At 37.5% G+C, this 118,277-nt stretch overlaps 1 long non-coding RNA gene across 1 annotated transcript; it reads left to right on the top strand.

Moving 5' to 3' along the window:
* Positions 1 to 43,507: 43,507 nt before the first annotated feature.
* LOC125689248 (uncharacterized) lies at positions 43,508 to 101,373 on the top strand. The gene is made up of 5 exons (XR_007375136.1): positions 43,508 to 43,550; positions 43,897 to 43,978; positions 44,715 to 44,788; positions 62,220 to 62,362; positions 100,268 to 101,373. It is a non-coding gene; the product is annotated as an uncharacterized LOC125689248 (long non-coding RNA).
* The last annotated feature ends 16,904 nt before the right edge of the window (positions 101,374 to 118,277 follow it).

Genomic DNA, 118,277 nt, shown 5'->3' with positions numbered 1-118,277 from the left:
GGACAAGAGAGTGGTGTGCATGGACAACTTGTGTGTGTCTGTGAATTAATTTTCTCAGAATTAGGAATCCAGATATCACATTCTCATGTTTACTTAAAGTAAATGTGTACTTTCTGTAACTGGCAATATTTAGCTATCTTATATGTGCTTTTCTGCCTCAACCTGTACAGGAAGACACTAGTGCACATAGGATGATACAAAAGTGCTTGAGGAATACCTGTCTTGAGTGAATATGTGAGGCATTCAAGTGTCAAAGGGTTACATGGTAGACTTAAGCTATATGCTTTTAAGTATCTATTAGAAAGAGCAAGGAAAAAGAAAATTACACTGCTACCAGTCATACATGCATAGAAAGAGTTTATATCTCATCCAATTGAGGATGTTGGATGAGATTGGAACAAATAGGAGATGAATCTTCATCCCAGTGCAAAAGGCTAGAAATAATTTCAGTAAGATACAGACCTCACCTTGAAACAGAATGGTGGAAGAGCAGTAATAGTGCCTTGAATTGTGACACACAGAATCACAGGATCACAGAATGGCCAGGGTTGGAAAGGACCTCATGAATCATGAATCTTGAACCCCTCTGCCACATGCAGGGCCACCAATCTCCACATTTAATACTAAACATTACACCATGAGAAGAAGTCAGAAAGAAAAACTAAGTAACACTGAGATGAAGTTTTAAAGGAAGATGAAAAGAGCTAAGATTTGAATTGTCATTGTAGAAAAAAAACAACCTAAAAGAAGCGTTGTTGTGTCAGGTTAGGTATCTGCTGAGTGCTTTAATTCTTGTTTGGTTATGTGTATCTTGAGTACTAAATATTATTTTTAAAATGAATTTTGTTAAGTGGTTACTGATGATGGCTGGATTTCACTTCACAGTCTGGGTTGAAGAACAAATTGTACTGATATCAGTGGGACACAGATGCTTCTAGTGAAAGCTGTAGTATGAAAGTGAACAGAATTCATTTCTGAAGGGTCTCTGAGCTAAGAAGAATAATGTATTTTATTATGAAGTTTTAAATAGGCAGTTGGGACTACAGGAAAGCTGAATATAGTAACTATGATTTTTATTTTTATTTTTTAGCTGACATAAAATACAATAAATAAACAAGTACTGAAGGCATTATCTTCAAAAGAGTACATTTTCAGAAAGGTAGGAAGCTATTCAGAGGTGACAACATAAACCTTTTAGTTATCTGTGAATGACACTTCCGAGAAAATAAGTTTCAAAACTTTTTCAAGAGGATGAAGAATAGCTCTACTAGAAAGATAAGATAGTCTTGACAAAAGAATGATAGAAATTAGGAAAATAATAATACGAAACACAAGATCATGCATTGGGGCATCAGCTGCAAAACTTCTCTATATAATTAGAGCTCATCTGTAGAAAATGGAAGTCCTTGACACATACAGTATGACTAGAAGTCATGATTGGCGTGATTTAGGTCAAGAAGGCAGAGGCAAAATATTTCTGAGCCTCAAAGAAATCCTGACGCTGGTTACATGTGGGAATATTCTTACGGGAATGAAAAGAGCTCAATTCACGGTTCTGATCATCTATGTTCAAAATCAGATATACAATGATTACAGTTTTAATAGGAGTTCATTTGTTTTAAATAGTAAAACAGTACTAAGTGGTGCTGTTTGTCTGTTCTTATATAGGCAAAAAGAACATTTTTATTTTGCAAAAAGAAAAAATATCTCTTGGTTAAAGGCTTTGGAGTATAACTTTGGAGTGATAATAACTCTCAAAAACACAGACTAAGGGGAGCCTCCTGAAAGTGAAGGCATGAACCAGGCACTTTAAAATGACGGGTCTGGATAAGTGTCGTTATAATATGTGCCTCTAGGTGGTGCTAACGTTATTCCGATGGTCAAAATCTCAGTTTTAAGAAACTTTAAATAACGGTGAAAATATTTTGTGCACAGCTTTTGAGCAGAGGGAGTCATATTTATTCAGCAGATCCCATACTGATGATTTGCAGCTAAGGAGAATTCACGCAATTTCTGGTAAATGAATCACCTATCAATCTACGTTCAAATAATATTTAAAGGTCTTATTCACACCCACAGAAGATAATTGCTTCAGAAATGGGTTGGAAAATCATCTTTAAGAGATGTTGAATAAAAAATTGTGGCATGTTGGATATTAGTTTGCTCAGCATTTGTGGCACCGTCTTACACAACCACTAATCTAATGGCCAAGTTTATGTTTGTAACATACTACAGCTTGCAATTTTTATTTTACCTATGTGTAGCATATAATAATTTTCATGCAGGATCCTTAGCACTAGAATCATAGCCCTGCCTACTGACAGTTCTCAAGGACTTTGTAAAAGAAAGCTCTTGTAAGCTTTTAACTGAGTTTTTTCTTGTTTGTTTTGTGAAAAAAAAAAGGAAACCAAAACTTTCTACTGAAAGATATTTATGCACAGTTTGCTGAAAACAGAAGAGGATGGAATTATTTTATGCCTATTGCAAAACAATATATGTTCTTTAATATGAAATATAAGATGATTATTCATCAAGTCAAGTTTCCTTTGGATTGTAGCTCAGGATACTTTTACTGCCTCCCACCACATTCATACAGACTGACTTGGCAGCCTACATTACTCAGCATTCTGATGCTTGCTAATAGCTTTTGGATACCAAAAAGTGGAAAATCACTTCTGAATCATTGTTGCTGACTGGTAATTTTCTTTTTAGCATCTGGGCTGCATCAGAAATAACGTGGCCAGCAAGACTAGGGAAGTGATCGTCCCCTTGCACGTGGCACTGGTGAGATCACATCTTTAATATTGTGCTCGGTTTTGAGACTCACTACAAGAAGGATGTTGATTAGAGTTAATTACCTGACCGTGTTCAGAGAAAAGAAAGAAAGCTGGTGAAAGGCCTAGGAAACACATTATGAAAAGTGGCTGAGGAAAGTGAGGGGAAGCCTCACCCTTCTCTACATCAACCTGAAAAGAGGTTGTAGTGAGAAGGGTGTTGGACTCTTTTCTCAAGCAGTAAGTGATAGAACATGAGGAAGCAGAGTCAAGTTACACCAAGGGAAGTTTAGATTGGATTTTAGGATATTAGGAAGAACTTTTTTCATGGAGGGGATGATCAAGCTCTGGAACAGGCTGCTCAGGGAAGTGGTGGATTCCACATCCTTGGATGCATTTAAGTGATGTGTGAATGTGTGAATTAAGGGATGTGGCTTAGTGGTGGAACTTAGTGGGTCAAGTTGATGGTTCGACCTGGGGATATCAAGGCCTTTTCCAACCTAAATCATTCTATGATTCTACAGTTTTAATCTTCAGTTGAGACAAACATCAGAGATATGTTGTCCGGTAGCTCACCTCAATGCTTTATTCAAATTAAAGGAAATATGTTCAGTGTAATGGCTCATTTATAGGATGATTTATAGGAGAGGTGGACTGCATAACCTGCAGAGAGAGGAGGCAGCTGGGTGATAAAGAATGGGCCTTCAGCTATTTAGCAAGTCAAGAGGCACATTGTCCTCCGTATCTTGAGGTTGAGGGCATCAGGGACAGGCTGAGAACCTGCTACCTTCCTGGCATACATCTTGGTGTACTGCTATATCTGTGTTAGATCAGGGTAGACGTTGAATGGTCTCTCACTTATGAGTATTTCTGGAACTTGAAAGTATGGTGATGGCAGGGGAAAGCCTTGGTTTCACTGTGACTAATGGTAAAACTCCACAGATTTCTCCAAGTTTAGTCAGAAGGGTCTATTTAATAAAAGGTAGCCAACTTGGCTGACCTACAGATTGCATGTGGAAGTCTTTGTATGAATGGAAACTATAAACACATACTAAAGAGTACTGAAGGGAGCTCTGGGAATATTTCTCTGGATGAAATGAGAAATTTCTCCAAGTTTCTCTAGGGATGGGTCAAGAAGAGCTGCATACTGTCAGCAGCAATGGCCACTCCTACAGTAATATTTGTCCCAGCTCAGACAGATGATTCTTGTCATTTAGTGAATGCTGAATACATGACAAAGGAAAATATTATAAACATAACAAGAAATATTTTATTTTGCTCTGGAGTGTTTCAGTTACTTATTTATGTTTGTCTTACTTGACTGTTTTATTTTCTAAAGTGCATTGCCGTAGGTGATCCAATCTGAAATACATCAAACACTTGTTATCCATTAGGAATATCTTTTGGATTAGATGTTATGCATTGTTGGAGCAGTAGTAGAACTTGAGGACAGGCAGTGCCTTGCAGGGTTTCTCCTTTAATTTGTAAGACAACACAGACATGCAATCAGCACATGTTTCAATGTGGTGAATTAACCACATAGGTAATACAAATTACTCACTGCTTATGGATAATTAACCTGCTAATTTTTCATAAAACATTTTGGTTTGTAGTGGTTGTGTAAACTGACAGAAATCACCCAAGCTGAAAGAAACCTCTAAAAATTCTTTTTACTGTTGCCTCACTTTATGTCAAGTCACATCATATCTAAGAGCAACGTTTTTGTGTATACAATGAGGTAACAGTGAAAAAAGAAACTCTTTCCTTCCACTTGAATGCCAGCTGTCATTTCAAGTAACCAGAGATACTCATCTATATGAAGAATAAGGAGTACAAAGAGTGTGTTTGAAGACCATGTACCTGTTCCTGATTCAAATTTTACTACCAGGACAGGTTTGAAATAAAGTTTGAATCTTAAATTAAAAATATAAGAATTTCTTAATGCCTGTGTTTCCTCTATTCCTTTGACTTCCTGTTTTGCTCGTAGTATTCTACAAAGGGTAACCTGTATCCCTCATTCACCTCAGGGCATTCCAGGTACATATCACAGAATCACAGAATTGTAGGGGTTGGAAGGGACCTCCAGAGATCATCGAGTCCAACCCCCCTGCCAAAGCAGGTTCCCTACAGCAGGTCGCACAGGTAGGCATCCAGGCAGGTCTTGAACATCTCCAGAGAAGGAGACTCCACCACCTCCCTGGGCAGCCTATTCCAGTATATGGGTGTACACAATGGTGAACACTACAATTTTAATAATCTAAGTGATCGAGATTATACATAGCTACATCAAGTATTGCAAGCTGTGCCATGACCATGGATGCTAGGATCTGTGAGGCTTTTTCAGCATTTGGATCCTTTTTTCTTAGACTTCAAATTACGGTGGAGATGGCAGTTTATGGTGGTGCTGGACTTGCTTGGACTTTTTCTCCTTTACTCTGAGGGGAAATAAGTTTGTTTACATGATAATCCTCTTTCTCCTTTCTGCTGGGATATACATGCTTATAACACACCAGTAGGTTTTTATGATAGAGGATGCCATATAACTCAGCAGACCATTTCCCTTACTTTCTCAGAATTGCCACATTTTCTCCTCCACTGATGCCATATGCAGCACTTTCTCTAGTTCTGTTTTAGTATTTTAGTAGAAAGAATGAGGAGGCAGGAAATATCATGAGAGGATACAGACTATCTCCATTCATCAAGATGATTTTTCCTTAAGGTGTGTGGCATGCATCTGTGTCATACCTGATGGACTTTGGATGATAGGAAATGCATAGGTTCCCCTGGCAACTTATTTCTGTGTTTCATTGTGTTATGACTTTTTTTTTCTCATCTCCTTAATGTCTCAGCTGAATCTACTTTGTTACATAAACCCTTTGCTCCTTTTTATATACACTGAGAGCATTTGCAACCTCATGGTTGTACTCACTGCAAACAGCCTGTCTATAAATTCATATTCTGTAGTTGACTGCCTGCTATATTTGAGTATAATTCCTCCTCTCCTCTCCTTGCCTTGCCTCACCTCCCCTTCCCTCCCATAGTGAGATTACTTGATAAAATTGTTTACCTTATGATTTATTTCTGTATGACAGATAATTAGTCAAAACTTACAAAAATAATTTCTGACATCCCTTATCATTCTGCTTATCCCTTTACAGAAAATAAATTGATGCATAAAGAAAGAAGAAGTTCTTGGGATACTTTAGGCTGGGATTCTCCAGAGAATCTAAGGAAATGGGTGCCCACTGAAAGACAGTATGGGCTGTTTTGAACCCCCCCCACCTTTGGCCTTATGAAATGTGTTTCATAATTATCTCAAATATATCACTGCTTGAAAAATAATTGTACTTAAAAAAAAAAATCTTTCCCTTAAATCACAAGCTGTGAAGATTTTTAGACACTGAAGTGTTACAAGCATTATAAGTAAGCCATAGGAGCCAAACAGATGTTCATTTCAGAAGGGATGAATAGAAGACAAGACAAACCCTCATAAGATTTCTTACTTTATAGTAGAGCATTTGTCCATCATTGATCTGTTGTCTTTGAAAATGGCTATTGATCTAAGGTGTAGGATGAAGGAAACTCCTTCTAATCCACTTGACCACCGTGAGATGTGATAAATTATCAGTCACAGGAAGAAAATGCACTGTTCAAGACTATGCTCATTGCATTTTCTGTAGCAGAGAGCTAGAAATAGTAAAATTAGCTAATGTATCCTGAATTTGTTGGATGTGTATGCCTTATGCTGCTTTGTTGTATCAAGCAAGTGATGGAGTTCATCTTACATCTGGTTTCATTACAACTAGTGGTAGTGGCTGTTATGAGGAAAATCTTAATTGCTTCTTTTTTATTATTATTTTTTTTAGTCCTGGAGTAGGAATTACTATACAATAAGTGATTGTGTTGAAACGTTCAGAATAAACACTTCTATGCCTTCTATTTAATGTCAGAAGAATTTCCATATATGAAATGGATGTGAACTTTAACTCTTATTTTGACCCTGTCATTCTCTCTTTCTCTGTCTGTGTGTATATATATGACTATTGTGTATTATTTGAATTATGCATTCAAATGAGGAAAGGGTTTTGGTCTGTTGTTATATGCATAAATATGGAAGGTGCTAATGAGATTGCTTATATTATTATCTTTTTCTAATGGTTTACAGCATTATCAATGTAGAGATTTCTAATAAGATGTTAAGACTTGTGTAAGTGTCTAGATGTAAAAGTACTAGAAAACTAAAATGACAACTGAAAAGAAAAAGGGAAAAGAATTTCCTGTGTTGATGGCTCCCAGATTACCAGCTGGCAAAGATCACAGCACATTTAATTCCATCTCATGACATCTGGACCAGGTAAACAAAGGACAGGCTAAGATAAAGGACAAGCTATATGCAGAAAAGGAGTCAAAAGAACAATGAGAAAATCAGCAATGTTACTTGACAATTTACAGAGGTGTTATACAGTGGGAAAGAAAATGCTGCCATTCCTGTAAAACCCTGAAGAATAAAAAAAGCACAGCAGAAAAACAGCATGTGGTCACCAGTCTATGACAAGTGATGTGATGAATACTCAATAGCCTGTGTCCCTTGTCCCCCTTGCCATCAAAGTGACCCTGGTCAGACTCCTTGGAGACACGAGCAAGTGGGTTTGAGAGAATCCACAGGAGTTAAATCAGTTTTATTTAAATTACCATTGCCTATTATACAGTTTCACGCTGAGCTATGTGCAGTCAGAATATTGAAAGTAGTACCTAGTTTGAGACCTTGCTCAGACCAAAGATATCCAAGAGACATAAATAAAGGACAGAAACTAGTATGCATAGTTTTTTGTACGTGAATTTTTCCATAAAATGATATAACCTTTGTAAACACTAATGTGAATATTTCATCTATTTTCTGATTTAGGCACAACTTATCTTTGAATACCACACTGCATAATGCATGGTGTTGAATCAGCTCATGTAGAGTGGAAACGCAAAGTGCAAGTTAGGTTCTGAAAAGCTAGAAGATCCTATAATTTTTACTGCACAACTGTAAGGAGTTTGCTTGCATAATCCATTCTGTTTCACTGAACTTCTCTGCTTGTATCCTCTCCTTGTATTTATGCTGCAAGGATCATAAAAATGTTATAAACTTCACCATTTAACATGCCAGAAACTGAAGCAGCAGAAACATAAGTAGCTATTTATTTTCTCCATAAGTAAGCCTACTAAAAACTCAAAGAATCAAAGGGTAGAGGATAAAGCCATTTGGTAGCTTGCAGACATACATAGCTTCTTCACTCAGTGCAAGTCATAGTGCAGTACATTCCAGAAATGCTTGGCAGAGAAAGTCTCCTGAAAATAAAGGTGATTATTTTATCACCTTTTTGCTAACATAAACAAGGATCACAGACAATTAGATTTTTATATAGACTACTTTAGTAATTTACATCTCTGAAGAAGTCCTTGCCAGTAGTTTATGTTTATGTTTACTGGGTTTACCAGTTTTATTTCCTCACAGGAAATAAAATAAAATGAAATATTTTTTATCACAGGAAGATGAGAAAAAAGTCAAAGCAATGGTCTCACCGTTCTTCCTTGTGTACATTATCTGAAACAAAGCAAACAAGAGATACGAAGAAGCTGAAACCAAATTTCTGCAGGGAAAAAATGGTTTGCTTTCTTTTCTATATTCTTCTTCCTTCCTCAAAACAAAGATGAAGCTGAAATGTACAAATTGGAAATACTTCAAATTATTTCCTGCTAGGTGGATAGCCAATTACTGTGGATGAATTTCTCCATTTTTAGAGACAGAGAGCATTTTGTTTTTTACTGAAATATGGTCTTCATTTTATCTTCTTGAATGTTTTTCACAGTGAGACTTAAAACACAATATACAGATAAAATACCAGCTGTAACCGTATCAACAACCGCAGTTGTTGCCTTCTCTGTTGAATGAATAACCAGGTAAAATTTTCCTTCCTTTTGTTTTGATAAATTATATTGCCTTCACAGCAGGCATGCTATTTTCATTATTTATTACTTCTTTATTGTGTAATGGAGATTCATATCGTAGTTCAAGAAGTTTCTTGGAATACTGTACTGGAAGATAAGTGTAGCTTATAAAGAGTAGGTTATAAGAACAAACGGGATTTATAGTCTGACCTTTTTGGAGTTGGTCATAGAACTTCAATCTGTGCTTCTTACATCAAGAACCATTATTTGTGATGGAGGGAAAATACTTAGTGACCTGGGAGTTAATATTTGTACAATGGAGGAAAATGCATCTCATATAATTTTAGGTGTTTACAATAGACACATCTACACTTGCCTTAGTCCTCTCTCCTCGTGGAGAGTGGAAGAAAATAAACATTTCTAGAGTTCATGTCATCTAATTTATTTCAGACATAAGACTTTTTGATGAAATGAGTCGTTTCCAAAAGTGAGCGGAGCTTAGGGAGAAAGCATGCTGCCCGGTAGTAACTTAGCCTTGAGGTCTCTTGCCCACAGCTTAATTTACAACAGTCTTCTTCTCTCACATAGGAGACTACTGTTAAAGGAGCCTACTGATGTATTAGATGCTCTGTTGTATCTCTGGAGGCTTGGTGAGTATGGAACAATTCTAAAGGATGTTATCCTGAAAAGGCAATAGCATCCATGAGACCAAGTGGGATTCATTAGAACATGTAAAATGACACTAGAGAATAAAATAATACTTTCCTGTTTATTCCAGTTTCTCTTCTAATTTTGTCTATCTTCCCTAGCCAAGGGTCTTTTCTAACCCTTTCATTGTTCTTGTTGTTCTGCTCCACATTGCCTTGTTGTTTTGCATCTTCCTTGAATTATGGTTGAGAGCTGCACTTTATACCAGGGCTCTTCACTGATGTTGAACAGAACAGAAGGAGCCCTTATAAATCTTGCAGTTTTTGATCCTAGTTAGAAGTCTAGCGTGTTGCCTTTTTTTTGTTGTTGTTGTTAATTAGTGCAACAGCATGATGTTGTTAACTTGTGTTTAGCCTGTGATTCTTTATAAAGAATAAATTACTTTTTGCATTTGATCACTTTAATTGGTATTTTGTCCTCTAACATGACTGCAATCCTTTCTAGCTTTGAGTAACTGATATTTGTAGTAAGTGTGCTCCATACTCCATCACTGAGGTGCCTGATGTAAATACTGAACCTACTGCATCCCTGAAAGACCCTTACACAACTTCAGTCAGTACGTCTTTCTATTCTCACAGTGTCTCACTAGAAAATATAGATATGGCTATCTGCCAGTGCTCTTCCATCCCATAGACATTTAATCAAATTATGTTCAATAGCAACAAGTACGGAACATAGGTTTTGCTAAAAACAGATATTACATTGCCCCAAAAGGAGATTAGAATGGGCTGAAACAATGTGTTCTTTATATATTCCTCTGCTTTTCTTCTAGATACTGAATTATTATCAATTTTTGCCGGATTTCTGAAACAGAGTTAAAGTTGTCTTCACTCTTCATGCACTATTATTTATTTTCTAAGCTTCTGATGTCTCTCAACTCCTTCAGGAGTTCTCAGAGATCCAATAAAATACTGCAGCAGACTGCTCTTCTGGCATCTCAGAATGAGCTCTGCAAAACCAAGCAAATCTAAAAGATCTGAAAACATCTAACTTATACGAACATTATTTGGAGGCTATTCTCCCCCACACATCTTTTTCTTCCACTTTCTTATTCTGAGGATTGCAAGCTTTGCTTTTTCTTGTCTTATCTACCAGATCTTTTTGATCTGTGGTGTCTTTGATCTGATACACACTTCATCGGGAGTCATTCCTGAGAAGAATTTCTAGCCTTGACATTTTCTACTTACAATTTTGTGAAAGAAATATTACTTTCACAGTCTTCTGTTTTCTGACCTTTCATTTGTTTCCACTGCTATTTATATACTTTCAGGTAAGGAGTCTCTCTTGATCTGCATATAGTGTTCAGTGACCAAAATAGGAACTTTAATAAATCCCTCTTGCTGGGGATCCTCTGCTTTTACTTTACTTTACTATTCTCTTCAGGCTCTTTAGAGGCAGGTATAAGCAAGAATCTGAAGTTGAAATGCTTAGAAGTTAAAACTGGATTTTCTGACTGAATTTGAGAAATTTGTTTAACCTCAGAAATGCATCCTGATTATATATCTGGTGGGTTGACCTCAGCACACAGTCAAGCACCCACAGCTGCTTGCACGTTGCCCTGGCAGCAGCACACAAGGAAGAAAATATCAAGAATGAGAGAATGAGGAGACTGAGGGTTGACATACAATCAAGGAAATTCTTTACCAATTAATATAAATATTTTAAGTACTGGGAGTGTTAGGAAACACACACAAAAAAAGAAACACTTATAACACCAGTCCATTCCCAAGACCAGCTTCACTCCTGGCAAGACTCCTCTCCTTCCCTCTGTTATAATTTCAGTGAGGCAGCAAGCAGCACATGAAGCAATTGCAGTCAAGACAGAGCAGATTCTCTCTGCCACTCCTTCCTTTTCACATTTTTACTGCATTTAGATGTTGGTCTTCTACAGGCTGCATTTCCTTCAGGAGTGGAGCTGTGGAGCACCTATCTCCTCTTCTCCTGACCCAGGTGCTGCAATTGCTGTTTGCCTCAATTCTCTCCTCATCTTCTGGTTCTCCATCTGTTTCTGCATTCTGCCATCCTTTTCCAGTGATTTCTGCCCTTTCCTAAATATATCTTCCCAGAGGTATCACCAGCTGTCTGGGCTCAGCTGTGTCTTGCAGTGGGTCCATTGGAGACATCTGGTGGACCAGATGGAGGCCAGCACCTGCCAGACAGGCAGGCCCTGGCCTCATCTCAGAGAGAGCAGTGCTGTGGCCATGCCACTAGTAAAACCTTGTCACTTACACCCAATATAATGTATTAGTCTCTGATGGACTTATGTGACTTGGTTTTCCATTCAGTTTTGAAGTGTTGTGTTTTTTTTTTTGTTTTTTTTTTTGTCTTCAAGAATACATTGTGACCTATATTGTACCTTTGTTCAAAGACAAAAAGTTAACATCACTTAGCTCAAGAAGAGAAAGGATAAGAGACGATGTTTGTGTTGCCCATGAGGACACCATGACAGTAAATATTAAAAAGGGAGAAAAATGTGTAAGATAAGTGATAAAGTTTCTGCAGAAACAAGTACGTGTTGATAGGCCACAACTACATTTAGCCTAAGTAGGAATTGAGAAGCAGGCTTCCAACTGTATGAGCCTGTTGCTCTGGAATAACCTGGTAGTGCAAGTAACGCAGACCACAAACCACAATGCTTCAGATTGCATTTCTGAGAAGAATTATATGACAGGGTGCAATAGCAGATGTTTGGACCCCAGACTTCCTTTCCCAGCTTTGTCTTTAATTGGCTTGAAAAGACTACGAGTTTTAAGAGAGCATCCCATAGCTCTTTTTGCGTAGACTGGAGATTTCACATTCATTAAATATTAAGACAGTCTGTATAACTCCTTTCCAATACAACTTTCTTTTGTTTTGAATGTTCAGTTCTGTCATCTTGATCTTTCAAGTTTTCATAATGCATAGTTGCTCAATTTCTGTGTAGAACTTATTTTTGTGCAGCAAGTTCCTGATCATGCAAGCTGATGGCCTCTGCTTGGTTTTGGTTGTGATGCCCTGAATGAGATTTCACACAGTGTTTATGGGGTTTTAGTTTTTAGTTTAGTTTTTCAGCTTTTACTTCCCAGTTAACATCCATCACATTTCACAGCTGATTGATGCCAGTCCTTTAAGGCTGACTAGGCTAAACCTGAATGTTGTAAATCATAGGAACTGCTTTCCTACTCGTGTTGAGAAGACCACTCCCAGTGGCTACTTAAATCCATGGAGGCAAGAGCAAAATTAAGCTAGCATACATGAAGAGTAAGTATTTTGGCTGCTGTTGTTGGAGCTGAAAGTGTGGAAAGAATCTCAAAGTACAGCAGACTGAGTCATTAGTGTGCTTGCTTAGATCTGTGAATGCTAAATTATGCCATGCATTTGCCAGATACCTAGTACAGCTACACAGAGGAAATGGCCAATATGCTGCTAAATTATAGCAATTTCTTGCACTACAAGTAGTACAAGTTGGAGAAAAACATTTGACTTTTTCCCAAGTTCAACTTACATCTGATTAGGCCAAAAGCAATGAGACCTTAAAGGCTGATACATTTAGTTTCGTGTATCCCAGAGCCCTACACCAAAATCTTATAGTTTCTCAGGTTAGTACCAGTTAAGTTTTGCTTCACTGTGCACAACACAGTCAGTGGAGACCCTAAAAATAGAAACAGTTTATGGATACTAATTTTTTTCTGGTCACTCTTTTATGGTACATAGCTTTGTTTTATAAACGCTTGCCATAATTTACTTCATTTTATAGTTGCATGGCCTTTTCAAATCCCATCTGTTCAGTTGTTTGCCTACTTCTATCCAAAGGGGCTGCATGTTAGTACTGAATATTTTCCCATTTGAAAAAAAAAAAAAACAACAAATGAAAACACCAAAAAATTTTTGGGATCATTCATGCTGAGAAACGTTGTAAATATAAAAGTATTTTCATGACAGCTAGCTGGCTGTGATGAGAAGCTAAACAAAAACATTTGAATACAATATATTCTCAGCAACATAATTTCCTTTCAGTATTTTTTTGAAAGATTTTATGAGGACAAAACTAATTTCTGTGGTTAATTATAAACTTTTATTTTAAGTCTAACTGGATACAGAATTATGCAACAGAAGGCCTTCTGTCTGATTCTTCCCAGACTTTGGCAAGAATAAGCTTACTGGTTACAATTTTCAGTGGGCAAGAAATCTAGTGAATTGAAAACAAAATGCAGTACCTATCTACACAGTACAATGAATTACTGATAAATGAAACACAGAAAGCCCTTTTTTCTTGACTCCTCTATTTATCCAGCAAGTAACTCAATTTCTTCCTTCCCAAAGTAACAATATAGCTCATAATAAAGTATGTCCCTTGAAATAATGCAGATTCACAACTTTTTTCAGTTTTCCTGGATCTTCTTCAGGGCTAAGTTTTGTAAACTTTTCTCATTCAGTAATATCCATATAACATTTAAATTATAATTTAAAAAACAAGAAAACAAACAAAAAAAAAACAAAAAAGAAAAAAGAAAAAAGAAAAAGAAGAAAAAAACAACCACAAGAAACAAAGCCACACAGCTTCTTCTCCTGCTTTTCATGGCTTGGTCTTTCCAACATCCTTCCTCAGATTTTCATCCACTCTTCCAAAAGGATTTCCAGCCATTTGTTTTTGGTTTCTATATTTCCCTATGCAGCAATCATTCTTAACCTGATTTATGGTTACCACTGTTGGCCAAGAGACCATTATTGGATTTTGTCTACTTTGAACAGAGAGACTGCACTCTGTCTTATATTCCTCTGCCATAGGCAGGTGTGTCCAGCGCACAGAGCTCTGAGGAGAATGCTCAGTTTGTTGGTCACCTAATCTGACACGAGGTACAAAGCTGAAGAATCAGAGTGGAAAATCAACTAGCTCCTCTCCTTTCCACACCAGATATAAAAACAAAACAAAATGAAAGAAAACAAAACAAAACTCCAAAACACAGCACAAATTTATCTGCTGGACGATAAAAGCAGCTCTGAAGAAAGCAGACACACTGTGACTTTGGTTCTTTTTCTGAGTCCTGCTATTTGTGTCATTGCCATCTTCAGAGCCATATGGAATGCAAATTATGTTTAGGACTATGTTCTAAAGTCTTTTTGTGAGATTAACTGTCTGGAGGAGAAAGGGTGTTAAGCAAGAATAGTGACGATAATAACTATGAACTAAGAAACAGTGAAGCTTCTTTGCCAGAAAAAAATATAATTAAGATCCCAAATTCTGCTAGTACCTTGCTTGGTTCTTATTGTAAAGTCCACAACCCAACTCAAAGTCTATGCCGAGTGAATCTTGTCACTGGAGAGAAGAGTTTCATGGTAAGAGGACTGTCTGTGCAATCACTATGTGTGGGGACAGAGTCTTCTTGACCTCTATTGTTCTAGTGGGACACTGCGGTGGCTTTCACTGCTTCTGATGACCAGGTTCCAAGACAGGGGACGTAAACAGTCACAGAAGGAAAATGTTTATGCTTGACAAAATTGAAACATTACACGGCAGGTCTCTGGAAAATTGGAAACATAAGGCTACTTGCATTTTGTTCTTACCTGTAAAACTAAAAAAGCTAAGGACACTGAGTCTCTATGCAGCAGAAGCTGTGTACGAAAGAACATTAGGGAAAGCAGTTAGACAGGGATTTTGTCCTATAGTCAGTTTTGTTCCCTGTCACTTTCTGTTTCTTCTTATATAAAGATTGTCTAATCTTCATCCTGAAGTGTTCGTGCTTTTATTAATGTTTTATGCTGACACATTTCAAGAGTTATTGGATAAACCAGCAAGACATATGTACAGTTAATTAGAAATGAATGTGATATCACATCAAAAGGCTTCAACTGTTAAGTTTTAAATGGTTATAATTAACTTGCTCTTTGATTCTGAGCTGGACTGACTAAAGAGACAATGAAGGTCAATTTCCGTTCACTTGAAAAAATGAAAAAATAGAATAGCTGTTAATTTAAAAAAACTCAAAACCCTCAATTGTGAAGCCATTCAGTTATGCAGTATTGCCTCGATGTGAAGGCAAGCCAAAGAAAATCCTTTTAATTGGCACTTCTATTATCCTTTGTTATAAAAATATAGATTCCAATTCACCTGATATGGGAAAGAAAAGGGAGAATCAAGTCAATACTATTTAATGCAGATTTTGATTTGATCTTAAGACTCCTAAGCTGAGGAAGAGTATTGATTTTTATACAATGCTTTCTCAGATGAGAAAATCCATAAAAAACTGTTAGGATTTGGAGATACAGCTATTAGAGAACTTTTGTTATTCAAAATATTGCTGCTAAATAAGCATCTAAACTAATTTTTAAAAAAATGTAGGAAAAATCCAAATCTTTCCACTGTCCAAAGCTCTCCCGACCAGATCCCACATGCATAAAATCCAGTTATTTCCATTGGTTGCAACAGGATGCTCAGCCTTTTTCATTTTTCTACACTTCTTTCATGTATCATTCTCAGAGAAGTAGCCACATTGGCTTGGGATTTGCTTGCTTTTTTGTATAATCCCAAGGGGATGCTATTAGCTCCTTCAGCATCACATGAAAAGGGCAAATGCAACACATAATCACATCATTAGGACAAATACAAACACAATTATCCCTCAACAGTGCAGCAGAAGGAAAATACAATGCAAACAATAAAATGCGTACTGAATGCTTATCAGAGTCAGTGGTTGGTTTTGAATCTGGTAGATATTTGAATGTGCAACCTTCTCAGTTATTCTTGCTTTCTTAGTAATGTAACCTTCGAAGTAATCTTCGAAGCTCTGTGAGTGGCAGCAAGGCTGAAATCAGCAGCACAGGCTGTTTGCCTGTGCCGTGAACTTTTTTGAGACCGTGTTCTCTGAAAACAGCACCAATAAAAATTTGTTCATAGTGCAGTGGGAAATGTCTGCACTTACACCACTGCTATCAAAGGTTAAAATAAAGGAAACGTAGTCAATAGCTTCTGGTCTATCTTGAACACCAAGTCCTGTAGCACAAATTATGCTATATCATATATATATATATATATATATTATTGTGATTGTTATCTAGAAAGAATCACGAGATATTTGGAAAATTCTAGTGGCAACCTTGTGTTGGATTTTCATGAGCAGATTTGTCAGAGCTTGAGGGTGGGACTTGCTGCAGATGAATGCAGATGATCCCCAATCCCTTCCTCAGAGATCAAATCTGGCAACTTTTATCATGGGTTTTGGTGCTGCGGGGAGATGACTGGATGACAGTTTATAAAAAAATGCTCTTATAATATTAATATCTATTAACATTTTTAACTGTAACCTATGCATCATTAAAGTGAAGGAACTGATGAAGAGATGTTTAAGAACAAAGAACAACACTGCGCAGCATTTTAGGATACATATTCCATTGTACTACTGTGAAGGAAACAACACTTCAGGAATACAAATAAAAACAGATTTCATAGTTATCAAAGAAAGCAAAGAAAACAGATATCATAGTTATCCAAATTTGAATTTTGACAGAGCACTAGGGTTGATAACTCTATAGTGAGATATTTTTATGGACACAAATAAAAACTGTTTCTATTCCTCGTCTGCTAGGCAACAGTATCCCTTAGTTTAAAAAGCACCTTCTTTGTTTCTCTAATGGGCATATAAGGAAGGAATGTCGCTAATAATTTCATCAGTTTTTCCTTTTCTATTTCAGCTGTGAGATCTAATACGAAAGAAACCTAACCAGCATTTAAAAAATCATTTTGCATATAATTTTCTCATGTTTTAAATCTGACCTCGTTGCAATTACAGTACCTTTATTTATTTGGCTGTTCTGTAGCCATAGGCAGAGATTTCTGTCTAGATCCTTATTTAGATATTCACTTTTTATCTCAGAAGTAAGCATGAGGAAAACTTGCGCATTCAGTGCTATTAGTGCTGAGCTTGTGGGATTTCTGGATTCAGATTTGAATCTGAATGAGAGCTCTGTGACCTTCAGGCAGCTTAGATCTGAAGCTGTAAAGACTTGTTAAATATCAAGCTGCTCCTGTTGTTATTACAGTTCACTCTTTGAGTTACAGTGAGACTTTCTATGGTAGACTTTGATTAAAATTTTGATTTTCAGCTGTGTGATATCAGATTTGCTTCAGTTCTCACTGAGATGGATGTCACAAAAGAAAGACTGCAGAGCATTCCAGCTGGATGGGTAGAAAGCTTGAAAGAATATCTTGTGTTAATAGGGAGTGTTAATAGGCAAATGTATTTGCTCTGGGAACATATGGTGTTTTTTTCTTTGTTTTGTTTTTCTCCCTTCCTATTTATTTGCTCCAGACAGGTCTCTTCCTAAGACAATGCTTCATGATATTTGGCAAATGAGAAGGACTCTTAGAAAGTATATCATAGACTCACAGAATCGTTAAAGTTGGAAAAGACCTCTAAGATCATCCAGGCGAACTGTCCACCTACCACCAATACTGCCCACTAAATCACATCATAAGTATCACATCTGCCCTTTCCTTAAGGAAAGGGTAGTCTGTTCTAGGGAAGGGGCAATCTATTCCAGTGCATCATCACTCTTTCTGAGATGAAATTCATCCTAAAATCCAAACTGAACCTCCCTTGGCACAACTTGAGGCCATTCCCTCTCCTATTGTTGTTACCTGAGTGAAGAGAATCATCCTAGCATCATAGAATGGCCTGGGTTGAAAAGGACCATAATGACCATCTAGTTTCAACCCCCTTGCTATGTGCAGGGTTGCCAACCACCAGACCAGGCTGCTAAGTGCCATGTCCAGCCTGGCCTTGAATGCCTCCAGGGATGGGGCATCCACAACCTCCTTGGGCAACCTGTTCCAGTGTGTCACCACCCTCTGTGTAAAAAACTTCCTCCTAATATCTAATCTAAAACTCCTCTGTCTCAGAATGTGCCCCACCTTGCCACAACCTCTTTTTTGGTAGTTGTGGAGGGCAATATCTTCTGACTGTGCTAGCCTGCAAATATATTTCACTCTTCTGTTTTCCTAGGAGGGCTAAGGCTAGTAGGAGAAAGCTTTAGGCAGGGTACTTAAGTGCTTAACAGAGGAATAAATCAGAATCCATTTCTAAATCAGCCTATTATACTTTATCTACTTTCTCACTGAGAATCTCAACTGGAAGCTGGGTTTTCAAAAGAATAGCAAATGAAGTTATATGATGCCAGTATTTTGTTTAACCAGCAAAAGACATTTTAAAAGCCAAGGATTAATTAAGCTTAACTCTTCATTTTAAAAATGCTAGCTAGCAAAGGAGGTTTTAACATTGCAGAACATTTCTCCCCCTTTTTGTATGTAGATGGAAGTTTGTACAGCGTTCTTTTGAATTCTTCTGTCATGCCATTTATATGGATATATGACATGCATGTATCTGTGCATATTTATTAATTTTTGAAATGCAGATAGCTATGAATATAGGAACCTATCACGAACTGTTCACATTTTAGATAAGTTTAAGCTTTTTCTCTTATTTTGTCAGTAGTTCAGTACATTTCTAAAGATTGTATTTCAAAATTTGTTACTTCAATACGCAGCTTTAAAATCTGAGGTAGCTGAAAATGACAGTGGATTACAGAGTATGTAGTGTTTTGCAGCCATCTGGTGTTATTAGAGATCTAAGAAGTTGTATTATAGCTTGTACTCATGTTACAAGAAATAAATTGTATTATCAACTGTACTGCAATTTTCGAATCAAATGAATTTTTTTAGGATCTATGCTTCTCCTATATCTTTTTGCATTCTTCACTCTGTCTTTACTGAACAGTAATTAGAAAATGCATGTTTTTTTCCCCCCTCTATGTGTAAATGTATTCCTGTATTTTCCTGTATATGTGTATTCAAGTTTATACCACACCATACAGCAAAAAAGTAAACATTATTTTGTGGAATAAGGAAGTTGGCTATTAAGCTAATTATGCAAAGTTTACTTTCTGAAATAAAGGAGTGAACAAGGTGAGAGCTAAACTTTCTTTCATGTAAGTTCAAACTCTTTTTAGACTTCAGCACATTCCTAATTAATAAAAGCCAAAGACAGATAAGCTTTATGAAAACTGAAATGACCTTTTCCGTTGCTTTTTTAATATCAGTTTAACTAAATTACATGAAAACCTTAAATAAAAGCGTACAAGTTTCTATCTAGACAACTCTTGTTTGAATATTTTTTGGCCTAATATGCTAGCAGATATTTACTGCTTTTCTTATTGTTATCCTTAATTTATAGCATATTGTGTAAATGCAGTTTATACTTCCATTTCATATAAATAGCTTTTGCGGTCTAGCGTGGCATATACAGAGCAATATGCATACTGAAATAGATTATCCATGTGTGGCTAATTGCAAAAGAGTACAACACAGATATACCACTGTATGCTCTTGTAATTAAAGATAGAATGCAGTGCATAAGTGAAAAAGAAAGACATTCAACACCAACTTTTATTTTACACATTTTTGTATTCATTGTTGTATTTGCTTAGTATTCTATAATTTCTGGAATCTATAAAATAATATAGCTATAAAATGATATCACTTAGGCAAGTTGTTAATCCTGTAGAAGGCTGTGGAAATAATTGCAGGTCTTCTTTGCAAGGCTTATTTTGCAAATGTGATGTGGGACAGAATTTGAGAACATTCTTGTAACACTGCAATTATATACCTGCATAAATAAACACTCTGCAACTCCATAGTTCCAGACTGGAAATGGTAATTCAGTGTTTCTGTGGCTGTATCAATTAGTACATTTTACTTGCTCATTTTGTTTTGTCATTCATCTTCTCTGGATAGAACTTTACTTTTTTAGTGTTTTTAATTGACCTACTACTGAAGAACATAATTCTGTAAAATCACTAGTGACAAAGAAGACTCTCTACCTTGGAGCTTATAAAATACAGAGGGTTTTTTTTGTTTGTTTGTTCTGTTTTTTTTTTTTTTTTTAAATGCAGGCCAAATTAATCTGATCAATACATACAAAATTGCAAGCAGAATTATGAAAATAACTGATATCAATTATCACACTAGCATTACAGGAAAAAGATTATAAAAGCAAGTGAACAGAATGTTCTGGCTGCTGCTTCTATGTTCCTCTTAACAGTTTCCTATTTTCTAATAACCTGGAGTAAGAGGGGAAAAAAAAAAGCAAGAAAATCCTCCAGCTTATTGTGAAATATCTGTGATGATATTTTCCCTTCCCTTGCAGTGAAGCATTTTAGCTGTGCGTAGTTCATGACCTTTAGCAATTATGAACCATATGATAATACAAAGATTAATTATTTATTCAGTTTTTATTAGATTAAAACCAAAGTGAGAGAGGTTAGTGGTGAAGATTTGGTCGCTAAGAATACTCATTAAACGCTTCTCTCACCCCAGAAATATTCTTTTTTTTTTTTTTTTTCCTGAAAAAAGTCTGGATAGTGAACTGTCTCCACAGTGAAGAGAAAGTCCTCTTTGGGAGTTTTGGCAGTCAGTGGTATGTGTCACTCCTCTCAGCAGAGCCAACTTTAGATGCTCATTTAGCTGAAAAGTCCATTCTGGAGTCAAAGAGCATCTTTCTATTCTGGGAAACTCCCCAGAACAGGAAAAGGGAAGATGTACATTCATCCAGTCCCGGCTGCAGCCTTAGACCTACATGTGCATCACTGCTTCTTCCTCTCAGCTTCTCTCTTTCTCTGCCTGGATGCAGGGAGACCTGCAGAGAAAGCAGGGAAGTTTAGTCTTTTTTAGGTATATGGCTGGTGGAAAAATAAACCTAAGTATCTCATGATATGAAGGTGTAATGCATGGCCTGTTGGTCAATCCAAGAAGTCTCTACCATTGCTATATTATGAAGCTCCACCTTTGTCTAAGGTGATGATTCTCAATAGCTAATCACATTTTACTATAGATGCAACTGCTGAAATTGCCCAGCAGTTGAGACTCTAGAACTTGGAAAATTTTGTTAAATTGTATGTCAGTGGTGGCAGACTGCTGCTGTGTATGCATGTATAGAAAATGCTATCAAAGTATTTTAGCTACTATTGAGAATATGATTTGGGAAGAAGCATTTAATGAAGTAAAAATCACTGCTTATGTTCACATATGCAGCACTCTGAAATCTCTAAATTTATGTGGTCATTGACTATACTGCATCTCCTCCCCTGCTGGGAGATGAATGGGTATCACAGACAGAAAACATGAGCTTGGTGAGGTGAACCCAGACTTTTGTTGCGTCCTGCTGTCATGTGGCTTCTGCCTTTTGTGCTCAGAGCCTTGTTGCTTCCAGCATCATGGCAAAGATCAAGGCCATTTTGTCTGCACAGGAAGGATGGAGAGGAGTTGACGCAATGGGATGAATAGAGGCTGGAACATGGTGAAAGTCCTGGAGGAAACCAATTTCAAGCCTTCCAAGATACATATGGTCTCCAAATCCATTGCCAGAGCCTTGGCTGTTACCAGTCAGTACCAGCAGGAGAACTTGAGGAAATTTTACATAAGCAGAAAGTATAAACCTCTTAGAAGCGGTCCAAGAATGGTTGGTCACATGGTTGGTGACACATGCAAAACAAGAATAAAGGATGTTTGAGACCAAAAACAGCAAAAAGCAATAGCCTACCCAGACGTTCACTGTTAGGGCATAAAAATGCTGTGCTCTACTTTTCTTAATTATGTTGGATAAGTATTTCCTCTTTAAAAGTTTGATTTTGGGGGCAAAAATGTATTTCCCCAGCTAGGTCAAATGGCAAGAAGGGGAAACTGTGGTTACACTGACCTAATGAGGAAATCTGCAGAAGGACATTACCTGGTTTAAATGCAAAAGGGACAATATTATATAGGAAAGAGAGAAAGAAGAGATAAAACAGATAGGAGTAGACAAAAGCCTCATTAACAAGAAGAACAAAACTGTCTCAGCTGGGAACCAAGGAGAAAAAGCAAGTAAGCCAGAGGCCAGGGCATATTTTGTGAAGATGCTGTGTTTAGGGGCTTGGGGAGTTATCTGAAAGTAGAAGATGATGTCTCTAAGTTGACATCCATATAGCAGACATAGCAGACATTTAGCAAAGGATAGGGAATGGTAAAATGCACATTTTTTGGAATGAATTGACAGAGCAAGGCTTAGAGCTGGAGCGAAACTTGCAGGATGAGGTGATGGACTGGGAAACCTGAGGAAACTGAAGCAGAACTGCTGGACACTCAAGATTGCACCTCAGAGTGCTGGTTAGTGGCGGATGTCTGAAGGGAAGAGAGAAAGGTTCCAGCCCTGCAAGAGGAACATGTGGGTCTGATTATGGAGCCACATGCTGGAATTTGGACTGGTTTCTTTTCAGCTTTTGTTTGTGGTATGTTGTTTTTCTTTTCTTTTAATCTAAGGCATTAAACAGAGACAAACTGTCAAAAAACATTATTAAAGTTGCTGTTTTCACCAGCACTGGGTTCTCTGTAACACAAAGCTCAGTGACTCAATATATATGAATTTACAGTCAAGGCCAGTTTGGGCAGAGCCCTGGGCAGTGTGATCTACTGTCTGATCTAGTGGGTGACAACCCTGTCTGTTTCAGGGGGGTTAGAACTAGATATCTTTGATGTCCCTTCTAACCCAAGACATTTTATGTTTCTACAGTGTTCTCATACCAGGATATTGCTTAGACTTTTCCATGACAGCATTTTCTGTTTTTCTTTATCACTTGTTGCTTAAGGTTACCTGGAACAAAAGAAAACCATGGCTTATCATATATGTGTCTCCATCTCTTCTTTTTCAGCCTAAAAAGTCCAAGACAGTGTACTCACTTATCCTTATCCTTAGATTGTAGTAGTCAATTTTCTTTGAGATAGTATCATCTTACTGAGAAAAAAAGAACTTACATTTGAGTTACAGCAAGTAAGCTTAAAAAAAAGTCCCTATACATTCTTTAATTTGTGACAATAAGTCATTTTTTGTCTGTATACCACACGGGTACCAAAAAATGATTATGATTACATGGGTATTTGAAATGGTTTTTAGACTTTTTATATGACAGTGTTTCATTTTACTTCACCAAGTCTTTGTTCCTCTGAATCCAAATAGAAAAGTTTGAAGGGAACCATATGCTCTCCTTCTCCTTCCCTTTATATAACTCAGAATAATTCATTAATTTCTGGAAATGTGACATCTGAGAGGTCTTATACAAGAAACCTTCTTGATCCACATGTAAGAAACTCAGGAATGTTTCTTTACAAGTAGGATAAGCTATGCCTACAGATGAAAAAGCTAACAGATTTTAACCTATGACCACTTCACAGCAGAAAATACTCTCAGTATTAGAGGAATTAATCTATTAATTTCTAGTATTTACTTATATGAATTTGGGAGCACAAATTGAACAATGAAAACTAAAAATATTTACAGTGCCATTGTGATTACTTTCATTCCTTCTTTCCTCTATTCATTGATTCTTCAGGATAAAAACATTAAGAAATTTACAGTATTTATTTCCAGTGAAAACAGCACTGTGAAGTTCCTATAAATAATATGTAACTATGGCTTTCCCTTAAGTTTTAACACAGATAATTCTGCCGTTGTTTTTTTTTTTTTTTAAGTTTTTCACTAGCTTAGTCTTCTCATAAAACCTTTTTTTTTTAGCAAACAGGCCAAAGATTTTCCTTCATTTGCTTTGAGGCAATCTACTCTGTAGAGAAAAGCAAGTCAGAACCATTACCTGCAATTTGTGCCTTACCCCAGGATCTTTCTTTTATTAAAATTCACTACAAGGATGTTGAAAACTAACATTGATAGTAAAAAAATAAAAAATCACTACAGTAACTATTGAAAACTGTTGTATGTGTCGTTTTTTTTTTTGTGTGCGTCAATTACAGACTATGGTAATTTTATTTTTAAGTAGAATGAAGGAAGGCATGTACTCTCTTGAAAATGCTGTTTTCCCTCTTCCTTTTCTAGTCAATTATCAAGGGTGGAAACTTGGGGCAGATCCTCTCCAACGATATCTTCCACAATAGTCCATGTCCGAGGAGGGACTCAGCAGGCCACAGTCTGAGATGCACTGGGGCAAGGAGAATGTACATAATGTACTGGGCAGCTAAGTCTGGAAACAATATATATGAATCTCTTCTATCATTTCTCAAGAAGGGCAGTCAATAAGACCTACATATACTTCTATATTGCATACAGTCCAACCTTTATATTGCATACAGGCAAAGTATTAAAAGTTGTCACTGCTGGAAATCTTTAAACTTTAGATCAAACACAGCAGAAACATTGCAAGTCTTTGGGAATTAAATCCAACAAGAAAGAAAATCAAATGTTGTTTCTTTTCATGTGGTCTTCCTGCTATACTGGTACAGTCAGCCACTGCATGTAAATTCAGAATGATTATCTGAAGCTGCAGTTTCTAGCTGAGTACCTGTCAGGTAATCTTGGCTCTCTGTCATGGTATTCATGTGCAAAGATGGAGAATTTTCTATGGACATTTCATGTAGTTTAATTCCAGTTTGCTTAATCTCACTCAAGTGAAAGGAAAATAAGGTATGTGCACACTAATTTTGTTCTTTCTGCATTACTAGTAGTAGCAGTCAGATCTGAAGCATCATACCCCATCAAAAAGAGATATACTTCCACTGTGGCAAGGTTTGCTGTACCACAGAAAAATCTTCATTCTTTTAAATTGCCAACTCTTGCTGAATCATCAGATGCCATCACAAACTCAACTTAAAAACTTCTGGGGAGATGTATAAGGCAGGACACCAATATACATTTACAAGAATTTTATTCTCTGTCACCATGGTTAAAATTATTTGTGTATGTTTACCTTGTGTGCAAGTTCATGGGCAGAGTTAATTAGGAATAAGGATGCCATCTATCGTTCTGATTTCTCATACAATCTAATTATGTTTTCTTTTTCTCTCTATAAAGGAACTGTTATGTCATGTCCTGAGTTGATGATTGAACAACTGTTAAAGGGGAATGGCTGGCCCAGGAAGCACAGGGGCAAATAATTCTCCTGCGCCTTCCAGTTGACCAGAAGGCTCCTTGGGCTTATTTAAGGGCTAGCCTTCAAAGGTTTTGTGGATGAAGGGTGTTTTCTGAGAAGTGTTTTACAGTTGCAGAGCCTTATCACCAGTTGAGTGTGTTAATTTCTTCCTATATGTGTTTATTGGTATTCCTAATGACACTTTGTTTGTATTGCAAAGAATTTATCAGAAGCAATTTTACTGCTTCCAAGGACCAACACTTTGGTATGTCAAAAGCTGTTTATGGATTGAGTTCTTTGGCACAAGAAAAAATCTCCAATTGCTTAAACATGCTTAAGAATTTCCTGTGTGTTCAAGTCAGCAATGCAATTTTATCATTTTTACTAAGTAATGCTTTTTAGCTTGATTTTGAGGAGCTGCACTGCACAGTATTTACTATGTAACTGTTAATGTTTTCAAAGGTAGTGCAGGCTGGGAAAGGAGATAAAGCCTTCTGCCAACTTGCATGCTTTGAACTTTGAATATTCAGATGCCTAGGAATTTGTGGTGCAGGTTTGACTGATTTAGGCCATTGAACATCCTCACTGACTCTTCATTTCTCACTTTCTTTCCCCCATGATGGAGGTAACCTATGGGTATTTCATGACAGGTAACTCTTTGTGCTTTAAACTGCCTCTGAAAAAGAAGAATGAGACCTACCCTTATTCCTTGTGCATTCAAGTAGCCAGTTAATAAGTGGAGAGATGGCAAACCAGGGAAGAGTTTTAATACTAGCTGTTTGGAAAATGGGGCAAATGTGCCTCCCTCAGATATCTCAGCTGGTGCAGTCATGCTAGCAAAAACAAGTTTGCAATGATTCTTTGTTCAAGTGAATAACATTTACTCTTTATGGGAATAAATAATTGGGGAAGAAGTTCTGTATCATAAGAGGCATTTCTGAGAAAATTCTTGAATATTCTGTGCTTGATTTTCAGGGTGGTGCTTAGAGGCCTAAGTTAGCTTACTGCTATTCTTCTGAAGTTTATGGAAAGCATATTCAGTCACTAGGCCAACATGATATATTGATTTTGTTCATGTGTTTCTGTTTATGGTGACTGAAGCTGGGATTGTGGTGATATAGTTCCAAAGACTATTAATCTTATAGTATCTTTTTTTGTTCTTTCCTTCTTGTTTAAGTTATAGATTCTAGTGGTATATGTAACTGGAAAATAACTGTCAGAATGGAATATGATAGACAGTTGCTGGAAATGAGCCATTGCTGTGCTTTGCTACAGATTCAGAACAAAAACTTTCAAAGAGCGTTCATCTGACAGTCCTATAACTTCAGTGTGTGGCATTCATGAAAAGTGCTTGGAAGAAGGCGGCTATGTCTCTTTTTAAAGAACATATTGACTTCAACAGGCTTAAAGCTTGTGGAAAGCAAAAGAAACCAGTGGAGGTTAATTTTGAAATATGCTGGGTTGAAACAAAATCCAAAGGTCCATTTCCTCAGAGCAACTAAAATGCATTAAGTCAAACAAAGAACAACAAGGAGTAAAAAGAGCTTGTCAGTGATTTGATTCATTTGTTTAAGGAGAAGGAAGTTAAACCAAGAATGCACTAGGAAAGTCTGACTTTTTATCAGAAAAAAAACCAACACAGCACTGCTGGAGCAATCATGAAATGCATCCATCTTGCAAAGAACTCTAACTGCTGTGCGTATAACTCAAAATTCTGAGTGTGTAAGATAAAGTTAAGTGAAATAAGTGCTTCTGAGTGAGGTGTTCTGATCCAGGTGTTGTAAGGGATCCAGAATTATCCTGTAGCTGTTTCCTTGCTGATGCCTCTCACAGTGATAAGATTGCTTTCTCAGACTGCTGTATGACTGCAGCTTCAGGTAGCTAAGTGATTTAATTACTCAGTTTTTGGATCATTGATCAGTGCCTAGGACATCTAGAATGTGCTTGCAGAAGCTCTGTATGTTTGTCTATTTGGTTGGTAGCTATACATACATGGGCTGAATTCTGATCTGTTCAGCTGAGATAAGAGCATAATATCAGTCTGAAATTAATATACTTGCTTGTGCTTAATATTCAACTATAGAAAAAAAAAGTAAATGCTGGTCATGACAGTGCTAGTATTCATTCTCCTGAAACTTCTCAAATAATTTTTTATGTTATAGTATGTTCTCAGAGAACAAACAAAAAGGAAGGAGTAAATGTTTCCTAAATTTTGTTCTGTAGTTCAAAATATAGTTCTAAGGTATTATGGAACAGTTAGATAGTTTTGCAGAACTTTAATTCATATTTTATTTACCAGTTTTCTGTCACTTGGTTATTTCATTTACATGTGTGGCAGAACCTGGTTACAAACTTCTCATTCCAAAGTAACGTTTGTGATTTTTATCAAACTTCTGGGTGTTGTGATTTCAATGTTCTTGTGGGTGTGAATAATTATGACTGGACATGCAGCACTTCAGAAGTTCTGATATATGTCTTGTGAATCTTGGATTAAGATTTTATGTGACTCACAGAATAAGAATATTTATCAGCTTTCTTTAAAATATGCTAGCTCCAATGATGGCAACTGAATGGCATTGCTTACTGACATGGAGCAAAGCTTCTTTGGATGTTTTTCTGAACCTCATTTCACATAGAAATAAGCTTGACTGAACCCTTATGCATGTTTTATGTTGAGGCAGCTCAAAGGTATTAGTGGAAATGCTGGACTGTGCAATTCAAGACTCCCAAGTATGCGTCTTTGACTTTGCTTTTCTTTGGGAAGGAAAGAAGTCTGCAGAAGCTGACCTATTTTCTTCTGCTGACAGTACAGTGCCAATTTCCTGGTTGTCTACAAAGGATGCTGGTATGCTTTGCAATCACTTTTAGCTCACTTGACATGGTACTGATGCTCACACAGATGTCTTCTTGGTATACAATTATGGAAATGAGCCTAAAGTGTACTTAATCAATGAAAAAATAACAGTAATAATTAGAGCAAAATATACCCAGCGTGCACTGTCAGAGAGAAGTAGTGATATTTCTCAATTATAAACAGGTGCTCTAAAGTACCAAACCATTTTCACATTTTCATACTAAAAGAAAACAATCTTTTTATGCCTAAAATAAAAGATACAATGCAACTATTCTCAAACTGTGATCTTAATGTTACTCTCAGCTTCATTATGAAAATCATCAGCCCAGCATGTTACTTATTTCTTGGGACATTACAGATTTCAGCTCACTTATTTGCTGTCAACATAGCAGTTTTAGCAAACTTATCACAAAGAATTCTTGCAGATTATTCATTCTCATGGCCTTCCATGTCTGCAAGTTTTCAGGCTGTTTATGAATATATTTTGGTATGCAACTGCGTATGTATTTGCATAAGAGGTTTTCTGCATTTATGTTATTTTGGAGACCTCCTTCACTCCCTTCTCCAATGTGCATAATGAGATATTACTGAAGAGATAAAGTTTTGAGAATGGCGATTACGTCTGTTGCATATCATGTCCCGATTCCTACCTGCATCCATGCAGTACACCATCATCTAATAGGAAGATGCTGTAATGTGTCTATTTGTTTATGGTGGAATATAAAATTGATGTTTCAATCTGAAAATTCAATACTTCTTTAAGAAGAATAGAGTTCCTCTGAAAGGGGATGCTCTATTAACTGCCACATCTCACAAGCATGGTGTAAGTGCTGTCTCTCCTTGATGCAGACCAAGCTGGGGGCAGATTGCATCCTAGCTGTGAGTCCCCAGTTGTGGTGTTAGATAAATACTACCGTTTTGTGAACTCTGAGGATAAGAGTAAATGAGTAAACAAAAGTACTTCTTGCCATGTATGGTTTAATCTGGGAACTCAGAATACTGTGGGAGTCAAAAATACCAACTAGATGAATTCAGGGTAGAAAATTCTCCTAGAGTTATCAAATACAAATATGAGGAATAGAAATTCTGGCTTATGATGTCCTGAGGTACATGTTTTTGCAAGCTGTAAGATTAAGTATCTTTGTAGAATTACTTTGATCCTTAGACTGCTTTCCTGTATCAGATGTGGGACACTGAGTTACATTGGCCTTTTCTTAGGAGACCAATGTCTCTTTAAGTAGCAAACTATGTATTGGACTCTGGTTGTTTAATTATTGTTATTACCATGTTCTGGACAGAGGAAAAAGAAATTCCACTTAGATCTTGGTCAGTTAACCAAAAGCTGGAAAGTATGGGGAAAATATGGTGTGGTATGGTATAAAAGGAGAAGCAGTAGTCCTGCTTATGTTGCTCACCTGAAAAGTATTTCAAGTGCTCTCATTTGCAGGATGTCCTTTGCCCACTGACTCTTTTCATGTCTCACTTGCACCCCAAAGAAGAAGGGTGGTGTGGCCTGGTCCACTGATGGGGCCATGGCTGGAGACCAGACCTACTGTGGAACAGCTGTGGCAGGGACTGATGAAATGGGTTCTTGTGCCCTGGGCAGGTTGGGGAGCCCATGAGGCTTAGGTGCTGTTACTACCCAGATGGATACTTCACACCTTTTCTGCATGGCAGGATGGCTCTGAACTCTATGCAAGACTCTTTCTCACTGTGAAATGAAAACACTGAGTTTAGTTTTTCTTAATGTGCGCTGTCTGACTAATGGAAAAAAAATGGTGCTAATAAAAAACAGTATTGCTGAAACAAAAATCAAGTGAGAAATATTTGTTTTCTTGTGTCCTTTTCCAGAAGGCAGAAGGAAAAGGCAGAGTGGGGGAAAAAAAAATAGAGTTATAAACAGTGCAGGAAAGATCATCTCAAGAAGTTGTTAAGAGGAATTTGAATTACAGAAAATTGAAGAGATGCAGACAGTTAGTCTGAAGTGCTGGAAGAGTAGCACTGTTTTAGAATTAGCAATGTCCTCAAGCAGGAAGATATGTCCACCAATGTGACACACTGGTATACCTGGGTGTCTGGAGCTGGCCACCAGGATACTCAGGATTAACTTGGGTTGTGGACAGGTTGCTGGTAACCCTTCAAGAAGAAGAGTGGATCAGAGTAGAAGAGTGTTGAGAAAATGTAATGATATTTTATATCCTTACTTGAGGAAAAGGCCTCTTGGTATCACATGGTTAATAGTACTATGGAGTATAATAATGGATTGCTTGAACTTCCCTTAATTAAAAAAAAAACAAACATATATATTAGAATAAAATGAGATGACCCCCAAAACACTTCTGAAGGAATTTTTAAGGAACTTAGAAAATTATCTAGAGGCATTTGAAATTAAGAAATTACTTGAAGAGATTAGTTATAATATAAGCATAACAGCTATTGAAGAGGCCTACATGCTATCAGGTCTTCAGATATTTATGCTCTGTGTTCAAGTTAATTAAATTCTGTAATAGACACAGAAGTAACATACAACGAGCTGATAAAATGCTCAATAAATACTCAGATCTCATTTCCAAGTTTTTACCCAGGGTAAACAGAACATGTTTACCCACCCAGAGATAACAGCAAGCAAAGCTCTAACTCTGGTGTCCATGGCACACCTGTCATGAGGAGGCTCACCCACAGTAAAATGAAAGTGCTCACTTCTTACTGTGTTTTTACTGTAGGCCAGTTCACAGGTCCACAGATGTCCTGGCCAATGAGGAGAAGATGCAAGTGGTGGAGTTTTTTCCTTAGGTTGTGTTACACAAGAATAATGTGATTGTATCTCAGTTGAACTGATGGACACGGCTTTCAATCAGATTTTGCATGTAGATGTGAGAGAAATGAAAGAAAGCAAAAGATGTGTACAAAGAAAAGCAGTGATTCCTCTTAAATTTGTGCTCATTTGCTATGTGCAATTATGCGTTGGTGAGCTACTACAACTGTAATATGAATGTGCTGATACTTTCACAGAATTTCCCAGATCATCAAAAGTCAATGGTAAGTTAAGATTGCTTCAAACGCAAACCATTCTATGCTTCTGTGATATACAATTGTTCATTATTAAATGTATTTCTGTTCTAAACAGAAAAAGTGAATTATAGATATTTACTCAGGCTTAACACCCTATATTACTATTGCGGGAAATTATAAGTTAGAGAGGAAGTATTCAAGAGGGAAGTTAGTCCTTGAGCAAAAATGCAAGCTTTTTTTTTTTTTTTTTTTTTTTTTTTTGGAAAGCCTAGTTCAAAGAGAATGTAGACATATAATTTGGGGATGCAGTGCAATTACCAGAAATAATTTAAAGTGGGTTACTTCACTTCAGTATGTCTCTTTGAAGAATAAATAGTAATTGTTTTAAATACATAATTACTTTAATATTGGCTCCTTTCAGCAAGTTGCAGCTTCCCTAGATTAAGCTCTAAGTCCTGTGCAACTGTCCACTCAAATTCTGTTTATTCCTTGAGCTGTCACAGTTCCATTATTAAAACCCTTGAAGCCCTTTGATGTATTCCTGCACATAAAAAGATTGGGGGAGACTTTCATGCAGCCTGATCTTTGCTCTGCTAACTTTTTTCAGCATAACTGAAGTCTGAGAACAAGTTAAAGTCATCATTAAAGAATTCTGCTAATAAAAACTATGTATTTTATAAAAGTACTTACTTCTGCATGAAAAAGTTCTTTGCAAAATCTTGCGTGTGGGCCTGCAGACATGGTCCTGATTTTTCAGGAAGAAACCCAGTATTGATGCTTAGCTATGTCTCTTTGGAAGGCACAGATTGCTCCCTATGCTTTAATCTTACAGCTAAGTACAATTCTCTGAAGCCTGCCAGGAGCAGTGTTGGGATTTATGCAGCAGGTCCTTTCTGGACAGTGCTGTGAGTACCATCTTGTGGATTCTGAGGTGCTGATCACCTGTGGCTTTCAGTGAGGCTTACTTGATCTACATCACTAGAATGACCATGACTGCTTTTTTTTTTGACTGATTTGTGAAGAGTGACAGCCATATCTGTGACTGACATTCTGCTGTCTTGAAGAGCAGCTGAGAGTTCTCTGGGCTATCCTGTGCAGAGTTAATAGACAAATGCCAGCTCTGCGCAAGCACTTAAAGTAACTATACTCTAAGGCTTCATTTATTGCATGCCTTCTCCACTTTTCAGAAACCCTGTAATTCTTTGGCTGGTGAGGTGCAGAGATCCCGACTTCAGTGTAGGAACACTGCCTAGAGGCTGGCAGAGGGGGGCACTCCAGCCTTAAAGTTGAGGTAACAGCTTCGTCATGCACAGAATTTAATAATCCAGTTCAAAGGGACCTTCGAAGATCATCCAGAACAACTGCCTGATCTTTTCATGGCTAACCAAAAATTACATTATGTTATTGATGGCATTGTCCAAATGCCTCCCGAACATTGACAGAGATGGGACATCAATCACCTCTTTAGGAAGCCCTTCCAATGTTTGACCACCCTCGTGGTAAGGAAATGTTTCTCAATGCCCCATCTGACTCTCCATGGTGCATTTTGTGCCATTCCTGCCCTACAGTCAGTAACAAGGAGCAGAGTCCTCTGCTTCCCCTCCTCCAGGAGCTGCAGAGAGCAATGAGGTCACCTCTCAGCCTCTTCTTCTCTAGACTGGGCAGCCTAAGAGTTCTGACTCTTCTCACAGTAGCTGCCTTCCAGCCCTGTTTCTGGCTTTGTTGCTGTCCTCCAGATGTTTTCAGGGACTTTACAATACTTTTTATGTTATGAAGCCCAGAACTGCACACAATATTCAAGGTGAGGCTGTACCAGTGCTAAATGCAGTGGGAGTATCACCTTTTTTGACCACCTGGATGTGCTGTGTTTAACGTACCCCCAACATGCAGTTTGCCCATTGGCTGTCAGGCACACTGCTGGCTCCTGCTGAGCTGCTGCCATCTGTACTCCCAGGTCCCTCCCTGCTGAGCTGCTTCCCAGCCACGTGTCCGGCATTGCTCCAACACAGGTGCAGAACCTGGGGCATCTTATTTTGTTGAACTTCAGTAGCTCTGAGTTTCCACCAGATCCCTAAAACCTGTAGAAATACCAGAGGAACCTGTGGATTTTCTCTGAAGTAAGGGTGAAAAGGAAAAACAGACTGTCATTTTCCTATGGTTTATTTCAGGGAAAAAATACTTAATGTTTTTCTTCTTGTTTATTTTATTCATTCAAGATGCAGCCATTAACAAATTCATGCTGTTTTTGTAATGTACAAGAAAACCTGCTGAACTCCATATTTTAGCCCAAGTCTGATCTGAATAACTAAAGTTCAGTTACCTACAATTTCCAATCTCATTTTTATTGATTTTCACCTTAGGAGAAAGACTTCTCACTGGAGAGCAGCAATACACAGAACCTACATGTACTTAATCTAAATCATTTTGTAAGCCTTTCTTTATAAGGAAGAAAGCATTATACAGAACAGGAAAAAAAGAAACAGTAGGTGTTAAGCTCTGAAGGAAGCCTGCCCATCATTTAGTCTGACATCTAACAATATAAAGATAACTGTTTTATCATAAAAACCTGTAACTAAGTAATATTGATACAGCATTGTGAGACTTACTGGTTTTCACATTTTACTTAGAATTCCAGTATTTTAGAATACATTTTCTGTAGGTGTTCTGCTGGCCCTCAATTTCGCCTAAAGGTGGCAGCAACTTCCTTCAATAGAAAATTTAATCTGTTGCTGTGTTGTAGATTAATCCTAATATTGTCTAGGCTCTGTACATTAGACTCGCTTCTAGCCAAGTAAATGGAGATGTACTCTGTGCTTACTTTCTGGAGCAAAGAGCTTTCATTGTGAGATAGAACATCCCTTGAATGTTTGCTAATAGTTATCTACAGGTAACTTGCAGTGTACTGTAATAAAAGCAAAGTAGCTAAATCTTTAGCTACTTGCATTTTATTGCTGTGGTAATACTACCGCAGAAATCCCCTCACTGTAGCTACCACTTCTCCAGAACACTCATAGGATGGCAGCTGCTATGACCCCAAAAACATGCACACACAGCTGTGTGTATATTTGGGGTGCCCTTCTTGCTGCACTGCATCCTCTATTATTCTTTGGGTTTTGGCTGCTCGGCTTGTCAGGATGGGAGGCCTGGGAATGGTCCCGTCGCCCTGCAGCAGAGGCGTCTGTGTCTGTTCCTGCAGGTATCACACATGATTTGCCAACTTGAGAAGCCAGACCGATTGCCCCTGGGTAAAGAGTTGTCAGTTTTACAAACTTCTGTACGAAGATGGTTTTGCGATCAAAGTGCCCAGGGACTGGAACTTTGGTGGCTCTCCATCCTCTCATAACCCTCCCTTGGAATTCAGCTCTGGGTGCCTTTCTTTCCCAGTTCATGAGGAGAGAAACAATATTGTCTAACACATTCGTTTCTTCTGTCCTGCCAGCCTATGCTGAATACTTTGGGAACAGGAGGCGTGCCTCCATCGTTTGGCCAGGAATAAATACTGGGAGGGAAAGTTCCTCATCTGGGCTCTGAAACCCTATGATTATCTCTGTAGCATAAATAGTGATTCAATATCCACTTAGCATTAGGACAGCCCCAACTGCAACTCCTCCATAAATGAGAGGGAGGGGGAAGCTGCACAGCTGTGAGAGTAAAGACTGAGCTGTTGGGAACAGATCGGGTAGCTGACAGCTTCTCAGCCCTTTGGGTAGATCTGAGTCTGCAATAGCACAACAGTGCATGAAACAGTTTAGCTAGCTGTAATGTATCGACCTGCTTTTCATTTTTTATTTTATTTTAAAGATTACCTTCTGAGATGGTTCTGCTGAAGACCTTCATAATGGCTGAATAGATCTAAACAAAAGCTGACCTGGCCTCACCAGCTCCACAAGGCTGAATCACACACAGCTTGTGCTTCAAGCTCTGAGTTCAGAAGGAAAGAAAGTGGAAAGTGTTTTGTGCCTCTGACCTCGCAAGTGTCATCTTCTTAGCAGCTCAAATCACCCCTCAAATTTATTCTATTACTCATCCTACTCCCTGACATCTGTTTCATCGTTTCCTGTCCAGGCAGTGATCCAAGCTACCAAAATAAATATATATATATTTTCTTGAAGCAGAACACCTTGTCGGTAAGCTTGCAAGATGGCAAGACACTGTAAATATTCCTGACTCTGTGAATCTCTGTCATTACAATCTGAAAATCTGAGAGAGAAAGGATGATTTAAAGATGTGTATTTATACAGAACTGTTTTTTGCTTCTGTGTGACACACCACACGCATCCTGCTCAGTGCCCGTTGCTGCTGATGTCATTGTTTAAACTCAGTGGTGTGTGGCATCAGTAGCAATGTCATCGATAGGGATACGTCACTGATTTACGCTCTGCAGTAAATAAGCACCGCTTCCTAAGAAGTTAAGATGAACATGAGTAGATCAATAGTTTATCTTGATCAGCCAAATTATTTGGATGGTAAAGAGTCATCAGCATCTCAGTATTATGACTGAAACTAGAGGCAGACAGAACATTAATAAACATTAGTAACTACAGAGCTATGACAGTAACACCACGTGGGGGATCTGCTCTGTTAAAGGGGCTGGTGCTGATCTAATTTCCTGGGACAAATGTAAATTCATTACTTCATCAAAGTTATTTAAATTATCGGTGAGAATCAGAGTTTGGCCATCTAACCAATGCTGATTTCTGTAGTATAATTTTAAAGCATCAACTGCATATGCTAAAAACATGTAACTATGGCTAAACCATTCACCACTGCTTTATACTACCTTTTAGTAACAGTATCCCCATATTCTCTGGAGGAGCTAAAAATAGGGATTTCGTTTTATTAGAAGTGTGCAGAAGTCCCATCAATGCTTTGGGTTGCAGAGCCAGGCCCCTGCAATCACAGGTGGCTGTGCAATGGGCCTCTGCCTGTGGAGAGCAGTCCTGAAGTCACACGACCTTTCCTCCCACAGATCCTCCAAGCACTTTATAAAGGCAGTTAAGCATTGTAAGTACACATATGATATCTATTTAAATAGCAATAAGCCACATTAGGCAGAGAATATGCAATCTGCTGACATATATTACCGGTGGCTGAATGCAGCACTGCTTGTGAGACACCTCACACATATGCCAGTTAGTTTCTCACTACAGTTTGGCAGTTTATTGATGTAGGAATACACAGAAAATTAGATTCAACTGGAGTCCCAACTGTGTAAATTGCAGTCAATACTATCTGTCATGATAATGGTGTATCTTCTAAAGGGGACCCAGTAAGCACTGATTGTTTAAATCAGCCACCATGCATCAGTTTTGAAGATAATTGATCTTTTCTTGATGTGAATTGAGGTGCACATTAGTATGTGCAACAAAGGTTTTTTGATACACTGCAGGAAGTTTCTGGAGATTACCCTGGGTAAGAGGCCATTTAGATTTTATTTAAAAGCTGAAAATGAATTCTTTTTATTCCACGTTCTTTTATAATATGTGGTGTAGGCTTGCCTCTTAATAAAGAGTTTTGTTTTTCTAATGGGTAACTTTTTACAGAGTAGTCATGGCACATGTGAAAATGATGACAGACAAACCACAGTCAATTAAGGAACTGATCTGGCTCACTTAATTCTGAAAAAGTTTTGATGATTTTGTGAATCTCCAAGATATGTGGTGCATTTTGAGGTTTCTATTCCTGACCCTTGACACTGATCCTTTTCCTGGCAGCTACAGAAATCTGCTATGCTGAATACAGCTTCTCTTGCTCATAAGCAGACTCATGGGGTTACTCTGTGGTGCAGTGCTCCCTGTCAGCAGAAATGGCCAGTGCGGTTGGATTGCTCAGCACTACCTCTGAACAGACCTTGTTTTTTTTTGTGTTAAATAGGGCTGCAACAGTGCCGATGTTACATGATATCTCTAGTAGCCTCAGTTCATGTGACTTGTTCTTTTTTTTCTTATATTCAGATCAGGCCAATAGAAGGGATAATTACAGGGAAAATGGCTAGTGGAACATTCTTAGGGGAGACACAAGAGAATTTAACTGATGTTGAATGTAAGAACAGATCTACATTTATGTGCAGCTATTCCTAAGTTTTTGTATATATATTCTGAAAGTAATTTCCTGGGCAAAAGGAGATGGATTTACATATCTCTTATTTTGATAGATTCTACTTTGGTCACACTGATAACATGCCTAAAAGTTCCATGGTAACTAGTTGTTCAGCTGACACTGAAGCAAGAACATCTGAGAATCATAGAATGGCTTGGGTTGGAAGAGATCTTAAAGAGCACCTATTTCCAACTCCCATGCGAACCTGCCATCTTTACAGGCAGGTAATCTTGATCTTGTTTCTGAAAAAATAAATAGATATGTATACATATATCTAGGCAGGCAAATACATTTAAAAAATAAAAAGCCTTGCAAGTGGGACTGCTTTTCTCTATTCAGGTTCCTCAGTTTCTGACAGAATGTCCATGAAAAGCAGCAAAACTTTTATGTGATGTATGGCAGTGAAGTGAGGGTATTGGAATGGAGACTTCATGCTTTAATTTCCATATCACCAATTCAGTATCTGACCTTTGATTAAATCCCATAATTGTTGTACAACTCAATTATTCTTCCAGTGGCCTTGTCTTTCACCTTCATTAATTCCTATAATGCTACTAATGCTTCAGAGTCTTTTAGCAGAAAAGTTTTAAGAAATTTGAAACATTGTAATATGCAATAATAATGATGATAAATATCTTGTTTGTGCCTGTATATGTTTCTGATTTCTTACTTTTTTTCCATTCTGCTTTTTTAACCCATAGTTTCTCACACAGTCCTGTATGGAGTTTACTGGAAAGATGCATTTGCTAAACAGTGTGCATATTATTGTCTTCCACAAGACCATATGCATCCATCTGGGGGCAACCAATATGTTTTTATATGCTTCTTTACTTATACCCAAATAATATTCTATGCAAATCATAACTTTGCAGATATTTGAAACAGAATATGGTAATGGAAATACACCTGGCACTTAATTAGAATACAAAAAATTATTTCTATGTTGAGACCTATGGATGAATAAAACTTCCCCATATCGGTGCTCAACTCATGCATAAAAGGAGTTGGAAAGAACCACTCTATGTGTTCCCTCTTGTAGAGTTGATGTTTCCTAATATTACTGTTTCCGGCATCAAGGGGAAATGATGCTAAGAAACCCAGGGGAAAATGTGATAAAATCATAGTTTCTGTCTTCAGTGTGTTTCCAAAGAAGTTTTTCTTAGGCATTCAGTTCCTAATTATTCAAAGTTGTTTTTTTTTTTTTTTTTTTTTTACAACTTTTTAAAAGTTTACTTGCGTATGGAAAAATCTATAAATTCCAAGGAACAGTTGTAAAGAGGTTGTGCTGGTAACTGAATAAAAGACTGGATTGTGTTAACTTAACTAGGTGAAACAAATGTTATTTGTTCATTTTTTGATAACAGTAAAAGAAAGCTAAAATTTGTGGGGAAGAAAAAACAAACCCAGCAAGCACAAAAACCAACTCCAAAACATCATGTATTTATTTGGCGTTCGGGGCTGTATGCCTCTTCTGTGTAATACAAAGGTCCATAATATTCATGTTCGTACAATCTACCACCCATATGAAAAACATCAACATCTTGGAAATATTCATAGTGAACTAAGGGATGGAGCAGGTTATTCAAAAGTATCGATAAAGTGCTTCCTGAAATCACTTTGAACCATAGTTACATTTTTCTACATGCTTGTCTATAAAATCCTTGCCTGCATACACAAACAAGAGTTCACCAGCCCCACTGTAACAGTTATCTGTTCAACTGTAAAGTAAATGTTGTGAGTTTGGAGAATTTTGCATGTGTAATGAATCTATTTGTCTGCCTAGAAGTTTGAGAAATGGTGAAAGCAGCTCTCAGATGTCATTCTCTTTTATTCAGACTGTGAGGAGCATGACAGCATATGAAAGATTAAGTATTTTCTCTCAAAAATCCAGAAGAATGTATTATTTTTGCATACATGTCTGTCAGAACAACACAGAACTCTCCTGTCCTCACAGAAGGAGCTTTCAAAATTCTGCTTTCTCTAAACCTTAGGCCTTAGGTATGACTGGAACTTATCACACTTTCTCATGACACACGTCTGAAATAGGAAACCTCACATTGGTTATTATTGTTACAGCACTATTTTTTAAAATTTTCTTATTTAATGGAGAGTGTGGCATGCTGCCATACCCAGTTCCAAACAGAATTACATTTGAATTCTGCATATAGCCAGGAAAAAATGAATGAAGAGGCCACAAAGACCAACAGAAGTGTGGATTTTTTTTCCATTTTCTGAAACTTTTTTTCCTTAAATAAGCATTGGAAGAAAAGATTGTGATAGTACAGGAAGAGAAAACTGTGAGGGGGAAAAAAAGTCAATACTATGTAAAATATGACTGTAATGAAAAATTACTTTCTTTAGATGTACATTTGCTTTGAAATCCATGCTGGGTCTCCTAGTACTTGCTGAGCTTAACTTTAAGCCCTGAAGCTATGATTTAAAATAATATATATTTGCTCTTTCATCTCTATGCTCTATTGTATCATTTTCCACGAAAACACCTGGAAGGATCCTTAGAGCTCCTTATGAACTTTGACTCTGGAGATTTTCATCTTTAGATCCTACTGTGAAATGATACTGCACATGCCATGATCTGAAGAGCTGTCAGTGTTTTCTTTCTAATCTTTGGTATAAAATGTAATATATATTACAGGAAATGTGCAAACATATTCACCTGGCTAGCAGCCTTCTGCAGATTTGTTTCTTTTTCAGACTGCAATCTGAGTTCATTTTCACTTATAAAACCAATATACTGGTCTGTTTGCAAGAAACATCCTAAGAATTCCTAAATCTAGAAGTTTTAGGTATGTTAATCTGCATACAAGTTTTGAGTACCTATTTCCAAAATCATTTCAGGTTTGAAGCTATTTCATCTTTTTCTTTCTGTTATCTTTATTTTCCCCACTTTTTTTTTTTTTTTTTTTTTTTTTCCTATTATCTCTTCAGAAGGACTTTGCTCTCCATGCCAGTGAAAGGGACCTCAGGCCCTTCTCTTTATCAGATGCTCATATTTCTCCTTTGCAGTTGAAAACCCACAAAATCTTCAGAGAATGTTTGTAAACTAAAGGATATTGAATTCACTCTGAAGTCAATTAGTCAGTAATGTCCTATGGTTAATCAATGGGAAAAGATAAAAACAACCATTGAAGAGTGGTTGCTAAAGCAACTTACTTATATGAGCTCCTTTATGCCACTTGGCACCATTCTTACAATAATTTACACAACTATATGCAATAATATGTAATTACTGTGTGCAACCTCAAGAAGAGAGACTTGCTTGCATTCAGTAATAGTGTTCCAATCAAGTGGGAAAAGTGGTAATTTCCTATCCATCACATATTCCGCGTTAGCAATGCATTTTCCCTGCATCTGAGCTTATGAAATGAAAACAGTTCCATCAAACAGGTAAATGCTTTTTACAGTTTTTATCCTAAAGAAAAACAAAAACAAAAAAACAAAAAACAAAAACACACACAAAAAAAAAAAAAACAAAAAAAGAAAATCATCACATAATCAGCAGGGTGCTAGAAGTATATCAGCAATCAGGGATTTGACAAATCCCTGATTTGACAAATTGACAGGGATCTCTTGGAAAGAGTCCAGCGGAGGGCCACGAAGATGGTGAAGGGCCTGGAGCATCTCTCCTATGAGGAAAGGCTGAGTGAACTGGGTCTGTTCAGCCTTGAGAAAAGGAGACTGAGAGGGGACCTGATCCAGGTCTATAAATATCTAAGGTGTGGGGGGCAGAATGGTGAGGCCGGACTCTTTTCAGTGGTGAGTGGAGACAGGACAAGGGGAAATGGCCAGAAACTGGAGCATAGGAAGTTCTGCACAAATGTGCGCAAGAACTTCTTTACAGTGAGGTGACGGAGCACTGGAACAGGCTGCCCAGGGAGGTGGTGGAGTCTCCTTCTCTGGAGATGTTCAAGACCTGCCTGGATGCCTACCTGTGCGACCTGCTGTAGGGAACCTGCTTTGGCAGGGGGGTTGGACTCGATGATCTCAGGAGGTCCCTTCCAACCACTACAATTCTGTGATTCTGTGATTCTGTGATAATCAAATAATCTTTCTGTCTTCAGCTGAGCTTCCTGCCATTTTGAGTTAGCGTGCCTGGAAAAACTAAGAAACACAAATATCTGTTGTCACTATGTAGTGGGAACAGTCTAGTATCTTCATATACATTTAGAGAAATAATGGGTTTAAAAGACCAGTAAACGCTGACTTTTAAGAACGGTTGATTCAAGTAACGCAACGATGCAACATCTACACTCAGATTTTAAATGTACTAAGAAAGGCACTAGGCTGGCACTTCTGCAGACTTAAAAATCTCTCAGCCCTGGCTGTTCCTCCACATGACTGTCAGCAGCTGTAGCAAACTACTTAATTCTGGGAACTGCAAGTTATAAGTTGGTGTCATGGAGCCTGAGCAGCTGCAGAGAATTACTTAGTTTGCAAGTGAGATGTTCATTCAGGGATTGAATTGGGATTCTAATTTTTGCAGTTGCAGTCTTGGAAGCCTCCTGGTACCATCCACCTTCAGCAAAGCATTTCTTGCTCAGGGCAGAAGCCTTTTTTTAGATTTTCAATATTTTGCTAACTTGATTGTTGGCATGTACAACTAAATCTGTGATTTGGCACAATTTCCAGATTTATCTCTGGATGTTCCTGGAAAGTCTCCCTCTCTCAATCTCTTTTGTATTATTTTTTAACAGAAGCATAACCACAAGGAGATAGTGAATATCTGTCAAAATCCTTGGATCTGGTTATCATCTGGGAAAACATGCTTTAACCAAAGCATGAAGAATGTCTTTTTAGACATGGAAGTTACTGCCCTCAAAGACTGGAGGACCCTTTTTGGCACAGGATATGCAAACGGGCAGATAAGATGACCTGATGCTTCTTCCTGCCTTCACCTTCTACTAATTTGCTTATTTACATCTATGGGATTAGAATGCATTTTGAGAGCTGTGATGTCTGGGCCATTTTTTTGTCTTAGTTCAGTAATGTTTCTGACTGGGAAACCGTAAATGCAGCTCACTTGATGTCCTCCAAACACAGGAACAGCCTGATGCCTCTTGGATTAGTTCAGTCCATGCAGTGATTAAAAGACCTTATGTGAAGCTTAAACAAAGTTGTTTTTCCTTCAGTCTAGCAACCAGCAATCACGCTACTAGGCCTAGTTCTCTACTCTGTTGTGATGTAACCCTGCTGGTTTCAACAGAGTCATGCTGGTGTTGAAATTATTTAAAGGATCAGCGAGAGAAATGTAGAAGCTGAAATGTAGAGACCATTTAAAAATCTTACAAATTTAGAAAATCAAAAGGCAGTTTTTATTCATTTATTTGTTGCTATTATTTTTTCCCAAGACATGGATATTTCAGGAGACCTTTATCAAATAAGAGATAGAGAAAGTAAAGTCTGGACATTTTTTTCCCAGGTGTCTATTTATCTTTCCCTCAGTTCATCACTGCTCTTTCCTCAGTGTATGCTTCGGAGCATTGTTTAGCACATGGAGGCTCCTGCCATTTCCTCCAGGAGCTTGTCTGAACGCTGCAACTGAGCAAAAAGAGTACTTTTCCTACTTTTGTTCTGCTTTGTATTGATTCCTCTGATTTGAATGTTTTTCCACATATTGTTTTTTATCCCCTCACACCCTAACAAGATATTATCTTATAAGATAGCACAATCTGTTACGAAATACTTCTGGCTTGCCAGAAGTTTTTATTAGACACTTTAATAATGATGCTTAGGAGCGAACTGGGAATTGCAAAGAACAAAGAATCTCCAGATGTCCTAACAATGTACAATGTAGAATTTGAAGAATATTTCTCTACTTGAGATGTTTCTCATTTTCCTTTGGAACAGTACGATCCTGCATTATTCTTGTGTGATTTATGTGAATACAATTTCATTTACAGTTTGTCTCATATTAACCCTGTACCCTGAATTTGTCTGGTTTACTACCAAAAGTGCACATTTTGCTACTCCTATTCTGTGTGTGGTTCTGAAAACTTACATTGTTAAAAATGCTGTATCTGAATGTAACTTCTTGCAACACACCTTCCCAGACAGGGAAAAAAAAAGCAGAGAAATTAACCATGAGATTTTGACATATGTCTTCTGAACAACAAGCTAATTCTCAGCTTCCACATTTTGTGCTATTTGAATTGCGCTGTGCAAAGTCACATGCTTTAAGTTAATTGCTCCCATGCAAAGCTTGTAGGAAGCAGAAAAGCAGAGTTCCTGTGGTAAGTTTTTTGGGGCTGAGCTCTGCCTGAAATAGAAAAATTCTTTCTCTACTCTGGTTTCCATCTTCAGTTTCATGTTTGTCTTTTTTTTCACTTTCTTCTTTATTTATTTATTTTTTTTAATCTGCAAAAAGGTATACTTGAATCTTGAGGATTTGTCATGATTATATCATTTCAGCTGTCATGCAAGCTTAATCAGTAGAAGAATAATACTTGACCAAGTAGCATAGGGAATGCAGGAATAAGAATGGACTATTTCAAGGAACAAGTTTTTAATTCCAACATTTTGTTTAAATATGTTAACGTAAACATGTTTTCTTGTATGTTACCAATCCTGTCTTTGCAGGCATAATGACTGTTCTGGAAAATGCTGTCAATGGATTTTCCATTACTGGGCACATATAATGAATGGGAAAAAGTGCAGAGAGGTACCAGTTTAAAGCTTTCTCATTTTCATTAACAGCATTTCAAGGGAAGTTACTCTCGTTATTTTTTTTTTCTTTCCAAAACTTACCACTACTTTTCCTCACTTACATTTGGATTTTTAGCAGAACTGTTAGTCACAATCAGTTCACATCTTTAAAAAGAATTATGGTCTTTCATTTATACAGTGGAAAACAGTCCTGTAATTCATCAAGTTTTGTTCCTTAACAGTACTTCCTTAACTTCTATGCTAGTAGGAAGATTAAGCTACTTTCTAGAGGCTACCTATCCCCAAAGACTTCCTCTAACACTGTGCTCAGTTCTGGTGAGCTGTAAAACCCTTAGCACAGGCAAATTGTTTGGGTATATACTGCCACGAACTCAGTCCTATCAACCTAAGGCCAAACTGATTCTTGCTGGAAATGGAGAAAAAAATTGAAAATTTAGAACAGAGTATTTTACTTAGATTAAATGAATGAGTCAGTTAGGATGACCACTTCTTTGGAAAACTGCCATTCTTGTTCTTGACGAAATCAGAAGGTAATCTGCCTTTTACTGAAAAAAAAAAAAAAAAAAAAGGCCAATTTAAACTATGTTTAGAAGAGAAGGGCTGTTTTTTTTAACTTAAAGGAGCTTATTAAATTTGTTTTGCATCTAAATCTGACTGTACATTGTTGGATATATTCAAGTAGTTTGTCTTGTTAGAAGTGTGTGTGTTATATTTATGGAAATGTCTTTCAGCCTAAAGGATCCCAGTGTGCTTATGAATACTTTAATTCATTACTGGAATGAATTCTCTTTCAATAAATTATGAGGTAAGTCTAACAGAAGTCAAAGTGATAACTCTAGAATTGTTACAGGCAAGAAAAGAATGTGTTGGTTTTTCTCTTTTTCTTTCCATTTAGAAATGCAGTTGTGCTATTATATTTGTTAAAAAGTATTTTGGTGTGTTCTCCTTTATGAGACCAATGTGTCTATGCATACTTGAAATGAACCAATTTTATTCATTCCTCTGTGTTGATTAGAATAAAAGTCTCTGTGGGAGAGAGAAACTGCAGTTATGAAAGGCAGCCCCAAGCCTTCCAGAAGTTGCACTCTTGCTAAACCAGCAATTAGTGGGTAATTTCATGAGTTATTGAGTGAAGCTGGTAAGGTGTGGGTTATGCGGGTGGTATAATGATGTATTTTGGGCTTGTAACCCATAATTCTGTCTGTTCTTTTGCTTTTTTTATGGGGGTTATAACTTCACTGAAGCTAGTGTTCTATGGGTGTTGTAATATCCAGATAGAGCACATGACTGAGAAATGCTGTGTAAGTTTAAAGCAGACACAGCTGTAAAGAAACAATAGAAAAGAGACTACAAGCATGTTGACATATCAGGGCTCCAAAACTGGAAAAGCTGGAAATCTGAAGGTGGAGGTGTTGAAGGGTAGTGCAAGGAGGCTGAAGAAACCCTAGGGAAACTGTGGAAAATTGTGAAACTGTTTAGGCTGTAGCTTACTGAAAAAGTAAGATAAATGTGGGAGAATGTTTAACCATTTAGCTACTTTTAAAAGAGGTCTCATACTGCAAGGGGAAGTCCACCAGTCTAGGGGAAGGGAAGAGAAGGAAGGGAAGAGCAGAGGTGAGGTATGGATATCTTTCCTGCTTCAGGAAGAAAGAAGCTTTAGAAATTCCAAAGACTGGAGCAGAACATTTTGCTTCAGATACGGAGTCTCATACATTTTGTGTGTCTTATTCAGATTATACCCACATGCCTGTGAACATACTGCCTTATAGCACACTATAATTTCTGTCCCATATACTTCTATTATCCTAAATCTCTGCCTTAGTTTCAGCTGGGACAGAGTTGGTCTTCTTCATAGTGTCTGGTATGATGCTATGTTTTGGTTTTAGGAGAAAAGCAACATTGATAGCACACTGATGTTTCTAATTGTTGCCCAGTAGAGCTCTACAATGCCAAGGACATTTCAGTTTTCTTGGTGATGGTCTGAGGATAGAATTACAACAGATGACTTAAATTGGCTGAAGGGATATTCCATACCACATAATGTCATGTGGAAGGAAAGTTTTGAAAGGCTTGGACATTCATGAGACTTCCTTCCACTGCTCAGGGGCTAACTGGGCATCCACTGGTGGATTACTTGCACATTACTTGCTATATGCAGTCATATGTATATTTGTCATTTTTACTCTTAATTTTCTCTATCTCAGTAAGTAGTTTTGTCTCAACCCATAAGTTCTACATTTTTTTGATTCTTTCCCCCGTCCCACTAGGAATGAGGGGAGTGAGTGAACTACCGCGTGGTGTAAGCCACCTGCTGCGTTAAACCACAGCAGTCTGTGCTGAAGAGAACTAAGTCAGTGACACTCTCAGATGTGATGAACTTAATAATTTATCTTGAGTGTTCTGTCCTTTGTCCACTTGCATCACAAATGCTGGGAGTTTTTTTAAAGTTCCAAGAATAAAATGCATGTAATTCCAGGAAAAAAAGACTGAATTTCAGAATGAATGGAAATTGATGGAAAAACATAGGTTTGGGAAACATGGTTCTACTTCAAAAGTACTTAGAAACAATTTCAATGATTAATAGGTTAAAAAAATATTTCCTATGGCTTTCAGATATTCCATCCCCCTTAGCCCTAATTATAAATTACTGTTTTCGTATGAACACAATCTTTACTCATTTGAATAAACATACAGAACTTTATACTACTCACAGCCTTCAGGATTTTACAGATATTTTTATGGAAATGTTTTATCATTTTTCAAAAACAGTTCTACCTCTGGGATGTTTAGTATAACCTTATTAATCATTACGCAGATAGGTTCTCTTGAAATATTGGTGCTGCTATCTAACTGGCTTGAGGCAAGCAAGCCAGAAATATCATCTGTGATTCTCAGTTAGTAGCTGCCAACCTCCTCACCCTTACCCCACGCTTTTCTGGGAAAATCACAGAATCATAGAATTGCTCAGGTTGGAAAAGACCTTAAAGATCATCAAATCCAAGCACAACCTAACTGTACTTCCCTAACTCTAACAACCCACTGCTAAATCATGTCCCTGAGCACTACATCCCAATGGTTTATAAACACATTCAGGAATTACCTCTTGTAATGAAAAGGGGAGCCTTCTCAGAGTTGTATAGATATGGCACCAGCAGATCTGCTCCTGTTAAGCCTGTTCCTGACAGATTCTGATGCTCAGCACCTTTTTACTAGCAGAGATAGGCCTGAAACAAAATTCTCAGCATAAGGCTTCTCAGTGTCAAGGATGTTCTATGTTACCAGTCTTTTGAAGTTTAGGCCTTTGTTGACTGTAAAGTTTCCTTATTGGTGTTATGCAATACTTTAAGTAGGAGTAATGGAATTAATTAGGAGTAACTTAGCAATTAATTAGGAGTAATTTAGCAATTAACTGAAATGCAAGTTAATGATTGCCTGTCTTCGCCATTCATAAGTCATTGATATGATTTTTCCTGAGGTAATGAATTCTTTAGTGATAGAAATTGCAAGAGGGTGCCCTTTTTGATTATCAAAATTCACTTCCAAATGGAAGAGAAGGAAATTGTGCATAGGTATGACTGGCTCAATCAAAGCATTTTTTGAGATCTTAGGAAATTCCCAAAAATGCTATCTGCAGTAGAACTTCCCAGAAATGACACCAAAGCTTTTCATGAACGTTCAGAGTTTAGAAGCAGGTCATTTATCACAGAAGAAGAAATAATGTTTTTTGAATGAAATATTGCATCTGGCTTAAAATAATGAATGGTGGAATCAATCACTTGGTTCATTGTATACTTAATAATCAAAAATATTGTCTTGTCCCTTTGATGCTGACATCAGGGAAAACACTATCTTTCATATCAGCAGGCTGGGGCTGAACTGTAAAAGATAAATAATTTATTTAGAAGGTTCTAAATCTTCAAAACACTAAGCAGTTTCCACAGTGTACTGGGTGCCTTTGTTTCCCACTTGACCATAAGGTTAGACTCTGCATTATGAGCAACTGTCTGTTATGTAGCTTCTCCATCTAGGAATCATTTAGAGCTCATCAGAGCAAAATTTCCATGTAGGAAGAAGAAAGCTTTCAGAAGTGATCCTATTGCCCCCAGTCTTTAGATCAGAGATGAAATAACATCTGCTGTTGCAGTGCTTTGTTTTGCAAAGACTCTGATAAATTTATCCTACCATTTCCCCCTAATGATAGTCTAGTTTCTGCCTGTCACTAAGATTGCAGAGTATCTGCTCTCTGCTGGTTTGTAAGCCTCTTCTGACTTCTAGCCTACAGCTTGTCTGCTCATCTTCTGCACATTTATTCATAATCCATCATGGTCGTTCAGTTGAATGGCTAAGTACTGTTGTTTCCTTTATGTCTGTCCTCAATTTATATTTCAGGCAGCACACATTCTCCTTCAGTTTTTATTCTGCTTACCTAAACAAGTTAAATTGTTTACTTTTTCCTTGTACACAGAGCGGTACTAAGTACTGTAGATAAAACCTCAGTGCTGCTATGTACAATGGCATTAATACTTCCATATCTTATCTGAAAGTATCTGTTTAGAATAATTTTAAGGATCATGTTAGCATTTTTATTACCACATTACTTTAGTGATGTTGTTCTCCCTAAAACGGAACCACTGGGTTCATATGTGATGATATAATTTTAACAGAATCAAGATTTCACCCACTGCCTTTGCTTTATTTTTATGATTCTGTCATTTAGCAACTTATCTACTACATATTTTGACATTACCTATCCCTTGTCATACTTCTGACACTATGAGTCATACACTCTTTAATTCAGGGACAGTCATTTTTTTGGAGGTTTTTAATGCTACTGTAGCATTACACACACACGCACACCAAAACAACCAAAAACAAGAACAATGAAAAACCAACCACCATAAATAAGTCACAAAGTAAACATGGAACAGAACAACCAAGTTCTTTGCTGCTGTTATTTCTTCAGCAGTCAGAAGCAGAGGACTGGTCTTTGCTAAAATTTAGAAAGCAGAAACAGAAGAGTAGTTGTTGCTAGAGTCAGAAAGAACTTAACAATTCATAAATCTAGAGACCTAAACATCAACTGTACTTGCTTTAAAATACGTAAGTACAGCTTAGAGGGGATGAGAAGTCAATTTTCAGAATAAGGAGACACCACAGCTAAGTAAATACATGGAAAGACCAGACACTGAGGAAGGATATAAAAATGTGGAGGTATCTCAAAAGAAACCACAATCAACAAATACAGAAACAGACATTATTGGAAAAAAGTTGCAGTTCCATGAAATCTTAACAAGCCAAGCCACAAGTCTGTGTTTACAGCAGCTGTTCATTTCACAGCCATGGAAGACATGATGCTTGAAGATAAGCCAATAAGCCAACAAAGTACAGAAGTCAAGTGTGAATCCACTTTAATTTTTTTTATTTTTAAAACAATACTTTGCTCATTGTAAAACAATACCTTAGAGAGAAATTACTTGCCTGTTTAGACTCTGGGCCTAGCGAGCATACTGACAGTAAACTGTGCTTTGTTACTCCTACTGCATAGTTATATTTCATTTATGAGGAGAACCATGATGATGCTTTAGATCTTACTACTTCACCTAATTTAGCATGCATGATTCAAAAGCTTTAAGTTCAAACAGGCTACGGAGAAGCAAAGACCATTCCTACCTGCTCTGTGCTTGTTCTGTATGTTTTTTTCAGTAGGCCCTACCATGACACAGGAAAGGAGAATACTTGCTAGCGTTTTTTCACCAGTTAGAAAGACAGAGGCTTTTAATTAGTTTTTCATTTATTTTGATTATGGAAATATTTTTTTTTCTTCTTCTGGCTTCCAGTGGGAAGAAGGCAAATAGCTTCCAGAATACTGATGCTAAGATACATACAAAGAAGGTGGTTCCGACTAGTTGATAGTGACTGGTCAGTTTCAAATCTAAATGTCTCTGAAACTTACTTTGAATTAACTTAGATCAGAGTTTGTACTTTTCAGTAGGCTTTGCAGCAATTGCAGATTTTTTTAATTAAACCCACTATGCATGGTAATGCTAAAGAAAATATAGTCAGTCTATAGTCTCTGATTTCCAAGCTAAGATGAATGGAAATAATTGGTTTTAAGGAGGCAATGGAGAGGATATTAACCTTCAAGAGATCGTTGTAGTTTGAAAAACAGAGCCTGAAACTTCTGAAAATAAATTATACAGTACAAATCTCTTAAAGTATATAAAAGTCAGGTCTGTTGTTGAACTAAAGCAACATGCACAGGCTCTTTCATCATCTGATTGCTTAAAAAGGCTGTGCTCTGTGGCTGGAAATTAATAACATATTGAAGCTCTTGAAGTTGATGATATGAGAGAAATGAATTACCACTGGAACTAATACCAAACTATTTCAGTTAATGTTATCTCCTACTCTACTTCAAAAACTTAACCCAAAGCTGACCCAAAACACAATATCATCTTTGTAAAATCTCTACTTTCTGTTGGAAGAAATACAATGAGACTTATGATACATGCATTCTCTATATCTGAAGTACTTCCCACCAGAAAGTGCTTTTTGAAAGTGGCAGAGTTACACAGGGAAATCTGAATGACCTACCTTTGAGTGCACAGGACACTTCTTTGAGAGTTACCTTTCTCCTATGCCATACCACTATTTGAGAAAGCCCTCACCTCTGCATATGTGATTTTTCACTAAGCTTGCAGAACAGTCTCTGTTCAATCGTTCCAGCAGTCCCCATCAGTGACAATTCCTTCGGGTAGATGGTCATAAAGCAACCCAGCAGCAGTGAAATCTTCAAATTATTTAGGCTTCTACAGAGTAAATATTTGGTCTTCTACAAAGTAAGCATGTGCATTCAGGGACAGAGAATGGTCTGGAGGACATGCAGTTCAGAGAAGATTACAGAAGGTATTAGGTCATCTGCTTAAGTTTGTTTCAGATCTCTAACCAGTCTTCATATTTCTGGGCTCCTGAAATATTGAGTCAATCACTCTGTTTTTGATCAGGGCAAGCTTTACTAATTTCTTTATAGAGCACATATGGAGCTGTCACTGGACTCTTTAACTGACACATTTACAGTAATCATTCATCTGGCACACAGGCATTAGCACATAAAACGCTATGGTTGCAAAGTTAAATTTAATAATAAGATATTAAAAATGTTCAGCAGACTTCCCCACCTTTTTGCAGAAAAGAAGTCTGTAGGGTATCACATTTGCTCGTAGCTGGGCACAATAAACAAACAGCAGTCATCAACTGTGACCTGTTGGAGAAAAATGGTTCTCTCTTTATTGATAGGGCAGCTATATGATTTATTTTTTTCATGGAATGGTGAATTGGACTGGCCAAGCTTCACATCCACCTTACTTTAATTTCTGTGTATTCCACAGAAATGTCACTTGTCATAAGTAAAATATTGGTTTGTTTCTTGTTCTAAGGGATCTGCTGGCACAAAGCTTTGGCAGTTTTGCAAAGGTGTAACATAAAGATGTGAGGTTTGCCGTCCTGATGCATTACACAGAGTACTTTGGAAATATTTGGAAACCTCTGGAGGTGCAATGCTTCATTTTTCCTGAGGTATTTAAAGCTCTTGAAGAGTTATCCGCCCATTATTGTTAAGTGTTGCCATACAGGCTCCTTGTGTTTCAGTAGAATTGCCATTATTTAGGGCAGCAAAGAGGTGCTCAATGTTTCCATAGCTTCTAATTAATTGAATGCATGTGCCTAGCTTAGAGGCAACAAAGTATGGTACAAGCTGATTTGTACTCATCTCAGGTAAAATGTTTTGATTTTCATGCTTTCCAGCAGTAGCAATTTGTGCTTGAGAGTCAGTTAGTAACAGATAATTGTTAAAAGCTTTTAAAACCACTTATTTTGGCAAGACTGAGCAGGAAAAAAAAAAAAAAAAAAAAAGTCAGAGTCCTTAAACAACACAATATACAAACTAATGGTAAAAAATAGCACAGGAAAATTTTTTCATGCTGGAATGTATTAGCAGGGAAATTATTAAATAGAGCAAAAATCTCCTCCAGTGGCAGAGAAATGCCTTATCTTTCTTTACAAGCATTGTGAGGAAACCTGTTTTGAGGTGCAAATTTCTAGCTACTCATTTCTAGATACTAAGAAAAAAAATCACAAAACTGAAAAAGATTAGGACCAAAAGCAAAACTTGTGAGAAAAGCATTTTTACTTTTTGTCCTTGTTCTGGAAAAAAAAAAAAAAATCCCTTTTGCAGCACCTCTTAGCAACCACTTAATTAGTACATGACTGAAGATTTACTGCAAGGGTTAATCATTCAAATACTGTATGTAGCTCTTTCTGTATGAGTTATCCCTGCATTTCTTACATGCTTTGATAAACAATTGAATTACTGACATTTAAAATGTCCTTACTATCATCAGAGTTAGCACAGGTAGAAATAAAATCCTTTTACACCTTGACTTGTTATTCCAGGTGCCCTGTAAATTCAGGCAGTAAGTAGTATCTTTGAGTTTTTCTTTGTAAATAGAATCACTATACACTGACGTGTTACAAAACAGCATCCTCCTTCCCTAAAATAAAGGAAAATACAGTTGAGTATCTGGAGAACATTTAAGACGTCTGGACAGAGAACTACATGTGCACATAAACAAAAAGCATACTGACAAAAGATTGTTTATTTCTGATAGTAGTTGTTTCTCATGCCTGGATGTTTTTACATTTTTAAGATAACAATGAAATTTTTCTGCAGAGGTGTCTGGAGTACTGATGTTCCATCACATAATGTATGTAGTGACTAAATTCAGGTTGACAGAGTTATTTCACAGTTAAAGTGAAAGGTGGCAAAAGAGGGCGAAATGATTGGATTTTGGTTTTCAACTACTATCCAGAAAAAAAACAACAAAACCACACCCAAAGAAGGAATACCAGGTTTTTGGTAGTTAACTCTTGACAGAATTTCCCAAGAAAGGAATATGCCTAGCTGAAATACAAGACTACGGAGAATGTTATTTTGAATGTAAATGTATTCGGTATGAGATTTCATTTTTTTTAAAGAATCTTGGAAAATTTGGTAGATGCAATTCTCTCAACCATTCAGTAGAAAGTCAAGGAAGATAACAGATCTAGATTGCACTTATGCCAGTCTGATTACAAATTCCTGCCTATCCTCAGGTGGAGGACAAGAAAGTGAAGTACCACAGCTACAGCTCAGATGAAACCCAATAGACAAAATGTTGAAGGACGGGAACATAGGTAGCTTGGGCAGCATTTTTCCATCTGTATTATTAACTGAAGGGAGAAATCGTTGCAGGTCCAGCTAGTGGTTTAAAATGTGTTGCAGAAAAAAACAGAAGAAAGGATGGAGGTCACCCGGGGAAAGAAAAATCTGAGGTCCAGAAGTATTTTCTGTTGACTTCAGTGAACAGCAACTTTGAGAAAGCTGTTAAGCTTTGTCACAGATACTAAAAATAAATACAAGCCAAGTTGAGTCAAACTGCAAACTGCTCGTATTAACTCATTAAAAAGTCTGTTCTCTTGGAAAAAAATGCACATAGCTTTATTGTGTTAGCTGGAAAAATGTGCGTTGCAGTTCTCAACTATTTTGTTTCATTACACAAAGCTGTTGTTACCATCCTGGATTGTACACATCATATGATTTTTTGAGATCATAGTGCATTTGACATGGCAGACATGAGACGTAGGCTCATAGGCGTGCTTGCAGTTAAGTGCAACTAAAACAGTTAATTGCAGAAAAAAAAAGTATGAAAATTAAATATCCTTTTACTTTTTTTCAAAATAACAATCTGGTTTCTACCTCATAAAACTTTAGAATAGCAAAGATAAGGAAGGTGATCCGAAATCTCTTGACAGCAGTTTGACTGAAAATTTAAACCCACTACTTTTGTAGTAGTAGAAGCTGACATCTTACTTGTTATGAGATTTGCAGAGAAATGGATGTACAGACGAAGTATCACAGGAATCTGCACATATTTTATGTACTGAGAATTTGCACTAGTTTGAAAAGGAGATCCTGGATATGCCTTAATGAGAAAGATTGGTCATAAGAGACGGTAGAGATTCAAATCCTGTGATCATCAGTGTTTGCTGAGATATTTGTTTCCAAGGGATAAATTAGGAATATCTGAGACCCAGAGTGGTAGTAAACAAACCAGCAAGCTGCTGATTTGATCAGTAAAGTCTAAGGCATATCACAGACAAAAAGGATTGAAATGGTTGATCACTTTCTCTTGTGAAAGTGAGGACTCATAAGAACAGTAAAACACTGCATGACCTAGAAATCCCAGGTCAGGGCCAGCAGCAGTGCCTTAATATCTACTGTACTATTTCTGAAGCAGGTTAGTTATGTTCTGTGCCTATTTTTGCTTGACATGATATTTGGCTAAAAAAAGTAACCTCTACTTGTAGGGGAAAAAAAGGATAATTATTTCACTTAATAAATGCAATTTTTTTCCAAATACGAAGACACTTTACTTGGCTTTTTGTTTTGCATGCCAAGAGGCTCCTTTCAGAAAAGAATGGAAAGGACACAGAACATGTGAATGCAACATGTCCCCCCAGCACTGCGTGCAGAGCTCAAAGTAAAAAACAAAAACAAAAAACAAAAACAAAGTGATGAAGAAACAAGATCTGACCAACCAGCTTTTCATTCCAGAATTTAAAACAATAACCTGGAGCAAAAGCTTAGCAAAGAAGGTCAGCTGGAGTGTTACAGGGAACAGAAGGGCTGGCAGTTTTAAAGGCATCTCACTTACACAGAACCAGCTGAACAAATTACTGCCTGTGTCTGACTGAGCAGAAGATTGTAGAGATTTGAGCTAGGTGCCTCTGAGTGCAGCTGAAACGCTGCTTGCTTTTCTGAGCCAACAAAATGCTCATTAGCTCGTCTGTCCACATTTGTGTGAGGGAAGCTGAGTTGGCGTCATCACCACTAGGGGAGAGGGAGGGGAGAGCAGGTGTGGGGGGAGAGCAGGGACCTCTGAGACAAGATGTTGGTGGGAAGGGCCAAGAGTCTTAAGTCAGTTGAGTCAGCATTATTTGCTCTGTCTCCTACTCAATAAAGGTGGCACGCATTCCAGCCAAGCTGCAATTTGGCTAAGGCAGATAACACTCAAGTGAAAACTGAACTTCAAAATTCCTATTATTCTTTGTTCATTCCAGAAAAAAAAAAAATAAAATAAAATCTGTTATGTGACTCTGAGAGCTGAGAGATTGGAGGAAGCATATTTTCTGACACTGAAGAGAAATCAATTTGGCTGAATAAAACTCAGAGAAGAGTTTATTATCCTAATAACCATTGCTATGTACTTTAAAGCAATATATTCCGTGCTAAATACCAACAGTGAGCTGTTTGGTGCCCAGAAAGGGAAGAATGTGCAGATCATATCCTGAGAAATTCTGACTAAAACATCACTGCTGCAAGCTAGAAAGCAAGAAGACTAAAGGTTTGCAGGTTCTGCTCTCTGATACCAAACTACTCTAGCTCAGAGCATCACTGCAGTCTACAGAATAAAGATCATTTCCACTCTGTTCATTTTCCTGTGGTGTGGGCACAAGAAATGGCCTAAGGTATGGGTACCTCTGTGACCATAGCTCCCCTAGGTGAGTGCCCTGGCAAGCTTAGCTCCTAAGCCCAGCCTGTGGCTGGCAGTGCTCCAGGAGGGCAGTGGTGAGTGTGCTGGGGTGCAGAAGCTGCCCATGGCTCCCTGCACCCTCCCACCTCCCAGCACTGTGGGATGCTGGCCTCCTCGGTGTTCTGGGAGCTCAAGCTGGGTGGGAGCACCGTGGGGAACCCAGCCAGTTGTGCTGAGTGCTGGTGAGGGACAGAGCATTTCGCTGTCTAGAAGAAAAATGTTGTTATGTCTAACATTTAATGCAGTGCTGGCACCATGAGGCTGCAGGCAGATTTGTTTATTTGACAGGCTCTGCTAACTTGACTTTCTAAGGGTAAAAACCTACATTCCTATTTGGAAAGGCTTCCTGAAGGTGGAGCAGCCACATGGATCAGCAATCTCTGAGAAGGGTTGGCAAGGTGTGCTTGGGCCCAGCCCAAGGCCAACATGTCACAGCCTAATGCAACCAGTGGTTTTGCTTGTTCTTGCCAGCGCCTCCCGAAGGCACAGTCCTCTGCACTGCATCTTGTTGCTCTCTTCCTTTATTATATTAGTAAGTTTCAGCCATTGTGGAATCAAAAGCGGGAGTTACTTGAAAAGTATTTCTTGTTTCTCCTGGTTAGGGAGTCATGCTGGTTAAATTGTATCTTCAAGGGAAGAAATGCTTGCAGATACTGTTGATGACTCAGATGGTTTATAAGACAGACTGTTGTTTTAAAGGCAGCATGTGCTTGTTCAGTGGACACCCTCAGTGACATCAAACATTAGTAACATGACTAAAAAGGTATTTCATCTTGGATTTGAGAAAGTATAAATATTTGTGTCAAAGGAAAAACATAGCTGCAGTTTCAAAAGGCCAGTGGAAAAACAGTAAGCCCCATAATATCTAGAACTGGAACTTTATAAAACACCTTTAATACAATAAATATCCATCCTGTTTGTTGAAATGGACTGCATGTGCTATGTCTATACTAAGGTCTGCAAGGAGAACTGTTGATATTTGAGGTAAGTACTATGAAGACTTTGTAAGAGTGGAGGAAGTTTGTTCCAGGAAGGATTATTCCTTCAAGCCTCACCATACGATATTAAAAGTGATTTTTTGCATCAGCAGACAACATGAAGGCAGAGCTAGAGCTCAGAACTGGGGATAGACAGTAGAACCATACCAGAAAATAGGGTGTAAAGAGCAAGAAACCAATGATGAAAACTGAGCAAGGAGAAACAGGATCCAGGGTGAGAAGTCAAAACAGAAGGCTCCAGAATCTCCTGCGAATATTTTGTATAGGACATTCTCCTGCTGTCTAACTAATGATTTTGGCAGTGAAGAAGGTATACAGTCCCACTTGTCCCCCAAGCTGCTCACGTTCTCTCAGCATTTCCCAGGGAGGTGGTTGAGTCACTGTCCCTGGAGGTGTTAAAAAAATATTTGAATGTTACATTGAGAGACATGGTTTAGTGGGAAAATATTGGTGGTAGGTGGATGATTGTACAAGATGATCTGGGAGGTCTTTTCCAACCTTGGTGATTCTACAGTTCTGTGACTTGCAGTATGTAAATTTTTTTCTAGCTATGTTGAAAGGTATGAACCATAAAAATTAATTTGATCCAGGTACATATTTACGGGAATTTTAATGAAGTAGCTGTTAATTTGATCTATACATTGAGCTAGGATAGCATACAAGCCCAGTTTCTGTGTAATGAAAGTGTGTCAACACTACATATATTTAGATACGAGAAAATATTTTCAAGATAAATATGCACAGAAAGATAAACACATGAAGACAAACACACTCAATGGAAAATATCATGTATTCCATATAGTATACATCTGATCTATTCTGGTTACGCATGTAGTATGTTGAGCTTCCTACGGTTAAATGAATAGTACTAAAGAATTTTAACTGTCAGTCTCAGTTTAATCTCTTTAAGTTTCCTGAAACATTTAAAACTGTGAGTGGAATCTCATGCTTCCTATGCTAAATTTAATTTGGAACATAAGCTAAAGTAAATATAGTTAATTTAAGCCAAAGTTTGCAAGGATTTTGCAATCCATAAACAATATAAAGTGGTTACAGTCTTGAATATTTAGCATCTGAGGTAGCATGTATTTGCTCTTATTTTGTGATTGTCACCCTACTCATTAGCAGTAAAGGATTTTATTAGTTTGTTTAAGAGTTTGAATACATTCAGTCTTTCCAAATGAAACCTGCTACTAGTGACGTAACAGAAATAAGCAAAATAAAACAAATTTAGAAGCATCTTAAGTCTGACAACACTGAAAGTTAGTCATCTCACATGATTCATGCACAAAACACTGTGGATGACGAGGTTCTCCTTAATGACAAAAATATCAGGGAAGATGTGCAGCTTTCAGCTACCATATGATTTTCTCTGCCTTTCAAGAATGAAAGCAGCAACTTTGCTGCTTGTAAACTTCAAGTGATCTGGTTGGAAGCTACTAAGCTACTACTATTGTCTTCTTCATCCACAGTACACAATCCCTCAGCTTTTCGTCTCACTTTCATTGATTATCTGTCATATTTATTGTGAACATGTATCTCTCACCTTTCCTTTGGTGTTGCTTGTTAAATTAAATCAGCTGTGGGTCAACTAGCTGTTTAGAAACACAGAGCTTTCAAGACAGGTTAAACAATGCCTATGTTCATGAGATCCTCCTGGGCACAGTGACTACATTAAAAAATGGTTTAGATCTTTTTATAGGAGCATATTAACAGAGGTGATTTAGTATGTTATTTGGACTTAAATTAGAGATTCTCTTTCTTTTAGTTTTCTAAGTCACATTCAATTCAGAAATTTTTCGATAATGTATCTACTGAAAATATGCTTTAATTTTTTCCCCACAAAAGAAATGAACACGTACAAGTAAAAATAAGATCAAAAGCACCTATTTTGCATCTAATTCATGTCCCACTGAGTTTGATCCTCTTTTAAATCTGGAGCAAAATTAAACCCATTTTTGGATGAATATATAGAAGAGTATTGTGCTGAAACTGCTGAAAATCTAGGCAGGAGAATTGAGTTATACCATTTTGGAATTTAGACATTTGTTTAGACTAACATTTTTGCTTATCAAGGGTACCTTTCACTTCCTTGTTCTTTTACCTCACAGTCACTCAGATTGGGTTTTTTTACTTGGAGTTCATGGTACATAGCTCATAATGTTGATAAGATGGTTGTGAAAGCATTTTTCAAATTCTACTCTTTATCTCACTGCAAATTTCCATTTAGAGATAGTCATGCAATGCTGTTATCCATTCTCATTTAATTTATGGCTAAGGTAGGACTCACACAAAATTAAATGTACATTCATGCCAGCGTTTAGCAATAACAAAGTGACCACTGTGAGATATGTCTTAAAACTTCAGAAGATCCCAGATAAACATGAACTTGATTTCTACAAAACATGTATTTCTGATATGTTTGAGGCAGACATATTGAGTCTGTGCAGGTTCTGCAGCAGGAATGTAGATGAGCCCGAGGTAGGAAGAGATGTTGTGAGGTTTGGTGTAGCTGCCTATAAAGCTGGTGTTGATACTGATACCTTGAGTTTTTTATTTCTTTTCCTCAAGTGTTTATTATAAAAATGTACAAGCTCAGGCTGAAGACTTAGTATGATCCATGTTAACAATGTAACTGCTTCCAATATTGTTTTAAAACTATAACACTGCCAACAGTAAAAAGCAATATTTTACAAAGAGATTCCATGTAGTATGACTCCTTGCGTTGCAGTATTTCCTGAGAGAAGCATCACATGTACCATGCTGACTATTGCTGTAATTATTCTTTTCAGAAACAGAATACAAAAGTCAGGTGAGTGAAAGTGAGAACTCTCCTGTTTATTTAGAAGTGCTTTCCCATCTGGTTCTTTGTTATTTAAGTAGCTACACTGGAAGTCTTGGTTCCTTTGCCAGTTAATCCTGACTATATTTAGTCAGATTTTTCACAGTATAATAAAAATGATTTGAGGAATTCACAGAGAGGAAAGATGATTGTCTTCTGCTGAGCCATGTCCTATTGTAGGACTGTGTCTTTACTCCAGTTGTACAACAGAAAGCATTATTCAATGTCTCCAACATAGAATGTAGTAAGTGTGGACTGAAGAGGGAAGATGTGAAATAAAGAAAGAGGAATTAAACAGACATTGTTCTGTTAAATGTATTTCAGAGATTTCTGTGAGGTTAATGTGGGTTAAATGGTAACTGGTTTTCAATTTAACCCATGGTTGGGAGCAAAACCTGTTATTTTAACATACTGTTATGATTCTCGCTGTCATTATATTAGTATTTATTGATCTTAATTTCCTTTCTCTTTCCAGAGCTAGTAGAACTTTCCAGAGCTTTCTCCCTCCTGCTTGCCTCATACAGCTCTCTACTTTTATCTGCTTCCCCTCTTTGGTTTACAATGTCCTCTTCAAAAAGATGGAATAAGTGCAACTTTGCAAATTTTTCCTTATTATTTTCCTACGAGCATTTAATGTCCAAAAGCTTGATAACAAAAGTCCAAATATAAATCACCTTGCTTTACCAAGGCTTCCTAGGAGAAAATGCTCACTAACAACCTAGTGGACAGAACAATTAACAGGCAAATCACATTATTAACAGACATATTCTTCATCAGAAGTTGTTCAGACGGCATTTTATGGTTCGTCTTTATTCTTCTTGAAGCAGGTGCATGAAACATTGCAGCAAACTGTTGTCCCTCTCTCTAATAAAAAAACACTCTTTCTTAGATCAAAATCAGGATTAAGCAGTTGTTCTTAAAAGCCAGCTTCATGCAGCATAGCAGAGTTGCAAAAAAAAGGCATCAAATTCAATATAACCAGGAAACTTGTGGCAAGAAAAAATTACTTCATTATGAAATAACAGATATCACAACTTCATCATTGAAATGTCAAAATATTTGAACTAAGAAAATGTAAATATTAGTAAATTAAATCAACCTGCCAAATCCTGGTATGCAAATGTTCCAAGATGAGAGATTGTTTCACCAAACAGCAGGAAATAAGTAAATGATAATAATTTTTTTAAAAGTTTGTTTTAATATAAATCACAATTTTGTGCTATGTATAATTAGTTTCAAATCAGATTTCATTTCACTAAAAAACTATAGAAAATTTGTCAGCTTTAAGATTATTCTGCCAAGATTGTAACCATGCAAATTTACTCTTGTTTTTTTTTTTTTTTTTTTTTTTTTTTTTAATTATTATTTCCAATCAGTTTCTAATGTAAATGCTGTAGTTTGAAATGAATGAATGCTATAGTTTGAAGTGAATGTGTCCAGTTCCAAATATGGTAGGTACTACACCTATTTTGCATGTGCTACCCTAGTCTAGTTTAACTATGTGGGAGACAAAATTGTACTTTTACTTTATAACATTTAAAAGTAAATCTGATGTCAAAATGGCAAGATTTGAAGGGTTGGTAATATATTGCATAGACCAAAATATGAAGTTGGAAGACACAGAAAAACCTTGGGACAGATTTCATATGCTGAAAATTTGCCTATGTTTGCTTTCTCTACAAATTTTATAGTTGATTTTCACCTTAAAATTACAGATGTGAAACTACTTACATATGAAATCAATTATTTCTTTCCTTAATGTTGATAAAATAAATAGATTTTAGAAGTCAATGCTATTCATTATATGGCTTTTGTCTTTTTTTTTTTTTTTGCTGAAAATTATGTTTTATTTCCTATCTTGTACTCCTTTTCAGGCCAGAAAAACTGGTTATGCTTAAAAATATGCTTGCTTTTATAGTTCAAAGATTGATATTCAAGCTTTGAATCTTTTGAATGTGTTACTTGACCCTGGACAGTTATCTTTTCCCTTTACTGTACCTTGCAAGAGCCATGACAAGAGAATGAGTCTCAGAGCAGAGCATATAAAACAGATTTAAATACTTCACATTTTCTTTTGGGCATCTGGCTCATTCGCTTGTACTTAAATGCAGTCAAGAAATTCTTGAAATATTTTAAAAGTTTACACTTCAGGGGAAAGCCAAAATAAGAATTACTGTGACAAAATTAAAAAAACTATGCTAACTAAACAGCATTTCCTGTATCTGGATGTTTTTTCTCCTCTCTCTTCATCTTGCATTTTCTCCTGCAAAAGGAAATCAATTTGCAGACATCCTAAAAGTGTTCCTACCCCTTCAGCATGACACTGAACCACTAACAAGAAAACTGCTGTGGGTCTTATCCATATTTCATATGGCTTTGGAAAAAACTGATCCTGGGCAGTAAAGCCACATGAAATTTGTACGTCAAAACATTCCCAATTCTGTTATATATGCCTGTTTTGCCATAAACTTAATGCTAAATATACACTAGGAAATGATTCATTTCAGTATATTCAGTATATTTAGACACGTCACTAGTATTTTGTGCTACTCATTTGTTGTAAATTTTATTCATTTATTTATTATCTAGCAGATATTTGCATGTAATTGTTAAGTTCTTTAAGGCAGAATTATAAGAGAACAGATGTTGAGGACTAAGAGGGCTTCAGATTTTTCCTGTTATGGGTAATGCATGTTGTACTTTATATATCCTTGCAACACAGTTGTTGCCACAGCCCCATGGCTATGTCCTTTGTTCCCCTGACAGAACTGCTGCAGAACGTTGGAGTATATTGGGACAGTGAAGTGTCCCATCACTTGACTCCAGTTCAATGCTTAAGTGTTATTCATAAGTCAATCACACTTCTTAAAACAATCTGGAGGAATGGCTGTGGCCCATCCAAGGAGGAGGTAAGGCTTGATCATGAGGCTTCTTCTGAGCATCCATAGTATGAACCCAGTTGACACAGAAGGTGAAAATTTGCTTGTCTTTTTTGGCTGATAAAATGGCACACACCATGGGAACCTGTTTCTTCAGCAAAAGCAATGAGCTGGGGTTAAAATAAATGGAAAGGAATCAGCGTGCAAATCATGGAGGTTTATAGTCCATCATTGTGCACAGTTTGTTTTCAGCTGAAAAAGCTATTAGAACCGAAATGCAGCTCTATTCTACAGAGATCAAGGTCTTTTTGTAAAACCAGTACTTATTTCCACTTCATATTTGTGAATTAAGTACTCTAGAGCTAACATTCTTTAATCTGTGAACATTCTTGTCCTAGAAAGGAGGAACGCTGAACAGGAATCTTTTGGGAACACTTACCTGCCAAGAGTATAAATGAATTTATGTGACATCTTTTAATAGCTATTACTCAGAAGACTTTTAGAAGCCATTAATCATGCTTGCAAATCCAAAAATTCCAGAATGGAATTCTTCATTTTTGTTTTCTTTTTCCTCCAAGTTCTTTATTCTAGTGGTACTGTTTCTTGACAGCAGTGTGAAAGCATAGATATATTGTCTATGGAGCTCAGAAACCTTATGTTCAAACATCAACAGTGATATCAAAAGCTGTGACACCTAACTGATATTTTTAAAAGCAGAAATACTTTCCTGATCTTCAAGAATGAGAGAGTACAAAGAAATCAAAAGTTCATGGTAATATAAAAGATTTAGTTTAAATGCTTCAGTGATCTGTTGATTTATTGAAGGAATGAAGAATTCTGTTCGTCAGCTATTTCCCTGGGTAGATCTGAGACCCTTGGGATCAATGCAGAGCAATACTTTTTTCAATTTTATTTCCCCCCCCCCCCTCCTTTACTCCCTAGTTCCAGGTTTTCTACACTTTATGTTTACATTTTCCTACCTTGCAAAAGTATTTCTTATTTCCTTTTAGTAGTTCCCATTGTCTTGCTGAGCCTCTTCATTTAGCGCATGTATTTTCACAAAGACTGCTAAAGCAAGTATAGTATCTCTTGGCCAGAAGCCTGCCTGGAGTGTGTAGCTAAATGTAGATGTACACATTGGAATATATGGAAGAAAGGAAACTATGCCAATTAAACTATCAGATGATGAACTCTACTTTTCTTTGCAGGCTGACATTCAGGATCTGGATGCTGCAAGAAAAGATTTAGAATGTTAATTTGCTTAGGAGATGTTTTATGAAAGCAGGTCAGTGTTTGTTTGGTGCCAGGACTGGAATTTGAGGCAATATTGCCAATAAGTCTTTGAAATGCAGAAGATAACTGTCTCTACTGACATCACAGGAGATGGACCCAAAGGTGTATTAATTGCTGCTGGTCTTTTCAGATAAGAAATTGCTTTTAAATTATCCTTTAGATCCTCAGAGTGGAGCAGAAAATAATTCCCTGTAGAAACAACAGCACAGGAAAGATATCTATAAGAAAGGACTGTTTATTCAATTTTATCTTTGTTGTTGTAGTTGTTGTTGTTTCCTCACGGCTTTGAGAAATGGATGAGCAGTTCCTCCCCTGCACCCCAGAATATGATGACTTACAGCAAATATTTTTCATCTGCAAGAATACTAAAGGTCCCTAAGGATGGAGGGCAGAGCTACTGATCAAATTTATGTGGATGACTACTGTACTTTCTGATGAAAGGGATTAGTGAAAGGGATTTTCATAGAAATTTCCCACTTCTCTCACATCCCTGAAACTCTAGTTGGGGATGGCAGAACAAAATCCCAGGTTAAAGGAAATCTAGAAGGATCACCCCTTTCTTATCCCCAAAGACAGTGCACATCTTTTACTCGCTGAGGGCTTGAGCTTTTTATTCAGTGGGAAATTCACATCAATTCTCCATGGACTGCTGTTCTGACTCTGGCTTATGTTGCTGCATCTCATCACCTGCAGTCTTGTATATGTTCAAGAAGTCTAAAAAGCTTGCATATGGTGTTCTTTCTGTTTCTGTGTGAGCATTTGTGAGACTCACTTCGCAAAAGCTTTGTGATATTTCAAGATTGCTGTCATCCTTTGTAAGGCATTGAAGCCAATAATCAGTTCCATACACATTCTCTGGTCATAATCCCCTAATTTACATGGATGAACTGGTAGAGATACTCTTAATTTCATTTTAGCTGAGCAGTGATTGTCTAAAACATGGCTTACTTTTCACATTACTGTTGCCATTGCTGGAACACACCATCTGTTGCCTCACTATGCTCACATCTACAATTGGTCTCCATAAATGTTTAGCAAATATCAACGAATGTCAGTGACCACCATTTTTTCCGCATGGAGGAATTCAATGATACACCTTTGCTTCATCTGCACTTCCATGTCAGACACCATTTTTCAGACTGCCCCTCTGCTGCCATCTGTCACATGGCAATAAAAGTGTAATAGAATATTGGTGGGAAGGTTAAGCCTCTACTGCCATACTATCAACATCTGCCTTTGACATTATAGACCAACATAATAAAATAGGAGGTATTGCTTTTGGAGCAGCCCACATAGTTTAAAGTGCGAACCCAAGTTTGTGATTGAACTTCAGTGTTTTCAGGCACAGGTTTTGGTCTAAATTGCTGCACTGAAGCTTGCTCTTAATAGAGGCCTCTGCAAATCCCAAACTGTAGGTGGTTGTGATTGCCCCCCCACATCTTCTGTCAAATACCCTATGATATTCTGAGTCAAAATGTGGTAGACAGTTTGACTTGGCTCCTTTCTAGCAGGCTCTGAAATATCACAAATTGTGTGCAGTTGGAGAACAGACATTGTCTTGCTAGCAAACTGGTTGCAGAAATCATGGTTTGGCTTGTGTTTGGAACTCTGCTCAACATAGCCCTTGACTATTTTCTGGCTTCTCTTCACTTTTATCAGTGAATACTATAGTTTTACATCACCATCATACATTAGGTTGCAATTGCAACAGGTTCTAATAAATGGTGTTGAAAGTGTTATAGTCTTAAAAAGCAAATCTGACTCCAGATATTTCAGACCTGCCATTTGCTGCAAAACAGAACTAGTCATGTGAGAGACGCCATAGGGTGCAAAAAGTTCACAGTCAAAATGATAATGTACCAGTGCAATTTAACATGTTGTGGCCATTGTTCATAAAACAAGATTAGATCCATGAAGCTTCTTATTGCCTTTATATTACACATAAATATATCATCTCCTACATGCACATATCTATCATATGAATATCCTTTATACATCCTTCGTATTTGTTTTATACATAAAGAATATGCACGTATCTTTATAAAATTACTAACCTTTAAAATAACTTTAGTATCTCCATAGGTATGAATTAGATTGCTTATTTTGGTTTATTCCACTTGATCTGGGAGCATGTTCTTTAATAACAGCTTGCTTTTAATGAGTGCAGTCTTCCCAAACTCATGCCAGGAAAAACACTATACTACAGTGTTCTATCATGCATTACATTCATTGTCTGACTGAAGAGCTGCACTCCTCCATACAATTACACTGAGGTTGAACATAAAAATGTGTAAATGCGTGTACTTGTAGTAGGAATATGCATTGAGGGTTAGATCTGTTTAAACAAAGACAGGAATTATCTCATGTATCTTGCCAAATCTTGATCTCTCCTTTAAAAAGTCCAACATTAGCAGAGCATATCCATGGCAGTTATAATAATAAACTGTATCTTAAAGCAGTGAGACAGTCTTCAAGGTTCTCTCTGAATTTGGATAAAAGGATAAGCAGCCGGAGACAACAATGTGTAACAGTTGTTAACTATAAGACAAACAAATTAAAACTATACAGTAAATGAAGTCATAATATTGCAAATCAACTGCAAATGTTCAGCACATTTTTAAAATATGGAAAATAAATTAGGTACATTTTGGCTTGCTTTGCTATCCCAAACATTTGTAGTTGTTTTTGATGTGTTGAGGTTGTTTGTTTTTTTAAATTGAACTGAATAGGATCTGTGTTCTTCCAGGGATGTCCAATGCCCTGGCAAAGGGACAAAGAGTGTAGAATCATAGAATCATAGAATGGCTTGGGTACTAAAGGACCCAAGATCTGTGCACCAGAAAGATTGAAGAACTAATAATTGGGCTTGGTGTATGCACATGTATGTAGAAAGACAGACTGATGGGAAATCTGTGCAATGGGATGCCTGTTGCATTGCTTAGATAAAGAAAAGACGTTTCTCTAAGCCCAGAACCACAAATAAACCTTTGAGGTCCAAATGCCAAGAAGTCATCAATAATGAAGTAAGGGAGTAGTTACTGATTCCCAACAGACATCTTTCTCTCTCTAGCTGAACTTACTAGTTGTGTACAAGTTGAAGAAAAGGTTTCTCTCCTCTTTGCAATTGCCTTGAGTGTCTACAAAGAGATTTTGATCAAATCTTTTGACCACTTCATAGAAACTGAATCATGTCTGAATGGTACTCCTTTGCATTTCTGAAACTAAATAAGCTGTTAGGTTAAATCCTGTCCTAACATACATATAAGGCTTTAGTAAGATTTCTTATGGCATATGTTCAATGAAATGATTCAATCTTCCATAGGCTATGTCTATCCTAGTAGCATGTAGAATTTCCATTTACTGAAACCAGTTTTACTTTTGAGGTAGGATGCTTTGTTATTATGAATGGGGGCTGCCATGTGTTGCTTGACCTTGATAACAATATTTAATTCACTTGTTCCAACTGAGCAATAGAACCCAATTCAAAAAAAAAAGAAAATATTTTTTCACATTGAGGATAAATCAGTCCTCAGTCTGGGCAGAGGCTAAACCACTGCAAGTAAATTGGTGGTAGAATTCATCCTGATATAAAAAACAATGCCAATTTACCTATATTTGAACATCCTTTCCACTCAGTAACTATTTTCACCAGTATATCTATCAGAAGAGTATGGCGACAATGGACTTCTTTCTACCTAAATATGGGATTGCCTGTTGTACTACTTGTATGGCAGGATAGCAGCCCTTTGATTGTGCCAGGCACCTATACATTTTGTAGTTCTAGTTCCTATTTCCCTTTTATAATCTCTCAAATTAGTGAAGTATGGCACTGTAAAGTAGTCACTACTGAATCTTATTTTACGTATATGCAAGGAAATATCAAAAATTAATAAGCAGGATGGGAATTCAATTATTGATTCTACCTGAATGACACTTGGCACAGTGGTAGGCATGGAGGTATCTGAAGTCAGTTCAGTACACTGGATCCCAAGTGGTATCACATTTATCATTTCCAACAGCATTTGTCTGCTATATAGAAATGATATGGAAAATCTATGTAGTCTACCTAATGTTCAGCAAGCCTTTGATATTGTCTCCCATGGTATTCTCCTGGAGAGACTGGCAGCTTATGGACGGGTACACTCTTTGCTGGGTAAAGAACTGGATGGTTGACTGGACCCAGAGATTGGTGGCAAATGGAGTTAAATCCAGCTGGCCATTGGTCATGAGTGCACCCTCAGTAAGTTTGCAGATGACACCAAGTTGGCTAGATGTGTCATTATGCCTAGCAGAAGGAAGGCACTGCAGAGCAATCTGGACAGGCTGAACAGCTGGGCTAATGCCAGTGGGATGAAGTTCAACAAGACCAAGTGCTGGGTCCTGCACTTTGGCCACAACAACCACAGGCAACGCTACGGGCTGGGATAGAATAGCTGAAAGACTGTGTAGAGGAAATGGACCTGGGGGTGTTGGTTGATTCTTGGCTGAACTCATGTTCAATGTGCCTAGGTGGGCAAGAAGGCCGATGGCATTCTGGCTTATCCTTCTGTATTCAGCCTTGGTAAGGATGCATTTATTGTAGTGTGTTCACTTTTGGGCTTTGTTCACTTTGGGCACTTTTCACTACAAGAAAGACATAGAAGCCATGGAGCACGTGCAGGGAAGGGCAATGAAGCTGGTGTTTGGTCTGGAGCACAAATCTTACAAGGAGTGGCTGAAGGAACTGGGATTATTTAGTCTGGAGAAGAGAAGACTCAGGTGTGACCTTCTCGCTCTCTACAACTGCCTCAAGGGAGGTTATGGTGAGGTGGGGATGTAATATCTCTCATGTAATCAACTAGATTAATAAAATAGATAGAATAGAATTCCCTCTAGAATAAAATTCAACTAGAGGGAATGGCCTCAAATTGGGCTAGGGAATGTTTAGGTTGGATGTTAGGAAATACTGCTTCTCTGAGAGAGTGCTCAGGCACTGGAATGGTCTGCCCATGGGGAGATGGTGGAGTCACTGTTCCTGGAGGTGTTCAAGAATCTCCATCCCTATGAGGTGCATCTACTGGAAGTGTACTGCAAGACTATGAAGATTAAGTGAGGCCTAAAGGTTAACCTCTCTGTTCTGAAAACTATGAGGAGATAAAAAGATGCAAGTTTCTAGTGTGTCCAATTTGCCTGTAGTCCTTGTGAGGATGACAATTATGTGATACCCAGAAGAAGATAGAATACATTAAGGGCTTCTGGTCATCTCCAGTAATACAGGCTGATGGAGAAGTAAATTCCTCCTCCAGCTCTGCTTTTCATGTGCCACCGCAACAAAAGGTTGTCATTTTACGTTTGAGCTGGACTTAGGTGACTTAGATTATATCTGTCCAGTGTGTTGTGAATTTGTTGAAGTGTGCTTACAAGACATGTTGGCATGTCCAGCTGTTAAATGAAAAATGTGTTTTACTCCTGCACTGTAGGGGAGCCTTAGAGAAGTGCAGTCAATCTCAATTAATATGAAAAGGATCTGGCCATGTGTACACTGAAAAGGTTTATTTTCTGCCATCAAAGTTCTCCCCAGCTGGATATTGTTAATAAATAATCATCTGGATACATTTACTACCTTAAAGTTCAGAAAATTCACTTTTTATGGGTAGTCAAAGTAGAAAGCAGAAAAATGGGAAGATCTGAGTTACCATTCCTGGATGTTACAAGTCATTTTGTGTAAACTGATGATACAAAAGATGACTGCTATGGTTGTACATGAAATACTGAAGTTCTCAAACTGCTGCCTGCCCTAGAGGGTCTTCTCTGTTTAAATCTATAGAAATTTTTCCTCTAATTTCCTGATTTGGGGATTTGGCACTTGAATCTTTTGTTATTTCTTTTTCTAAAAGTATCTCTTGATATAATGTAGCGAACTGTTCATCCTATTACTTAGAAACTAATGCAAAAACCGTATTAAATGTTACTGCAGTGCATTTTATTTAGCTGAAGACTATGTATCATAGCACACCAAATCTGTTTGCTTTAACTATGAAAAAAAAATCTAACCAGTAAAGGAGAAGTAATACACTTAATATTGATCCACTCCACTACATTTTACACATACAAACATACATTATAATTATTTTGTAGGACCTATTTGTCGTGAATATTATTTCCATCACAGCTACGATATCCAAAGATGCTTAAAGGACTTGGATATTCAAATTCCATTTGTTTTTCTCCACTTGCTTCTGCTTACTGTAGGATTTTTCCAGTGGAGAGAAGTCTGGGAAATGTTTAGCAGAGAGCTCACCTCAGAAATACTACGCTCATTTTTTTTTCTACTCTTAGATTCCAGGAGTTCAGGGCATGGAAGGAATTTGTGCTTGGTTGACGTTTCCAAGGTTTTTGTCTGAAACACTTGAGCAATTCCTACCTTCTTAATATTCCAGGACTTTCTTTTGGTTGAACTAGCTTTATAGCTGGCTATTTAAGATCAGTCCTATGAGTCACCCTGAATCCAAATTTGAGTCTCAGTATCTAAGGTGGAAATTAAAAGTAAAAGCCTGATTTTATCAGCTGAAATCAGAACTATGAGTGGTTTTAATTCCAACTCAAAAGTTCAAAGTAAAATTAGGTCCAGACACAGACATTTAAGTTATAAACACTTCTCCATTTGTATCCTAACAGATCTTTTAAGGAGATGAAAAGGTAGTATGAAAGACAGGCCTAAGCTTAGCTAAATGGTCAAGCAAAACATTTTAAGATGGTCTTACATGTACAGTCCAAGCTACGGCTTTTGTTCTAATATATCAAAATAGTATCTACAATCAGGTGCCTAGCCAGAGGATAGTTAGCTTTCTTGTGTTGCTAAGTAAGCTGGGCTAGGATTCTTCCAATAAAAACTGGGAGAATGGTTTAGAAGATGAATAATAGCAAGAAACAGTGATCCCCTCCAGTTCTGTCTGTAACAACCGCATTCCACAAGTATCTTTGGATAATTTAAAAATATACGGTGTGATTTCTGGTGAAATATTCTGTTTGTAGATAGGTTGTGAATATAGGTTTTTCCACAGGCTCATCTGGCTCACAGGGCTTGCTATTAACAATATAAATGTAAACTAAATTAAATGTAAGAACCTGGATCACAGAATAGTAGAATGTTCTGTGTTGAAAGAGACGCATAGGTCCAACTCCTAAAGTCAGTGCAGGGAGGAGGCTCTGCAAATGAAGGGCTGAGAAAGCATGATGACAACAAAAACCCTCAAGGGAATGGCAGATAATGATCTGAGACTTAGTTATTAAAAATAAAATGTATGATCACATTATGTATGATGTATTATAATACATATATTTTTAATATAATATGTATATATGTATATGTATATGTATATACATATGTATATATAATGTATGATCATGTTATGATCATATATCTCTACTCATGGACACAGTATATTGTCACTCACTATCAGTGCCTGATTAAAGACTAAGGACTGCAGCTCAAACAGAACTATTTTGTGCCCCAAGGATATACCCTATGGATGAGGTTCATTACAGGCGGTAAACTGCCTGAGCTATTTAATTGAAATGTGCTCTTTGCTGTAGTTAGGTAATGATCTGTTGTCCTGACTCAGCCACCTAAAGGAAATGAAACAGTTGATTTATCCCTTTGGAGATGGAGACTTGATGTTGCTATCACCTTGGACAGGGTACTGCAGTGATCGGGGTGCAAGAATAGGACATCATACCTTAAGGTTAAATAATTTTTGTGAAAGCACAAAAGCTTTAGAATAGGAGAACATCCTGGTCATGACATTGCATACCTGAGTTGTAATAACGTTTCCACTCACAGAATGGTAAAAATTGGAAGAGACTTTGAAGGTCCTGAGGTCCATTCCACCTGCTCAAGCAGGGACACCCGGAGCAGGTTGCCCAGGAACATGTACAGGTGGCTTTTGAAGATGTTAAAAGAAAATGACTCCATAGCTTCCCTGGGTAACCTGTACCAGTGCTCCGTCACCTGCAAAATAAAGAAGTAGTCCCTGATGTTTACATGAAATCTCTTGTGTTCCAATCTTTGCCCATTGCCTCATGTCCTGACACTGAAAAATAGAGCTTGACTCTATCTTAATTGCATACTGTCTCAAGATATTTTATAGATATTAATACCCCAGAAACTCCTCCAGGCTGAACAGTCCCATCTCTGAGACCCTCTTCATAGGAGAAGTGCTCCATCATCTTGGCAGCCATGCTGAACATTTTCCAATATGTATAGTTCTCTCCTGTACTTGGGACCTCATAACAGAATTCCATGTGCAACCTCACCAAAGCAGAGGGGAAGGATCACCTCTCTTGACCTGCTGATGATATTTTGCTTAATGCAGGCAAGAATACCATTTGCATTCTTAGCAACAAGGACACATTGCTGACTTGTTCAGCTTGATGTCTACAAGGACTCCTAGGTACTTCTATGCAGAGTTATTTGCCAGGTAGTTGGCCCAAAGCAGGTACAGGTTTCTGGGGTTGTTACTCCCCAGGTACAAGAATCTGTACTTCTCCTTGAATTTGGGTTCACAGCCCAACTCTTTCAACCCAGCCAGGTCCCTCTGCAGAACTGTGCTGTCCTTTGGTGAGATAGACACTTGCCTGTTTTGTGTTGGCTGTGTATTTACCAAGGGTGTACTCTTTCCCATTGTCCTGATTGTTAATGAATGTGTGAAACAAGAGCAGACCTACTACTGACCTCTAGAGTACTCCACTCATTGTTGGCCTCCAATAGATTTTGCACCAGTGACCATTTCTCTCTGGGCCTGGTCATTGAACTACTCATAATTAGTCTCATATCAGCCTCTGACAGGGAGAGTAAGCAGGGCCTTGTAATGTTAGTAAGAACACTCAATCAAAAATACTTTTTTCTCTTAGGTCCAAGGCTTTGATGTGAAACATCTTTGCTTGTGAGTCCTAGGCCATGAAAGACACCAAGGTATAGATTCTGCTGAGCTCTGCTGAGAGTAGAACCCTGGTAGGGGCTTCTTGGGTTGCTGCAGACCAAGTCAGAGAAGAAGAGCTCACATGGGCTAAGGCACAACTTTGTTAACTGATTTAAATTTTAGGCTCCAATGTTCTGTTTTTTATTAGCCCACAGAATATATTAGTCCATGTTAAAGAAATAGCCTACCAGGTCTTTAAAACATAGAGGCTTAAACAAATATCTTTGAGAGAAATGAAAGCTTTCCTTGGATATGTGTGCTTGTTTAGCTGAACTTTACACATGAAACACATTCAGTTGATTTCAACAATAAGCTCTCAGATTTTGAAAAAAGGCATTTTGTTTTATTAAATATTTGTCTCAGAAATATGCAGCTAAAGAAGAATTAAGGGAACAGCTTGTGTGTGTTTCTTCTCTGCACCAAACAGAAGAGCGCATCTGCTTTACTTTTTCTCAAGGTTTCCTATCATAAACATTCATTGTGTGAAGTGAGCTCTGACATTAGCAGTGTTCATTCTGACTAATTTCAATACTGTTAATACTGCTACTGTTGTTGTTTATATGTATAGCTTCTGTATATTAAGTCCTATAAATATATAGGACTGTGAAAAAAAAATGGGCCTTTTCTCTCAGGGTTAGTGTATGAAGGGAGATGGTGGTCTCATATCCCTGTTAAGAAAAAAGTGTTATTGAAAGCAATCAAAAATGGGAATCTCTCATAAGGGGCACATTTAGTTCTGGAAATTAACAAATGAAAGCCAAAATTATATTTGAAAATTCTCATTTTAATTAATTTCATTTTGACGTATTTGTATGCAGCAGAAATTTTGATTATTTTGGAAATAGTTATTACCAATTAACAGAAATTTTAATATTATACTATTCTAGCTTATCCATAACCCTTTTTGTTATTAAAAATGTTACTGATTAAAAAATGTGAGACAGGAACATTTTATAGGTATATAAAATATACCTATATAAAGCTTGATTTTAATGCCATGCATTTTTAATATAGATCAGTCATCCCAGCACTTACAAATCAGGCTGAAGTTGAAGTTTGACATATTCATAAAACAACAATCAAGCAGATAATTGATTCATAGAAGTTGTGGGCAATTAAGACACATAGAAGTCATAAAATGAAGAGCAGGTATTTTACTGTGAATGCTCCTACAATTAAGTCTGGTAAAACACACAGACATTTTGTGTAGAGATGCATTTTTGTTTCTTTTTTTTTTCTGCCGAGATTGTTATTCCTGAAGGAAAATTTATGACCTACCTTCAACAAAAGAAATTTCATTGCATAAATTAAGTTCAAATCATAATTTTCATTCAGACTATGCTGCCTTTTAGCTAGTAAACTCCTGGCAGCCTCTGCTAGGAGTCTGCAGTGCTGCTGCCACATTGCTTTTAACTTAACAAAGGAAAATCATGAATCACTTTTATTTATGATCATGGTTGTGTAGCATCTTCATAGCTGCTGCCTCCATAAATGTTGCGAAGGAGGGTACATGTTCTGTGTCTTTTTATCTTCTACTATTTATGAAACCGAATGAGAGGAAAGAGAACCACTGGAGTGATCCTGTGGTAATTGAAAGAAATCTGGATCGTGTTTAAATGGACAGATAACTCTTTGTAGACCACAATAAATGTTGAATGTTTTACCAGTTCTTGGACTTCGACTTAAAAACTAGTCTTTTAAAGGTTTCTTTTGTTTCACAGGTCTTCTCAGAATTAATCTGGATTAGAAATTAAGAAATTTATGAATTTAGTAAAACCTCAATCTACTTTAAAAGGAACAGATCCTTGTTTTATTCAGGAATATATGAATTACCAGCTGTGTTCAGCAGTTATATAAATGATAGCATTTTTTATCGACTCACCGGCGGTACTAATTAGAATTTATCTGCTTGTTATGTATATTAAGAAGAAGTTACAAGCATGACAAAAACTGTCACGGAACTGAAACCATCTGAATCTGTCATTAACAGATTCATAAATCATAGTTCATGGTCATGCCATAATTCTGTTACAGAATAGAAAACAAAGCTATCTATCTAATTTGTATCTGAATTTATATCTTCAATAACTCTGAATGTAACAATGCTGGCCTTAGTCAATTTAGTTATGTCAGATACAACTGATCATTCTCATTTTCATCTTTTCAGATCAGGTATATAACAACTTACACCTGCAAAAATATTCTTAACATCTACACTTATTAGAGCAATGTATACAACATCACCTTATATGTTTTTCCAGGAGACTCATTTTATAGAAGTGAATGGAATTTTACTGTTGACAAATGTATGTTAAGTCAAATCAGTACCTTTTTATATATTAAACAAGGGAAACTTGGCTTTGAGAAGGAAGGGCACACTCAGAAATATGATGAATCTTTCATCACACTGTGTGATATTATGCATTTGTATTTTGATCCTTGCCTTGGTAGGCTTCTATGTCATTTACAGGCCAAGTGGACTATGTTAATCAGCTGAGTTTGAAAGGTCACAGATATTAAACTTAGATATAATAAATTGAATCACTTTTTAGTTTATAATGGCTAACTGATGAGTATACCTGTTTATGTTTTTGATTGAAGCAAGGACCATAGTAAGGTACGTTTTTGTTTTTAAAGAAATGGGCCAGTTTTTCCTAAAAGTATCCATACTGTTTTTGTTGTGTGAAAAAGTTAAGAAGAAATTATTGACCTACTTCCTTGTTTTTAGGTGACAAAACTGAAGCAAGGCATAGACAGATCTGGGCTCTAGAGTGAAGCAAAATAGTTACCCTCTCCAGAGTACAGAGTCAAGCAAGATTTCCTGGATCAAAGAACATAAAATAGTCATGACTATCCTCCAGCTTTATTATCTGGCATAGGCAGACTTATTTCTTCCCTCTTAGGAGTCGTTTTCAGACCATTAATGATGGTTGCTAATAAAATGACGGTATCTTCTTTTCCCAAGTAGTAGCAGTTGTTATGGATGCTATACATCCCATATAACTGACATGAACTTCAACTCAAAACTGCATCTGCAGTCCTTCTCTATTCTACCATGCCCTGTCTTTGTTTTGGAATCAAGAGGCCCATGTGTGTCAACTTGGCCATTAGCTAGAAAACCCTTTGCAGTTGTGTTCCTGGACTTTCTGGGCCACGTCTCTTCTATGGGCAGGACAAGACTCCTGGTGTATATAAACCCATTATAAGAAAGGTCAAGCCTCCACTTCTAGCTAGGGAGTTTTCTGTGCAGCACCTGTAATGTCATCTCCAGTGCTGGTAGGGATCGTTGCAGTTGTATGTCTTTTCTCTTGTCCCCAGATCTCCTCTGGGAGCAGCAGATGCAGTCTGTGGTTCTTAATTGCCACTTGCACCCTTTCAATTCATGTCTGAACCTCAACCTTCACACTGGTCATGCTTCTTTTCTCAGAAGCCTTTTACCAAGTGCAAATGGCTAGCTATTGTTGTTAGGGCAGGGAAGGAAAGGAGCAGGCAGTCCCATCTCCAAATGCAAGTAGAGCTGTGGCTCCATCCTAATGTCATTCCTTAAGGTGATGGAGGACTCCAGTGGAATCCCAGCTGTGGAGACCTCTACTTCCCTTGTACAACAAATAAGCACAGAACTAAACTCCAAACCAGTAATTCCCACATTTATCCTTCCCATTACATATGGCAGTAGTGACAGCAACAAGCTTCACTCTTTTGGACTCTATTGGCAGCTACCTATTATGTCTGTTTCTACTTCTCTACTGCAAAAGTGGGCAGCCTGCAGCTATCATCTGTAGAAAGAAAACATACAGTTGTAAGAAGCCTTGAATCAGAAGCTGTGGTTTTTGAAAAACTATAATAATTCCCCATGTCATCTAAACACACGCTGACAAGACAGTCCTGGATTAGACTTCTTGAAGAGTAGATGTTACCTCCTTCATCAAGCACAATCTAAATTTTCATGTGTGCCCAACACACTAGTTTTATATTTTTGTTGTCTTTCTTATGTTTTAATTAAAATATAAAAAATAGAGTTTTGTTGGTTATATACTTTAACTGTACTGTATAATTTATATGCAGCCCAAGACAATTGCTCTTCACTCACTGTGGCCCAGGCAAGCCAAAAGGTTGTACACTCCCAGTGTAAAAGCAAATATTCTTCTGGATTAATCCTATTTTGTCAACGTTTTAAGGGCTGGTTTGGCCTGGTTCCATGATTAGCGGGGCAGAGGGATCTGTGGATCTGTGCCTCCAGAAAAGGGAAACAGGGGACCCCAAAATAATTAGAAACAGGGACAACGATGTGAGGAAAAACAAGCTAATTTACTAAATATAGTATCAGAATGCAAGATAACACACCATAATACAATATAACTAGAATTGAAGCTAATAAATTAAATATAATGAGAGAGAGAATGTCCAAAAGGTGGATAGGCCTCACCATAACACTGAGGTGAGATGTGCTTCCAGTTGAACAGCAGGGAGACAGGAGTAGTGCTGATGAAGAACTAGTAGTGAAGAAGAGCAGACGAAGAAGTGCAGACGAAGAAGAGGTGACCATCAGGTGACCTTGCCAGGAGTTCTATCTCCTCTCGACCGCAAAGCCCCCTGGGGAATGTAGTCTTCTTCTCTTCCAGGCAGGTACCCAGAACTTGAGCATTAACAGTTAAACTCCCAATGCACTACATGATGCTATGATGTGAAATACTGATAACAAAAAACCATAAAACCATGACATTGTTTGTTGTTTTTCTTTTCCTATCTTCTACCAAAAGCATAGCACAGGAGTGTCAAAACTACTTTTATTGGATTCTTTGCCATAATCATATGCAGGAGTCATGGTAGAACAGTCCTAGGACTCCCTTGAAGCCCTTTCTAAACACCAGTATGTTAAGCTATAAGGTACTGAAAGTGTGAGATGGACAAAAAGGTGCTTGAGAACAGAAAGTCATGAGGATATTGCAGAAGCTGGTAAGTAGAAAACAGTTAACGTTAGCTGAAAGACATTATAATGCCTTTTCTGGAGCTGAACATGTGATCCCATGAGGAGTTATATCTGATTGGTAGATACACACATTCGCAGTATGCTTTTGAGACATTCTAAACTAGAAATAGTTTAATTAAAAAAGGATGAAAATCTGTAGAACTGTAGGAGGATTCATCTCACACGGAGTGGTTAATATTAATATTAATATGGGGTGGTGGAGCTCAAGGAAGAGGTGCAGAGACTTTGGACCATCAGGGAGTGCGAGCGGGAGATCGACTGGTGGAGTGACTCACTGGCTTGCCAGAGGGAAGGGTTCCGGGAAAATACCCCCAGAAAGGTGGTGGACCCCCTGCCCTGTCACAGTCAGACAGACCTGACTGATGAGGAGGGTTGGAAGAAAGCCCCTACTTGGTGTCACAGGAGCCCCTCCTGCCTGCCTAGCCCACTTCCCCAGCTCCCTTTAAGAAACAGGTTCCACAGTTGCTGGAAATTGAAGGAGAGGTGAGTGGAGAGGCGATGGAGGATCTGCCTAGGAGGGAGCCTAGGGCAAGGTGGTCACCCCCACACCTTGAGACTGCTTCTGACAGGAAAGAAAGAAAGGTGGTCACGGTGTGTGACTCTCTTCTCAGAGGAACAGAGGGTCCCATATGCAGACCTTACCCAGGCCGCTGGGAAGTGTGCTGCCTTCCTGGGGCTCTGGTCAAGTACATAACCAGGAAACTCCCTAAGCTTTTTAGGTCATCTAATTACTTTCCATTATTCATAGTTCAGGGAAGTGATGAAATTGCTCAGACAAGCCTACAAACTATGAAAAAAGATTTCAGGGTTTTAGGGTGTTTAGTTCAAGAAGTGTGAGTTCAATTGATCTTCTGCTCTATACTTTCAGGGGCAGTGAGGGACAAAGAGCAGGATCGGAAAGCATGAGCAATGAATAATTGGCTCACAGGCTGATGTTGAGCCAGAAACTTTGGGTTCTTTGATCAAGGGGCAGTTTACTCAGCCCCTGGCCTGTTGCCTGTCCATGGAACCCACCTATCTCAAAGGGGGCAATGAATCCTAACGCAGGAGCTAGTGGGGCTTATTGAAAGAGCTTTAAACTAGCTACAAAGGGGTAAGGGGACAAAGCAGGCTTCATCAAGAGACGAACCTAGGGGAACAATGCTTGAAATGGGGGTGAGGCAGATGACTTGATTGAAGTGCATCTATACCAATGCACGCAGCATGAGCAACAAGCAGGAAGAGTTGGAAGCGATTGTGAGTCAGGCTAATTATGACCTAGTTGTTATTACGGAAACATGGTGGGACCACTCCCATGACTGGAGTGCTGTGATGGATGGCTACAAGCTCTTCAGAAGGGATAGATGAGGAAAGAAGGGTGGTGGTGTGGCCCTTTATATTAAAGACTGTTTCGATGTTGAAGATCTTGGGGTTGGGAATGACAGAGTTGAGTGTCTATGGGTATGGATCAGGGGGGAAGGCCTGTAGGGGCAACATCTTGGTGGGGGTTTGTTATAGACCACCTAATCAGGATGAAGAGTTGGACGAGGCATTCTATGAGCAGCTCGTGGAAGTCACATGATTGCCAGCACTTGTTCTCATGGGAGACTTCAACTTCCCTGATGTATGTTGGAAATATAATACAGCGCAGAGGAAGCAGTCCAGGAGATTTCTAGACTGCATGGAAGATAGCTTCCTTATGCAACTGGTAGGAGAGCCTACCAGGGGCAGTGCCCTGCTAGACCTGGTCTTCGCTAACAGAGAAGGACTGGTGGGAAATGTGAAGGTTGAGGACTGTCTTGGGCAGAGCTACCATGGAATTGTAGACTTCTCTATTCCTGGAGATGTCAGAACGGTGACCAGCAAAACTACTATCTTGAGCTTCCAGAGGGTGGACTTTGATCTGTTTAGAACGCTTGTAGCACGTGCCCCTTGGGAGTCGCTTCTTAAAGGTAAAGGGGTCCAGGAAGCCTGGACACTCCTCAAGATGGAAATCCTAAAGGCACAAGAACAGGCTGTACCTGAGTGCCATAGGTAGGAGGAAACAATCAGTGTGGATGAGCTGGGAACTACTGTTGAGACTCTGGAAGAAAAAGAGAGTCTATATCCTCTGGAAGAAGGGACACTGGGGAGATTACAAGGAATCTACTTGGGGAGATTACAAGAAGTTACTAAGGTATGCAGGGAGGAAGTTCGGAAGGCAAAAGCCCAACTTGAACACAGATTGGCCACTGCAGTAAAAGAGAATAAAAAATCCTTCTATAAATATATCAGTGGTAAAAGAAGAACCAAGGAGAATTTTTATCCTATACTTGATGCAGCAAGGAATGTGAACACTGAGGATATGAAGAAGGCTGAGGTCCTCGACGCCTTCTTTGCATCCGCCTTTAATAGCCAGACCAGTTATCCTACAGGCATTTTACACCCTGATCTGGAAGTATGGGATGCTACTCAGAATATACCCCCAGCGATTCAGGTGGAGACAGTTAAAGAGCTCCTCCTCCATCTGGACTGTCACAGGTCCATGGGACTGGATGGGCTACACCCTCGGGTGCTGAGTGAACTGGAGAGGGTGATTGCCAAGCCGCTCTCAGCCATCTACCAGTGCTCCTGGTTATCTGGAGAGGTCCCAGAGAATTGGAGGCTTGCTGGTATGACTCCCATCTACAAGAAAGGGCCATAAGGAGGATCCAGGGAACTATAGGCCTGTCAGCCTGACCTCAGTACCAGGGAAAGTTATGCAAATCATTTTGGGTGAGATCACACTGCACGTGTATGGCATCCGAGGTATCAGGCCCAGCCAGCACAGGTTCATGAAAGGCAGGTCGTGCTTGACCAATCTCATCTCCTTCTATAACCATATGACCAGACTGGTAGACAAGGGAAAGGCTGTTGATGTAGTCTACCTAGACCTCAGCAAAGCCTTTGACATGGTCTCTCACAGTATTCTTCTGGGGAAACTGGCTACCCAAGGCCTGGACAGGTATACCCTTGTTTGAGTAAGAAAGTGGCTAGAGGGCCATGCCCAACAGGTAGTGGTCAGTGGAGTTAAGTCCAGCTGGCAACCCGTTACGAGTGGTGTCCCCCAGGGGTCGGTACTGGGGCCCATCTTGTTTAATATCTTTATCAATGACCTAGATGAGGGCATTGAGTGTACCCTCAGTAAGTTTGCAGATGACACCAAGTTGGGTGATGGTGTTGATCTGCCTGAGGGTAGGGAGGCCCTTCAGAGGGATTTAGATAAGCTGGATTGCTGGGCTGAAGTGAATGGAATGAGGTTCAACAAGGCCAAGTGTCAGGTCCTGCACTTTGGGCACAACAACCTCATGCAGTGTTATAGGCTTGGGGACGAGTGGCTGGATGAGTGTGAAGAAGAGGAGGACCTGGGGGTGTTGGTTGATGCTCGGCTGAGCATAAGCCGACAGTGTGCCCAGGTGGCCAAGAGGGCCAACGGCATCCTGACCTGCATTAGAAATAGTGTGGCCAGCAGGAGCAGGGAAGTGATCATCCCCCTTACTCAGCTCTGGTGAGGCTGCACCTTGAGTACTGTGTTCAGTTTTGGGCCCCTCACTACATGAAAGACATTGAGGCTCTGGAGCGTGTCCAGAGAAGGGCAACAAAACTGGTGAGGGGTCTGGAGCACAAATCTTATGAGGAGTGGCTGAGGGAGCTGGGACTGTTCAGTCTGGAGAAGAGGAGGCTCAGGGCAGACCTCATTGCACTCTACAACTTCCTGAAAGGAGGTTGTGATGAGGAGAGGTTTGTCCTCTTCTCCCAGGCAACAAACAGGACCTGGGGAAATGGCCACAAGTTGTACCAGAGGAGTTAGACATGAGGAAAACCTTTTTTTCTCAGAGAGTAGTCAGGCACTGGAATGGCTGCCCAGGGAGGTGGTGGAGTTGCCATCCCTGGCAGTGTTCAAGAGGCATCTGGATGAGGTGCTACGAGATATGGTTTAGTTTGTGGTAGCAACGGTAATGAGAAGACAGTTGGACTGGATGATCTTGCAGGTCATTTCCAACCTTGTGATTCTATGATTCTATGATTCTGTTTAAAATCTGTTTCTGCCATTCCGTTCTTCCAAGGGAAGGAGATTAATTGCTGCATTTGAGTGAAAGCCTCACCTACGCAAAGCACCACAAAACTGTTCATCCTTATGTTTTTCAGTGGAATAAATCCCAAAGTACCTTTGGTTTGTGCTGCCACTGGCCACACAGCAGCATGTTTCATGCCTGTGTGCAGCAAGAATGAATGGGAGCCCCAGGGATTCTCAGGACAAGATCTTATCCCAGAGAGAATCGGCTCACTAATATCACTATTTATAACCTTCAGGAAAAGCCTCCAATCCCTGAAACAAGTTTTATCATCTTATAGATGAAAATAGGTTGAATTTTGTCTACAGTAAAAGGAAGCCATGAGTTGTAAAGTCTAAAATGATCTTATGCAAGTTACTGAATATACAGAGAAGTGTAATTTCCAGGACAAAAGCATAAAAGTGTAAAACAGGGACCATGAAATAAGATTTTCTTCTTTTTCAGAGACAGAACAAAATGTTTGGCTTAATTTCTGAAGCAGAGGCATGATTTGCTGACTTCTGTGAACCAGTGAAGTTTTTGTGTACCTGTAACGGAGACAGTAATGTAACAGTTTTCTGTTTTGCCCTCAGTCTAGGCATAGTACAAAGAGCAGAACAACTTCCTGAGAAATTGGTTGTGCTTTGTGGCTCTGAAGTGTTCCTTCTTGTTCCCCAAACAACTTTTGTATGATGACTGGGATTTTAAAAACCATGCAGAGCTGACCCAACTTTCTTCCTAAATGTCACAGGAAGTGCTGCAATCCTCTTCTCCTGTGGTTAGCCTGTGACATGTACAGGCTTTGGAAACTATAAAACAGCAGAGATTTCCACATGAATCGAAAATAAATGCAGTGTCCTGAGAAAAGTTTCAAAAGTTGGACAGATCTTACATGTCAGAACTGAGTGTCACTTAGAGGCTATAGGTACAATGTCGTGCAACCTCTCTTTTCTCCCCAGGAAGCACAGAAGAACTGGCAGACTCTTTCATGCATTGTAGATGAAATCATGACCCATTGACGTTAGTGGGAATCATGCCACTGGATGAGATGTAGCCAGGGTTTTACCCTCTGTCTGTGTATGTCATCCAAAATTGGAGATGCACTGAATACTGTCTCCATTTTATTACCCAGAATTTCAGATATTGCCTTTGTCCTATTTCCTTCTCATCTTTCCAATATACATGTTTTGTTGGTTGACTGTTTTGAATGAGAATAATCTTTCTGTGGGACACTGCAAGTTACTTTGTTTTCTTCCTGGGTATACCATTTGCTATGATCTAAAACAGTAGGGTCAGTGGGATTCCTCAACCACTTTCTTTTCTGTTGCCTTCATTGTACCAGGGATTTGAAGTATTAATGATTATTCAACCCTGAAGATGCGTTTATCATGTAGACTGTAGATCAAGGTGCATGTCTCTTTTCCTTCAGAGAAAGAGAGAGAATGAGAGAGAAAGAGAGAAAGAGATTAAAAAGGAGAAGGAAACACTTGCTTGGAAAAACTTGGTGCATTTAAGAACTTTCAATTCTAAGTACTAATCTAACGAAGAAAATTATAATTACTTGTACTTTTGCGATTATAACCCATATAATTATAGAATCATTTACATTGTGAAAGATCTTAAAAATCTTAAAAAAACAATCATCAATGTGACTAAGTTTTATGGTGCTTTGTATTAATTATTGGTACCTATTCTCACAAGAGAAAGGTATAGTTATATTTTTATTGATCAGGATAAGTTTTTTTTGTTTAGTACATCAGCTGAAGATTTACTAGGTATGCAGGGGGACAGTGGTTACCCTTTTGGTTCAATGACAAAAAAGAGTCATTTTGTCCTAGGTATTTTCCACGAGCCTTTGTAATATTTCAGAACAGAGTAAAACTTTCACATCTTCAGATAACTTGTGAGTCTCTTTTTACTTTCCCAGAGTGTTTTAGAGTGACACACCGAGAGTTCCCACTTTAACATTACCTAGTACAGAAAACATGCGTTGGACAACACTGAATCATAAAATTATCAAGGACATAAAAGACCACCAAGATCACCCCCAAGTCCAACTGCCCACCTACCACCAACATTTCCACACTAAATCATGTCCCTTAGTACTGTATCTAAATATTTCTTCAACATCTCCAGGGATGGTGACTCAACCACCTCCCTGGGCAGCTCATTCCAGTACATGACCACTCTTTCAGAAGGGAGTGTTCTTCCATTTCCAGAGGAGTGTTCCTATAAAAAAAGGTTTCAAATTAAAGAGATCACTATTTAATAAGAATATACTTGCAGTGAACTTGTTTTAGTAAGTCACTGAAGACTCTTAAAAAAATTGAAGTATGTTGGAAGAATGACAAAAAAATCCACTTGCATACAAGGAAACTGACAAGGTCTATTTTCACATAAAAACCAACGAAAGACCAGAAAACAATAATGCTAAGGCACAGCTGTTGCCTGGACTGCTTGCACAGCTTCCTGTCAGAAGCAAAGCAAACCAGTTAGCACATTCTAGCCTTCTGTGTCTTAAGTGAGAGTGACTCTACTTTTTGTAACTAGGTAGGAGAGAAATTGAAAGCAACCAGTGATGGTCTGGTTATACTACTTTTACCAAAGGTAGAGAAATTTACGGATATATGTATGTGGAGTGTACTTTTAGAAATGCTATATATAAGTTGCATTCAAGATCTTCTGCAAGGCTAAAAGGATGTTTAGAGTTACAATTTAAAAACAGTGGGATTTAGTGCTACAGGTTTTGGCAAATGAATCACTGCAGTTCCTTCAGCTGATGAATTAATGTAGACCCGACAGACTAACATGTACCATGTGTTTGCTCTGGCAGCAAATGTGGAAAAATCATCTGGAGAAAAATTGTATTATTCAACAGATTTCTTCTTGCATTTTGTTTTCTGTTTTACCCTTCCTTTAATTGAAATCTCAAAGGTAGGGTTTAGTGAATTCTTCTGATTACTACCACATTCATCATGTTGCAAGAAGCTAACAATACTATTTTATGATTTTTTACATATTGGGCTGTGTGTGTCATAGGAAGTCTCTCAACTACTAGAACTGAGCATCACCCTTCTACATCCCATCTTGTGGGTAAATAAAACAGGTGGGTATCAAATCAGAAAATGCACAGTAGTTTTTCTATGGTTTCAAACACATTTGCGGCAGGAAGCTTTTGGGCATTTGATTTACAGAAGTTCAAACATCCCTATTTTCAAGATATTGTATGAAATATTATATGTAACATTAACAAACTAACTCAGTGTTACGAAGAATATATAAATATATTTTAAAGTCCTAGGTTTCTAATTCAGCTGCACAAGTTAGGAGTCTCCATGACTGCAGGAATGAGAAAACCTAAATTAAATGCCTAAATGAAATCTGCAAGTTCACTGTGTCATTTCCTTGAAAATACCTGTCAAACACTGTTTCTTTTTAAACAAAAGTGATGCTGAAAAAGGACAGCTGACTGTTTTTAATAACACTTTGATGTTCTTTTTTTCTTCTTAGACTTCTTTCATTCATTTTTCATCCTTACTTTTCCTTCTTTCCACTTCCTTCCATTCTTCCTCCTCTTCCTCCCTCCTTCCATTCCACCTTTTCTTATTTCTTCCTTCCAATATAATGAATTGTGAGATGTAAACCCAATACCCCTGGCAACATCAGGTCTCTCTTATCTATAGATTGGGCTACAGAAACAATTTCTACTTCACCGACTGCACCAATTCTTTTTTTGACCACATCTACATACCATAGAAGCTACAAGGCTATTCTTGTACATGAGAATTTAAATTAAACTGATTGTGTCAAAAAACCCCACCTCTCACCAAGTTTTGTGAAGAAGCTAATTTTGTTGTGACATTCTATGAATTTCTACTAATATTATTATGCAGGAAGTAGACTTCATGACATTAATGCCTTTCAGTCCTAAGATTTTTAACAGATGGTATCTTTTCAAATTCTTATTGTCTTTCCCAATCCTTTTAAAAGGTCTCATTTACAAACAGTAAACAAGTAAGTAGTCTTTTCCATCTGCAGAGCATTTAAAATTTTTTTAGCAGTTGGAAAAGTATGCCATGGAAGGTTGGGGTAAAGTGAAGGAAAGAAAGTGACCTCTAATGACCATCAGGCCTGCATTCCCTTTCTTGTGTTCTCTTTCCTCTAAACCAGCAGCTGGCAGCATCCACAGAGACAATGTTCTGTCACCATTCATTTATTCATTCTGTGTCCTTCTCTTCCCACTCACGTCAGGAGTGATGTTCTGGAAATACCTAACAGGGTGAATGGCCAGAAGTAGATACTTAGGGAAAGAAAATAAAAAATAAGACAAGTACAAAGCAGGCTTTTGTTTCATAACTTCCAACTTCAATCATCTGAAGGCCAGGGCCTCCATCAGAATCCCTACTTGTCTATCTGAAATCCTTGTTTTTCTGCTTTCTTGAGGTAAGAAGAAAACTGTTGTCAAGTATGGTGGAATACTCACCTCCTCTGAGGCCATGATCAGAATAACCAACCTCAGAAGGACCAGGAAGTCCTTCTAGATTTTCATTTGCATTGATTTAGGAGCTCAGATCCAGGACAGAAAGGCAAATCAGAATCCAAGAGGGCCTCTGGTTAGCAGAGTCTGAATTGCTCTTGCATAACATCATGGTGTCTGTTTGAGAGCTATCACTGTCAGAAGACGTCGTAAGATATTCATTTCCAAAGGCTGGTTTCAGTCAAATCTTTCACAGCCTTGTAACAATTTTGCTTAATTTAATTTCCTTTTGTTTAATATAATTTCCCTTCTTTTAATCTAATTTCCTATGTTGTGTTTTAATAGAAGATGAAAAGTAAAAAAAAAGAAACACAATGTCAAGAACAAGGACAAAAGAGAGAAATACTCACACATATATCCAGGCTCTTATGATTAAGTAAGTTATAATTTATGTATTTGGTACGACTGTGGACAAGCAAATGCCATTTTTTGCATTTCTTTTTCTGTGCCTCCGCCTATGCAGTAAGATAGCTCAGTACCAACATCTGTGTTTTACAGGGACATGAAGGAAATTCAAATACCTTGTGCTGTAAGTCAATGGAGTTTTATTCAAAGTAGCAAGTCTCCAACTAAGGAATTGATGTCGCATGTGCATTCTGGAATGAAACAACAACCTCACTAGCGTTTCTGCCCAACTCATTGTCTTGTCTGCTCCAGCTGGTGCTGGGATATTGTTGATTATATAAAAAGAGGAGATTATTTCATTAATGGTAGAAGGGGGAAAAGCATACCAAAGCTAGCCAAAGAAAACCCTGGTTTGCTAACACAATAAGACAATACTTATAAAGACAAAACAATGCAAGCAAGTAAAGAAACAAAAACACAACAAAACCAAGCAACAACAACAAAAACAAATTGCTATTTTCCTATAAATACTAGAAAATACCTAGACTTCAAAATAAAGTTAAACATAATAATGCTGTTTAGATATTTAAAACATCTGATTTTAGAATTTTTTTTCTCAGGAACAAGCAAAAAAAAATTATTTGTGGTCATTAGTTGGTTTTTGGCCTTTAAATTTCCCATCCTCTTTCGTTTGTTTAGTCCAAGTGTTGGCATGTAATTAAAATAAGCTTAAATGCCAATTAAAAACTGTTTGAGGTGGATGCTTGAGAAATTACAAGCATCACGTGCTGTTTGTTAGACCTTATAGCCTATGACCATAAGGATTATGGGAGCACTCAGTGGGATTTTCATCTTTAATTTTAATTTTGTAGCCTGGCCACAACACTGGCCAATTAATTTAGACTCATAAAAATTAAGATCTCTTTTAGTCCTTGGTTAGACTTATTTGGGGAAATCTTATTAAAACCACACTTCCACTGTTGAAATAAAATGTGCTCACCAATTTCTGTATCTTAGACCAGTTTTTTCCTTAGGGAGAAGTTAATCTAAAAAATACTATATTCTTACTCACTGGCTTAAGTCTGTTTTCAACAGTTTTATTCTTAGAGAGAGCAAATATACTGCCGTGAAAAAAATTGGCAACAGTAAATATCAATGCTCTGGTGTTGAAGAAATCGTTCTTGTTTCTAACAAGGAGAATGACAATTCAGAATGAAGTTGGAAGGATATGGCTGACTCAGTAATTAAAAGGAGTGTGACTGTACCAGAAGCTACTCATGCTGCCATTTGTAACAAAAATAATTGACTGAAGAAAATACTGTCTTGGCATTCAGGTATCTCTCAAATATATTTTTTTTTCAAGGAATTCAATGTAGCTTGCTGCAATATTGAAGATTCAATAGGCCGAGATGAGTGGAAAATACAAGGAACTACAGAAATAGCTTCTGAGCATATGTCTATACATGTTCCTGTTGCTAATTTTTTCATGATGTTGCAGATGGAGGGCAGCATCTGCAAAACACACAAGAAGCAAAAAAGGCTGGTGCTGACAAGTTCACCCAAGACAATCAAGGATAAGTTATTGCTTTAACAACATAGTCCTAAACGTGGAGCAGGGCAGAATTACATCACCTACAGAGGAGCATCTGTGAGATTTTTCTTCTCAAAGCACAGATACCAAAGCCATTTCTCCCTGAGTAGAAAGGTTGGTAGTTTTCCTTGTGACTTGGTGGCAAAAACCTTATTTAGTTTGCCACCTAGGGAATCATTCTTGCCCCTATCTATTCCATCATCCCACGATCTAAGCTGCTTGAAAAGATAGGGCACAGTGCTATTTGTCAAAACAGAAGAGTAGGAATTTCAGTTTTACAGACAAATTCATTGCAGTTCAGTTGTACTTCTGCATGTGACTGAAGCAGAGGTGGAAGAATTGTTACTATAGGAAAATACTTTAACAATTTAACAAAAAGGTAAGCTGCTCCCTGACTCATGTGGGAAACAAACTCAGGAAAAAATGTTGAACTTACATGGAACCCCAGTTTTGTGTGAGTGTAACACTTCACTGTGTTAATTCTGTTTTGATCCTCCATAGGTTTTGATTGGCTCAGTGTAGAAATGTTAAATTGTAATTGCTTTGTATACCCAGAGTTACTGTTTACATGACAGATTGAATCTGTTACAATGCAAATTGAAGATGAGATTGCAGCTTGAACTAGAGTGTGAAGACTTTATACGTCATTTGCACAATGTTAAAATCTATTCCAACATATATTCTTTGTAATCATTATCTCTCAATCTCCTTTTTCTTTGGTTTCAGTTTGTCTGCACTAGTGTCGCCAAATGCAGCAAAAAGGAGGCACCTTATTACTCAAACCTGTTCTGAAGAAATGTAGTCTAGTCCAGACAGCAACACTGCATGACATTCATCTCATCTAATTTTAGCCATGTAATAGTTATGCAGCAAGTTGAACTAGTTAACTAATAATCGCTGTAGGGGGATGACCATATCTAGAGAATGGATTACCTTCACCTGTGTGTTCTACAGTGAATCATTCTCTGTAGGTACCCATCTCTTTCTGTTGACTGCTGAGGAGCCTAGATGACTAGCTTAGATGCTGAACACAAGAAGGACATTGGTAGCAGGAGCTGCGTAAGATGAATCCCTCCAAATAGTTTTTATCTATGTAAGACAGATATGTATCAAGGTATGTTGCTCGTACCCAGTGCTTTACATGCAATATGTACAAGAGAAATTGCTTTAAAAAATTATGAATACAAAGCATGTGATACTATCTTTGAGCCTTCTTTACTTTGGCTAGAGAACAGGGATCCTCTTATCTGTTTCTTCTCATTATTTAGTATGATTAACCTTGAGCTGCCTTTCTTTTCTCAACCATCTTTATGAACCATGCAGAACAGGGAATGATATCACTGCTCTTCGTTTATGTTTATATATAGAGCAATGTTTATACAGTGCTCTGTAAGCCACAGAGAGAGACTTAAATACATGTTTAGACCATCAACAATTAATGTTCAGGACCTCGTGAAGCTTGGTATTATAGCTGTCAATAAGAGGACAGTCATTGTCCCAAGAACTTAAGTTTCAACAATAGATGTATAAAATTCTCTAGAGTTGACCACGATATTAAAAGGAGCACATTCATACTATGCCCCAAAGTAATTTTATTTGACTAATGTCAGTCTTGCTCAATTATGGTGACTCAGAGCATTAGGAGCAACTCGGTGTTTGAAATGTCTGACTTTTCCAAACTCATTAGACATCTAGCTTATTCCTGTTCTGAAGAATTGGGAAGCAACAAACCAACTCCCCTACTTCAGCACGTAATGCTTCTATTCAGCAACAAGCAAGATTTTCCCCATTACTTTGCTGTTCTTTTGTCAACCTTTTCTATTTTTCTTCCAGCTAACTCTGATGCTGAACATGGGAAAGTTGATTGCTTTATCAGATCTGAGTATTTCTTCAGTAAAACTTTCTAATGAATGAAAGGATTACATTTCACAACATCATTTTTTAGGCAGCTAACAAAGATGTCTTTTTTCACTCCTTTTACTTGGAATAACTTCCTGGATTAAAAAAAAAAAAAAAAAATCACAGAAGGGGGACTAAAAATTTTTACATAAGAACTGCTACTTGTAGGCAACCTTTATATGCTTGACAGTTTGAAAGAAATATTGAAACCTTTGATACACTACACAATTGCCCTTCACTTGAAAATCATTGTAGATCATTCAGCTGCCACGCAGTATTTGTGCTGTGATAACCTACTGGATGAAACTAAACAGTCATAAAAATAATGATTAGGCAAAATGTTGCTATTTCATCCAGCAGTATAGTTATTGTAATAACAGTCTATCTGAGACATGTCAGACTTTTAAAAAGAAGGGTAAAAAAAGAACATTAAAGCAGCCAATGTCTGCTTCCACTGAGCTATTAAATCATATCTTATTTCAAACCAAGGTACATGTTTAAATTTCCATCCAGTCTTAATCCAGTGGCTTTAAGCTAAGCTACTATCTGCTGCTGAACTGGATCTGCTCTTGAATACTGTTTCAGTAATGTTTTTTCTTAACCATGCCAAGCCACTCGGCAAACTCAAGGGCACGGAAGTCTTTCTCCTGCTTTAGGATCATAACTCTTTTTATTTTTCTCCTTTCTCTGCTAGAGTGATCTCCTTTATATAATGCATTATAACTATAATATTATAGGATTACTAATATTGGTATAATAACATCATACTGTTAAATGATTTGTATTTAAACATCCAGTTAAATACTGTACTGGCATATACACCCAAAGGATTGGTATTCATCATGTGCCTACTTTTTTGGGGGTTTTAGTTCAGTTCTCAGTCTCCATGTGTAGTGAAGACTGAGAGAGACACTGTTAAAGGCTACGTTTAGGTGGTTTGGCTTGATCTCCAGAGATGCCTTTGTTTATCCATTAACTATACATAAAGTTTGTATCATGCATTACATGTCCATGCCTTAACCAGGATGAATCTAAATTAAAATGCATTTTCACCTTGCACTTTGGAATTCCTGAATTTGTGATGCCAAACTTTGTAAACTCAACAACAATTTTTTATTTCTTTCCTTTTGATTCTGTATTTTCAGATATCAATTATATCAGATATATGTTAAAGAAAGAAACAAAAAAAGCAGATGGGTCAGTCACATGTAATATATATATATGTGCAGTATCTCACAGTGAGTTTATCTCCACAGCCTCCCTCTTTCAACTGCCATGTTTCTGATCCCCAACAGCTTGATCTGACTCCACTGCTGAACATGCTGCATTTACACCTTCTTTGTAATGGCAGATAGCCCTGACAACAGTTATGGAAGATGCTGGAGTTTCCAGGAGATATGAACAACACTAGCAGCAGCTATACTGCCTGTGACATTACTTTGAGCTCCTTTTTCTACTGTACACTGCAGCCTCCACTCTTTTCTCTAATCGACATCTGTTGTTTCTCATCTGCTTCCCTCCAGTCCCTCAGCGCAGGAAACATACATTAAGAAGTGGGAATTTTCTAAATGGATGGAAGTAGGTTGAACAGAACAGTAGGGCAGCTGAATTTGGGGCTTTGATCTGTGAAAGAGGTTTTCTTGTTTTGTTGTTTTTTTTTTCTTTTTCTTTCTTTTTTTTTTTTTTTTTTGCATTGAGATTGTGAGGTCAATGCTTACAAAGTGCTTCAAAATTTTGAATTTGTCTGACCATTTTTCAGGCCTAAATCTCTCCTGTCCCTACATCTTCATAAGATCAAGGGTATTTCTTATAACTTTTCCTGTCCTAGAGTGAAGGGCTATCTAAATGTACAGTTCATGTTGATTTTCTGTCTAACCAAATGTTTTAATTTATCCCTAGACTGCTTCAGAAAGCAGCAATAAGATTTTAAAGTCTGAGATAACGAAATAGTCTTCACAGTATTGGATAAATTGTGCATTTTTCTCTGTTATCTGGTATTGACTAAATAGACATCTGAAAGTACAAGTAAATTACCTGTACAAGAACAAGATCTCGCAGTGCATGATTATCTCAAGGAAAAAAAAAAAAAAAAAAAAAAAAAGGAAAGGAAAAGAAAAGAAAAGAAAGGAAAGGAAAAGGAAAAGGAAGAGGTGAAATGATGCAGCAGATATCTGAGGACTTGTTCATTCCCATGTAATCTGAGATATTCAGAGCTTTTTTTTGTGGACTTCAATCTTGTAGGAATTGTGTTGAAATTGTTGAAATTCCATACTTGATATTAATCTTTTTTTTTTTTTTTTTTTTTTTTTTAATGTATCTGAAAAAATTTTAGTTTCTAAATCAGGAGAATCCTACAAAAATTCTTCCTGGTTAAGACCTTTGCATCTCAGATGAAAACACTGTCTTCCCTATCTGGCAGGGGAGAAAAGTTTGCACAGCTTTTTGTTTCTTTGAACTGTAAAACTGAGATGAACAAGAATTTGTGTCTTCTTTTGTTTTCGGTGCATGCAAACAGTAACAGTGGTAGATGGACATTTAACGACATCCCATTGTATTTTTACATTTGCTTACAAATATGCTCAAACTTATCTAGAATTTTCTTTTAAATGTGGAATCTCCCTACTGAGGAACAGATTTTCCTAATCCCTCAAATAACTATTCTGAAGTAAACAAACTTTAGCTATAAAACTTTCAGAACAAAATCTTGTGATATATATTTTTCTTTACTTTTCTGGTAGTACAGAGAAGACCTGTACAGTCTGGATCAAGACAGGGGCTTGATCAAACTTCTGTAACACTGCTGCCAAAGTATCTGGTCATTTTCCATCTAACTCAAAACATTTTGTCACACTAGAAAAGAAAAGCTTTCTACTAAGAACTGTGAGGCCTGAAATATTCTGACCCAATGGATCATGGATTTCTCCATGTCACTTATCTTAGCATTGCAGTGCAGTAACATATGTTCCCATACAATTTTGTAATATGCCCCATATGCTTGCTTTCCCTGACGAAAACTAAGAAGGCAGAAAATTATCCACAGCACTGACACATAAATTTTCTGGGCTTTTTAGTTCTGAGTTTAGATTAATTTCTTTTACTTTTTATATTCTGCCAGGTAAGTGCTCTCCAGTGCATGCCCATATTTCATGAGAAATTTTTAACAACTCTTCAGTGAATGAGTGCACATGAGTTCTCATAAGTATCAAGAGTCACAACATGATAAGTTTATTTTTAAAGCTGGTCATCCAATTTACAAAAAAAAACAACAAAACAAAACAATAACAAAAACAAAAAACCAACAAAAACAAAAAACAGCAAAACAGATGACATGTAAAACTTTTAAAATGATTCATCTTCATTCTACAAAACATTAACAAACTGAAAATCTAACTCTTCCTAGCATGCAGAGCTTTGCCAGAGATGGATTTGGCCAAAATAAAGATGCGGGTCTGAGCTTTAGACATGGAAATGAATTTAAATGTTCACTGATAAAATTCTGACAAGATTTGAGAGAAACAGAAAAAGTGAAATTAGTGAAAAAAGCTCAGGGACACCCAAGTCACAACTCTCTCCACCTCTATGTGTGTCTGCACATGTAAGTGTCCATGTTTGCATGTGAAAATAACTATGAAGTTATAGTCTTGGACAGGGCTTCTGACTGCATAATGTTTTAATCTTAATGTGGCCTAACTAACTAAAAACATTTGGAGCAGTGACATAGCTGTGACATTCTTTCTTTTGAGTGAGTAAAGCTTAACTAAAGACTGGGATGATCTTTCTAAGTGATATGCTGTGTAGCAGAGGGTTTTATTGTCAGTTTCATGTTGGTGTTTCTTTTTTTTTTTCATTGCATGCAGCACATTTGTTAAAACATCTACTAGAAATTTTGATAATTGCAAATTATGGCACAGATTATCTCCTTTGGTATATCTAGAAAAACTAACTTAAATTAAAAAAAAAAATGTTAAAAAAGATGAACTTAAACAATATTATGCTCCAAGGTGGGCACTTGATCTCAGAATTAAAATGTCCTCCATTCAGTTTAAGTCACTTCCTAAATTGATTTGTACTAAGGTTACCAGATCATGGTAAGGACATCCATGAAAAGAGTTAAAGGAGATCATCAAGTCTATACAGGAAACCAGTTCAGCATATTTTCAACTGTAACATACTCCTAGCAGGTCTAACTCTTTACCTACATATGTTCTGAAAATCAAGTAACATAAAGATTGATATAGATGTTTTAATCCCGATGATGAATTTTAGATGTTTATGAAACATTATTTTCCGTGTATTTTCTAGATGCTAGGCTTTGTTGTCTACTCTATGTGCTGTAGGTGAGAGAAGACAGAATTGGCTGTGAATTATCACAGTGTTTGTGGAATTAATCTTGGGCATTTAGTTTCTTAGTGAGGGAGTGGGTGTTTGGACCTTGCAAAAGATTCTCCTGGAAGAGTTTTCCTGACAGAAAAAGAACGGCTTGTCTGCAAATCAGACAAACTCTCTGTCAAGAACACCAGAACTTTCCGGTAAAAGCAGGACTTGTTTCTATTATTTTCCTTTGGATTTTAGTTTCAGCTTCTTTCTCTAGTTAAAGACATGTTTTTAGTGACTTGGTGTGGTTTTGATAGCACACTTATGCACATTCTTTATACTGAAACCAAAGTTTAAACCCAAAATCTGGAAAATGATCTCATGTTTCTGCACTGACACAGACTTAATTTTAGAATATGTCTACTTTAAAATTAAGGTTGCAAACATAATGCATGTCGATTAGTTTCCCACTTAGCTAGTCCTTCATGACATATATCAAACAGTGCAATTTAAACCTTAGTAAAGGGATAAAAATGACTTTGAGTCAGAGGTACACCAGAATACTTCAATGCTTTGAGTTTTCAAAACTGAGCTGTTTTGAAAAACAAGCTTTCCAGTATGATTCCTGGTATTCTTTAGTTTGCTCAAGAGATACTGCACATAGTAGTTAGATAATAGATAATAGTTCCTTACTTCAGCTTGTCCATGGGAGAGAAGTTGTCAAAACTACCCTCGGGCAAGCCTAGAGAACACTGGAAAAGAAAGTAGGGAGAGAAAGCAGAGACTTCAAAAGGCAGAAAATGGGCCAAGAGAGGCTCTCTAGAGACAAAGATTTTTGGTAGCAGTGAGCAGCATTTCCAAAAGCAGTCAAGGGACTTCAAAATGTAAACATTAAGGTGATTTAGAAGAAGTTACTTAGTTCTTTCTGTGTATTGTGATATTTACACTTTACATTAGAAAGTATAAAACAATAAATAGAACATTAAAAGTGAATTAAAATTAGAAATAATTTTGATCAGGTTAATGTCCAGTTTTAGCAGCTACTCAGTCTTTTAAAATCACACTGGCTAGTCCCACTTGTCTTATTGTCTGTTAGCATTTGTCTTCAAAATAAGGTAAGAAAGAGACAAATGGCTTGTTTATTAATGGTTCATTCCCACTTCGTTGAGTTTACTTCTGATACCACGTGAGTTAATGCCATGACTATTTTTCCACTAAACAAGTATGGAAAAGTTGATCTTATGAGGCAGATATTATTACTAAGGATGAGATCTTACATCAGGTTTAATGGCAAGAATCAAAGTACACACTTTCAAAAAAATGAGTATAAGAATAATAGAAATTGAATCAGTTCCTGAATTTTAATATTTAGTCTTCCACTAGTTTATATTCCATCCTATAAAAGCTACTCAGAACAGACGCTGGTTTTGCCATAACTGTGTTGGTTCAAAAGCTGCTTGAGAGGTACTTAAAAAATCTTAACAACCTCTGGTAGAAAGGCTGAACATATATGTATATACTCAGGGAACTCTCTATCCATGTTAAACCTGTGTTAGTGTTTATAGTAAGTTGCTTTCTACTAACCCATAATATCCTTTCATTGTGAAAACTCACCTGTAAGAAACCAAGCTTCTGTTCTGTTTCTCTATGCTTCAGAAGAGCTTGTTGGGAAACCTGTAACAGAATAACTGTGCCAAAAATTATCCTTAGAGAGGACACCCCTTATGGCTGGAGGAATTATTTTGTTGGCATCCACATAGTGAGCTCAATAATTCGCTATACTACCAGACTGACTTCTTTCTGCAATATGAACCATAGTTTACTCAGCTTCTTGCACACACAGCTATACTGTGTAGTACTATTACTTTTTCACTTTCTTAGTTTTTATGCTTGACAATGTTTTCAATCCTGTTTCTTGAGCTAGGACTCTCTAGTGCTCTGGAGCACTTTTGCCCTGTGCCAGATGTCACTGTGGGAAAAAAGAACATGAGACTCTGCAGTGCCAGTAATGCAAACAGAATCATGAAGATAATCATAGTATCTCAGTTCTTGAGGGAAACATCACTTATAAGTAGAACAAACCCAGTGTTATTTGTCTTTTCCCCTTTTTATGGTAAGATCTATTGCTGTATGCACTATAATTATGTAAGTATAAAGATTTTTTTCCTTCTTTCTAATTTCTTTATTTGGGTAGGGGTCTATCCCAAAGCACCAGGTCCTGAATGTAAACAGAATTGAGATGTAAAGTCATTCTATCTTGGGTAAATAATAATATTCCCACCGCACAATTTACAACCTGTTTTCATTAAAGCTTCAGATCTCATACAATGAGGTAAATCTAGTTCATTTACTGACCATAAACAAAGGGATAATTATTATTGCATCACAATCAGTCTTTGAATCATTTGGTAGATTTGGATGTACATACCACCTCATAAGACACGGAGCATGTCATTACAGAGCACTTATTGAAAAGTCTTTGTCTTATAAATACAGAGAGATTGCACAAGGATACAAGTTTTATAAAATTGAATGAAAGTAAATATTTATTTGCATTTTCTTATGCATGTTTGTTGTTTGAAATTTTCTCAATCAAGCTGTTTATAAAGTTTAAAACAGGAGAAATGTTTTAATGGGCTTGAAAAGGATATTTCTTTATAGGTTACATGAAAAAAAACAACATAGTAATGTCATCATTTCTTTCTGGACAAAGCAAAGAAGGAAGGATGTGATAAGGGTTATGTAAATGAAACTATGCATTCCCAAGTAAAGTTAATTTTGTCTCTTAGTTTTTCCACTTGAAGGCATAAGATTTTTTTATGTGCAGATGCCCCCTCAATCTGCAATTATCTTATCTTCAAACAAACATGGGGCAGATTTCTCAATAAAATAATGTCTTTTTTCCACCATTCTGGTGATGGTGATGATCAGAGGCTTAAAAGAAAATGCAAATATCCTTTTAAAGAACTCTATCCAACTGGAATGGTATAAAGCATTAAATGTTAATCAGCTGCAGATCAGGCAGAAATTTCAATTCTTATCACAGGCTAAAATGGATATCCATTTCGATTCTTCACACTTCTCCCAAAGGGTCTGGTAACTAGAGCCAAGTTTATTCTTGGATTTCTTTTCTTATACACTGACTTATAAGCAAGGCATTCCTAGTGTGGGTGCAGTTAGCCTGGCTTTGTTCTTCCATAGAAACACACCCTTCCCCAAAATAAAGAGACATACAGTTTGCTGGTATAACTGTCTGAGCATTAAGTGTTTCTGTCAGCATGGTTATGCCAGTCAGGCATCAAACCAACACACATTTGGCAAAAGTCTGTATGGGAGAGAGAGCCTAGGAATGGCTTGTTATGGTCCCTATGCTGAGAACTATGCATAGTAGTCAGCTATTGGGAAGAGGAATTAAATGTATGTAGTGTTATTTCAGATAATTCCATGCTCCATTTCAATATCCAGTGCCCTTCCCAAATGACTCGCTCAGAGTAATAAAATTAGTGTATTATATTTTATCTGATGCCTTGTCTACTATTCTCAGCCACCTCCCTATCTTATAGTCTTTCATCCATATGATTCATCTTCTTTCCCTTAAAGAAGCAAACGTGTCAGGGCATTCATGATATAATAGAGAAAAAAAAAAAGGAGCTATTGAATTTATTTGTTCTCTTTCCCGTCTTTGTAGTGGGCAAAATAACCAAACCAAGCCAAATTAAAAGAGAACAAAAAAGGTGGGCAATTGTTCATTAGAAAGGAAAAATCTGGATGAAATATTTCCTGTTCCTCAAACTGAATCAGATTGGAGACTTTTGGAAACTCAGCAAAATTTGGTTTACAAGACCATTTTCTTCTTACATACTAGTTGCAGTTCAGATAAGTTGCACTTTCTTATGAATACCCGTATTGATGAAGTAAACTACATAGAAAGCCATTGTGGTTGAAAGCACACAGGTTCATAGAAACAAAACAGAAAAATATTTTGTGATCTAAGGATCTTACAATCTGAATGGAAAATCAGAAACCATACAGATGAAAGCAGAGCAGAACACTTGTTATCAAGAGTTCATGCAACATCAAAAGAGCTGTAAGAGAACTTCTCTTGTGAAGGACATCAGAAAGCTTGCTTTGTCCATCAAAGTTAAAGGAGAGTATACGATTCATAGAAACATTTTGAAAATGGGTAAATATCAGGAGAAGAGAACTGTTAAAATTTAAGGATGTATAAAAGAAAAATGAACAGAGTTCCACCCTGAAACAAGTAATCTGAAAGATTCGTATCAGTTGGAAGTATAAAAATAGCTTTCTAACATTATTAACATCCAAATCACTTCAAGATGGAGAATAAGGCATTTATAGAAAAGGTTTTATGAAAAGATAGGAAGGGTCTCAGACTAGACTGACATGGGATTCCAGCTGCTCAACATGATCATGTCTGCAAGAGTGGCTGAAAGAAGTCTTGGATGCTGTTTGTTGATACTGTTTACATAACATTCACATGGTACTTAACTGACTCTTCTTCAGGGCATCTGCCAGGTAAGTGCAGGAACAAGGAAGAATGCCTTTTCTCTTCAATGCAAAACATGGCTTCTGGGAGATATGAGGTTTTACTTTCTTCTAATATGTCAGTGATCAGTGCCTTAATACAGTTAGATGGCTTTGTCTTGTGTCTTAATCATGTCCTCAAAGCTAAAATCAATCAAATTTCAGTATCTGTACTATATTCTCTATTTAACTACTAATGGACCACAGATGGCAAGGACTATCCAACATTTGGGATTTTGATGTGGGAATTGTCTTCCCCATCACATCTAACACCCTCCATGTCTATGACAGGGACCTCAGATAATGCATTTCCTCTGCTCTTGTTTGGTTCCATCCTTTGTGACAGGACAGTTTTAATGGACTTTCTTGTATGGACACTTTTAATAGTATTCCAAGGATTTCAAGTTGTTTTGTGGTTTCCTGTATTTGGGACTGAATAGACCAGAGCTCCCTGGAGTCTGAGTTGAATATGGAATACTTCTCTGCCTGCAATTACAGAGTATGCTTTTAGAATCTGCAAAAAGACAGTGAGGTAACTGTGCATGCTTGTTAACATGGAGGAAGTAAGCATGGGAGAAGGGCATGAAAGTGCTTGTCTAAAAATCTGTAAAGAAAAGCTGCACTCCCTTCCAAGGGACAATGTTTCAGTAATTACGAAGCCTACATCTTTGGCCTTCCAGGACATTATATTCAGTATATATAGACGTTATATATTCATCTTCAAAGAGCATGGGACAGGGTGCAGAACTATCCTTGGAGATGTTTGCTGTGAAAATAAGAATAAAGTATCCAGGTAAGGGGAACATCTGATTTTTTGCTTCCAGAGCTCAAAATACTGGAGGTGCCTGTGGCTAATCACAAGAGAAGTTCAGACCAGCAAATGCTGATGACACTAGAATCAGAAAATGATATATATCCAGATATGGAAGTTCCATGAAGTTTCCTTGAAATAATTTTACTGTCTTTGCAAAGTGTGGAATGGATTTAATAATCACAGGAAGGACTGTTGAGTGCTTCTACAGCAAAGTCCATGTGACAGATAACTCCAGTGACTCTATATAAGATGAGGGATTTACCTGATTGACAAACAAAGGGAAATTAAAAGGAGAACAGAACTTAATGGGGCTAGTAAGCTGAGGGCAGGTCAGTTGCTAGCTAAGGGGTATAAAGCCTCCTGTGGTCCTGGAACTAGAACTTTCCTGTAAGTAAAAAGTTTTACCATCTACTAATAAAACCTCTCACAGACAAAACAAACAAACAAACAAACAAAAAAAAAAACAACCAACCAACCAAACAAAACAAAACAAAAACAAAAAACAAGGTATATAATTCCACTGTATTTCAATTTGAGTAAAGGATGGTTTCCTTGTTTCTCATTTTATTAATATATATTTTTTAATTTTTTTTAGGAAAATTTCTGTTGTAGCCTCTTGTGACATCTTTTACTTGAGGCAGACAACTGGCTAGATCCCAAGGAGAGCGTTGCTGATTTGCCATTGAACACTGGGAAGGCACTGTTGTACCCTGGCATCCAAAGAGTATTCCCCCAGACGTTCTCTGGGATTCAACATTTGTTTTCCAACACAAGTTCTTCCAAACAAGGCAGTCTGGCTGAATACGGCATCACTTCTAGATCAGAAAGTTCCCATCTAGATCTTCAGAGTCAAATCAGAAGAACAGTGTTGTTTCTGTGCATCTTGTGCAGGCCTATCATCTAATTCCTGATGAATTCACAAAAAGCAGTTAGGAAATTATCTACTAACATCTCCATCTATTTGCAGAATACTATATTTTGTTTCCATTTTAGTTTACTGTAGTGTGTTATCTAACTGCAGAAGTTCTCAATTTTCAAATGAAAGTCTCTTGAATTCTGCTAAGTACATTATTTCAAATATAACTTGTAAAACTGAGAAAAAGGGCTTAGCTGTGAATAAAATAGATTAGATGTGAATTGAAGAACCAATTGCTGCCTTTTAGCAGTCTTAAATCAGTATCTTTCAATTATTCTTTCCTGGTAAAAGAAATGAAACTGTTGACTTTGTCTTTGATATTCATTGTTTGATTTAATCTCCAGATTTCACATAAAATAATTGTTATATATAATGTTAGATCCTGAAATTTGGATATCTCATTACTTGTGTGACAAAGAATTTATATGTTTAAAAAGTTAAAAAAAATGGCGTTACGAAAACTGAGAGGACGATGTATAAACCTGTATTATGGCCATTTTTTACAAGACTGTCCTGGAAAATGCTTTTCTTCCAATTTCCTGTGATGAATTCAAATACAAGAGCTGATGTTTATGAAAAGCTTTCAGGAAACTCCAGCTTGCAGAATGAATAACAGGTAACCACTGAAATCTCTACAGATATTAGAAATCACCGATGCATGTGAGAGATACAGCTGATTCCCTTGCTGAATTTTAATAATTAAAAAAATAAATAAATAAATAAAGCATGAAAGCCATGGATCTGGTTAACCTAACTCCCATCTGAAAGTCAATATTAATTCTTTATACTGGACATAGAGATTTACTGTGATTCATGTGATCACCATCATATAGTAATATTATATCGTGTCATTTGCTACCCATTTCTCAACAAATTACTCCTGAACTTTCACTCATTTTCACTGACAACTGAAATGCTTCCTTTTATGATATTAGAAATAAAATTTTCCATCTCTCTTGAAAAGATTCTCATATGTTTTTCTCCAGAGACCAACAGTTATTGTTTATGACCTTTGGTTTCATCATTTGGGAAACCATGAATTTTTAAGTAAACCTCATGTAAATTTTCCATTCTTGGAATCTGAACTCTTATTTTAGCAGCAGCTGTTACTTACTCCTACAGATATTTAACCTTAAGCCTCCAGCTTCATGTGGGGAACATAATCAATCAACCTGTTAGCTTTCAGGCTATCATTATGGCCTTTTGCTGAGGAATAGAGTCTTTTGAAACTTCTAGAAAGTCACTCAAGTCCTTTCTGCTATCCCCTCTTGGCCAAAAGAGCTCAGTATTGACTCAATGATAGGGTTTGATACTGCACTGCAAACCATTTCTCTTACAAGAAATTCAGCCAAATTACAGAAAATCAAATATTATCTGTAAGTGCAGCCCTGTCTGAAAAGACCATATCCCTAAATTAGCAATACCACTGCATGCCAACAGAAGCATGTGGTTATAGACTGCTCTTTGAGAGAACCAAGGTTCCACCACAGACTTTCTGTGTAATTTGGGAAAATTACCCTTTAATCTCTTTGTGTCTCAATTCTCCATCTTTAAGGAAGAAACCACAGTACTTCAATTGTCTTCCCCTTGTAGCTTTTGTGGTACAGACTGTCTCTAGCTGATAGCATTGCACTTAGTATAACAGAGTCATTAAGTTTCCCTAGGGATTTCTACAATAAGTATGTTTTACACTTGTCCTTGTGATTGTTTCTTGCCAGATATCCGGAGTTAAAAATGTTAAAAATCCATAACAGTGCTCCATGTCAGTGATTTTGAAGTTTGTTTTTGAAAAATGTTTGCAAGAAAAGTTTTAAGTGGAAAGATAGGGATGGGATTGAGAGAGATTTACCACTGCATTATATAGGTAGATTTCTATCACCATCTCTGTTTGCAAGTTTCCTCCAATCTTCTGGTTGTTCTTACGCAGGAGCTAAAGAGTCCTCTCATTTGAAAGTCTCATTGTAAAGGGAAGGGCTGGAGGCTAATAACAGTGTCTTGAGGTCCCTGCTGTGAGGGTTCTCAAGAAGGAGGCAAATTCAGAGGGAATCATTTTAATGAACTTCAAATGTTTTCAGTGTTGACATTTACTTGAAAGCTGGTTTCCTTGATTCCTTTTATAGTCATTACAGACAAACAGACACTTCCAAGATGAGATTCATTTGCCCTATTTAAGATTACTATTTTAGGGTGTGATAAATCATCTCCTAGAGTTTCCTATTTCTTTTCATTGGCTACAAAGGGAGTCCAAACAATTATCTCATGTATGGACTTCTACCCTGTAGATCTGGACTTCAACAGCTTCCTGCAGCTTCTACAGCCTTCATTATGATTTTCAAAAACAGCCATTAGCATTGTCTGCATATTATTTTTCCTCAGTGGAGAAACTAAAGAATAATGATCATAAAATCATACGTAAGTCACTCTGAAAATAATTTTCCTACCTATTTTTATAGAAATTGCAATTGATATAAAGATCACAATGACGCTATTTGAGAGAGAAAATTCTCAGCACTGTTTTTGAACATAGTCGCTAGCATTAGCTATGCATTTTCACCAACAACAAACAAGAACTTCCATCCCATGCTCCTAAAAATTTATACCAGCAGAAGTGATGCACTGTTTTACAGCTGCTATGGCAATGTCATTGCTAGGAAAATATTGCAAACACAGTACATCTTTCATTGGCCTGAATGGAAGTCAGAAGGCACCAAATCCAGACTATACCATGAGTGTGAATAGGACAGTGCAGCCAAGATTGGCATTGTGCTTCATGGTCTTCAAACTGGTAAGGTGCTGGCATTACCCTTTTGCAAGTAAAAAATTGTCTTCTTCACTGGCCTGAATCTGGATATTCAAGAGTTCAGGTTTGTCAGTGCTACAGTGAAGTGATCAGAGCTGAAGGTTTGTCTAGGTTCTACATCTCATTGCTGAGGGTTTTCCTTAGATACATGGTGCCCATTGTTGAGTGGGAGCTCTTCTGAGTCATTCGTATACTACATAAAAAGCCTGGTGTGTCTGCAGTAACTGGGTTTTATAGCTCTTAGAACAGATGATTCTCATGGAGTCAACTTATTTTCAACTGCCAAGAAATAAACAGGAGGATTAGTAAAGACAGTATTATGCAGTGTGTGTAAAATAAAAATTAGTGGATTAACTGAGTTATGCCTACTGCTAATACCTAATCAGCTAAATTGTCAGCAGTGTGCTATCTAGCTGCTGACTAATCATCTTAAAGCACGGTATCCACTACTCAAAAGACAAGTCAGAACAGAGCATTTTGCAGGAAAGGTGGTTTCATGTGGTTTCTGTGAATTGTTTGAATGCATGTGAGTTGTACTCAGCATTTCATGGAATCTGGCTGAGGGATGAGATAAAACACAGAGTGTGTACAGCCTATTTCTCAGCTATTTCAGAGCATGTGTCTAATCACTGGCAGAGTGTGTTCCTTTGTGGAGGCTGTAAATGATGAGCAACATCAGGCAGGGCTCTGGTGATGTAAAATCCAGTTCCTTGGGACTCCTGACAGCTTCCTGGGCGTTTATACAGAGCACTGTTGTAGTGTTTGCAGGGTGCTTCTCCGCCCCAGTGTCCAGCAGACCTCAACTGCACAGAATGCAAGGCCTCACCACTAGCTCAGGAGAGACCTCTAGAAACAGAGGGCCCAAAGGACACATAACAGTGTAAATAAGAAGATTGCAACCAGTTTAGAAAGAGCTGCCCCACTCCAAGATCCCTGCCTTGCTACTACTGTTTCTCTGTTCCTTCTGGCACATCCTTGTTGCCTGATTTTCCTCTTCATGTTTGTCATCTTGCTTCTCTTCCAGAAATCACTTCTGATTCTCCCTCTGCTCTTTGAGTTTAAAGCGTTCCTGGACTGGATCTGGTATGTATACAGAGCTCTCTGAGGATGGTACCACAAATAGGCTGGTGTCAGGGCTAGTCTGGAGGACACATTTTTTTCAACTTAGTTTCATCTTGTTATGTTTGGACCCCTCTATCAATCTATCCAATTTCCCATAGCAAATTCAAAACATATAGTCCAGCACTAAATAACTACACTGGAAAGCGAGTTTCTCAAAATATTATGAGATATTTGAGCATTTTCAAGGAAAATCTACAATGTGATTTTTAGATGAAGACATGAACTGTTCTATAACACAACTGAAAATTTTAATTTGAGCTGGCAGTTGAATATCAGACATAAATCTGCAGGAAACTAAGCTTTCTTCATATTACAAAAATACTTGTTTACGTATTTTGTAAGGGAAAAAAAGAAAAGAAGTGAACAAGTTGGGAAACGACACAGTACTGTCAAAAGATACCGTAGACACATGTTTATTTAAATTAGTTTTACTTTTTATCCAACTCCATGGACAAAATAAGTATAATATAAATAAAGGAAGAATAGTGCTTTCCATGGATGTTTAGAAGACAAATTTATCTTTCTTGTAGAAAGATGTTCTTACCATACTTAGGATTTTATATAAGAATTCTAAACATTCTAAAATGTTAGGGTAGGAAAAGGGTGGGACATGAAATTTGTCTACATATTTTGTTTTTGATTCAACAGCAGGCCATACTAGTGTAAGATTTTTCACAGCTATCAGGATTCTAGTAACAAAGAATCATAAGTAATTTTTTCTCACTGTAGAGAAAACAAAAGCCATGTCTTGATACAGATTATGCAATGAGGACAACTGTGCCTAAATTGAGACTTCATGAACTGTCTTACAGCTTATTTTACTTTCAGCTCTTCTATGCAGCTATTACATATACATGTATATACACACACATTTCTTCAAACAAGTTTTAAGTAATAACAAAAAAAAAAAAAATTTTCAAAGTTGAGTTTCTGTTGAGTCAATGGTAGAATTAACAACACGATTTCTATGGCTTTAATCAGGTCCTTTGATTTGTGTGTTTGATGGTATTAATATTTCAATGTCTGTCTCATTTAGTTTGTATATTTGCTTATTTATACTGATCACTCACAGTTTTATTTTATTCTCAATTACTTAATGCATTTTTCTTTTGAAATTTGATTCACAATACACTAATCAAATTTTCATGTGGATTCTTTAGCGCTCATCGTTTTTGACAATCCTTTTTTTATACGAAGTTAATCTTCCTGTCTTTTCCTGGTGTCTTAGCTTCTGACTCATTCTTCATCCAGACTATAGGTTAGCTAGTTTCCACATCCCCACTACTATCCCTCTCTTCCATATTATCTCATAGACTTTCTTCCACTTTCCATTGCCACTATGTATGCTAATTCTTATTTTCCTCATCTCCTTTGTATCATTATGAACTGTCTCAGTACTTTAAATCAGCCATCTTTCTCCTAGATTCAGGCTGGATGCCAGCAGAAAATAACTGCAACCTCAAGAATCTGGTGCCCTGTTCCCACCCTGCATCAGGGAAGCTAGCAAACCTCCCTGAACAACAGCATGCTCAGTTTTTCAGTTTTTCAGAATTTTTTTTCAGATTTTTTTTTTTTTTTTCATGTTTGTACATGGAGTTATGAGCTGAACAAGCTTATGCATATTTTTGCAAAGGCAGGAATGACATCACCTCAATTAGAGGAACCATGCCACACACTAGTATTTTCAAGTTTCTGCTTTGAATCATGATGTTACAGGTTTACACAGTGAAAACTGTGCAATGTTTCAATCTCTCCCAATAGTCTGATTTTTAGAAATGGTTCAAGTGTTGCTGGCTAATTGATAATAATAAACAACTAGCAGCCTGAAGGAAACCTAGTGTGTACAGTCAGATTCAACTGAGATGGAAAGGGATCTCAGAGGGAGTAATGGGACCTAACAGCTGGCAAAGAAAGGATAACAGGTGTGCTGGGAGGAGGGGCTCAGAGTTTACATGAGGAAATGCCTGAGGTCTGACAAAGCTGTGAACATTGCAAATAATGGTCTCTCTCCGAGATATTTTGTCAGGGAGATAGTGTTGAGAGGATGTCAGATCTGGGGCATTGAGGGCCCCAGGAGAGCAAGTGGCCTTCTGGGAACATCTTGGAAGACATTATTTCAGACACACATCCACATTAGCTGCTGGTGGATGATGTGTGACCAAACCCTCCTTTCATGCATCCTGCTGCTCCTCTGGAAGGTGCTGTGTATTTCTTCCCTACCAACAGACTTCCAACAAAATGAAACCTTCATAAAACTGAACACTGGTACATTCATTAGCACAACACTGTTCTTCCACCTCCATTTCTAATGACTGTATCATGCCCTGGTAAACATGATCAATTTATATAATTTTGGATTTTTATATGGATTACTGTGGAGCTCTTTGTAAACTCAGAGCTTCATTCATAGTTCACTAGGCATTTTCTAAAATCACTGTCCTTGGGACTTTAACTGTAAATAACAGTCCCCTGGAATTAATTTCTATTGGATTCTATCCATTGTCGTTTTGTCCAAACTCATTTTCTTTGAAAGTCTTTATTAGTCTACAAATACAGTAGCCTTTAAGTAGAAGTATGTGTGCAGATAAAGAGATGTAATAAAACAAAAAAGTACTATCACAGTCACAGGAATAAGAATGGGTGTTAGGAGCTGACAGTAAGCCATACTACAGCTGTGTATATGTCACTGCCATGCAAAGGTTTCAGAGTAAAGGTTATTACTGAAAAAATCCAAACTAAAGAAATGGTAATTCAAACATATGATTACAAAAACCTGTAAATCTGTCCTGCAGGGACTGCTTCTAGTGACCATAGGACTCAGATACTTTAGTATAGGCAATCTCAGATGAAAAGACAACAGTTTCTAAAAGCATAGTTGTTACACAAGAAGAGCAAACAATTAACTAAAAAGAATGTACAGGGTAAAATTAAAGCCAAGTCTGGACAGGAAACCCATTGGAGTTTCTCTTAATGAATGTGTGAACTCCCTGGAAATTCTGTGATGTGAGTGCATTGCACAGACACGGGAAGGGCACAAGTCAAGCTCTGACAAGTCCAGAACATAAGTGCTTGCACAGTCCAGCGTCACACACCAGCTGCAGCTGTTCTTGCTCCACAGGAGGAATGGTGTTTGGCTAAGAACAGAGGCTACCCTCATTGCTCCCTCTGAGAACTCCTGGGAGCCCCGGAAAAGGATTTTCCCCATCACTGCTTCTGGGAGGCCATGCTGCCACACAGGGCTCACTGTGAGCCCTACTGGGGAGCATCTGCAAGGCTTCTCATATGCCAAGGTGGGATTATTTACCTCCATTGCAGTTTAGCATTTCTCGCTTTCATTGAGGAGAGCAGATGGGGAACTCTGAGATGCATCTGCTCCGAGAGGCTAAACAGAGGTGCTACAATTGAGTTCCATCCCCAGAAGGTTTTTTTTGTTTTATTTTATTTTATTCTATTTTGGCCAATATCAGTAAGACTGACTTGAGCTATCTGGATTTTTATGTCCCTGAGAAAGAGCTTCATTCATAGAGCTTATGCCAAAGAGCGAAAATAATCTAAAACTAAGGATAATTTTTAGAAACCACAAAGGCCAAAAGATGTCCATGGTTTGCCTTCATTTCCAAGAGGAGCAAAACAGAGCTTGAGGTTTCTGAAAAATTGGGTCCACATCAGAACTCATTCATTGGAAACCATTATCAAGAAAAACAGAAGGGACAGGCAGGCTTCTTGAAATGACAGCCTGGTGCACGAGCCATGAGAAGTTCATTTTACAGGTATCAGAAGACAAAAATAATACATCTCTGACACATAGGCTGATAACTCAGAAGTTAAAAGAAAAATGTAGTCCTCATCCATGTAGTTGAGATAATGGAAAAAGAATAGCATCGCTGCTGAGCACTGCACATTTGTAGTAAAAGTTAACTCAGGAAAGTAGCCAAAAGGCAAAGTCTGAGCAATGCTGGAGACATCTGCAAATCAAGCCCATTACAGACCATAATCTATTTAACTGTAACTCATATCCTAAAAATGGGGTCATGCCCATAAGGCCTACTTAGTTGTTTGCTTTTCCAGTCATCCAATTCTCTGTTTATTTGAGTATTTTGATACCCTCGTGGATAGCATTTTACTGTACCTTGGTCAAGCTTCAAAAAATAGATATACTTTAATAGCATGAAAAGCACCAATTTGATTTTGTTTTTTAAATAAACATGTCCAAGACCTTCCTTACATACCATAAGCTAGAAGAATTCACCAAAGTAATGAGTTTGACTGGAATTCTATCTGATAAATATTGTCCATGAAGTAATTTGAAAGACTTCTGCTTGGTGCCATGTGACATAAACTAGAAAACTTTAGGTATTAATAATTGCCACAGCTTCTGACAGTTTTAGAAGAGTGCAAGTCTTGAATATAGAAAATTATCTACTCTTCCAGGACTAGAAGAACCATATTTTCTGTTGGGGAAATTTTCTCTGACTGCTATAGTCAATCAAATGGGATTTCCCTTTCTTATATACTGTCCAGAGTTGCCTTTGTCCACTCAGATTAGTGGAATGGTGTGGGCACAAATTCAATTTGGCTTGCATATCACTTTCATCCCAGTTCGAAGGAATAGCACTACATTTATGCATTATGAAGCCAGCTCACCCCATTTTGCTGCAGTGTAAATCTATTTGATTGTTCTGAAAAGTGTGCTAATTGCAAGCAAAGACTGGAAACCTAAGTTGCAAGCAAAATAAAACAAATACAGACAACAGCATATGAACATGGGAAAGTAAATACTAGAACTAGAGTAACCTGACCATTCTAAATAAATGCCAACTTTGCAAATGGAAGAAAAGGAATGCCACAGAATTTTGCAGGTTACCTGAATTTTCCAGTTACTTTTTCTATACACACTGCTTCAAACAAATGCACTGGATCAGAGCACACGAAGAGTTTCAGAGTCCAAGCCTCCAACAAAACTCCCCTACAAAAACTTCTGTCATATAAGTTCTCCTATATTTGGCTCGCCAGTGATGAACGCTGTTCTCTAAAAGTTGAGATGACTACATTTGACTGAAGTTTAATTTGTTACACATGTAAGCATATTTTCCAAATCTCCCTGTATGAACCAATAAATGTTTATCAGACATTTTGATTCAATAGAATACACTAAGGGAGAGTAATATTTCCCTTTCCAGCACTTCCATCATAACTCCTAGCAGTGTAGCAGTTCAATAGCTAGGAGCACTCAATACTTTTCCTAGCATACCTACTGTGGAGGGCAAGTTACTCTACGCACTGAAGTATGACTTCTTTTCATTTCTTGTGTCTCTATTAACACACTGTTTGATTCTGGGACATGGTTATATTCTTCTATTTGGATAACTTAACCAAATGAGAATAATCTTTTCAGCTGAGAGAATTATTCTCTCTTCTGAAAAAAAGATACAGATCATCCTGTCTCAAATGAACTTGCTTCAGAACATGAAGAATATATTCTTACAATGTGGGGCAGATGAATAATTCACAAAAACAATAGTAATAATGTCATCCGATTCTTGAAGAAGCCAATTCCTGATAGACAAGAAGCTGGACATGAGTCAGCAGTGTGTGCTTGCAGCCCAGAAGGCCAACTATAATTACATCTTGGGCTGCATTAAAAAAGGGGTGGCCAGCATAGAGAGGGATTTTCCCCCTCTACTCAGCTCTTGTGAGGCCCCATGTTGAGTACTGTGGCCTGCAGTATAGGAAGAACATGGAGCTCTTGGAGCAGGTCTAGAGGAGGGCCACTAAGAGGATCAGAGGGCTGGAGCAGTTCTCCTGAGGGAACTGGGCTTATTTAGCTTGGAGAAGAGCAAGCTCTGGGGAGACCTCATTGTCGCCTTCCAGTACTTGAAGGGAGAGTATAAACAGGAAGGAGAGTGGCTGTTTACGAGGGTGGATAGTGATAGGACAAGGGGGAATGGTTTTAAACTGAGACAGGGAAATTTAAAGTTAGATACTAGGAGGAAGTTTTTCACTCAGAGAGTGGGGAACAGGTTGCCCAAGGAGGTTGTGGATGCCCCATCCCTGGAGGCACTCAAGACCAGGCTGGATGTGGCTCTGGGCAACCTGGTCTGGTGGTTGGCGATCCTGCACACAGCAGGGGGTTGAAACTCGATGATCATTGTGGTCCTTTTCAACCCAGGCCATTCTATGATTCTGTGATTCTATGATTCTATGATTCTATGATTCTATGATTCTATGATTCTATGATTCTGTAATTCTATGATTCTATGATGCAGTTGTCCAGGAAGCACATCAAAGGGATCATTTTTTCCCTTTTTAATATTAAATAATTCTGTTTTGTGTTTGTTCTGTCACACAAATATGCATATATATATATTCATATATATACATATATATATAAATATAATAGGTACTCATCACACTGCATATACTTTGACCTTGAAAAGGAAGTGTTTGTGGTATCAGTAGGTCTGTCTTCAAGGCTGAGTTACTCAGACAGTTTTTGTTTAGATATTAGTCACGGTCATAAGCAGAGAAATTCCTTGTAAATTTTTGATTCAGTGATCATGAAGCACAGCAACAGCTTTCCCACCTTGTCTACTGCTATATATCATACACCTAAGGTATTTATTACATCATGGAGTTTATGGTCTCAGTACTCAAAGATGCATGCACCCAGAGTTTTTAAACTCAAATTATCAATTTACAACATAAAAAAATGTAAAATCAGAAATTTAAACTAAATTTACAACAAATGCAAATAACTATGCTGAACCTTCTTTCCTAAGACAGCTGCAATTACGTATTTAGAAATTTTCCAATGGCAGAAATGAGATAGTTATTGTAACAGTATTCTGCTTTAAAGAAGCAATCTAAATAGAAAAAACTCAGAATATTTCAATGCTAGCTAGTTTGTTTTTTATGCCATTTTTGGAGTCTGTACTAATGAGAAAGGTTATTCAACATAATTTAAACATGATAGTTTCCTTTGAGGTGTCTCCGGAATAGATTTATTGAAATTCAAAATTCTTGCTGGGTTTCTTTAGGGAAGTTTACGTTCACCAATTGGAATGAAATAATTAGGAAAATCCTTCCCATATCTTTCCGTTCTTTCTTCAGGATGAATAAAAAATCCTGTTCCCACTTCTTCAAGAACTCTATATTAACTCTAATGTAAATGAGATCAAAACAGGATTTTCAGACTATAAAGTTATGCAGACCTTCCTATAAGCATACAAGCAGAATTCAGTCATCTGAAAGAAACCTGAGAAACTGCAGAATCCTGAGATGAACCTTATTTTAAGTGGTTTTGCAAAGTTGAATTTTCACGCATAGAGAGTCTACCATCAAAGTAACAGTCTTTTAATAAATACTTATTGAGAATGTTAATGGGCCTCATTCTCATCTGACTTGAATGACCAGATTGGAAAAAGCAATCAGGAAAATAGAGAGCCATCCATAGATAATCAAAACCTTAGATCAGGATTAACTTGGTCTGCTGAAGTCACAAGTTTTAAAGCAATGAAGACCAGTCAAGCACACGTGCCATGATGCCCATTGCCAACAGTTTTTAATGAGTTTAGCATGCTTTCTGAACTCATTTAAAATACCCCACCACTTGTCAGATAGAGGGTTTGTTATAAACCACAGCACTGTTGGGGTGTTACTGCTAATCTAGCATCTCACCTGTTCTCCTTACAGGGTTTCACAGACTATGACTTCAATGTACTGAATGTCCTGTCAGCTCGTTCCTGTAATTTGGTGGCACAGTCAAAACCAGGAGAAAAAAGAAAATGCAGTTATCTAATCAGGCAACAGTACACATCTGTTAGCTCATGGCTCAGAATGTTTCTAGGCTGGAATGCTGGCAGCAGTTTGCTAAAAACTAGTGCAGTTCTGCCAACACTGTACAAGTGGTGCATGAAATTTTAGTGTGAGGGCTGCTCAAAGTAAGCCTTTTGATTCAGGATTAGGAACAGGGAATGCTAAGCTGTGGGACACCCCTGCAGTGTGCTCTACTCCATGCTCAGAAACATACTTCAGTTAAATAGAGGCCTGGGTCAAGAAAACATGGCCTACATTATGTCATCTCTTTCTGAGATGATCTTGAAATGACCTTGTTTCCCTCAGGCAAGGGTGACTATGTCTTTTCTCAGAGACACGCCATACCTATTTGTGTGTTCCTACTGCCAAGCTAGCTGGGCTGTGCCCAATTTCTACGTGGACCGAAAGAAAAAACAGCAAGGAAAGCCTTACAGTTTCAAGACACGTCTCCTCTTGAAGCTTCTTCCAAAAATAAAATCTCAGCCTGTTAAAAGAAAGGCCTTATAACAACAGTGTCATTAATTCCACAAAACTTTATATTGTGATTTGAAGACCTCCCCTTGCATTGTCTCCACTTGATCAGCAAAATTGCTGTAAGTAGAGTGCGAAAAATAGAAAAATACTGCTCTGGAGATCAAATCCAAGAATCACATTCTATTTCCCAATTCAAAGTGCATCTCAAAATATTTCTGTCTTTCTATGAAGAAGCTTGCCACAGATTTCTCTGCTAAAGCTGTTTTATTTTTACAGCCACAATGAAGATTTCCTATGGGGTGAAAGAGGAGATATTACAAAATGTTTACCAAAGAGTAGCTGTTTACAAAACTAGCATCTTTTTGTTTTGGGTAACTTAGCATCCATAAATGGCAAGAAAATTGTTCTGGTACTTCAAGTCCTTCTGCATTATTCATTAGGGAAGCTGAAGCTGAATAACTTTCTCCAGGACAAAGCTGTTGCTAAGCTTAAAGTTTGGGAGATCTAGAAATGCAGTTTTGCTTATCCTTCTCCCCAGGAAACTCTTCCACTCACACGATGTGAGGATATCGTGACTTGGCAAAATCATACTTTGTGCTACTTCCTGGATACTCGACACCAGGACAACTATGTGAAATGAAAAGAGGATTTATTAACCCTGACACTTCAGTAATGAATCAAGATGAAATCAAGAGGAGGCAAAGAGGGGATGAGAAAGGAGGGGTAAAACTGGTTCCTCAAGGCATCCTAAATATGGCATGACAAGGCTTTTCCCAAAATAAGCAAGAAAAAAACCCCATCATATCTACATATACATTATTACCTCGTATATGCATATATGAAAAGTGGAACTCCCCCTCTGATGAATCAATCTCCATTATGTCTTATTTTAGTGTTAGCCAGAATATTCAAGATGTCCATTGCTTTTTCAGTCTCTCATCTGCAGACTGAATGCATACGCAATTTTATCTGTTACAATTTCACTTTATGGAAACAAGGATGCCAGTTTTTGTTGCAAAAGAAAAACTATGTGTTCTGAAAGAGTGGAAAGGGCTGAGGTACAAAGCTGAAGTGCAGCTTTTGATAGTGGTTAGCTTTTGGTCACTGTGCTAACAAGTGATCATGAGAGCACACTCTCCTAACACAGAGACACTGGCAAGGGATGAAGGGTACACTCAGCTGGGGAGACATACAAATAAAGTGAAAGGAAAAAAGAACTGGGAAACAAAGCTGCAACTGGGACATATTACAGAAGCTTAATGCATTCCTGCAAGATTATAAACAGTAGAACTCCTTGTTTCAGTGCATCAGTGCTTCAAGAAATTCCTAGGCATGTGTAAGAGTAGAAGTAACAGTTTGAAATTAAGCACAGTGCCACTTTATTGAAAGAAAGCACAGTAAACAGTGAGTTAATTTGGCCACATCGTATGGAAAAATTGCCAAAGTACTACTCCAGCACATTTTTCACAGCTCTGACTCTCCAAGGGTGTTCTACCTCCCTTCTAACTTACACTGCAACTCTGGGAAATGGCTTGTTGTTTCAAAAAGTCCCTTCCAAGGTTAGAGGCTCTTGGAAATGCATTTATGTTAGCTTTCTCAGTAGAAAAATCATGGGATGAGTGAGCACAAAGACTACTTGTTGATCCTCAAATATGGCTCCTCTGTGGCTGTGTAGAGACAGGCTGAAGGTTGCTAGGAAGAAAACATGCACAACTTCTCCCTGTGTTAGTGTGCTTCTGCACATAAAAGTATGAGATTTATTTTCAGTATTGTCCATGTGGGACTGGACTAGTCTGTGAGCAATAACTTTGGTGACTGGGGAAGTCATGTTCATAATACTACAGAAGTACATTTTTTCCCGAGGCTTACATACGTGATCACAGTCTTTAAAAAACAGTTACTTGAAAACTGTCTGATTTCTATAATATTGTGATATATTTATTTTTTCTCATTCCTTGATTCTCTGCACTGCTTCCTCCCTATAATTTTACTACGAAGTTTGTGAGAAACAGCTTCTGAGATTTTGATGGGAGATTAAATTCATATTTTTCAATCGTATATTTTCCAGTATAATTATGGTTTTTAACACAAATTCTTTCATGCAGCTAACTCATATTTTCATTTTTGTACATCATATATGTTAACAAGGTCTCCATATTTGAGGATAGTAACTTATATATTTTTGAGCTCAGTTCTGGTCAGTTCATTTATTTATTGTTGGTAGAATGATTTTATAATGATCTGTCTTACAATAGATGTACAACTAATTATTTGGCTTTAATAAATACAGAAGATGTATAAAGTTCTTTGACAATGAATATTACAGTTACTGTTACAGTTTGAACGAAAATACTGAGAAATGAGCAGAACAAGAAATAAAAAATCAAAGCTGAACAGTAACTTTGAATACTGTGTTATCTCTGTTATAGCCACTGAGCATAGTGCAGTTTTCCACATACTGTGATTTTTATATTCCTTGACATACAAGCTGCCTACAATATGTTCCCATTTGTCATTAAGTATCCACATTTTCCTAATATGTTATTGTATTCAGAGTGCCTGTATTGTCACTTGTATTAATTAGGTGACTGTCCCAGGAGTACAGTATGCACTTATTTTGGTAAGTATGTTTTGCACTCAGTACTGGACATCTTGCACTTTGGCTCAATGTCTGCAAATCATGGGCATTTCATAAAAACACTGTTTGTTAAATAATCCATTCATATGCATTTGTTTTATTAATTGTGGCTATTAGGAAATTTAGGAAAAAAATATTCTCAGAAAGAGTAGTGAACAGGCTGCCTAGGGAGATGGTGAAGTGTTCCTGGAGGTGTTCAAGAACTGGGAGATGTGCCACTGAGGGACATGATTAGTAGACAGGTGGGATGGCTTGGGATTGAACTGGATGATCTTGGATGTCTTTTCCAACCTTAATGATTCTTTAAATGATTACTGGTGCTATGGATCTAGCAGAAAGTAGATATAACCAATTCAGAAGAATATTAAAAAATGTAGATACAACCAATTCAGAAGAATATTAAAAAATGTATTTTGTCTTTTAGGGCCACAATGACCAAGAAAATATGTAAGTTTAAGAATTCATACCGACAACACTGAAAGACCAGTAGTGGAAGAAAAATAGTTCTCTGTCACATCCAGTCCAGCTGGGAGAGATACACTAGCATAGCTTAAAAGCAGATTTAAACTGTCATCTTCAATGACCCCACAACTGGAATTTGTGTATTTGGCCCCCCATGACTCTATACATACAAGTGCTGATGGCACTAATGAGTGGGGAAAAAGAGTTGTTTGTGAAGAACTGCTTCTAAACAGAATGCTTTTCAAACTTTTCCACACAGCATCAGCTTTTTTTTTAATGATAATATTTTTATCTTCCACTAATCCACTTAAGGCAAGACATAACATTCTTGTTCTGTTATTTTACTGGAATACTTATTTGTTCTAATTTATTTTGATGTCTCCACACCACTTCTTTAATCCAATTTCAGTTTGAACAGCAGTACAGTAACTGGTTTACAGTCATGAAGTGGCTTGTGCCAAATTAGAAAAAACACATTGTTGCTATTTTAGTGAAGCTGAACTTGTTAGAGAAATTACAGGGGTAATACTATGACAAAATCTGCCACTAAACCGTCATTCTTCTAAGTTCAGTACTTACACACTTTATATGGGCATACAAGATCCAAAAACCGTTTAAAAACCTCAGTGGAAAAGAGCCAAGAGAAAATCAACGAATAACATCAAAGTCCCTGAAGAGGGATTCTGTATTTCCACGTGTCCTTTATAGGAAATTTATTTTGCAAGGTTTTGAAGCTTACCACAAATGAGGGATAAAAAATATTTTAAAGTAGCAGCACTACAGAAGTGGCAGTTATCCCTGTTCACACTTTAATATGGCCACAATATGGCAATCCCACAGTGTTTCTGGTTTTTTTTTTTTTTTTTTTTTTCCCAAAAGTTGAGTCATACTAGTATAAACAGAGCAAGGGACTTTATCGTATAGTTTCTTTGGAGACTAGAGATTGCCTTAAAATTCTGTAGCCAAGTATGGGTTAGAATTGGAAAAATCTGGTCATATTTTTTGCATGAATATCCTCCTCACAGAATTGAGAAACTGTGATCTCCAAGATAAGTGAATAAGTGACCCAAATGGATATGAAGCAGAAAGAGCAACACAGACACATGAAGGAATTTGAAAAGGAAGAAGTTTACATTTGATATCACAGCAAAGGAAAGTAGAGAAATGGTTAAAGTGACAGGAAGATAAAATGATTTATATCTACAAGTGAAATCCATATTCCTTAAAACTGAAAAAAAAAAAAACCATCAAAAAATCTGGCACAATATGGTTGAAGATGTTTCCAGGATTTCACAGAGAAAGAATACTTAGTTTTGTCTTCCACACGTAAAGCTCTGGTTGTGGCTAGAACCGAAGATTGCACAGTGATATGCCAAAGTGAAAGGCGAAGTAATAATATTTTCCACAAGTTAAAAAAGGAACTTCATTAGAGAATTTATGTGCTTTAACAATGACAGCTAAATATTAGAGTAGACAGCTAGATATCATTAAGTGTTGAAGACAGAAGCTAAGGTGAGTTTGCAAGGAAACAACTGAACCTCAGGTAAAAAATATATTTCTGTGACATATTCTGTGAAGATGCTACTTGAATTTGGTTTTGTGGAGATTTGGTTTTGTGGAAATTACCAAAGACGAGAAGAGGAGGTGATGAATGACAAGAGAGGGCAGAAATCAAAGGAATAGGAAGGAAGAGGAAAGTAATAAGAAGGATATAAGGAGAAAGAAGCATGTTACAACGGCAACTAAGTAAGAAATAAGCATGAAATCCAAGAAGAGGAGCTAGGAAAAAAAGTACTGTGGATTTCAAAAGCAGTTGGCTTGTTAGGAATTGACAAAAGAAAGCGGACCTGAGCTTTTTTCTATTAGGGACTTTAGGCAGAATGAATTTGATATACTACGAGGTTAGGAAGTATCCAGGATTGGAGAACTTCAAACACTGACATTGAAGTGGAAGTCAAAAAGATAAAAGATGGAGGTTGATGAGTTAAGTAGATTTAAAGGTGACATTTTTAAGATGTAAGGGAGTAATAGATTATCATGATGCAGTGGGAGGAGAGTGAACCATTAAGGGGAAGAACACAGGACTGTTAGGAAGAATCTGATATTGTACCTTTCTTGCCATTTAATAGGAAATTATATTGTTCTGTTGGGAAATATATCACAAATAAACCATAAAAAAGACACCTTAAAATAGATATATGTTTAGTGATAAATTCTATGTAGAAAAAGATCATTGTTTCTTTATTCAGCTGCCTATGAGTAACATAAGCTGATTCCCATTATTTTTCATGTTCTCTTTTACCATGATCTTTCCCTTAAATTGTCACCAAGTGTTATACACCTTATTTTCCCGAAAAATCCAGCTGCATATGTGCAGT

This window comes from Lagopus muta, chromosome 2 (assembly GCF_023343835.1).
Source record: "Lagopus muta isolate bLagMut1 chromosome 2, bLagMut1 primary, whole genome shotgun sequence".
Classification (NCBI taxonomy): Eukaryota; Metazoa; Chordata; class Aves; order Galliformes; family Phasianidae; genus Lagopus; species Lagopus muta.
This window is presented reverse-complemented; position numbering and strand designations above follow the sequence as displayed.